The sequence below is a fragment of the Pleurodeles waltl genome, chromosome 9 (assembly GCF_031143425.1).
Source record: "Pleurodeles waltl isolate 20211129_DDA chromosome 9, aPleWal1.hap1.20221129, whole genome shotgun sequence".
NCBI classification, from domain to species: Eukaryota; Metazoa; Chordata; class Amphibia; order Caudata; family Salamandridae; genus Pleurodeles; species Pleurodeles waltl.
The window spans coordinates 846,459,132-846,603,310 of record NC_090448.1 but is presented as its reverse complement, the minus strand read 5'-3'; positions in this window follow the sequence as shown (position 1 = coordinate 846,603,310).

Sequence of the window (144,179 nt, the reverse complement as noted above, 5' to 3'; positions counted from 1 at the left end):
TGCACACCAAACTCGCAGTCACCACCATCTCCATCTCAACATCATGCAGCACACCCACCTCACTTGCAGACACCACCGCAACATCCATCCACACGTCCTGTTTGTCCTCCCCACCCTGTTTGCCCCCTCCAAAGATTCACAAACACTCACACTCAGACCCTCAACAGCCATTCACCTCACACAGGCATACTGTCCATGCACCTGCACCCAAGACTGGCTCATCTCCTCTTCCTAAACCACTCCCTCTACCCTCTACCTCCACTCCCATCCCTCCTCCCCATCCCACCCCATTGGCCCTAAGAACCATTTCCTTGCCCGCCTTGACCTCTTCCCTCTCTCTCCCCTCTGTCCTGCCCGTAAGAGGAAGGTCCCACCCCCCAATACCTCAAGCACACAGTCTGACATTGTACCACCCCTAAAGTCTCCAGCAGCCACTAAGGGGCACATGAGTGAGCCGCCTCCCCCCCACACCAAGGACACTCCTCCCCCCACAAAACAGAGAGCTAAAGTGCTGCCCCCTCCCAAAAAGACAACCAAGAGACTGGAGCCACCTCCAAAACCTAGGACCAAGGAGACCGCTCCCAAGACCAAGGGCAAGGAGGCCCCAACTAAGACAAAGCCCAAGGAGGCCCCAACAAAGACAAAGCCATAGGAGGCCCCAACTAAGACAAAGCCCAAGGAGGAACCAACAAAGACAAAGCCCAAGGAGGCACCAACAAGGACAAAGTCAAGGACATCCCTCCAGAACCAGTGACCAAGGACATCCCTCCAGAACCAGTAGCCAAGGACATCCGCCCAGAACTAGTGGCCAAGGACAGCCTTCCAGAACAATTGGCCAAGGACATCCCTCTAGAACCAGTGGCCAAAGACAGCCCTCCAAAACCAGTGGCCAAGGACAGCCCTCATGAACCAGTTACCAAGGACACCCCTCAAGAACTGGTGGCCAAGGACATCACTCCAGAACCAGTGGCCAAGGACAGCCATCATGAACCAGTTGCCAAGGACACCCCTCAAGCACCAGTGGCCAAGAACATCCCTTCAGAACCAGTGGCCAAGGACAGCCCTCAGGAACTAGTATCTAAGGAAACCCCTCAAGCAGCAGTGCCCAAGGTCAGCCCTCCAGAACCAGTGGCCAGGACATCCCTCCAGAAACAGCGGCCAAAGACAGCCCTCATGAACCAGTGGCCAAGGACACCACTCATGCACCAGTGGCCAAGGACAGCCCTCTAGAACCAGTGGCCAAAGACAGCCCTCAGTAACCAGGGGGTAAGGGATCCCTCCAGATCCATTGGGCTAGGAGCCCCTCAGTATCCAGTGGGCAAGGAGCCCCCTCAGTAACCAGTGGGCAAGGAGCCCCCTCAGTATCCACTGGGCAAGGGTCCCCTCCAGAACCAGTGGGCTAGGAGCCCCCCCTCAGTGTCCAGTGGGCTAGGAGCCCCCTCGGTATCCAGTGGGCAAGGAGCCTCTCGAGAACCAGTGGGCTAGGAGCCCCCTCACAATAAGTTACACCCCTGCCCCCTGAGGTGCCTGCCCATTTCCAACATGATGCCCCTGAACAGTGGAGTCCCAATGTTATCAGGAGTCAAGTTGGGGGTTGGACTTTGCCCTGTGGGCATTCTTGACTTTGAACTGGCCTTCCGGCCTGCATGTACATTTGCAGTTGTATGTTCTTTGAACTTGATTTGTCATCCAACATGATTACAGTGGTTGGAACAGAGGTATGTGTCCTAGCCTTCTTTGACCGTGGATCCTGCTACTGTCGATTTACTCTGCAGCTGGTTCTGGGTGTGTGGTGTGTGTGTGTATGGTGTGTGTTGTGCGTGTTACTCTCTCCCCCCTCCCTTGTGTGCTAGGTGGCTGTACTCACCATTGTCATCTTCGTCAGCGTTGGTGCTCCAGCACGGCCATGATGTGGTACAGCATCGGGAAGACTTGCATTGCTGGTTCCATGCTGGCCACGGACTCCTCTGAGTCCATGGAGGTGTGTGTCTCCTTTTATATGATGTGTTTCCGCCATTCTGGCAGTGTGCTATTTCATAATATGGTGGGCGGATCCATGTCTTCCGCCTGCCTGTAGGTGGCTACTGTCGTGTTCAGCGGTCATACTGCTCTGGTTATTGGTGTGGTACATTGGCTGTCATATTGGAGGGATCACCGCCATAGTCATTATTTGGCGGTCATTACCACCGGCCTGGCGACGGTAGTACCGCCATCGCCGGCGTGGGGGTAACCTGACCGCCAATGTCATAATGAGGGCCTTAGTGTCCCAAGGTAATGCACTGGTGGATCAAGCAGCTAAGGATGCAGCCAGAGGTACACCCCCAAGGGTACCATCAGGCCCACAATCGAACCCCATCCTGGTGGCTTGAACTGCCCGCCAGTGGAGGCCAAAGCAAAGACTACCATAGACAAGTTCACACCCCACTACACTGAGTCAGCAAGGTTACACCTGATGTAATTACAGAAAGATGCGTTTTCACACAAAACGCAGTTATAAAAATAGAGGGTGCACCCATTCCAGAAGCAACCTAGTGTATAGACAGCTATCAACAGGAAAGCCAGTTATACATCAAGCTCTGCTTGCAATCACCCTGGATCAGACTAATTTACCAGCTCACACTTCCAGAGACCATTTGGCAACCCAAATACAGCAGGACTGTCCTCAATTTGCATGACACAATAACCATGTATCTACTTAGTTGCACGATTTGTCAGCAGTATTCCCCTAATCCCAATCTAAAAGTGCTAAGCTTCTCAATTCCAGGATCATAAGGTCCCTTTGAGGCCCTTAATTTTGACTTTGTGGATATGGTTGACTGGTGCAACAACTACAGGTACCTCATAGTGGTGGTCTGCCCATTCTCCAGATGGATTGAGGCAGGGCCATGTGTTCATTGTGATGCCAAATCACCAGCCACATTCCTAGTTAAGGAAGTGATTCCCCAAGGGGGGTTTCAGAAGCCTTAAAATCCGTCAATGGCACTCTTTTTTCTAACAACATTTTTGAAAACCTACCAGCACTATTAAGGGTCAAGCAAAAATTGTCTTGCGCATACCACCCACTAAGTAATAGAATTGTAGAGCGCCTGAATGGCCTTTCGAAGAGTAAGATCAGCAAGTTGTGTGCCAACCTGAATAAAAAGTGGCTACACTGCATGCTAATAGCACTATTTTCCCAGAGGAATACCCCAAGCTCAGACCATCACTTGACTCCTCACCAAATAGTGGCAAGGAGCTCCATCAATATGCAACCCACTGCCACTAGAAATAAAATTCAGGGAGAAAGTGTGTCCCCTGAGTGATGAAATGCATGTGTATTTGTGAGAATGAACAAAATGTGCAAGATTCATTTCCAATCAGTTAACCAAAGGAAAAGAGAAGTGCACCAATGCTGAGGTTAACCTCCCAGAATTAAAAGTAGGAGATCAAATGTTCATAAGGAACTTTTTTTGCAGAAGCCAAGAGAAACACATTGAGAGCCCCTACACTATCACCATGGCTACACCAACAGCTCTCAAAGTAGATGTCAGGAAACCTTGGATAGATCACAGCCATATGCTTCTTGACCCAGCTGCTCACCAAAAATAATGGACATTTCAAGTGAAAAAAGAGAAGGGACGTAGATTGTCACCCTAAAAAGGGCCCCTCTCCAACTATATTTTTGAACTATCTTTTGAATGGACATTACCAAAAATATACATTTTTCGATTTTGTGTTTTGCTTTTATCTCCTAAATCTATCCTTTTTCTTCTGTTTGCTAGCAAAGTACCCCCAAATTCTAATATCTTTCTTATCCGAAGAGAGCCCTCTAGTAACAATGTGATCCCTAACGCTCATGCTAAATGGTCAGATGACATGTGCTATCAGCACATGTCAGAAATAGTTGCAGAAGCCACAAATGAGTCATGCTTTGTGTGCTCCTTAATTCCCCATGCTACTGGCTCAGAGGGACTATACTCCACAAAGGAATTACCACCAGACATAACTCGCTGTCTGTTACACTTGTACCTGTGTAGAAAAATGGCCCAGATGCAATTTGCACATGTCAAAGTGGTATGCTTCCTAGTTAATGCCACAAGATACAACACACTACCGGAATATTCTACATCCTCAGAGACAAACAAGAGAAATTAGGGAAATCACACACATAAGGAACACAGGATGCCCTACCACTGTAGATTAGACCCAGAAGGTCCTAGATCTAGGTTTCCTAGGGGTAACACACCCACCAACTGAATATAACAGCTATTTTGCAAGCCTCTTGCCTCCAGATTGTGTCCACAGGCCAGGGCTCAGATCAGAGGGTTAGTCTTTGCTCACAATCAGTGACATTCCTACATCGAATTTTCATGTAGAGCCATGTCTTTATGGAATGGCACTGACATTAGCCAGGATTCCTTAAGGAAAAGTATACTCCACTCTGTACCTCGATAGACAGCATTAAAAGTCCTTAGACTGTCATGACACTAACCTCTGTTTACTTATTTTTCAGGGGAAATGGAACCATCAACGTAGGTCAGAATATTGGTTGCAAGCTCACAGTCTTCCATGACGACATACATTGGGGCACCTCCAACCATACGGATTTCTTCTGGCAGTGTGGAGAACTATTGTATGCCTAGTTACCACCTAACTGGGGAGGAATTTGTGGTAACTTTGCATGCTCCAGTTTTAGTGATACCCAGAATAAACATATCTGCTTTGCTACAACACCGTTATGTACTGGACCTTATGACAGCCATGCAAGGGGGCCATCCTGGATGTTGGGACTGTTGGGGACTCCGTAACCAATGACTGTGATCTTGCTACTAATATACTCTGTAATATAGGCTATACTAGCATGTGCTAGGAGAATAGGCAGTAAGGCAGGGCAATTAGGACACAAGCATAAGTAGTAGATTCCCACTGCAATATTTCTTACCTGGTATCAAAGGCAGATCAAGATTTAGATAAAGTATTTAGTGGGGAATGCTGTAGGAAAAGTAAAAAATAAGCACACTACTGTGAACATGAAATGTGAAAACATCACACAACATCAAGCACCAATAGAGGACACACCTCTGTTCACAATCAAAAGCCAGTTTAGGCCAAACCCCCACACTGACATGAGCAAGGTAAAAAGGTTTATGTAAGGGTGTAGTGGAATAAGAAACACAAAAGGGTCATCTGTTAAAGGCCAACTCATGTCTGACCAACCTACAGGTATTTACGACATTAGCACACGAGTCACCAGCATACTCTGTGTCTACAAATAGATCGGTGACTGATTAGACACTGGGTGCATAATTGAACTAGCCCAAAGCACACAGGTGCACAACTTACAATGGATGCAGGGAAAAAAACTAATTCTGAGCACTCAGGAGTCTCAGATACACAATGCTATAAGAGAGATTAGCCTTGCAATAGTGAAAAGCAAATTCAGCAGTATTCCACTATGAGGACATGTAAAACACACCAGTACATGTCCTACCTTTTAAATACACTGCACCCTGTCCATGGGGCCACCTTGGGCCTACTTTAGGGGTGACTTACATGTAGTACAAGAGAAAGTTTGGGGCTGACAAGTGGGTGCACTTGCCAGGTCCACATGGCAGTGTAGCACTGTTTATTGCAATTGCAGGCCTGAGACATGTTTGTAGGGCTACTCATGTGGGTGACAAAGTCATTGCTACAGGCCCACTAGTTGCATTTGATTTACAGGCCCTGGCACACCAGGTGCACTATACTAGGGCCTTACTAGTAAATCAAATGTGTCAGTCATGGATAGACCAATCACCAATACATTTTGACATGCACTTTAGCACTGGTAAGCAATGGTAAAGTGCCCACAGTACTACAGCCAACTAACACAAGTCAGACAAAATAGGATGAAGAAGGCAAAAAGTTCAGGGTAACCCTTCAAAATGGGCCAGGTCCAACACAACCCCCTTCCAGCCTAAAGTCAGGGTAGACCAATTATTACCTTGATGGGCTTCACTGCTCAGCTCAATAGAACATGGACCCTGGCCCGCAGCAGCAGGGGTGCATTCCAGTTCTACACCTTTCTGAACCCAGTTAGATTCCTCGGTTCATAATCACAGGGCCCACTAAGCAAACTCATGGGAAATCCTTCACCCCACCTGTAGCCCCCTATCGTGTGTCTATTTTAGCTTGCCTGGGCATAAGTGTTTAGCTTAGCTTGCAGGCCTGTCACCGTTTACATAGATAACATGCTCTGTTTTATTATTCATTTTTATTCATTTTAGCATTGCCTGCATTTTAGAAGAAATGTTTTTATTTCATAAACGGTTGCCATTCTGTGAAAGCATCATTATCAGTAAATGTACGTATTGGATTTTCATCATGTCCTTTGCTTCACATTAGACAAGAACGTAATGTGAGCATGTCATGCATTTTGTTATGATATTGCTGATAAATGTTTGTGCACGCAAATCTAACATTTAGGAACATATCAGGATGTGTGCATGAACAATAAGATGTGCCTTATAAAAATAGCTTGTAAGACCATGGCCATTGGAGGGGGTTCCACCCAGGATATTCCATCTATACTGCACATCAGCCTTTGTGTCTCTAAGGAGCCTGATTTTATAGACTCGTGCCCAACCTTGTTCTAAGGTAACAGGGGTTGGGGTGCTTCTCAGGGACATGGTTTAGGCAGATTATGTTTATCATGCCTTGCTCTCTTTAGGGTAGAAAACACACTTCAGGGAGGAATTTGCATATTCATGTTTATTGCAATAATTTGGGGTTGTTCATATTCACATTGCTTATTTTCATAATACTGATTTTGATACTTGTCATTATCCTAATCTTTGCAGCTCGTGCATTTTATCTTAGACTGCAGCCTTTTCAATAAATATATTGAAAACTATTCTGCATCTTTCTTATTACCTATGTGTGTGTAAGAGTCTCATTGCTAACTAGAGAAAAGGGTAAGATTTGTTCCACCCGGATTTCCCTAAGACGTTTTCAGAGTCCATAAGCTAGTCTACCAGAAATCACCTTTACTATGTGAGTTTTGGTGAGGTGCTGCTAGGGGGCCAGAAGGAGATAAGTGAGTCCTTATGACAAGGCACCACCAACGTTGGTGTAGGAACTCATTTATGAGTCTCCTGAGTATCTCTGTCTCACATACACAAAGGTACCCCAAAGTACCATTATATGGAGACATCTGTGGTCTTTGGGACAGTCCCCCCCAGCTGAATAAGGAGTACATATTTAGACTTTAAGGGGCATATTTATACTCTGTTTGCGCTGGAATTGCGTCGTTTTTTTTTACGCAATTCCGACGCAAAACTAACTCCATATTTATACTTTGGCGTTAGACGCGTCTAGCGCCAAAGTCCATGGAGTTTGCGTCATTTTTTAGCGTGGACACCTACTTTGCGTTAATGATATGCAAGGTAGGCGTTGCCGTCTAAAAAATTGACTCTGAGGCATGTGCGCCGTATTTACACTCCCGGGCAAAATTCACGCCCGGGAGTGGGCGGGTCAAAAAAAATGACGTCCGGCCGCTTTTGCGACGTTTTTTAGCGCCTGGTCAGGGCAGGCGTTAAGGGACCTGTGGGCTCGGAAGGAGCCCAGAGGTGCCCTCCCATGCCCCCAGGGACACCACCTGCCACCCTTGCCCACCCCAGGAGGACACCCAAGGCTGGAGGGACCCATCCCAGGGACATTAAGGTAAGTTCAGGTAAGTTTTTATTTTTTATTTTTTTGTGGCATAGGGGGGCCTGATTTGTGCCCCCCTACATGCCACTATGCCCAATGACCATGCCCAGGGGACAGAAGTCCCCTGGGCATGCCCATTGGGCAAGGGGGCATGACTCCTGTCTTTGCTAAGACAGGAGTCATTTCAATGGGGGTTGGGAGTCGAAAAAAATGGCGCAAATCGGGTTAAGGCGAAAAATTTGCCTCAGCCTGACTTGCCCCATTTTTTGGCGCCCAAGCTCCATATCCCCCTACGCCGGCGCTGCCTGGTGTACGTCGTTTTTTTTCACGCACACCAGGAAGCTCCGGCGGCTAACGCCGGCTAACGTCATTGAATAAATACGGCGCCCGCATGGCGCTTCAGAATGGCGTTAGCCGGCGCAAATTTTTTTGACGCAAAACTGCGTTAGCGCAGTTTTGCGTCAAAAAGTATAAATATGGCCCTAAGTTGTTAAAGCTTGAACCTTAAAAAGGATTTTTTTCCCCTTTGGTGTTCCCAATTCTGATACTTCTTCCTTAACATGGCAAACACAATAAACATCCTGGAGAACTGCAGACAAGCACTTACTCAGTTTCTTTTAGCCAAGGGGAAGTCACATTTGTAGTGGAAGCTCATAAAGCATACCAAACAGAAACATTGTATTCTTGGGTCACTTTTCCTGAAGTAAATGACAATTAAAATCCATTTCATACCTACAGACTAGCGAATGTAGCAAAGCGGTACCGAGCTTATCAACACTTAGAAATTCCACTATCTTATCAAGACCACCAAAACTGCTTAAGTGCCACCCTTCCACATGTAATATAACCTGTGAGATTAGGGCCCATATTTATACTTTTTTAGTGCCTCATTTGGGTCGTTGTTTGACGCAAAATCGGCGCAAACTTACAAAAGAAAATTGTATTTTGTAAGTTCGAGCAAAAAAATGTCGCAAATGCGGCGCTAAAAAAAGTATAAATATGGGCCTAGGTCCTTTAAGTAGTGATGGATCAACGTGGACCAACGTGGACCATGTTTGCTACGTACACACCACATCCTGAAGTGCACGTAATGCAAGTAACTGACATACTCACATTTTACAATGAGCTAGTAGCAATAGATAGGCAAATAATACGGTTCGTAATGCAGACTTTGAACACCGCCCCAGTGAGGGCTGCTACAGCTATTCATCAATTGGCCATTACAAGAATTCATCCTCAAACAGAATGCTCAATAATGAGCAAAGCACCCACAGAATGGGAAAAGATTCCATTCTGGATAGCACAAAAAACTAATCAGCTAGAAGCAGTGTTCCCCCATACGGACCCCAAGATAAGCATAGAATTTTCAGAATGTGCTTGCCATTCTTAATGGTTCCCTCAATAGAGGACTGTGCCACTTAGAGTACAGTCTTCACCACAATTTACAAAACCACAGATGGCACCCCAACACTTGCCAATTTGCAGAACAAATTCAAAACAAATTAAAAATTAACATGGGGCAGCTCTGGCCCTAGGAATTAACCTGATGCGTCACTTTGACACAGTCTCCTCAATTACCTTTAGCAATATTAATTGGGAAGCAGTAGCATTGGCCATCCGTCATTGGCTCAGGGAGATTCCTCAACAGAACCAGGAGCACAAGCTGCCAAAGATTATCTCCAAAACCTATACTTGTATAGGTTGGGATAGACTGGGGGCCAGACCAACAAAACCTCAAATTCAGAGTACCACCCCTAAGGAAGGTACTAAACAAGCACAAAAAAAATGTTGGGGTAAAAAAAGAAATCTGGAGACTTCTGAAAGAAGATATAGGGGGTTATTACAACATTGGAGGAGGTGTTAATCTGTCCCAAAAGTGATGGTAAAGTGATGGATATACCACCAGCCGTAACACGAGTCCATTATATCCTATGGAACTCGTAATACTGCTGGTGGTATATCTGTCACATTTGGGACGGATTAACACCTCCTCCAAAGTTGTAATAACCCCAATAACCTCCAAAATAGAGAAACTTAAAAAACATTTGATAGATATCAATCTACCAATACACATCCCTCTCTTTCCTTTCCAGACACGCCGGATAAACAGAGTGAGATAGTGGGCCGGTCAGAGCACTGCACTTACTACATGAAGCCGAAGAAGGACTCACAACGTTCCTCAGAAACTTACGCTAAAAAAGGAGGATAATTCTCCCCAACAAAAGCCCCAATTTAAAAAGAAAAGGGAGGCAGCAATTTCCATTAAACATGCCAACAATGTTGAGAATATAGCTCAATAACAGGACGTGGGCAGCGACTCTGCTGGATAGCATAGCAGAAGTAACAATTTGTTGCCAGAGTCTTACAGATCATCTCAATGTGACAGCAACTAATGACTTTCCCGTCAAAGAGACAGTGGACAGGCATATTTCCCTACCCGACAGGGTTTATGAATTAAGGGCCATATGTACGAACAAATTTTCCCGTAGACACAGAATGGGCAAAACTGCTTGCTACATCAGGCCCTAAATATCCAAATTGAGGGGGACACAGGGCACATTATAGAAGTTGTCTTCTGGGAATCATGTAATTATGATATTCTTTCGGTAGAAAAAGATTGGCCACCTAAATTTGTCCACAAATTCCCACATGGGAAAGCTGTCATTTTGCCTTCTGTCTCAGTCTTAGTTCCAGGAGTCGTAAAAGAAGCCTATGCTGCTGATTCGGCTTTAGCTCAGGCTCCCACATTGTATCACAACCACGTAGGGTGTGATAAATATTTCCCCAGCCATGAAATTCCCATCAGGTCCACACCCCAGCCTCAACATCCCATTAACCATGAGGCTAAAACCCCAGTGAGAGAGATTCTCACACAACTTGAGTACCATGGAGTAATTGAACCCTGTGTCTCTGCAATGAATAACCCGTTATTCCCCGTGGCAAAACCAGACCATTCATATAGAATAGTCTTAGATTACAGACATTTAAACGGTCACACACGCACATATGCAATACAAAACACACACAGCACTAATTAACAACATAGGGCCTAATTATAACATTGGCAGTCCCATAACAGGACTGCCAATGCTGCGGGGAGGACGCCACCATGATGGTGGTGCCCCTGAAGCGTATTAATATGTTCTTTCTGGGCTGACAGGCAGAAACATTGCAAAATGCATTCCTGCCGGGCTGACCGGTGGGAACAGTACTGGAATATTAACCTCTGCATCTTTAAGGGAGCCAAGGCCAATACCGTAGCACACAACACCCTCCGAATGCCCACCACCTGCAAGCAAAGACAACATTGTGTATTCCGACATTGCTGGGCAGAGGGGCCTCTGCACTGTCCATACCTTGGAAGTGGAGGGTGCTCCCCTTTGGTCCCCGACACTGACTTTTCCAATGTTTTTTTTCTGCCAAAATCTAGCACCTGAAAGCACTTTAAGCTCATTGGGCTCACCGTGGTGCTTTTGTTGTTTGCCTCAGGGGTTGTTTTCAGCCCGTGTAACATAAATATTACATGATATTGACCTGAGAAGATATCTCAGTGTCTAGTCTTTTTTGGCTATGATTATCCTTGTCTAGTACTGTTTGGGCTATCTTACCAGCCCAATCTGAAATATATGTGAAATATAACCAATCAGCCTGTCAGTCTAGAAAAAAGATGGTTTGTGTGTGGATAATTAGACACAGTTACATCTTTTGGGCTAGAGAGTATGCCAAGAAGCAAAGAATTTAGCATAATTTTGGTAAGTCAAATGGAAGGTCATATGGGCGGCTGAAAGAAGTTTAGGGTGGAATAATATCCTACCTATCATTTTATCTCTTACTAATTGTGAGCATCCCCATTTTCTAATGATTCATTGTGGAGACAATATTGATCACCTCACTGGTGTACAAATTGAATAGAGATTAAAGATATTTTCATTTCTTTAATTTATTTCCTCACACCCATTTTGCATATTTTAGTATTTTCCAAAAGATAAAGTGGACCTACTCAGTAGAAACTGCAGAAAAGTATGAAAAAACACACAGACATATAAACAAAATGGTGTCTGCCTCCCTAAGAGATATCACCATGTCTTCTAAATATCATCTCAATATTATGTTTTCCAACCCTTATCTATAGTGTGCAGACGATGTACATTTTACCATAACTGGCAATATTATCTCCATAAATAACATCCCCCAACTCCCACTAAGCCATATCAAAATCCAAAGTGCAAACAGGAGCATGAGTAAATATGAAGATATATGGATTACTTTAAAAAACAAATTTTTACAGTACCTCAGTACTCTCTAGAGACCATCATAAAAAGTACTGTGGGACTCTGTAATCTAAAAAAAAACATTTCTTCATATCCCAACATTATTGCCTAAGGCACACTACAATGCTGACCTCATTAGAATTACAATTACAAGGCTCAACACATTGTTATAGTGTACTGCAAAACGCACTGAAAATGCAGTATAAAACAACATGGCTGCCTTCAAGTTTTGGAGAACTACACATTAGCCAATCAGATATTCCTTTGCCATCCAATTAATACATATACACTGAGGTTGTTCTGTAGCACTAATGGGGACATAGATATAATTTAAAAAATACCTTACAACTTAACACTTACTTACTCTACCTAGCACTACCCCACAGAATCATCTACACCCCAACTATGTAAAACTGCCAAATACCCCCAAAATCCAGCTGATGGTATTCAAGCTACGTGAATTAAAAAAGTCTATGGAAAATACATTTCAAGCCCATTGAGGAAGCCTCCTTTTTTCTTTGCACCACCTTGATGAAATGCTGCAAAACGTTTGGGACTCCAACAATGAATCAGGGGAAGAAGGCCAGCAAAGTTTCAAGAGCATTCATCAAACAGGTGCAAAGTTTCTAAGGGACAACAATTCTACAAATCCCTCTCTCTGCTAACCCTAACTATAACTACTGCCACTCTGTAATATATAAATGTGTATGTGTAAATTTATGAACATGAATTAACTGTAAAACATACAATAATAATCTTATCAATAATTTAAAAATTCAAATTACCAAACATATATTTATTTAAGAAGATGTTTAGTTACAAACATTTACATATTAGAAATAAAATAATGTATATCTAAGCATACTTTACTGTAATTATTGGTAATAGAACTGTTGCTTTTTACTATTTCAAAATGTTACCAGAAAAAATATCAAAATGAAAATGTACTCTAAATATGTTAGGGATCAAGCGACAACGCCTACAAAAGTACAAATTGGACATTCAAAAAAGAAAGAATTGTAAGAGTGTTACTGTATGTTCGCAAAGTGAGAAAGAGTTTGCACTGATAATATGCTTCTGCGCGATAACAAATTCCAAGAAATACTAATATGTAGAGATAACACCCCTAAAAAAAGAAATAGACAAAATGAAACCATTAGAAATATTGTATGAACAGTTTAAAAACAGAGCACTTGTTAATATACAAAAATTTTAGCCCTCTTGCAAAAACCATACAGCAAAACTGAAACATCAATTATGTGTTCATTTGATTGTGGAAAAAGCTTTTACTGAATCACATGAAAATACTGACACATTTAATTTTAACTTATGAATTCTAGTTAGGGAAAAAACATTGAGCTGCTAACATTTCTCTAGTATATTTGGAGGCTGATGGAGACACGTATCCAGTACTGAACCAAACATCCACTAGTTGGGTGCTATCTGTAAACAGAGAAGGGCGTGGCTTTGAAGGTATGCATGTATTAGGGTTAGAAAAAAGTGAACAATGTAACAGAATACTCAGCACAGGAAAAATAACTACAAACCCAATATTAAAATGTCATACTTCCAGTGGTGACAATGTCAGTGCTGTTCTGCATTGGCAACTCATACACTTTCACTACAGAGGAAATGTACATGTCTTTCTGAGTGCAATACTGAATGACTTAAATTTAAAGGAAACACCAGTCAAAAGGTAAAGGTTTTATGGCAAGAAGTAGAGTTTGGTGGACCGATGTTCTGTCACAAACATGATGAATATCCTGTCTCCCTTATTATGAGGCCCTGAGTACAGGTTCATGGCTAAATTGTTATCGCTGTGCAGACAGTGTTTGCACAGATGTCTGATATTTGTTGTATTTGATACTGATTCACCATGTAACATCTCATTGGCATGTTAAAAAAAAAGTCAGGTTAGGAGATATTTGCCACAATTAGCAAACACCTCATCATCATCATCATCATTAGCCTTATTTCGGTAAGTATAAATACCATAAAAGCACATCACATTTGACAATTTCATAATGAAAAAAGAACAACAAACTACATAATAGACAGTTTTAGTCATAAAAGATTAAAAAAGAGAAAAGAAGTGTTTGGATATAAGCATTTCCCTACTGTAAAATCGCACCTTATTATAGATTTACGTAAAAATACATAGTAGGTATTAAAAATCAAATACAGACCTGGCCAAACATATCAAATAAAAAAACATTTCTATTTAAAAGTGTAAAAATATCTAAACAAAACAGGTAAAAAGGGCTAAGGGGAGATGCATCTAGGCCAATTAGAATAGTAAGTGCATACAAAGATAGATTCATTCATCAATGACTGGTCCCCACATCCGTTGTTAACTTTCCCTCTATTTTTTTGAGCATGTTCAATCTAATATGCCAGATTGAAAATAAATATTTTGCCAAGCAGCAAACCACTTAAACAGATTAGTCAGATTAAAAAATTCTCAGAGCCAGCGAACAATTTTTAAAACCCATTTTCCTGCATAAAGGAATAATCCAGCGGACTCTTTGTTTGTGGTATGCGGGGCATTGGAAGAGGATGTGGGTTATGGATTCTTCTCTGGCGCAGCCCATCGGACACATCTTGGAAGTGCAGCTAGAGTTAGACCATTTATATGTAAGGGTACGCAGAGGAAGAGAGCCTACCCTAAATCTCATATATAATGCACGAACGAACGGAGAAGAAACTATGGGCCAGATGTACGAAAAAAGCAATTTGCGACTTGCAAATTGCGAGTCCCTGCGACTCGCAATTTGCAACTCGCAAATTGCTATGCAGTACGGTGTCTCAGACACCGACTGCAACTCGCAATGGGGTCGCAATGACCCACCTCATGAATATTCATGAGGTGGGTCGCAAATTGCGGCCCCATTGCGAGTATAGGCACTCGCTAACATGGAGGCCTGCTGACGTCAGCAGGCCTCCATGTTAGCGACCTGCTTGTCAATAAAGCAGGTTTTTTTTTTTTTTAAAGTGTAGCCCGTTTTCCCTAAGGGAAAACGAGCTGCACTTTAAAAAAAACCGAAACCTTTAGTTTCGGTTTTTCAGGGCAGGGAGTGGTCCCTTGGACCACTCCCTGCCCTGAAAAATTAATATCTGGTCCAGTCACAAAGGGGAAGGGGTCCCATAGGGACCCCTTCCCGTTTGCGACTGGGTTACCATCCACTTCAAGTGGATGGTAACTGCGAGTCCATTTGCGGCCGCTTTCGCGGCCGCAAATGGAATTGCATACCAGTGCGAGTCGCTAATAGGAAGGGAACACCCCTTCCTATTAGCGAGTCTGAAATGCATTTTGCGAGTCGGATCCGACTCGCAAAATGCATTTCTGCATAGCAAACCCACGTTTGCGAGTCGCAAACGGCGATTTTCGCCGTTTGCGAGTCGCAAACGGGTTGCTACATCTGGCCCTATGTCCATATATTGTACAAATTCGTAGTGACATTTGAATTGTAGGAAATTGTCCATCATGGAAGATGGCGAGACAGCAGACAATTGTGAAAGTTGGACATGGAGCCAAAATGCATCCTTTAATATCTGTAATGCATTTTTTGGGATAGATAGCGGGTCCTTCCAATAAGAACCCAAACCAAGTAGTGAGAAGGTCCGTTCTACGTATACACACCACTTAATTTTTGGGCTGGTGTTGGTGGCCATCAGATTAGCTAGCCCACATCTATAGGGGGCGAGAGAATCTAATGACCATAAACGAATCCAGTATAACAGGGGCCTAAGTGCGACGATCTGGCTGATGGGGGGCAGGTTTAGGTCCATTCGTATTGGGAGCAATGGGGTGCTGGAAGGAACTCTTAGCAATGACCTTAAGAAGGAGTTTTCCACCTTTGTCAGATCATCCAAGCTACAGTGGCCCCACAATTCGGCTCCATAAATTGCACCCCCTCTTGCTTGTAATTTGTAGATTTCGACAGCGGGCGTCATGGCAAAGCCAGGAGATCTAGCTGCGAATCTTATAATGCCACTCACCCGCTGTTTCAATCGTAGGGTGGCCTTCTGGATATGACAGTGCCACTTATGCGAGTCTTCTAATTTCAAGCCTAGGTAATCAAAGTCGCTGACTCTTTCCAGCGCAGCACCCTCTAGGTAGATAGGTCGTCGCATCCTGCCTTTTTTGTCCCCAAACACCATACACTTAGTTTTTGATCGATTAATTTCGAGGCCATGGTCATTGCAAAAATCCATGAACCTCGAAAGCAGAGTTGAGAGACCTGTGGCTGTTTGGGATATCAGCAGGGTGTCGTCGGCAAATAGGAGGCAGGGAATCTTCTGCCCTCCTAGTTTAGGGGATCGTTGGAACACTCCATGAGATAAGGAATACATGCGTTTATAAAGAGGAGGAATAAAGTAGGGGCAAGCACGCAGCCTTGTCTTACACCACGAGCAGTAAGACATTTTTCAGTTAATTTGCCTTGGGAGCCCCATCTGATTCTTCCATAATTACCAGTATAGAGATCTCTGATAATGTTTAAAATAGAGCAAGGGACTCCTATTTTGGACAAGACTTCCCACAGTTTGTGGCGGGGTACTAGATCAAAGGCCGATTTTAGGTCAACGAATGCTACATATAGATGACCTAAGTCTACATCGACAACTTTCCATTTGATAGAAATAAAACGGAATATCTGATCTATTGTGCTAGTTTGTTCTCTGAAACCCGCTTGAAGGTGATTTAGGATTTGGTTTTCTACTGTCCATTTGTTCATCCTACTCAACAACTGATAGCAGAATATTTTTTGAAGGTTGTCGAGGAGGCTGATAGGTCTATAATTTCCCGGGATGTTCCTCTCTCCTTTCTTGTGTATGGGCACAATAATTGCCTCTTTCCATGAATCAGGATATATTCTGTTAGTCAAAATGGAATTAGAAAGCCTATTGATATATGGACCCCAGGTGTTCTGGTCCACTTTAAACATGTCAGAGGGAATCCCATCCGACACAGGGGCTTTCGCTGCTTTCTGAGCAGTGATGGCCAGCACAGTTTTGTTCAATGAAAAGGGAGGCAAGAAGGGTGTGGGCTCACCCAGAGTAATTGGCTCCCCCAAGGTTGTGTCAGGAATGTGACTGGCCAGAGAAGGGCCATACAGTTCCTTGAAATAAGAGAGCCAAATGTCAGGAGAAATGTGAGACTCCAGATAAGGTGTTCGGTTCTGGTCGCAGCAAGAGACCAGAAGCCAGAACCGTTTGGAGTCGTGGACTGTAGCTGCCTCAAGTAGATTACTCCAGAGCCCCTCTTCATACTCGAGTTTGCTTTTGTTGCATGAAGAGACATAGGGCCTGATTCTAACTTTGGAGGACGGTATTAAACCGTCCCAAAAGTGGCGGATATACCACCTACCGTATTACGAGTCCATTATATCCTATGGAACTCGTAATACGGTAGGTGGTATATCCGCCACTTTTGGGACGGTTTAACACCTTCCTCCAAAGTTAGAATCAGGCCCATAGTGACGTCTAGCATTAATAATACCTGATCTATCCTTTGTCCTTAACACATTGACCAAAGTATTTTTAGCCTCCCTACACCTCTTATTGAACCATTTAGAGTGAGGTTGGGTACAGGAGTTAGTCAAAGGCCTGGGGCATTTAGTAAACAACTCTTTCAAGGTAGCAAAGAGGTTCAAGTGGAGAGGCAGTACTTCGGTTGGAGCGAGAGTAAGGTTATCGTCAAATAACTGATGGGAAGAAGTTAAGACACACAGGGGGTCATTCCAATGTTGGCGGGCGGCGGAGGCCGCCCGCCAGAATTCCCCCCTCCGAAATACCGCGCCGCGGTCAAAAGACCGCGGCGAGTATTACAAGTTTTCCCCTGGGCTGGCGGGCGGTTGCTGAAAAACCGCCCGCCAGCCCAGGGGAAAACGACCTTCCCACGAGGATGCCGGCTCGTAATCGAGCCGGCGGAGTGGGAAGGTGCGACGGGTGCAGTGGCACCCGTCGCGTATTTCAGTGTCTGCAAGGCAGACACTGAAATACTTTGCGGGGCCCTCTTACGGGGGCCCCTGCCGTGCCCATGCCATTGGCATGGGCACGGCAGGGGCCCCCAGGGGCCCCGCGACCCCCCCTACCGCCATCCTGTTCATGGCGGCTTTCCCGCCATGAACAGGATGGCGGTAGGGGGGGTCGGAATCCTCATGGCTGCGGAGCGCGCTCCGCAGCCATGGAGGATTCACACGAGCAGCGGAAAGTCGGCGGGAGGCCGCTGACTTTCCGCTTCTGACCGCGGCTGAACCGCCGCGGTCAGAATGCTCGTTGGAGCACCGCCAGCCTGTTGGCGGTGCTCCCGTGGTCGGTGGCCCTGGCGTCAGAATGACCCTCACAGTTTTTCTTGAAGCTTTTTTGATTGCACAAAGGAGTCCCATCTGACCGTACGCCTATTACTAGACAGCTCCATAGCAATAGAAGAGACAGGAGGGAGTACAACTCCTGTAAGAGAGGTCTCTTATACGTAATCTGGAGAGGTGCATGATCGCTAGTATGTGGGTTGCCCACTTCCACATCTAGTATATAGTGCCAAGCTCTTAAATCGAAAAACATATAATCCAGTTTATTGCTTTATGAGCCCCTAAAGAAAGTTGGTCTGGCAGGAGTGTCAGCTGGGAAGCGGCCATTACCAAAACGGAGGCCGTGGGATATCATAAGGTCTATTAACGGTGTAGCCCTGGCACATGGTTTATGTGGATTTCGCTGGATGGAATGAGGAATCAGAAAGGAAGGGATGTTCCATACACTATCTTCAAGCTGCATGACCTCTATGTGGTCTACATTAAGTTCAAGTTGAACATTAAAGTCTCCTGCTATTATGATGTGGTATTTAAGACGGAGGTCTGGGATTAAGGTATTCAATAGCTCGATAGTGGAAGAGCGGTGGTTGGAAGGTCCCGGCCTACTGTAGATGTTTATACAAAGGACAGGAGAGCCTGAGACTGGGTGAATGGCAACAGCCAAAATGTCATAAGAATCCACGTGTATCTCGTTTATACCTCTCACCTCTTTAGATTTTACCCAAGTGATTAAACCCCCTGCCGCCCTACCTGCTGGAGATGGCTTGGCAGGTTTAAAAAAGGAGCTAAACCCTTGTTTGTACATACAAAGTGTTGCCCATGTTTCCTGGAACATACAGACATTAAAATTTTTGATAAATGCCCCCCACTCAGTATCAACGAGTTTGCTATTGCTGCCAGCCACATTCCAGGACAGAAGTTTTGCTGTGTCCTGGGCGGTAGAATCGCTTGAGTTCGTAATAGTATCGACTGGAAAATAGCTGTCAGCAGGATTCGCCTTAGATGAATTTGTGACTTTGTTAATAGATTCATGGGGGGTGGCAGGGGGTGGGGGAGACCCCTTTCAGTACGAGGGAAGGAATTCCCTGGCACTGATAGTGCCTACTGCCATGGATCTCATGGCGGTTCCCAACCTCCTGAGATCCATGGTGGTATGCAGGGTCCTGATACCGTCGGCGGTCTAGTGACGACCACAGGGCTGGAGACCGCAATCTCCAGCCCAGCGGTTCTCACCGCCATGGCGTTCTGAATGGTGAAGTGGCGGATGACCGTCATAATTCAATTTTTTTGCCTCCGACCTGTTTGCGGTCTTACCGCCGCTTTACCACGACCGCCAGGGTTGTAATGAGGGCCTATGTGTCTCTGTAGTTGTTGTACCATCAGCTGTGGGATGCTGCTATTCCTCAGGACAAAGGCATAATGCACCAGCCCAGGATACTCAGTAGTGACGTGGGAGATGTACTGGTCAGCAAGGCCCACCATCTGGACATTGAGATTAGTGGGAACCCTTCCGATTCCTGTACAGCTGTTCATTGGCCCAAGGGGGACTAAGGCAATATGGGTCCTGTCAATGGCCCCAGTTATATGTGGTATATGTCCCATCGCATAGAATCCAGCCTTCACAGTGGGTGAATCATCTACCTGGGGGAATGCGATGTTGCTGCACATGTGTTTGAGCATGGCAGACAAAACCCTTACAAGCACAATAGAGAACATTGGCTGTGACATTCCGGCAGCCAAGCCCACTGTCACCTTGAAAGAGCTAGTTGCCAGGAATTGGAGCACTGAAAGTACCTGCACAAGAGAGGGTATTACTGGGGTGCAATGGATACAGGTTGCAAATCAGGCTTCAATTGTGCACAGAGCTCTGTGATTGTGGCCCTGTCCAGACGATGGATTAGGATGATGTGCCTGTCCTCCAGTGTAGCCAAGTCCATAAGGGGTCTGTACACACTTGCCTGCCTCCTTATCCTATTTCTCTGCAGTGGTTCATACCTAAGGGACCCAAAAAAAAAAAAGGGAGTGACAACAGGAACCATGAACTCACTACAGCAGTATACACAGAGCATGCTTGTATGTTGGACACTGGAATGTATAGGTGGGTACATTCAACTACAATGACACACTTTTAAATCTGTACATGTGTACTAGCATTAGAAAATGGCAACAACCTGTCCTGTGTGCAGCGACAGGTGGAAGTGACCTAACTCCGACAGTGTTCGCGTCATGGTGGGAGGCGGTCTGCACCGCTGTGCAATTTCTTATTGGCTAACATGGTCCTCTATGAAGTATGGGAACCAATGATGATCAACGCCGGCGGTGACAGTGTTCACCGCCGTGGACGTGACTGCCATTTTCTTTCTACCACTTCACTTGATTCCTGACTTTCCACATGACGACATCTCAACTGCGTGTGCTGCTGTGACCTGTGTTTGGAACCTGCCATGGCACGTGCAACAGGGAAAGGGCTCCAGCCCTCACATCGCAAGAGTTGGAGAGGCTCTTGGTTGAGGTCCTTCCCCTCTATGGGCAGTTGTATGGACCTCCAGACCAACAGGTGAGTACATCATGGGTACGTTGAATGCGACATGGATACATGGAGATGTATGAGTGTGTCAGCAGTGTCCCATTTTCGAGGAGTATGGCTGGTAACTGTATTAATGCAGGGGTACGAGTCATGTGTGTGCCTGATGAGGGGCTAATGCAGTTTGTAAGCCATATGTGTAACAGACTGGATTGTCTTGTTCATGGTGTCCCACTGTTTGTATTACTTCTGCAGGTCAGCGCCCATTAGAAGAAGGAGTTGTGGCATGCCATCGCCAAGGAAGTGCAGAACCTGGGGATCTACAGCAGGCAGAGCACCCACTGCAGGAAACGGTGGGAGGATCTGAGACGCTGGTCCCGGAAGACCACGGAGGCCCAAGTGGGGATGGCCTTCCAACGAGGGAGGGGTGACCATCGGAACCTGACCCCCCTGATGGCCCGCATACTGGTGGTGGCCAATCCTGAGTTGGATGGGCACTTGAGGGCATTACAGCAGCCATAAGGGGGTGAATACAGTATGTTTGACAACCATCTCTGTTGCCTGGCATGGGATTTGGGTGCAGGGTACTAGTCAGTGGATGCCCCAATATCCCAGTTTAGACATTGCTGCGTGGTCAAGCTTCAGTAAATAGGGTAATATGCATGTTATTGATAGCTAGGTAGCTGGCTTGTCAGACGGGGCTTAGTTGGTCCCAGTGAGTGTGTAACTGGCAGTGTTTGGCTCTTACCTGCTGTGGTACTTAGCCAATGGAATGCCAGAGTGGTCCTTTCTGCCCATTCTCAGTCTCAGTATGTGACAGTGATGTGGATGCCATCTGTGCTGTTGTTGCTTTGATTGACCCTGTGCTCCCTTTCTTTCTCCCCCTTCTCTCCTGTTGACATCCTGTCCATGTGTGCATCTTCTGTTGAAGGAGCAGGGGCATCGGCGATTGGGGGAGATGCAGCCTACGGGACCCAGGAGGCAGAGTCCACCGACACCGAAGGGACCAGTGGGACAGAGGGTGAGGAGAGCACCATGGCGGGGAGAAGAGGTGATACCACTGACTCTGATTCCTCCTCCAATAAGAGCTCCCTTTTAGTGGCAGACCCCTCTGGAACCACCCCAGCTACAGGTTCTACCGCCACCCCGCCCTCCCAGTACCCCCCAACAGAGTTGCCCGTCCCCGCTCACCCAGGAAGGTAGGCATCTCCTCCCCACCAGGCACCTCAGACCCTGCCCTAGTCATCCCTGTTGCCCTCAGTGAGGAGGCTATTGACCTCCTGAGATCCATCTGTGTAGGGCAGTCAACCATAGTGAATGCCATCCAGTGGCTGGCATCCCAGATGCAGCAATGCAATGCCTTCCTGGAAGGCATTCACAGTGCTTGGCGGCCCTACAGAGATCGTTTCAGGCTCTGACCTCTTCAATGACGGCAGCCAGTGTCCCTTTCTTCCATCCCCCCTCCAACTACCACTTCCCAGTCCCAGTCTCCTCACCCTCAACCTATCCCACGCACACATTCAGACAAGCATGCACACAAAACATCATACAAGACTCGCACAGACAAACACAGACAGTACTCTTCAGTCCACAAGTACTCACACTGCCAACAGACAGAGGCACACACAACATCATCCACTGCCTCCACTGTCTCCCCCTCCTCCTCCTCCCTCACAGTCACATCTGCACTCACACCAGCATTCACTGCATCAACAGTCCCTGAACCTGAGACCTAGATAGCCTTGCCCACAGTCACCACCACAGCAGACCCGCAGACTTGCACCCTGCACACCAAACTCGCAGTCACCACCATCTCCATCTCAACATCATGCAGCACACCCACCTCACTTGCAGACACCACCGCAACATCCATCCACACGTCCTGTTTGTCCTCCCCACCCTGTTTGCCCCCTCCAAAGATTCACAAACACTCACACTCAGACCCTCAACAGCCATTCACCTCACACAGGCACACTGTCCATGCACCTGCACCCAAGACTGTCTCATCTCCTCTTCCTAAACCACTCCCTCTACCCTCTACCTCCACTCCCATCCCTCCTCCCCATCCCACCCCATTGGCCCTAAGAACCATTTCCTTGCCTGCCTTGACCTCTTCCCTTTCTCTCCCCTCTGTCCTGCCCGTAAGAGGAAGGTCCCACCCCCCAATACCTCAAGCACACAGTCTGACATTGTACCACCCCTAAAGTCTCCAGCAGCCACTAAGGGGCACATGAGTGAGCCGCCTCCCCCCCACACGAAGGACACTCCTCCCCCCACAAAACAGAGAGCTAAAGTGCTGCCCCCTCCCAAAAAGACAACCAAGAGCCTGGAGCCACCTCCAAAACTTAGGACCAAGGAGACCGCTCCCAAGACCAAGGGCAAGGAGGCCCCAACACAAGCAAAGCCCAAGGAGGCCCCAACAAAGACAAAGCCTAAGGAAGCACCAATGAAGACAAAGCGCAGGGAGGCCCCAACTAAGACAGAGCCCAAGGAGGAACCAACAAAGACAAAGCCCAAGGAGGCACCAACAAGGACAAAGTCAAGGACATCCCTCCAGAACCAGTGACCAAGGACATCCCTCCAGAACCAGTAGCCAAGGATATCCGCCCAGAACTAGTGGCCAAGGACAGCCTTCCAGAACAATTGGCCAAGGACATCCCTCTAGAACCAGTGGCCAAAGACAGCCCTCCAAAACCAGTGGCCAAGGATAGCCCTCATGAACCAGTGACCAAGGACACCCCTCAAGCACTGGTGGCCAAGGACATCACTCCAGAACCAGTGGCCAAGGACAGCCATCATGAACCAGTTGCCAAGGACACCCCTCAAGCACCAGTGGCCAAGGACATCCCTTCAGAACCAGTGGCCAAGGACAGCCCTCAGGAACTAGTATCTAAGGAAACCCCTCAAGCAGCAGTGGCCAAGGTCAGCCCTCCAGAACCAGTGGCCAGGACATCCCTCCAGAAACAGCGGCCAAAGACAGCCCTCATGAACCAGTGGCCAAGGACACCCCTCATGCACCAGTGGCCAAGGACAGCCCTCTAGAACCAGTGGCCAAAGACAGCCCTCAGTAACCAGGGGGTAAGGGATCCCTCCAGATCCATTGGGCTAGGAGCCCCCTCAGTATCCAGTGGGCAAGGAGCCCCCTCAGTTACCAGTGGGCGAGGATCCCCCTCAGTATCCACTGGGCAAGGGTCCCCTCCAGAACCAGTGGGCTAGGAGCCCCCCCTCAGTGTCCAGTGGGCTACGAGCCCCCTAGGTACCCAGTGGGCAAGGAGCCTCTCGAGAACCAGTGGGCTAGGAGCCCCCTCACAATAAGTTACACCCCTGCCCCCTGAGGTGCCTGCCCATTTCCAACATGATGCCCCTGAACAGTGGAGTCCCAATGTTATCAGGAGTCAAGTTGGGGGTTGGACTTTGCCCTGTGGGCATTCGTGACTTTGAACTGGCCTTCCGGCCAGCATGTACATTTGCAGTTGTATGTTCTTTGAACTTGATTTGTCATCCAACATGATTACAGTGGTTGGAACAGAGGTATGTGTCCTAGCCTTCTTTGACCGTGGATCCTGCTGCTGTCGATTTACTCTGCAGCTGGTTCTGGGTGTGTGGTGTGTGTGTGTATGGTGTGTGTTGTGCGTGTTACTCTCTCCCCCCTCCCTTGTGTGCTAGGTGGCTGTACTCACCATTGTCATCTTCGTCAGCGTTGGTGCTCCAGCACGGCCATGATGTGGTACAGCATCGGGAAGACTTGCATTGCTGGTTCCATGCTGGCCACGGACTCCTCTGTGTCCCTGGAGGTGTGTGTCCCCGTTAATATATTGTGTTTCCGCCATCCTGGCAGTGTGCTATTCCATAATATGGTGTGCGGATCCATGTCTTCCGCCTGCCTGTAGGTGGCTACTGTCGTGTTCAGCGGTCATACTGCTCTGGTTATTGGTATGGTACATTGGCTGTCATATTGGAGTGATCACCGCCATAGTCATTATTTGGCGGTCATTACCACCGGCCTGGCGACGGTAGTACCGCCATCGCCGGCGTGGGGGTAACCTGACCGCCAATGTCATAATGAGGGCTTTAGTGTCCCAAGGTAATGCACTGGTGGATCAAGCAGCTAAGGATGCAGCCAGACGTACACCCCCAAGGGTACCATCAGGCCCACAATCGAACCCCATCCAGGTGGCTTGAACTGCCCGCCAGTGGAGGCCAAAGCAAAGACTACCATAGACAAGTTCACACCCCACTACACTGAGTCAGCAAGGTTACACCTGATGTAATTACAGAAAGATGCGTTGTCACACAAAACGCAGTTATAAAAATAGAGGGTGCACCCATTCCAGAAGCAACCTAGTGTATAGACAGCTATCAACAGGAAAGCCAGTTATACATCAAGCTCTGCTTGCAATCACCCTGGATAAATTTACTAATTTACCAGCTCACACTTCCAGAGACCATTTGGCAACCCAAATACGGCAGGACTGTCCTCAATTTGCATGACACAATAACCATGTATCTACGTAGTTGCACGATTTGTCAGCAGTATTCCCCTAATCCCACTCTAAAAGTGCTAAACTCCACCATTCCAGGATCATAAGGTCCCTTTGAGGCCCTTAATTTTGACTTTGTGGATATGGCTGACTGGTGCAACAACTACGGGTACCTCATAGTGGTGGTCTGCCCATTCTCCAGATGGATTGAGGCAGGACCATGTGTTCATTGTGATAACAAATCACCAGCCACATTCCTAGTTAAGGAAGTGATTCCCCAAGGGGGGTTTCAGAAGCCTTAAAATCCGTCAATGGCACTCTTTTTTCTAACAACATTTTTGAAAACCTACCAGCACTATTAAGGGTCAAGCAAAAATTGTCCTCCGCATACCACCCACTAAGTAATAGAATTGTAGAGCGCCTGAATGGCCTTTCGAAGAGTAAGATCAGCAAGTTGTGTGCCAACCTGAATAAAAAGTGGCTACACTGCATGCTAATAGCACTATTTTCCCAGAGGAATACCCCAAGCTCAGACCATCACTTGACTCCTCACCAAATAGTGGCAAGGAGCTCCATCAATATGCAACCCACTGCCACTAGAAATAAAATTCAGGGAGAAAGTGTGTCCCCTGAGTGATGAAATGCATGTGTATTTGTGAGAATGAACAAAATGTGCAAGATTCATTTCCAATCAGTTAACCAAAGGAAAAGAGAAGTGCACCAATGCTGAGGTTAACCTCCCAGAATTAAAAGTAGGAGATCAAATGTTCATAAGGAACTTTTTTTGCAGATGCCAAGAGAAACACTTTGAGAGCCCCTACACTATCACCATGGCTACACCAACAGCTCTCAAAGTAGATGTCAGGAAACCTTGGATAGATCACAGCCATATGCTTCTTGACCCAGCTGCTCACCAAAAATAATGGACATTTCAAGTGAAAAAAGAGAAGGGACGTAGATTGTCACCCTAAAAAGTGCCCCTCTCCAACTATATTTTTGAACTATCTTTTGAATGGACATTACCAAAAATTAAAATTTTTCGATTTTGTGTTTTGCTTTTATCTCCTAAATCTATCCTTTTTCTTCTCTTTGATAGCAAAGTACCCCCAAATTCTAATATCTTTCTTATCCGAAGAGAGCCCTCTAGTAACAATGTGATCCCTAACGCTCATGCTAAATGGTCAGATGACATGTGCAATCAGCACATGTCAGAAATAGTTGCAGAAGCCACAAATGAGTCATGCTTTGTGTGCTCCTTAATTCCCCATGCTACTGGCTCAGAGGGACTATACTCCACAAAGGAATTACCACCAGACATAACTCGCTGTCGGTTACACCTGTACCTGTGTAGAAAAATGGCCCAGATGCAATTTCCACATGTCAAAGTGGTACGCTTCCTAGTCAATGCCACAGGATACAACACACTACCGGAATATTCTACATCCTCAGAGACAAACAAGAGAAATTAGGGAAATAGCACACATAAGGAACACAAGATGCCCTACCACTGTAGATTAGACCCAGAAGGTCCTAGATCTAGGTTTCCTGGGGGTAACACACCCACCAACTGAATATAACAGCTATTTTGCAAGCCTCTTGCCTCCAGATTGTGTCCACAGGCCAGGGCTCAGATCAGAGGGTTAGTCTTTGCTCACAATCAGTGACATTCCTACATCGAATTTTCATGTAGAGCCATGTTTTTATGGAATGGCACTGACATTAGCCAGGATTCCATAAGGAAAAGTATACTCCACTCTGTACCTCGATAGACAGCATTAAAAGTCCTTAGACTGTCATGACACTAACCTCTGTTTACTTATTTTTCAGGGGAAATGGAACCATCAACGTAGGTCAGAATATTGGTTGCAAGCTCACAGTCTTCCATGACGACATACATTGGGGCACCTCCAACCATACGGATTTCTTCTGGCAGTGTGGAGAACTTCTGTATGCCTAGTTACCACCTAACTGGGGAGGAATTTGTGGTAACTTTGCATGCTCCAGTTTTAGTGATACCCAGAATAAACATATCTGCTTTGCTACAACACCGTTATGTACTGGACCTTATGACAGCCATGCAAGGGGGCCATCCTGGACGTTGGGACTGTTGGGGACTCTGTAACCAATGACTGTGATCTTGCTACTAATATACTCTGTAATATAGGCTATACTACCATGTGCTAGGAGAATAGGTAGTAAGGCAGGGCAATTAGGACACAAGCATAAGTAGTAGATTCCCACTGCAATATTTCTTACCTGGTATCAAAGGCAGATCAAGATTTAGATAAAGTATTTAGTGGGGAATGCTGTAGGAAAAGTAAAAAAATAAGCACACTACTGTGAACATGAAATGTGAAAACATCACACAACATCAAGCACCAATAGAGGACACACCGCTGTTCACAATCAAAAGCCAGTTTAGGCCAAACCCCCACACTGACATGAGCAAGGTAAAAAGGTTTATGTAAGGGTGTAGTGGAATAAGAAACACAAAAGGGTCATCTGTTAAAGGCCAACTCATGTCTGACCAACCTACAGGTATTTACGACATTAGCACACGAGTCACCAGCATACTCTGTGCCTACAAATAGATCGGCGACTGATTAGACACTGGGTGCATAATTGAACTAGCCCAAAGCACACAGGTGCACAACTTACAATGGATGCAGGGAAAAACACAAATTCTGAGCACTCAGGAGTCTCAGATACACAATGCTATAAGAGAGATTAGCCTTGCAATAGTGAAAAGCAAATTCAGCAGTATTCCACTATGAGGACATGTAAAACACACCAGTACATGTCCTACCTTTTAAATACACTGCACCCTGTCCATGGGGCCGCCTTGGGCCTACTTTAGGGGTGACTTACATGTAGTACAAGAGAAAGTTTGGGGCTGACAAGTGGGTGCACTTGCCAGGTCCACATGGCAGTGTAGCACTGTTTATTGCAATTGCAGGCCTGAGACATGTTTGTAGGGCTACTCATGTGGGTGACAAAGTCATTGCTACAGGCCCACTAGTTGCATTTGATTTACAGGCCCTGGCACACCTGGTGCACTATACTAGGGCCTTACTAGTAAATCAAATGTGTCAGTCATGGATAGAGCAATCACCAATACATTTTGACATGCACTTTAGCACTGGTTAGCAATGGTAAAGTGCCCACAGTACTACAGCCAACTAACACAAGTCAGACAAAATAGGATGAAGAAGGCAAAAAGTTCAGGGTAACCCTTCAAAATGGGCCAGGTCCAACACAACCCCCTTCCAGCCTAAAGTCAGGGTAGACCAATTATTACCTTGATGGGCTTCAATGCTTAGCTCAATAGAACATGGACCCTGGCCCGCAGCAGCAGGGGTGCATTCCAGTTCTACACCTTTCTGAACCCAGTTAGATTCCTCGGTTCATAATCACAGGGCCCACTAAGCAAACTCATGGGAAATCCTTCACCCCACCTGTAGCCCCCTATCGTGTGTCTATTTTAGCTTGCCTGGGCATAAGTGTTTAGCTTAGCTTGCAGGCCTGTCACCGTTTACATAGATAACATGCTCTGTTTTATTATTCATTTTTATTCATTTTAGCATTGCCTGCATTTTAGAAGAAATGTTTTTATTTCATAAACGGTTGCCATACTGTGAAAGCATCATTATCAGTAAATGTACGTATTGGATTTTCATCATGTCCTTTGCTTCACATTAGACAAGAACGTAATGTGAGCATGTCATGCATTTTGTTATGATATTGCTGATAAATGTTTGTGCACGCAAATCTAACATTTAGGAACATATCAGGATGTGTGCATGAACAATAAGATGTGCCTTATAAAAATAGCTTGTAAGACCATGGCCATTGGAGGGGGTTCCACCCAGGATATTCCATCTATACTGCACATCAGCCTTTGTGTGTCTAAGAAGCCTGATTTTATAGACTCGTGCCCAACCTTGTTCTAAGGTAACAGTGGTTGGGGTGCTTCTCAGGGACATGGCTTAGGCAGATTATGTTTATCATGCCTTGCTCTCTTTAGGGTAGAAAACACACTTTAGGGAGGAATTTGCATATTCATGTTTATTGCAATAATTTGGGGTTGTTCATATTCACATTGCTTATTTTCATAATACTGATTTTGATACTTGTCATTATCCTAATCTTTGCAGCTCGTGCATTTTATCTTAGACTGCAGCCTTTTCAATAAATATATTGAAAACTATTCTGCATCTTTTTTATTACCTATGTGTGTGTGTAAGAGTCTCATTGCTAACTAGAGAAAAGGGTAAGATTTGTTCCACCCGGATTTCCCTAAAACGTTTTCAGAGTCCATAAGCTAGTCTACCAGAAATCACCTTTACTATGTGAGTTTTGGTGAGGTGCTGCTAGGGGGCCAGAAGGAGATAAGTGAGTCCTTATGACAAGGCACCACCAACGTTGGTGTAGGAACTCATTTATGAGTCTCCTGAGTATCTCTGTCTCACATACACAAAGGTACCCCAAAGTACCATTATATGGAGACATCTGTGGTCTTTGGGACAGTCCCCCCCAGCTGAATAAGGAGTACATATTTAGACTTTAAGGGGCATATTTATACTCTGTTTGCGCCGGAATTGCGTTGTTTTTTTTTTACGCAATTCCGACTCAAAACTTACTCCATATTTATACTTTGGCGTTAGACGCGTCTAGCGCCAAATTCCATGGAGTTTGCGTCATTTTTTAGCGTGGACATCTACTTTGCGTTAATGATATGCAAGGTAGGCGTTCCCGTCTAAAAAATTGACTCTGAGGCATGTGCGCCGTATTTACACTCCCGGGCAAAATTCACGCCCGGGAGTGGGCGGGTCAAAAAAAATGACGTCCGGCAGCTTTTGCGCCGTTTTTTAGCGCCTGGTCAGGGCAGGCGTTAAGGGACCTGTGGGCTCGGAAGGAGCCCAGAGGTGCCCTCCCATGCCCCCAGGGACACCCCCTGCCACCCTTGCCCACCCCAGGAGGACACCCAAGGCTGGAGGGACCCATCCCAGGGACATTAAAGTAAGTTCAGGTAAGTTTTTATTTTTTATTTTTTTGTGGCATAGGGGGGCCTGATTTGTGCCCCCCTACATGCCACTATGCCCAATGACCATGCCCAGGGGACAGAAGTCCCCTGGGCATGGCCATTGGGCAAGGGGGCATGACTCCTGTCTTTGCTAAGACAGGAGTCATTTCAATGGGGTTTGGGAGTCGAAAAAAATGGCGCAAATCGGGTTGAGGCGAAAAATTTGCCTCAGCCTGACTTGCCCCATTTTTTGGCGCCCAAGCTCCATATCCCCCTACGCCGGCGCTGCCTGGTGTACGTCGTTTTTTTTCACGCACACCAGGCAGCGCCGGCGGCTAACGCCGGCTAACGTCATTGAATAAATACTGCGCCCGCATGGCGCTTCAGAATGGCGTTATCCGGCGCTAATTTTTTTGACGCAAAACTGCGTTAGCGCAGTTTTGCGTCAAAAAGTATAAATATGGCCCTAAGTTGTTAAAGCTTGAACCTTAAAAAGGATTTTTTTCCCCTTTGGTGTTCCCAATTCTGATACTTCCTCCTTAACATGGCAAACACAATAAACATCCTGGAGAACTGCAGACAAGCACTTACTCAGTTTCTTCTAGCCAAGGGGAAGTTACATTTGTAGTGGAAGTTCATAAAGCATGCCAAACAGAAACATTGTATTCTTGGGTCACTTTTCCTGAAGTAAATGACAATTAAAATCCATTTCATACCTACAGACTAGCGAATGTAGCAAAGCGGTACCGAGCTTATCAACACTTAGAAATACCACTATCTTATCAAGACCACCAAAACTGGTTAAGTGGCACCCTTCCACATGTAATATAACCTGTGAGATTAGGGCCCATATTTAAACTTTTTTAGTGCCTCATTTGGGTCGTTGTTTGACGCAAAATCTGCGCAAACTTACAAAAGACAATTGTATTTTGTAAGTTCGAGCAAAAAAATTTCGCAAATGCGGCGCTAAAAAAAGTATAAATATTGGCCTAGGTCCTTTAAGTAGTGATGGATCAACGTGGACCAACGTGGACCATGTTTGCTACGTACACACCACATCCTGAAGTGCAGGCAATGCAAGTAACTGACATACTCACATTTTACAATGAGCTAGTAGCAATAGATAGGCGAATAATTCGGTTCGTAATGCAGACTTTGAACACCGCCCCAGTGAGGGCTGCTACAGCTATTCATCAATTGGCCATTACAGGAATTATTCCTCAAACAGAATGCTCAATAATGGGCAAAGCACCCACAGAATGGGAAAAGATTCCATTCTGGATAGCACAAAAAACTCATCAGCTAGAAGCAGTGTTCCCCCATACGGACCCCAAGATAAGCATAGAATTTTCAGAATGTGCTTGCCATTCTTAATGGTTCCCTCAATAGAGGACTGTGCCACTTAGAGTACAGTCTTCACCACAATTTACAAAACCACAGGTGGCTCTCCAACACTTGCCAATTTGCAGAACAAATTCAAAACAAATTAAAAATTAACATGGGGCAGCTCTGGCCCTGGGAATTAACCTGATGCGTCACTTTGACACAGTCTCCTCAATTACCTTTAGCAATATTAATTGGGAAGCAGCAGCATTGGCCATCCGTCATTGGCTCAGGGAGATTCCTCAACAGAACCAGGAGCACAAGCTGCCAAAGATTATCTCCAAAACCTATACTTGTATAGGTTGGGATAGTCTGGGGGCCAGACCAACAAAACCTCAAATTCAGAGTACCACCCCTAAGGAAGGTACTAAACAAGCACAAAAAAAATGTTGGGGTAAAAAAAAAAATCTGGAGATTTCTGAAAGAAGATATAGGGGGTTATTACAACATTGGAGGAGGTGTTAATCTGTCCCAAAAGTGATGGTAAAGTGACGGATATACCACCAGCCGTATTACGAGTCCATTATATCCTATGGAACTCGTAATACTGCTGGTGGTATATCTGTCACATTTGGGACGGATTAACACCTCCTCCAAAATTGTAATAACCCCAATAATCTCCAAAATAGAGAAACTTTAAAAACATTTGATAGATATCAATCTACTGATACACATCTTTCTCTTTCCTTTCCAGACACGCCGGACAAACAGAGTGAGAGAGTGGGCCGGTCAGAGCACTGCACTTACTACATGAAGCCGAAGAAGGACTCACAACGTTCCTCAGAAACTTACGCTAAAAAAGGAGGATAAATCTCCCCAACAAAAGCCCCAATTTAAAAAGAAAAAGGAGGCAGCAATTTCCATTAAACATGCCAACAATGTTGAGAATATAGCTCAATAACAGGACGTGGGCAGCGACTCTGCTGGATAGCATAGCAGAAGTCACAATTTGTTGCCAGAGTCTTACAGATCATCTCAATGTGACAGCAACTAATGACTTTCCCGTCAAAGAGACAGTGGACAGGCATATTTCCCTACCCGACAGGGTTTATGAATTAAGGGCCATATGTACGAACACATTTTCCTGTAGACACAGAATGGGCAAGACTGCTTGCTACATCAGGCCCTAAATATCCAAATTGAGGGGGACACAGGGCACATTATTGAAGTTGTCTTCTGGGAATCATGTAATTATGATATTCTTTCGGTAGAAAAAGATTGGCCACCTGAATTTGTCCACAAGTTCCCACATGGGAAAGCTGTCATTTTGCCTTCTGTCTCAGTCTTAGTTCCAGAAGTCGTAAAAGAAGCCTATGCTGCTGATTCGGCTTTAGCTCAGGGTCCCACATTGTATCACAACCACGTAGGATGTGATAAATATTTCCCCAGCCATGAAATTTCCATCAGGTCCACACCCCAGCCTCAACATCCCATTAACCATGAGGCTAAAACCCCAGTGAGAGAGATTCTCACACAACTTGAGTACAATGGAGTAATTGAACCCTGTGTCTCTGCAATGAATAACCCGTTATTCCCCGTGGCAAAACCAGACCATTCATATAGAATAGTCTTAGATTACAGACATTTAAACGGTCACACACGCACATATGCAATACAAAACACACACAGCACTAATTAACAACAAAGGGCCTAATTATAACATTGGCAGTCCCACCACAGGACTGCCAATGCTGCGGGGAGAACGCCACCATGATGGTGGTGCCCCCGAAGTGTATTAATATGTTCTTTCTGGGCTGACAGGCAGAAACATTGCAAAATGCATTCCTGCCGGGCTGACCGGTGGGAACAGTACTGGAATATTAACCTCTGCATCTTTAAGGGAGCCAAGGCCAATACCGTAGCACACAACACCCTCCGAATGCCCACCGCCTGCAAGCAAAGACAACGTTGTGTATTCCGACATTGCTGGGCAGAGGGGCCTCTGCACTGTCCATGCCTTGGAAGGGGAGGGTGCTCCCCGACACTGACTTTTCCAATGTTTTTTTTCTGCCAAAATCTAGCACCTGAAAGCACTTTAAGCTCATTGGGCTCACCGTGGTGCTTTTGTTGTTTGCCTCAGGGGTTGTTTTCAGCCCGTGTAACATAAATATTACATGATATTGACCTGAGAAGATATCTCAGTGTCTAGTCTTTTTTGGCTATGATTATCCTTGTCTAGTACTGTTTGGGCTATCTTACCAGCCCAATCTGAAATATATGTGAAATATAACCAATCAGCCTGTCAGTCTAGAAAAAAGATGGTTTGTGTGTGGATAATTAGACACAGTTACATCTTTTGGGCTAGAGAGTATGCCAAGAAGCAAAGAATTGAGCATAATTTTGGTAAGTCAAATGGAAGGTCATATGGGCGGCTGAAAGAAGTTTAAGGTGGAATAATATCCTACCTCTCATTTTATCTCTTACTAATTGTGAGCATCCCCATTTTCTAATGATTCATTGTGGAGACAATATTGATCACCTCACTGGTGTACAAATTGAATAGAGATTAAAGATATTTTCATTTCTTTAATTTATTTCTTCACACCCATTTTGCATATTTTAGTATTTTCCAAAAGATAAAGTGGACCTACTCAGTAGAAACTGCAGAAAAGTATGAAAAAACACACAGACATATAAACAAAATGGTGTCTGCCTCCCTAAGCGATATCACCATGTCTTCTAAATATCATCTCAATATTATGTTTTCCAACCCTTATCTATAGTGTGCAGACGATGTACATTTTACCATAACTGGCAATATTATCTCCATAAATAACATCCCCCAACTCCCACTAAGCCATATCTAAATCCAAAGTGCAAACAGGAGCATGAGTAAATATGAAGATATATGGATTACTTTAAAAAACAAATTTTTACAGTACCTCAGTACTCTCTAGAGACCATCATAAAAAGTACTGTGGGACTCTGTAATCTAAAAAAAAACATTTCTTCATATCCCAACATTATTGCCTAAGGCACACTACAATGCTGACCTCATTAGAATTACAATTACAAGGCTCAACACATTGTTATAGTGTACTGCAAAACGCACTGAAAATGCAGTATAAAACAACATGGCTGCCTTCAAGTTTTGGAGAACTACACATTACCCAATCAGATATTCCTTTGCCATCCAATTAATACATATACACTGAGGTTGTTCTGTAGCACTAATGGGGACATAGATATAATTGAAAAAATACCTTCCAACTTAACACTTACTTACTCTACCTAGCACTACCCCACAGAATCATCTACACCCCAACTATGTAAAACTGCCAAATACCCCAAAAATCCAGCTGATGATATTCAAGCTACTTGAATTAAAAAAAGTCTATGGAAAATACATTTCAAGCCCATTGAGGAAGCCTCCTTTTTTCTTTGCACCCCCTTGATGAAATGCTGCAAAACGTTTGGGACTCCAACAATGAATCAGGGGAAGAAGGCCAGCAAAGTTTCAAGAGCATTCATCAAACAAATTTAAAGGAAACACCAGTCAAAAGGTAAAGGTTTTATGGCAAGAAGTAGAGTTTGGTGGACCGATGTTCTGTCACAAACATGATGAATATCCTGTCTCCCTTATTATGAGGCCCTGAGTACAGGTTCATGGCTAAATTGTTATCGCTGTGCAGACAGTGTTTGCACAGATGTCTGATATTTGTTGCATTTGATACTGATTCACCATGTAACATCTCATTGGCATGTTAAAAAAAAAGTCAGGTTAGGAGATATTTGCCACAATTAGTAAACACCTCATCATCATCATCATCATCATTAGCTTTATTTCGGTAAGTATAAATACCATAAAAGCACATCACATTTGACAATTTCATAATTAAAAAAGAACAACAAACTACATAATAGACAGTTTTAGTCATAAAAGATTAAAAAAGAGAAAAGAAGTGTTTGGATATAAGCATTTCCCTACTGTAAAATCGCACCTTATTATAGATTTACGTAAAAATACATAGTAGGTATTAAAAATCAAATACAGACCTGGCCAAACATATCAAATAAAAAAACATTTCTATTTAAAAGTGTAAAAGTATCTAAACAAAACAGGTAAAAAGGGCAAAGGGGAGATGCGTCTAGGCCAATTAGAATAGTAAGTGCATACAAAGACAGATTCATTCATCAATGACTGGTCCCCACATCCGTTGTTAACTTTCCCTCTATTTTTTTGAGCATGTTCAATCTAATATGCCAGATTGAATATAAATATTTTGCCAAGCAGCAAACCACTAAAACAGATGAGTCAGATTAAAAAATTCTCAGAGCCAGCGAACAATTTTTAAAACCCATTTTCCTGCATAAAGGAATAATCCAGCGGACTCTTTGTTTGTGGTATGCGGGGCATTGGAAGAGGATGTGGGTTATGGATTCTTCTCTGGCGCAGCCCATCGGACACATCTTGGAAGTGCAGCTAGAGTTAGACCATTTATATGTAAGGGTACGCAGAGGAAGAGAGCCTACCCTAAATCTAATATATAATGCACGAACGAACGGAGAAGAAACTATGTCCATATATTGTACAAATTCGTAGTGACATTTGAACTGTAGGAAATTGTCCGTCATGGAAGATGGCGAGACAGCAGACAATTGTGAAAGTTGGACATGGAGCCAAAATGCATCCTTTAATATCTGTAATGCATTTTTTGGGATAGATAGCGGGTCCTTCCAATAAGAACCCAAACCAAGTAGTGAGAAGGTCCGTTCTACGTATACACACCACTTAATTTTTGGCTGATGTTGGTGGCCATCAGATTAGCTAGCCCACATCTATAGGGGGCTAGAGAATCTAATGACCATAAACGAATCCAGTATAACAGGGGCCTAAGTGCGACGATCTGGCTGATGGGGGGCAGGTTTAGGTCCATTCGTATTGGGAGCAATGGGGTGCTGGAAGGAACTCTTAGCAACGACCCTAAGAAGGAGTTTTCCACCTTTGTCAGATCATCTAAGCTACAGTGGCCCCACAATTCGGCTCCATAAATTGCACCCCCTCTTGCTTGTAATTTGTAGATTTCGACAGCGGGCGTCATGGCAAAGCTAGGAGATCTAGCTGCGAATCTTATAATGCCACTCGCTCGCTGTTTCAATCGTAGGGTGGCCTTCTGGATATGACCGTGCCACTTATGCGAGTCTTCTAATTTCAAGCCTAGGTAATCAAAGTCGCTGACTCTTTCCAGCGCAGCACCCTCTAGGTAGATAGGTCGTCACATCCTGCCTTTTTTGTCCCCAAACACCATACACTTAGTTTTTGATCGATTAATTTCGAGGCCATAGTCATTGCAAAAATCCATGAACCTCGAAAGCAGAGTTGAGAGACCTGTGGCTGTTTGGGATATCAGCAGGGTGTCGTCGGCAAATAGGAGGCAGGGAATCTTCTGCCCTCCTAGTTTAGGGGCATCGTTGGAACACTCCATGAGATAAGGAATACATGCGTTTATAAAGAGGAGGAATAAAGTAGGGGCAAGCACGCAGCCTTGTCCTACACCACGAGCAGTAAGACATTTTTCAGTTAATTCGCCTTGGGAGCCCCATCTGATTCTTCCATAATTACCAGTATAGAGATCTCTGATAATGTTTAAAATAGAGCAAGGGACTCTTATTTTGGACAAGACTTCCCACAGTTTGTGGCGGGGTACTAGATCAAAGGCCGATTTTAGGTCAACGAATGCTACATATAGATGACCTAAGTCTACATCGACAACTTTCCATTTGATAGAAATAAAACGGAATATCTGATCTATTGTGCTATTTTTTTCTCTGAAACCCGCTTGGAGGTGATTTAGGATTTGGTTTTCTACTGTCCATTTGTTCAGCCTACTCAACAACTGATAGCAGAATATTTTTTGAAGGTTGTCGAGGAGGCTGATAGGTCTATAATTTCCCGGGATGTTCCTCTCTCCTTTCTTGTGTATGGGCACAATAATTGCCTCTTTCCATGAATCAGGATAAATTCTGGTAGTCAAAATGGCATTAGAAAGCCTATTGATATATGGACCCCAGGTGTTCTGGTCCACTTTAAACATGTCAGAGGGAATCCCATCCGACCCTGGGGCTTTCGCTGCTTTCTGAGCAGTGATGGCCAGCACAGTTTTGTTCAATGAAAAGGGAGGCAAGAAGGGCGTGGGCTCACCCAGAGTTATTGGCTCCCCCAAGGTTGTGTCAGGAATGTGACTGGCCAGAGAAGGGCCATACAGTTCCTTGAAATAAGAGAGCCAAATGTCAGGAGAAATGTGAGACTCCAGATAAGGTGCTCGGTTCTGGTCGCAGCAAGAGACCAGAAGCCAAAACCGTTTGGAGTCGTGGACTGTAGCTGCCTCAAGTAGATTACTCCAGAGCCCCTCTTCATACTCGAGTTTGCTTTTGTTGCATGTAGAGACATAGGGCGTCATTCTGAGTCTGGCGGGCGGCAGAGGCCGCCCGCCAGACTTCCCCCCTCCAAAATACCGCTCCGCGGTCGAAAGACCGCTGAGGGTATTTTGGGTTTTGCACTGGGCTGGCGGGCGACCGCCAAAAGGCTGCCCGCCAGCCCAGTGCAAAAAACCCTTCCACGAGGACGGCGGCTCAGAATTGAGCCGGCGGAGTGGGAAGGTGCGACGGGTGCAGTTGCACCCGTCGCGAATTTCAGTGTCTGGAAAGCAGACACTGAAATTCTTTTTGGGGCCCTCTTACGGGGGCCCCTCGACACCCCATACCGCCATCCTGTTCCTGGCGGGAGAACCGCCAGGAACAGGATGGCAGTATGGGGTGTCAGAATCCCCATGGCTGCGCAGCAAGCTGCGCCGCCATGGAGGATTCAATAGGGCAGCGGAAAACCGTCGGGAGACCGCCGGTTTTCCCTTTCTGACCGCGGCCAAACCGCCGCAGTCAGAATGCCCTGCGGGGCACCGCCAGCCTGTTGACGGTGCTCCCGCCGTCAGAATCACCCCCATAGTGACGTCTAGCATTAATAATACCTGATCTATCCTTTGTCCTTAACACATTGACCAAAGTATTTTTAGCCTCCCTACACCTCTTATTGAACCATTTAGAGTGAGGTTGGGTACAGGAGTTAGTCAAAGGCCTGGGGCATTTAGTAAACAACTCTTTCAAGGTAGCAAATAGGTTCAAGTGGAGAGGCAGTACTTCGGTTGGAGCAAGAGTAAGGTTATCGTCAAATAACTGATGGGAAGAAGTTAAGACACACAGTTTTTCTTGAAGCTTTTTTGATTGCACAAAGGAGTCCCATCTGACCGTACGCCTATTACTAGACAGCTCCATAGCAATAGAAGAGACAGGAGGGAGTACAACTCCTGCTAAGAGAGGTCTCTTATACGTAATCTGGAGAGGTGCATGATCGCTAGTATGTGGGTTGCCCACTTCCACATCTAGTATATAGTGCCAAGCTCTTAAATCGAAAAAAATATAATCCAGTTTATTGCTGTATGAGCCCCTAAAGAAAGTTGGTCTGGCAGGAGTGTCAGCTGGGAAGCGGCCATTACCAAAACGGAGGCCGTGGGATATCATAAGGTCTATTAACTGTGTAGCCCTGGCACATGGTTTATGTGGATTTCGCTGGATGGAATGAGGAATCAGAAAGGAAGGGATGTTCCATACACTATCTTCAAGCTGCATGACCTCTATGTGGTCTACATTAAGTTCAAGTTGAACATTAAAGTCTCCTGCTATTATGATGTGGTATTTAAGACGGAGGTCTGGGATTAAGGTATTCAATAGCTCGATAGTGGAAGAGCGGTGGTTGGAAGGTCCCGGCCTACTGTAGATGTTTATACAAAGGACAGGAGAGCCTGAGACTGGGTGAATGGCAACAGCCAAAATGTCATAAGAATCCACGTGTATCTCCTTTATACCTCTCACCTCTTTAGATTTTACCCAAGTGATTAAACCCCCTGCCGCCCTACCTGCTGGAGATGGCTTGGCAGGTTTAAAAAAGGAGCGAAACCCTTGTTTGTACATACAATGTGTTGCCCATGTTTCCTGTAACATACAGACATTACAATTTTCGATAAATGCCCCCCACTCAGTATCAACGAGTTTGCTATTGATGCCAGCCACATTCCTGGACAGACGTTTTGCTGTGTCCTGGGCGGTAGAATCGCTTGAGTTCGTAATAGTATCGACTGGAAAATAGCTGTCAGCAGGATTCGCCTTAGATGAATTTGTGACTTTGTTAATAGATTCAGGTTGTAGATCCGATGGAAGAGAAACGCCCAGATAGGATGGATTAGATGGAAAGTCAGTAGCCGCTGAGTCTGGACTAAAAATGGAAGTGCAAGGGTTGGTAAGACTTAGTCAATCAATGTCCGAGGTAGCACCCTGAAGATCGGGATCGTGTACTGTTTGGGCCCTTGGGGCAAGACCAGAGCTGTTCATAGGAACCAGATCGGATAGTGGGTCTCTCTGGGCCTGGTGGCTTAGAGGTCTTGGATCTTGGATATTTTTAGAGTGGTTCGGGACCAAATTAGCTGTTCTAGTGGAAGAATTCAGCCGCATATGACTGACAGCAGGGCAGCTAGCTGAAAGAAAAATAGCTGAGGGCTTCCTACTTGTAGACCGAGCTTCCATTTCTAAAAGGCCTGCTACCAGATGGGAATTTTTGAGATTAAGTCTTATGGAGTCACTGCGACCAGGAAGACCAGAGGAGCCATTGGATCGTTCGACAGATAAAATGTCGTCATGGATGATTGAACCACAGCCCCTGACATGTCTCAACCAATGCAAGACCTTGTTGGCTAGTGAAGCTTTGTCTTCTCTCATGTTTGGGGGCAAAGGTGGAACGTTGCACATATATATGTAGTTGTTATTAGTTAGATTAGAGTTGCGGCGGAAAGCTTTGGTGGTGTCCCATTTAAAGGGAATATTAGAGAGAAGAGGAATATTTCTTCCAAGAAAGGGCATGGGCTGTTTATCAGGACACTGGACTTCTATAGGACCTGCTGCACATGCTGGCGACGGGGGGGGGCTCAGTTGATAAGACGCCTTTTGCAGGTGAATGTTTGGTTGACAGAAGGGTTAGCTTGGGCTCGCTAATAGGGAGAGAATGTTTATTTTTGAGAACACCTCACTCTGGGGTAATTGTATTTAACATTTGTGGTAAATACCTCACTTTCTCTGCTTAATTTGCAATGAGGGCCTGAGTGCATTATATCCTAATACACTTGTAATAAGGAAAACATGATATCCCTCTCATTTGGAACATCCATCCTCCAAACTCTATTTCAGTTTCAGTGTTAGTTTCCAGCTTACAAACATTTTACAGCTTCCAAACAAGGCCAATGAGAAATGGAATGAGTGATTATTAACATATTGGGGTTGATCCACAAAGGAAGTTTGTAGTATATAGGGTAGTATTCTTGTAGTAAAGTTTTAATGTACTCTTACATGCCTTTGTGAATTGTCCCTAAAACTTCTAGAATGGCAATTAATGGGAGAATTCATGGAATGTTCATATACAATTACTTCATATAGAAAGGGGGGTGCTCTCTTAGCAATTTCACTTACAAATATGTCAAAAAAATACTCTTGTGTTTGCACTTCCATTACTCATGAATGCTTTTGATAAGTGAACCATGGCTGGATAAAGTGTAATAATTAATGGGTAAAACACTATTTAGGAGAAGCAGAAGTTGGAAACAGGTTACTTAACACAATTTAGCCCAAAGGTCGAGGGGTACATTAATGACTGTAGGTAAAAAATATTCATACTCCACAGACCTTGAGCGAGATACAATGGGGATCAGAGACAAGTGGATCTGTTCACTGTCAACTTATTTTTTACCATTTATTTTCATTTTATATATCGGAGTGTGAACTTGGTGGACAAGAGGTGTGATGAGTCCACCTGGAAACTGAGTGGCTTACTTATAAGCCCCTTGAGCTGCTGCTGTGTCACTTTTTATATGGGAAAAAGTGATGCAAGCAGCACAAGGGGCTTGTCAACAAGCCCCTGAGTCTACACTGGGAGGGACTGGAACACTGTTTTACATTAGGAAATAGTAGCTGATCCATGGTTAGGAGGCCAACATCCTGACATTGCAAATACAATCATTCTACAGGAGCATTTTTGGCAAACAATGTTTTATAAAATCACTATTCAGTGAGAAAAAGATATTGAGCAGTTCAGAAGCCATCCTTATTGATTTGCCAGTTATAAATTACAATACCTGTAGAGAGGAGCAAAATGTTTACAAAATAAACTAAAAACTGGAGTACTTAAGTTTCCACCAACAACAGATGAAATTGAGGGACTGATTTAAGAAAAGTGGCGATGCACCCAGTGCAGCACCATTTTCCTTGGTGCCTTAGTGCAACTCTACGGCCACCATGTGTGCACTGTATTTAAAATACAGCACACCATGGTGTAGGGTAGGGGGCAATAGCATCAGAGTTCTTGAAACTATTGATGTACTCAGTAGGAGTAGCACTAATATTTTGGTGCTACTTTTGTAGAGTACATAGAGGCCCATTGCAGTCAATGCCATGCCCCCTTTGAACGTCTGCTCTGAACAGGCGTTAAAAGTGCTGAAAATCTCTTAGATTTCCTTGCACCATTTTTACAGCCCTCATAATAGGGGAACACTCCCCTTGCATACCTTGCATAATGTGGTGCAAGGATTTGCAACCACTTTGTAAATATGGTGCGTTGAAAAGGCCACTTTAGCGCCACTTTAGATTAAAAAGATGACACTATGGTGGCACTAAGGTGGTGCTAGGGCCTCTTAAATCGGGCCCTAAATTTCTAAAACACAGAAAGTAGATAAATGTCAAGACACCAAGGTGCATTGCAGTTACTATCATCTTAAAAATGCATGATTTTTAAAATGATTTCATATAAGTGCATCAATGGTCATTTAAAAATTACTTTAATGTATTTTACGCTTAAAAGATAATGTTAAAGTACCATTGCCATTTTCTGAAATGTAGACCACAAGCATCATACACAGTTTTCAGATCATTAATATTCCTGCAAATATTGCAATGATATTATCAATGATGTCATAGAAGATGCAGTTACTCATGTAATATGTGGGGTATTTAGCAGTTGTAGTTACCACAGGGCATGAGTTATAGTCACTTAAAATAACTCTAACAGCAGAATTTCTATGGTATTGTGCATGTTCATTCTGATACGTCCCTGTAACCTTTATTTTTTTTAGAGAATTTCTAACTTTTTAAATGCTAGTTCCTAACTTTAACATCCCTTTAACATTTGTTTTTTTTAATGTGAATTTCCATGTTTTTAACACAGTAGCCATCCCCCGTGTGTATCCAACCCCACTCCATGTGACGAAAACAAGGAGAAGACACATAAAAAATGCATGAAAAGGCAAGGAGAAAGCAGTAAAAACTAGGGAAAAGAAAGGAGAAAGTACACAAAAAAGTGAATAAGCATGGAGAAAGCAGTGACCACAAGGGAAAAGCAAGGAGAAGGCACACAAAAAAGAGGGAGAAAGCAGGGAGAAAGCAGTGAAAATGAGGGAAAAGCAAGGAGAAAGCACACTAAAAACAGGGGAAAAGCAAAGAGAAACAGTAAAAACAAGTGAAAAGCAAGGAGAGGGCACACTAATATGGGTGAAAAGCAAGGAGAAAACTGTGAAAATGAGGAAAAGCAAGGAGCAGGCACACAAAAAAACAGGGAAATAGCAAGGCCAAAGCAGTGAAAATGAGAGAACAACAAGGAGAGAGAACACAGAAATGGGTGAAAAGCAAGGAAAGCAGTGAAGACAAGGGAGAAGCAAGGGGAAGGCACTCATAAAACAGCTAAAAAGCAAGGAGAAAGCAGTAGCAATGAGGGAAAAGCAAGGAGAGGGAATACAAAAAATGAGGGAAAAAATCAGGGAGAAGGCAATGAGAATGAAGGAAACGCAAGGAGAAAGCACACAAGAAACAGGGGAACAAGCAAGGAGAAAGTAATGAAAATGAGGGAAAAGGAAGTAGAAGGCACTCAAGAAATGTGGGAAAAAGCATGGAGAAAGCAGTGAGAATGAGGGAAAATCAAGGACTGGGTGCAGAAATAATGATGAAATGTAGGGATAAAGGAATGAAAATGAGGGAAAAACTATGAGAAAGCAGTGAAATTAAGAGAAAAGCAAGGAGAAGGCACAGAAAAAATGAGAGAAATAGCAAGAAGAAAGCAGAGAAAATGAGGGAAAAGCTAGGAAGCAGTGAAATCAAGAGAAAATCACAGAGGGGACACACAGAACATAGAAGAAAAAGCAAAGTGAAAGCAGTGAAAACAAGGGAAATGTGAGGAGAACAAGCACAAAAAACAGGTAACAAAGGAAGGTGAAATCACTAAGAACGAGGGAATAGCAAGGAGAATGTACTCAAAAAATGGGTGAAAAAGAAAGGAGAAAGCAGTGCGAATGAGGAAAAAGCAAGGAGAATGCACACCAAAAACGAGGGAAAAAGCAAGGAGAAAATGGGAAATTAGGAAAAAGCAAATAGAGGGCACACAAAAAAAGGTGAAAAAGTAAGGTGAAGGAACTCAACAAAGGGTGAAAAAGTTAGGAGAAAGTGAGAACAAGGGAAAAACAAGGAGACAACACACCAAAAAGGGAAAAAATAAGGAAGAAACATTGAAAATGAGGGAAGAGCAAAGAGAAGGCACACAAAATACACTGGAAAAGCAAGGAGATAGCAGTGAGAACAAGGGAAATGCAAGGAATGGGCACAGGGAAAATTAAGAAAAGCAAGGAGAAAGCAGTGAAAATGAGGGAAAAGCAAGGAGAAGGCACAGAGAAAATGAGGAAAAAAGAAAGGAGAAAACAGTGAAAATCATGGTAAAGAAAGGAGAAGGCACATAAAATACAGGCGGAAAAGCAAGGAGAAAGCAGTAAAAACAGAAGAAAAACAAGGAACAGGCACAAAAAAATGTGGAAAAAGCAAGGGAAAAACAGGAAAACAAAGGAAAAGCAAGGTGAGGCACACAAAGAATAGGTGAAAAAGCAAGGTGAAAGCAGCAAGAAAGCACTCGAAAAATAGGGAAAAAAGCATGGAGAAGACAGGAGGAAGAGGGCAGCACAGGGAGAGCTGAGCCTTTTAAAAATGTTTGCCATGGATTAGCAGAAGCAAAAGGAAAAAGGAAAAAAAATAATTTTGGGCTCATGGCGGAGTCCCTATGGAACCCCACCAGCAGGCCTAGGGGGCCAGAGTATTTTAACCCTGCACTCTTCAGTTAAAAAAAAAAAAAAAAAATCTTTGGACGTGGCTGTGCCAAGCAGATCCTGGCATGAGATCTGTTGGAACTTCAGAGGATCCACATCCCTAGTTATCTTCTCCTTTAATTACATTAAAACTACTAAACAGGGTTACACCAAATTACAAAAGGGCTCTTTCTGGACCAAAAGCTAGCTTTCTGCCACATTTGGTGTAATTCTGTCCAGTGGTTCTAGCTGTAGTAGTGTCTAAAATCTCTATGGAAAATTGCATGATGGAAACAGGTTGTGGGACCACCCCAACTTTTCCCAACCCCTACTTGATAAACCACCCCAAACTTTGAAAATTTTATGAAGGTTTGTCAAATTGTCCCTAAGTTATTAGCAAAATAAAATACTTTTCTTATGGAAACAATGACCTAACTACCATACATATATATATGGAGACGGAGAGAGAGAGAGAGAGAGAGAGAGAGAGAGAGAGAGATACACTACCTAGTGACGGTCACCACTAGGTAGTTATAGGTAGGATCACGTTTCTATACAAAAAGCATCACAGACCTTCACATTGAGCTATGGAGGTTAGAGTCAACCTGGACTCATTTGTTTCTTTTTTAATTAAAGAACTGTACTTTTTATTAAATATATTTTATTGTTAAATCTAACAAAAAAATCTCATTCTTTGTATAAAGATATTAAAACCTTAAAATACTTGTTCTCTCTTTCAATCAATTTTTCCCACTCACACACCCACTTAGACACTTACACACCTACTCACAGACTCACTCAGACACTCTCATGCAGCCACTCACAGACCTGAGCACAGACTGACGCACCCACTAAAACACTGATGTACATACTTTCACACTTAAATAGACAATCTGACAGCCGCTCTCACCCCCAGATACACCCTCTCACACCTATTCTCACACCCAGAGAAGCTGCAGCTAACTGCTGCTGCACACGGTGAAAGGGCTAAGCACAGAGTAGGTTTGGGTGGTTGGGGTGTGTTGGCCACAGGGTCTGGCTGCAGGTCAGGTCTTGCGGGAAACCTTCCCTGCACATGGGTGAAGGATTTGCACGGTTGGGTGCTTATAGGGGGTTGTCCTCAGGGCCTGGCTGGAGGCCAAAGGCCGTGCATTGCAGTGGTTGGATGAACAAATAGCAATTAAAATTACTATAGGTTAAAACAAGATAGAAATTCATTTAAAACAACAAAGGTTACATGGAGAACATATGAAATGTCATCAGTGATGGCACTGACCATGTCATGAGTGTTGTTATATGTGAAGTTATAGGCAGTGCATTACGGGACGGCCAGTTATAGTTCGCTGAGGTAGCTATAACTGCTAAATTTCTATGGTTTTGTAGGAGTTAATTCACAACCTAACTATAACGTCCATGTAAAAGTTGTTTTGTTCAGTAAATATACAGTCAATCACTGTATGTCAAGTACAAATACAAGTCCAATCCCAACCGCTGATCACCAATGTTAGAAATGGGGTCTTTGGTTGGCATTCAGGTTACCCCCATCCAAGCAAGGATCCTCACTCTAGTCAGAGTAAAGGAAAATCACCCTTGGTTAACTCCAGCTCACTCCCTTGGTAGCTTGGCACGAGCAGGTAGGCTTAACTGCAATGAATCAATCAATCATAGTATTTGTAGAGCGAACTACTCACCCGTGAGGGTGTCAAGGAGCTTTTGAAAGGGGGGGAGCTGCTACTGCTCGAACAGTCAGGTCTTCAGGAGTCTCCTGAAGGTCAGTAGGTCCTTGGTCTGCCATAGGTGGATGAGGAGGGTGTTCCAGGTCTTGGCCGCGAGGTGGGAGAAGGATCTGCTGGTGGATATTGTCCTGTGGATGTGTGGGACGGTGGCGAGGGCGCAATCGGCGGAGTGGAGCTGACAGTTTGGGGTGTACAAGGTGAGATGATTGTTGAGGTATGCAGGTCCGGCATTGTGGAGTGCTTTGTGGGCGTGGGTTAATAGTTTGAATGTAATGTTATTGTTGATGGGAAGCCAGTGTAGGTTTCTCAGGTGGGCTGCGATGTGGCTGTGACGGGGGATGTTGAGGATGAGGCGTACAAAGGCGTTCTATATCCGTTGCAGTCTTTTCTGAAGAGCTGCCTTAGTTTCTGCGTACAGGGTGTTGCCATAGTCCAGTCTGCTGCTGACGAGGGCCTGGGTAACTGTCCTTCTGGTTTCGGTGGGGATCCATCTATAGATTTTGTGGAGCATGCAAAGGGTGTTGAAGCAGGAGGACGAGACGGCGTTGACTTGCTCGGTCATGGAGAGTGATGAGTCAAGCATGAAACCCAGGTTGCAGGCATGGTTGGTGGGCATTGGTGCGGCTTCCAGTGAGGGTGGCAACCAGGAGGAATCCCAAGCGGAGGGGGTGGGGCCAAAGATGAGGACCTCCATCTTATCCTAGATAAGATTTAGTCGACTGTTCTTCATCCAGTTGGCTACGGCCTTCTTTCCCTCGTGGAAGTTGGTTTTACCCGTGACGGGGTCCTTGGTGAGGGAGAGGATCAGCTGGGTGTCGTTGGCGTAAGAGATGATGTTGAGGTTTGTGAGATCGGACAATTTTGGCAAGCAGTGCCATGTAGATGTTGAAAAGTGTTGGGCTGAGGGATGAGCCCTGTGGTACGCCGCAGATGGTCTTGGTGGCTTCAGATAGGAATGGTGGTAGGCGTACTCTCTGTGTTCTGTCCGTGAGGAAGGAGATGATCCTGTCCAGCGCATTGTTGCAGATCCCTGTGCCGTGGAGGCGTGTGCATATGGTATGGTAACAGACATTATCAAAGGCAGCAGAGAGGTCCAGGAGGATGAGGGCTGCTGTTTCGCCTTTGTCCAGGAGGGTCTGGATGTTGTCAGTTGCAGCGATGAGGGCGGTCTCGGTGCTGTGAGTGCTGCGAAAGCCAGATTGAGATGGGTCCAGAGCGCTGTTTTCCTCCAGGTGGTGGGAGAGTTGCATGTTGACGATCTTCTCAAGTACCTTTGCCGGGAGCAGGGAGATGGGCCAGTAGTTTTTGAGGTCCTTGGGGTCCGCCTGGGGTTTCTTGAGTAAGGCGTTGATCTCTGCGTGCTTCCAGTCTTCCGGGAAGGTGGCGGTCTCGAAGGGGCAATTGATGATCAAACGGAGTTCGGGGGCGATGATGGGGCTTGCTCTGTTGTAGATGTAGTGTGGGCAGGGGTCAGATTGAGAGCCGGAATGAATGTTGTTCCTTACTTTGATGGTGTCGGCATCATTGACGTGTGTCCAGGAGAGCAGGAGGTTGGTGTGGTTGGGGGGCGATGAGTCTGAGGTGTTGGTGGCTGCTGGTGAGGTCATGTTGTTGAACCTGTCGTGGAAGTCAGTGATCTTGCGGTATAAGAAGGTGGCGAGGAAGTCGCAGAGGTCTTGCGAAGGTGGGATGTCGTTGGTGCTGGAGCTGGGGTTGGCAAGCTCCTTTTCAATGTTGAAGAGCTCTTTGCTGTTGTGTGCGTTGTTATCATTCCCTGAAGGAGGATCTCTTGGTGGCTCTGATGAGCTGGTGGTGCTTGCGGATGGCGTTCTTGAGGGCTGTGTGGGTGGCTGGAGTCTTTTCCTAGCGCCACTTCCTCTCGAGTTTGCGGCAGACCTGTTAGGAGGTCCTGAGGTCATCAGTGAACCAGGTGGCCTTACTGATGGTGTGGTTGTGAGTAGGTTTTTTGAACGGGGCAAAAGTGTTGGCACAGTCTTCGATCCATTGCCTGAGGTTGCTGGCGGCTGAGTTGGCATCAGTGGAGACAGCTGGTGGGGCCTCGGGAGAGTGCGGAGATGAGCTGGTCGTTGGTGATCTTGTTCCAGCTTCATCGGGGTATCGGTTGCGGGAAGTAGTGGGCGGTGGGTTTATTGAAGGTGAAGTGGACGCCGCGGTGGTCGGTCCAGTGGAGTTCGGTTGTGTGGCTGAAGGTGATATGTCTGCTGGCGGAGAAGATGGGGTTGAGCGTGTGTCTGGCAGAATGGGTGGAAGATGTGACAAGTTGATTGAGTCCAAGGTTGGCAAGGTTGGCGAGCAGGGAGATCGAGTTGCTGTCTTTGGTGTTTTTGAGGTGGAAGTTCAGGTCCCAGAGGAGAATGTAAACTGAAGAAGCTAGGGCTTGAGCGCTGGTGGTGTCGGCGATGGACTCACTGAACTGAGGTCGGGATCCGGGGGGTCTGTAGATGAGGGTGCCCCTGGGGGTGGTCTTGGGGTGCTGAGGGTGTCTTCAGTGTTGGTTGAGAAGCAATGCGTAAAGTATTTGTGCCAACACACACAGTAATTCAGTGGAAACACTACAAAATGACACAACACAGGTTTAGGAAAATAGGGAATATTTATCTAAAATAAAAAAATTAAAAAATTACGAAAATCCAACATACACAATTCAAGTTATGAATTTTCAAAGAATAAGAGTCTTAGGACTGTATTTATAGGCCCCTAGCGACACAGGAGTGTCACTTTTAGTGACACTCCTGTGGCGCTAAGCACAGCGCTGTATTTACAAGGTGACATTAAGCCAATTTTTGTGACAACCGTGTAAATACGACCTCTTCACACGCAGCACTTTGTGTGGAAGGGGCATTTAATGGGTGTTGCTGTGGGCGTGCTACATCAACATCCTTTTCATTTTGACGCTGCCCCAGATTTATGAGTTTTCATAAACCTGAGGCAGTGCCAAAATTTAAGGCCATCCCGGGGGGGCGTTAGCATGGCACAACAAGGAGAAATGCTTCAATTTCTCCTCGTTTTTTGCTCTTTCTCTGTGTGCTGAATTCTGCAGCACTCATAGAAAGAGTAAAAGACCATTGAAGATTGTTTTTGTGCAGGAAGGTGTCCCTTCCTGCACCAAAACAACCTCCCTTGCAGTGCAGCCATCCTTACACCATGGCGCAAAGGTGGCTGCATTAACCATTGGCAGCAAATTTAGGGCCTTATTTATACTTTTTGGTGCAAAACTGCACTAATGCAGTTTTGCACCAAAATGTTTTGCACCGGCTTGCACCATTTTTTAGCACCAGCTGGGCACCATATTTATGGAATGGTGCAAGCCAGTGCAAAGGGTAGGCGAGCGTAAAAAAAAAATGATGTTAGGCAGGTTAGAGTCAAAATAAATTACTCTAACCAGATTAGCATCATTTTTTGATGATAAGGAGCATATTTATACTCTGTTTGCACTGAATTAGCATAATTTTTTTTACTCTTATTCGGTGCAAAACTAACTCCATATTTATACTTTGGTGCTAGACCCGCCTGGCGCCAAATTTATGGAGTTAAAGTCATTTTTTGGAAGTGGAAACCTACCTTGCCTTAATGAGATGCAAGGTAGGCGTTCCTGTGCAAAAAATTATTCTAAGTTTATACCTTTCCTATTGCTTTCCATGGTCCCTTGTGCTGCGCTGGCACCCCACCTGTCTTCTTTGGTGTATTGTGCTGCTGCAACCCTTGACACCTGCCTGTAAGGTCAGTTTGGTGCCCCTTCCCACCTCCCTCCTGCCCTCTATTGTCCAAATCCATGTCCCTACCCCATTCCTCCTGCCCTCCTTAATAAAATATACTATACTTGCCAACATTTTGCACTTGGTAAGAGGGAGATTTTGAAAAAGAAACATGAGGAATTCATTTTCCCCACTGACTTACTTTGACAAATATGAGATTTTAGGCAGGAGGCAGATAAAATAAAGTCCTTTTGGGCTTAAAAACGTTTGGAGTCTCCTGCCTGAATTGAGTCTGCTGGCATGTATGGTTGTACTGTCACTGCCACTTCCTTCTGCCCTCAGTGGTCTGTTATATTGCTACAGCTCTTTTGCCAGTCCTGCATTGCTGGTTTGTTGCCCCTCCCCCTTTTCCACTGCCCTCCATGGTCGGTTGTACTGCCACTGCCCCCCCTGACTGCCCAGAGTGGGCAACTTGTTCTCTCTGCACCCTCCTCCCTGCCCTCAAATACCCGAGTCTGCGCCCCTGACCTCTGCCTCCACCAGTTTTCTATTCAACAAATAGACTTCTAACATTCTATATTTATTACAAAAGTATGACACACCTGGCATCATCTTGAAGTAACCAAAACTGTAATACCTATAGTATTTCATTTAAAAAATATAAAAATGAAAGGGTCAGATTCCCATAGAAATTTTGGTTAGTGCTGTTAAAAACTACAATGAGGACACATTTTCTGAGTTCTGAAATAGCAACAAAGCACTTTTAAATTATTTGCTATCCTTCTTTTTTTTATCGAGTTGATCATTTGATTATTTGTTAGACTTAGGTAAGAGGATGTGGTGTTACAGCCAGAGCTGTAGACTTTGCAACTGGGGAGCAAGGTTCGAGTTTCGGCGTCAGCTCGACATCCTGTGATTTTGGGTGTTTCTCTTAGGGGCTGATTACGTGTCTGGCGGTCACAAGACAGTCAGACTCTATGTGGTGGTCAGACTGACCGACTGATGACAGTCCTCGTTGCTGTTTACAACCTTGTTCTCTGCCAGCCTTTTCATGGAGGTTTCACCACCATGAAAAGGTTGGCAGAGAACAAGTGCAGGGGGCCACAGGGGGCCCCTGCACTGCCCATGCGCATGGCATGGGAAGTGCAGGTGTCCAAACCTACTGAACGGATTTACACCCAATAACAAAAAGCACAATCTGCATGCCAAGATCTAGCTTTCTGCCAAATTTGGTGTAATTCCGTTCAGCACTTCGGGCAATACTTGTGTCTTAAGACCCCACAGGAAAATGCATGGGGAAATTTTTTTTGGGACCCTCCCTTTTTCCTGGCCCCCCTCTTGACGAATCACCCTGAAACCTTCAACACTCCAGCTGAATTGCCTGTCATACTAGTTTTGAAAGTATTGGGATTTGTCAAATGGCAGCAAAGTTATTGGCAAACAAAAAATGCTTTTCCTATGGAAACTGAGGGCCTCATTTACAAGGTTTGGGAACAGAGCAGCGCACCAGGATTCTTGCTATGATGTCCTGCATTAAAAAAAGTGCAGAAATGTGCATAATCAATGAGATACAGCACATTTCTGTCCTTTCATTGGCTGCCATGCTCCAATGCAGGCACCCTTGCACCACAATGCAAGGGTGTTTGCATTGTAGCAATTATTGTTTTTGTGAAGGAAGGGACATCTACCTGCACAATAAACAATCACTGGAGGTGATTTCCTCTTACTATATATGCTGCAGAATGTAGCACACATAGAAAGAGGAAAAAACTAGAAGAAAAATGGATATTCCTCCTTGTTGCACCTCCCTCACGCTTCCCCTGTGGAGGCATAGGCTTTTGATGCATTTCCTTGTTTGCAGTATTGTAAATCTGGTAAGGCATCAAAATCAATGGATGTTGCAAAGGAACACCCACAGCAACACCCAGGGAATCCCTCTTTGATGCAAAGAAAGGCAACATAGCGACTTGAGCTGCATTGCCTTACTCCATATCTAGAAGGCCATAAAAAGACATGCAACGTGGGTTTGCGTGGTCTGGTAGATATGGGCCTGAAGCCTGCGCCAATGGGGCATCACAAAAAGTGATGCACCAGCGGCGCAGGCCACTAGTACATAAGCCCCTAGGTCCTAACTATTACTAGCAATACAAAAAGATGATGAACGGAGTGCTGAACAATGCAAAAACTCCCCCCCAAGTCACAGATCTGGGATTAATCCATCGTTCTTTTGCTCACCATGCCGCCCAAGTTTGGACCCCGCCATATGCAAATCAGTCTTGACCCTGTTCCCTAATGGGAACAGTCCAGCCCAAACTGCCAAGCCATGTCCTCCCTGGACTGGGAAACAAGCATCCTGGGACCGGTTTCAGGGTATCATCCTTCATCAGCCAGGCTAGCTTGAATCCAGTGGCACAGTGAGCAAGGGACCCACGTCTGGGCATACCCCTGCCACTTAGGGCGCACAAAGCAACATCACAAAACAAAATAAAATGATGGATGGAGTGTTGAAACTTTTCAAACACTCACCCCCAGTCACAGATCTGGGTTTAATCCATCGTTATTTTGCTCGCCTCGTCACCCCAGTTTGGCCCCAGCCATATGCAAATCAGTCTTGACCCTGTTCCCCATGGGAGGACCTGGCTTTTCTGTTCGGGCTAGACTTTTCCCATGGGGAATAGGGTCAAGACTGATTGTGTGTGTGTGTGTGTGTGTGTGTATGCACTTTATATGAATGTACTGTAAGATGTGCATTTGCACTTTTGAATAAGAATGGATTTAGAAAAATATCTGATGACATATACGCATCATGCACTATAGATATATCGGGCATTTTATAACTTGAGTTCCCAAATAAGATACAGGTCTAAATAGTAGCAAAGGAGAGTGCTGATATACGTGAAATCATTAAATGATGTACATAAAGTGATGTATTAATTTGAAGTTTATATATAACACATGAGCTATGTTTAGCTTATGAGATCATCAAACTGAGAAAATGGAATATGAATCTAGTCGAAACAGTGGCAGGAGGTTGCAGGTCTAGGATTGGTAGGCAAATGAGGTTAAGAAAGAACTAAACAACAGTGTAATATATGCCGTGCTTGGACGATGGGTTTACCTGTTTAAGAAAATGGATGGCGAATTTACCTGAAACTATAGCAAGAGGTTGCAGGTCTAGTACTCGAGGGCCAATGAAGTCCAGAAAGGACAAAATTATAAATGATAAATGATGTCCATTGTAATTGGTTGTTGGCCCAGTTAAAGGTGTGTAGCTGAAATGTGTCGGCTGTTTCAGTTTTTAATTGCTGTTTTGCACTTTTGGTGAATTTATGCATTCATTCAATAAATCATAATCACCCTGCATTTCCATTTTGTCTGTGGACAACTCTCTGCTGTGATGTGTGTATATATATATATATTTATTTATTTATATATATATATATATATATATATATATTAAAAAAGGGTGGCAGAAAGACAGTGCTGGGATCCACAGGGGAGCCCCTGAACTTTCCCTCAAGGGAGCCGAGGCCAATACTGTGGCACTATTTACCCCGATCAGCCTGGTGGAAACGTCGTATAATCATTCGGGGGTTGCTGCTGGTATGACGGCAGCCTCCTTCCTGTGGCTTTGGTGGTGACATCACCATTCTGACTGCCACAGTCATAATGACTCCCCCAAATTAATAATGCTGTAGCATTTTTTTGTATTTCGTACTAAGAACAAAAATATAAAATATGAAATGAATTTGCATTCATATCTAATGTAAAACAATAATAATGTTTTAAATATGTTTAATAAACTTTTTAAGTTATGCCTAAACTTAGCAATGGGGTAATCTCCACCACTGGGCAGGAGATCTTGCTCTGATAAATTAAAACAATCTATATCACTATTACCTTAACATTGAATTAAATAAGTAATTAATTTATATATATTACACTAAATAAAAAAAAAATGATTAAAGACTTATTTAAAGAAGCTACCTAAGGTAAAACATTAATAGTTACGTGTGTTATTATTAAAGTTACAAATATGTATGTATAAAATTAATTGAATTTCATGTAATTGTTTTTACGTTACATTTATTTTTAATTTGAAAAAGATCATTCAAATATTTTAGCATTATTTATTATTAATTTTCAAAGTATATACACTTTTTAACATTTACTTTTACTTGTATATACTGTTAAAAATTCAAAAATAGATTATTTTATTTAATCATTGTTTCCTTTGAGTTTCCATTTTAAGTCCCTGCCTACATAATATTTAATGGTTGAATGTTACACTATCAGTGGTTAATCATGTGTGCTACTAGACTTACCTCTGCTCCTTTTTGCCTGGAGAAACTATGCACTTATAAATCTGGCTCCACTCCAATCTAAGTCTACACTGGTAAATGGTGCCAAAAGTTGTAAAGTAGCTCCAAACGGTAGGAGGCCTTTGCTGTTGGTGTGGTGCTGATGGTCCATCTCTACTGGAATCAAAATTAGAACATACACTGTTGTGTCCAAATGAATGATTTACAGTTTATATAAATGTGGATGCCCTGAAAAAGTTTACTGTGGTGAACGAAACACATTGGCTCTGTGTTTTGTTGTAACATTGTGGAATCATGAAGTTTTAACAACTGTCTTAAAATGGAATAAAGATTAGATGGAACACTCTATAGTTTCATTAGTCTTTGTTACATCTATGCTCTTTGTTGGAGTACCATTATGAGGCCACCAGTCCTGGATGCATTTTGCCTGCCATATTAGGAGTATTCCGCTGGCCAGTGGAACACTCACCACAACATTGACATCAGCTCATAATTGAGCCGGCGGCAATGTTGTAGTGAGTCGGGTGCGACAGCCCCGTCGCGGATTTCTGGGGCTGTGCATGGGGGCCCCAGCACTGCCCATGCCAAGTGCATGGGCAGTGCAGGGGGCCCCTGATGTCCCCATTCCCCCAGCCTTTCCATAGCGGTATTTACCGCCATGGAAAGGCTGGCTGATGGGGACTCGTAATCCCCAGGCAGCGCTGCTTGCAGTGCTGCCCTGGTGGATTACAACTGCCAGGACCACCAGACTGCAGGCTGGCTGCAGCCTGGCGGTGTGGGCGGTTTGACTGTCGCAGCTCCACCACGATCATAGTGAGGCGATCGGACCGCCCTGTCTACAGCAGTCTGACTGCCATCGTGAGTGTGGCGGTCCTGAGACCACCACACTTATAATGAGGGCCATAGTGTCAAACATGAGATGGGAAAAGCCACGCATAAGAGCAATAAAAACAGAAATATCACACAAAATCAGACTGGAAACTTGCAAGCCCTGTTATGTTACCTTTATATGTTGCACAGGGACAAGAAGTTTCACTTGATGATAGTCAACACCTGCTGAGGAAGCCTGAGGTCACATATAAAAACAGCAGGGCATATTTACAAGCGACTTACACTGCTGGTGCGTTACTTTTTGTGATGCACCAGCGGCACAGGCTGCAGACCCATATCAACAAGACCACACAGAGCCACTTTGCATGGCTTTTCATGGCCTTGTAGATATGGAGTAAGGCAACACAGCACAATTCGAAAGAGGCATTCCATGGATATTGCGGTGGGTGTTCCCATGCAACAACCATGGGTTTTGATGCATTGCCAGATTTAAAAGGATTTGTAAGACTGGTAATGCGTCAAAAGCCTATGCCTCTCAATTGGAGGCGTAATAAGAAGATTTTTCCTCTTTGTAGAAGGAGAAAAACACCTCTATTCATTATTTTGTGCAGGAAGGTGTTCCTTTCAGCACAAAACCAAACCTTGCTATAAAGTAGACACCCTTGCACCATGGTGCAAGGGTTCCCTGCATTGGGGCAAGGCAGCCAATTGTGCATAACTGCAGTGGAAGAGGACGGGAATATGCTGTATCTCATAGAGACAGTGCATTCCTACCCTTTACTTTTGATGCAGGGCAGTGCTGAAAGACGTTGTGAACCACTGCTCTGCATCAAAATTTTGTAAACATGCTCCAGCATTTGCAGAAAAGCAAACTATTAGAGAGTCCCTGGAAATTAGCAAAGTTAGAGACTAACAATGGTAAGGAATGCATTTGTTTCAAATACTGAGTGTCTGATCAAAGAAGAATAACTCATCTTTTTCTTCTCTGTGGGAATCTGTCAACATTATTGATCTTTAACAGTTAAAGAGAGTGGAAAATAGTGTGTTGGTGCTGGTAGTGTGACTATAAATGAAACATGCTTTTGAACAGATTTATAGGGTCGGAGTGTAAGTACTAAAGAGAATCTACAGAGAAGCTGTTGAGCCTGATTAAGCAAATTTTGATTAGACTTGAGTAAAAGAAGGGATTTTTTGTATTGCTTTTCCAAACCAATCAAGGTCATAAAGTTCAGAAAAAACAAGATTTTGCTTATGATTTTCAAATCATAAGCACATACGTTGAGGAAATCACAGTAATCGACGTCTCAAGAAGGTGATTGTACTCAAAGAAAAAATCTGATTTCTGTCTAGGCGAGAAGACCCACATAAAGTGGCCAGAAGGTTGAGCTCCACAGGTCTGCATCTCACATTAGTCAAAACCAGGGGCTGCTCCTCCATAAGGGCAGAGGAGTGTTGCCCCACCACCAGCAGTGGCAGCTGCAAAACCTTACAAAGAAAAGGATAATAAACTATATTTAATGTCCTTTACTTTGAAAGGGGTGGGGCCACAGGGGTGATGTGCACTGAGAAGGAGTGCTTTGCACTCCCCTCACTGTACATGTATGTTTTACCGGCCGTCTCGGGCCGGCCAAACATACATGCACACAGGGCTCTCTCCAGCCCAGCAACATAGTTGCTGAGCTGGAGAGAGCCTGCACAGGCTCCCAGTTTGCCTGGGAGCACCCAACCAGTGCGCTCCCAGCCAATCCTGATGCTGCTTTGAACAGCGTCAGGATTGGCCGCAGTGCAGACTGGGAGCCTGTGCCTGCGTGCAGCGATGACACAGGAGAGAGGAGCGGCAGAGGAGGTAAGCTTTTTCAATTTTATTGTAATAAATTTAAATGTATTAATCTCCCACACCTCTGTGCCACCCTGCCCCACCCCCAGGATTCCCCGCGAGCCATGATTGGTAAAAAAACTGTATTTTCATAGGTAAATGTGTGACATTTAACATTTATTCTGTTCAGAATTGTAAACATGCAAGTTTAAAAAACAATGCAAGTCAAACCCTGGTTCTGGGTCAGGTTATTGTACATGCATAAGTCACAACCCACTGACTGCATGAGACCGACAAGAGGTTTCATATAAATGAGGGACGAGGATTCACAGAGATATTGCTCAAACTGGGTGTGACAATCTGGGTAAGTTGATACATGGTTCTGATAAGTATGGCAGCATGCATACCATCAGAGTTTATTCAGTCAAACATGGTTGAAATCACATGAAAGGGCTCAATAAAGTTAACAGGTATGATACTTTTTACAAAGGTGGGCAGTATATTCTACCTTCAAAATGTAAGACTTAGAGAAAGCAACATGAATATTTGAAATTAGCAGTGCCACTTAAGTGGAGCGAGGGTTCTTCATTTAAAGGGTAGGACAAGGTAGAAACCAATCTGGTGGATAAAAGTGTATCAACCACCAGCAATAAGATTGCTGCAAACAATAAACGTGTAAAGTGTCATTAGGGAAGCCATATTTCAAGAAAAAAAAGGCAAAAGCAAGCAGAAGAAATCAGTACCGAGATGAGTAAAGTAATAGAAGATAACACATAATCCTGACGGCTTCTAAAGGGTTAAGCATAGGACTAGTACTGATACTAAGGGGCAGATTTATGGAAAGTGGCGCTGCACCAAGTGCAGCGCCACTTTCCCTGCGGCCCCATAGCACCCCCCTACCGCCACCATGTGTGTGCCGTATTTAAAATACGTTTATGAACTACTACAACTGCACCACATGCGTTTATTATCAAATTTGAAGTTCCCAAACACCCTGGCCTCATTTGTCATACTCTTCAAACCTGCTGCAAGTACATATGATAAAGTCAAAGGGTGAGGCATGAAATTTGTCTTCAAAATACACATGATGTCAACACAGTACTGTCATGGGCATAGATGTGAGTGGACAAACATCGCCTATGTATCATACCTACATAAGTATACAATGGACAAAATAAGTGTCAAGTTTCTGCTATCAGGACATCAGCATGGCAATGACATTCTTACATCTGATACCAACATATGTGTCTCAGTGAAAGTGTAGCATATGCACACTGTTGGACCAAACCCTTTTGGCAGGTTCATTCCCTGACTTTTTGCCTCCTTCCTCCTATTTTTTCTTATCTCTCGCTGTTGGCTGTAGGACTCTGAGCACTTTATCACTGCTGATCAGTGCTAAAGTGCAGGTGATCTCCCTTCTAAAGTTGGTATGATTGTCTTATACCTAATTGGCATACTTAATTTACCTGTAAGTCCCCAGTACAGTTGTATCTCTATTGTCAGAGCTTGTAAATTAAATGCTACTAGTGGTCCTGCAACACTGCTTGCGCCACCTACTGAAGTAGCCTTTAAAACCTGTTCAGGCCTGCTAGCACAGGGCCTCCGTGTGCAGTTTACTGCCACAGGGACCTGACATTTAAATTTACTTGCCAGGCCCAGAGCTCCTCTTCTACTACTTGTAAGTCACCCCTAAAGTAGGCCCTGGCTAGCCCTATGGGCAGGGTGCTATGTATGTAGATGGCAGGACCTGTGCCTGGTAGTAAGGCCTGTCATGGTAGTGACAAACAGCCTATTTGGTTTCTCACTGCTGTGAGCGCTGCTTTCTCACAGGATTGCATTGGAAATGCCCTGCCTTATGTGTAGGGAGCATTGTCTGATTTATGAGGGGTAGCATAGGCATGTTTGGTGTAGTGGTAATGGTAGTAAGAAATACTGTTTGCTGGAGTAGGTGGATTTTTGAATTATCATTACAGAAATCCCACTTCTAGAAAGTGAACATTTCTCAGTGCTTATGACTCTGGTGTTTTGCAGCTTGACTCCAATCCACGTCTGGGCAGAGTGACAGTTGGGCTTTGTGCATTCTTTTCAGACAGCCTGTACACAGGGAGGGTGGAGGTGTCACAGAGATGCATATGCATTTTGAATAGCCTTCCTGGGCTGAGAGAAGGGGGGGGCGGGGCAAACATGCATCTGTAAAGGCTGTACCCTGGCCTCACACAGAAGGGTTGTTTACCCCCAGCTGATGTTTGAAGCCTGTGCTGGAGGAGAGAGGGGCGCTCCCAGAACCAGTTGTAACTGGTTGGAAACTCCTCTCCCCTTCTTTGTGAAACCATTACAAAACTGAGTATAAGTACAGGGGATTTTCCTCAACATTTGGAGACAATCTGGACTGGAACTTACTTGTAACTGGACACAGAATGCTGCTGGAGGGACTCCCTAGGAACTGCCTTGGACTGCTGCTGCTGTGTTGACCCGTGACCTGCTGGGTCACTAGGAGGAACTGCCAACTGACTGCAATCCTTTGTGTTGGCCTTCTGCTGGGCCTTACCACCCTGTGTTCCTTCTGTTGTGTCCCCCAGGGGTTGGGTGCCGTGGCCCTGGACCCCTGCAACAATCTGCCTAGTACCTAGTAAGCACTCTTCCTGGGCTGCGGCACATGAGGAGTGTGCCATCCTAAACCCATAGCCCCTGGAGAGTGCTTTGCTGCAATTATCAGGAGTGCCTTGAGAGCGCTTTCTATTTGGATGATTTGTGCTTGAAAGTGGTGGGCCGATCCTAAAAATCACTGCCACATCCCCGGCGGACTGTTTCCATCAAGCGCGGGTGAACCGTGCTGTCCTGTGCCCCCGGAGCACAAAGACTGGATATCTGGAGTGAGTGTGCTCCTAGTAGTGCCCCCGGAGTGAAGCGTGCCCCGAGGAGCACCCCCGGGGCACCAGAAGGCACTCTCTTATGGCAAATCACTACTGCGGTCTGGGCGAGACAGCTGTGGAGATGGGCAGGGAAGGAAGCCTCATCGGAGGCTCCCCGTCCCATCGGAGCCCCTTGTTTGCTCTGTAGCTGGGCGGGGAAGGAAGCCTCACTGGAGGCTCCCCGCTCCACTGGATCCCCTGATTTGTGTTCTGGAGACCGTGGGTGGGGTGAAATCCTGGCCAGAGGCCCCCGCACCACAAGGTCCCCTTGTGGCCCCAAATTGTTTGTTTGGCATTGCCCCCCTTGTGTTGAGGGCCAGTTGTGGTCCAAGGGGGGGCCCAGAGATCATAGGCCCCAGGAGGGGCCTCAATATAATAACCAGAGAGGGTGCTTGCAACCCCTCCCCCCGCCAACATCACCACGAGGCCCCCATTCTGTGCAAGGAGTGCCTGGTGCTCCCTTGTTGTATCTCGTGGCACTAGAAGTGTTGTTTCCTTATAAAAACAGGTACTCTTTATGAACCATATATGCTTTTAACGTTCCTGGTATGGATATTATAGACTAGCCTGTTAAACAGTTTTTCTTGTATGATGGGACATATATGTGCTGATGTTCCTTTTATGGCCATGGCATGTTGATATGTTTTTTATGACTTGCCATATGCTTTCTAATGTTCGTGGTATGGGCATATAAGATATTTCTATGACAAGTGCATTTCTTCAGTAATGTGATTCCTAACTACTGCTTATGTTGCAGAATAATAAGTAACCAGTGTGTTATATGTGACTACTGCTAGTTTTTGCAGAGTAACTGTTGTGTAAAGTTCTGACAACGGCTTGGGTAGCAGGGTTTTACTGGCATGTTGTGTTTAGGCTAATTATGTTGTGTACAATACAGCGGTACAAACAAACAGCGCGGCGGTCACCGCCAACAGACAGGCGGGAGACAATGTATCGCCCACACTATTATGACAGGCCAACCCGCCACCTTTTCCAGGGCGGATTCACCGCGGATAAAAACACAGCAGAAACAGGAATTTCGAAGGGAAAACGCTCACCTCTACACACCCCACGAGGAACGAGGACACCATGGACCCGGAACTCCAAGTTCTACCTCCGATAGTCTTCCTGCTCCTCTACCAGGAGCACGAACGTCGGCGGCAAAGGCCACGGTGAGTACTGTACCTACGACACAGGGGAGGGGGGAGGGAAAAAACAGGGACATACACACGCAACACCCCCACCCCCACCCTCACCCACTACAACACACACACTAATGCATATTATTACATAACAGTTACACCCCCCAAACCCCCCCCCCCCGGAAGAATGCAAAGACAATAGAAAATTAGTGTAACCATTGTAATATATTAAAATCAAGTAGGCAAAAATATATATATATACACCATTTACAAAATATATACCAAGCATAGTAGCCCAGGTAGTGCTCCAATTAAGTCCGTGGAACACTGGGCCCAAACGGAATAGGCGAGGCCCACACAAGATCCCCGACCATGACGGAGAGAACAATGCAGGGGCATCAGACAGCAACTAAACAGGCACCTCAGGGGGAGGGAAAGGGGGGGCACCTCAGCCGCTTGAGTGCACAACGCCAAATCCACGAGGGGGCCACATGCCCACTGTTACATCCTGGGGAGTGCAAAGCCACAGTCTCTCAAGTCTATACAGTGGGTGGCTTGCCCACTGCTATATCCTGGGTAGTGCAAAGCCACAGTCTCTCAAGTCTCTACAGTGGGTGGGTTGCCCACTGTTCAATCCTGGGGAGTTCAAAGCCACAGTCTCTCAAGTGGATAACAGTCTCCACTGGTCCTGGAGGGGGCATGGTGCCCAGAGTGCTTCATCCTGCTAAGGACAGAGGTAGTGGATGGATCTCTCCACTGGTTCTGGAGGGGGCATGGTGCCCAGAGTGCTTCATTCTGCCCGTGACAGACTCAGTAGCGTCAGGGCCCTTGGCGCTCATGGGCCAGCGGTGCTTGAGGCGGCGGTGCCCTGTTCAGCGGTGCTTGAGACTGCGGTGCCCTGTTCAGCGGTGCTTGAGACGGCGGTGTCCTGTTCAGCGGTGCTTGAGATGGCAGTGCCCTGTTCAGCGGTGCTTGAGACGGCGGTCTCCATTGCTGGGACTCAGCTGCTGGCGGTCCTTCATGGCCCAGCGGGGCTTTTGCTGGCGGTCCTTCATGGCCCAGCAGGGCTTTTGCTGGCGGTCCTTCATGACCCAGCGTGGCTTGTGCTGGCGGTCCTTCATGGCCCAGCGGGGCTTTTGCTTGCGTTGGCCTCCTGGGCAGCTGGGCTTGTGCTGGCGGTGGCGTCCTGGGCAGCTGGGCTTGTGCTGGCAGTGGCCTCCTGGGCAGCTGGGCTGGTGCTGGCAGTGGCCTCCTGGGCAGCTGGGCTGGCGGTGGCCTCCTGGGCAGCGGGGATGATGGCGGTGTTCTCCGCCATGCTGCTCTTCCCAGACTTGCCGGGTTTCTTGTGGCCCTTCCCCACCTTGGAAGGTGTCACATCTAACTCCACACTCCCACCGGGACCCCTGGGAGCGGCTTTGGTGGCTGGAGTCTTCCCCCTCTCCCGCCGGGCACTGGCCAAATTCTGATGCTTCACAGGTGGGGGACTGTCTGTGCTGTGGCTCCGTGCCACACTGGCTGCCCTGGTGGTCGGTGCACTCCAGATTCCGGTGACTACAGGCACCACTGGTCCCGGAGATGTTGTGGCTGAGGTGCTAGTTCGGGACCTATGAGACGGACGGGGTGGGGAAGGTGTGGGAAAGAGGTCAAGGTTGGACAGGAAAAGTTTTTTTGACACACTGGGACGGTTAGCTTGAGGGGGTTTGGGAGTGGAGGAAGAGGTTGTGGTTGTAGGAGGTGTTCATTTGCTGACTTTGGGTGAAGGTGCATGCTCTGGAGGCTGTTGTGAGGTGGATGGCTGTTGGGTGGGTGTGTGCCTGCGTTTGTGAATCTTCGGAGGGGGCGTCACAGACACACTGGGAGAGGACACAGGAGACTTGTGAATGGTAGCGGGGGTGGTGACTGCACGTGAGCGGGGTGTGGTGGTGGGTGTGCAGGAGAGGGACGTAGTGGCTGTAGAGGTAGTGTATGCAGGTGTGAGTGTAGACGAGACAGGAAGGGAGGAGTGAGACGAGGAGGAGGGGGACACAGTGGAGGCAGTGGATATTGGTGTGTCTGCATGTGTGTGATGCTTGTGTGAGTGCCTGTGGGATGTGTGGTGCTTATGTTTGCCTGCGCTTCCCTTGTTTGTTGACGTGTGTGCATGCTGGTCTAGAGGTGTGCTTGGGATAGGCTGAGGTACAGGGGATTGGGTCTGGTGGAGGAAGTTGGAGGGGGGAGGCTAGACACAGGGACAATGGCTGCCATCAGTGCTGAGGCCAGAGTCTGAAAAGCTAGCTGAAGGGCCACCTGACCAGAATGAATGCCCTCCAGGAATGCATTTGTTTGTTGCAACTGCCTTTCCACACCCTGGATGGCATTTAAAATGGTAGACTGCCCAACAGTGAGTGACCTGAGGAGGTCAATTGACTCCTCACTGAGGGCAGCAGGGGTGACTGGGGCAGGGCCTGAGGTGCCTGGGGCGAAGGTGATGCCCACCCTCCCGGGTTAGTGGGCACGGGGCGAAGGCTGAGGGGCTTCTGGGTGGGCGGTGCTGGAAGGGGGGGTGGCGGCTGTACCTCTAGATGGGGGGGCACAGATGTTGCCACCACCAGAAGAGAGCTCCCATCAGAGGACGAGTCCGTGTCACTGGTCTCAGCTCCTGTCCCTGCCGTGGAGCTCCCCTCGTCCTCCGTCCCACTGGTGAACTCCGAGTCTGTAGCGTGGCCCCCCATGGCCATATGGGATGCAGCTCCCTCCTGCTCTGGTGCCACTGCTCCTCGCCCTGGTGATGCTAATGCACACAAGAACAGGGAGACCACAAAAAGGGGGGGGACCACATAAGAAAGACATGTTGAGTGCATGCATTACCGCTACCGTTGGCGGACACGACAGACACAGAAGCCCCCTGCACTACGCCGCGCTCTTGGGCTCCACTGCTAAATTCCTGGGAAATGGCCTACAAGGCTATGGACGACATCTGCACACATAGATGACACAGGGGCATGACTAGGTGTAGTTGTCACTCTACAGAGGTGGGGTGGGGTGCCACATGGCCTGCCTTACGGAAGGACCTTGCCTACGGAACTCGCCCTGGCCTAGGGAAACCCACAGCCCACCTCCCCCACCCAGATCCCTCCACTGCGCGCAACGTCAGCAGAATGCGAGTGTACTCACCCCCTTGTGGCTGCTGTGGTGCCCTCAAGCTCCCATCCAACTCCAAGTACGCCACCGCCAGGATCCTGAACATCAGGGGGGTCATGGTGCGACGGGCACCCCTCCCACGTTGGGAGGCCATCCCCAGCTGAGCCTCCACCATCTTCTTGCTCCAGCGGCGAATGTCCTCCCATCTTTTCCGGCAGTGGGTGCTCTGTCTGTGGTAGACCCCCAGGGTCCGGACATCCTTGGCAATGGCATGCCAAATATGTTTTTTCTGGTGGGCGCTGACCTATATGATTTGTACAGGGGGAAGAGAAAGTTATTACCAATTGCACCGTCAAAGTGATTGGCCGCCATCCCTACCCTTGCCATGTGGCACATGCACTCACCTCCGTTTCATGCACGACGCACTCTCCCCCCTTCCTTCTTACATCCACCCATCTCCACACAGGCATAGCCTATACATCATGCTCCCAGTGTACTTACCTGTTTGTCTGGAGGACCGTAGAGTAGCTTGTACTGGGGGAGGACCCCATCCACAAGTTTCTCCAACTCCTCCGATGTGAAGGCAGGGGCCCTTTCCCCAGACACTCGAGCCATTGTCTCTTCCAGACCGAGGTCACAGCAGCACTTGCAGTGTAGGTCCTCTCCTGTCGAAGATCAGGTATCGAGTGATTGAATAGATAGAAAATGGCAGTCACGTCCGCAGCGGTGCTTACCGTCACCGCCGGCGTACATCGTCATTGGCTCCTGCGACCCATATGGTCCAATGTTACCCAATGCAGCACTGCGCCGCGGTCTTCGACCGCCTACCGCGACGGTGTACATCGCCAGCGCAGTTACCTCACATCCCATTGTCCCACTTTAGAGGTCAGGCAGCCGCCATTTCAGGAGCCCACATGGCTTCCTTTTTGAACTGCGTCACACATACCTAGGCCTATACTCAACACACATACAGGCCACTTTTTGAGTATGAATGGTGTTCTGTGTAAGCTGTGGGTACGTACCTCTGAGTTGTTTGACTCTGTGCTCGCTGTTGTCCTTCATAGGCACCGTCCGCTGGGACATGTGAGGGGATGGCGGCATCCTCCGGTGTACTGACTGTTGGTGGACCTGTCGACAATGGAGGAAAGACACATGATAATCACCTACAGGCTTGGCCGTGCCACAATCCAGGAACTGTGTGCCCAGTTGGAGCCAGACCTGATGTCAGCTATCCGCCATCCCACAGGAATCCCCCCTCAAGTGCAGGTGATGTCAGTGCTCCATTTCCTTGCAAGTAGGTCATTTCAAGCAACAGTGTCCATAGCATCAGGGATGTCCAAGCCTATGTTTTCCAACGTGTTGTCCAGAGTGTTGTCTGCCCTGCTGAAACACATGCAGAGCTACATTGTTTTCCCTCAGGTGGAGGATTTGCCTACAGTGAAAGGTGATTTCTATGCCCTGGGACATATCCCCAACATCATCAGTGCCATTGATGGGACACATGTGGCTTTGGTCCCCCCCCAACAGGAGTGAACAGGTGTACAGAAACCAGAAGAGTTATCTTTCGATGAATGTACAGATGGTAATGTTTGGCAGACCAGTACATCTCCCATGTGAATGCCATGTTCCCTGGCTCAGTGCATGACGCTTACATCCTGTGGAATAGCAGCATCCTTTATGTGATGGGTCAACTCCAGAGGCATCGTGTGGGGCTATTAGGTGAGCACCTGGAAGCTAGTCAGTGGGAATGGTTGTCTGGGTCTGGGGATATCCCTCCAGGTTAGTGTGTGTCTAACAGTTGTCCCTCGCCATTTGCAGGTGACTCTGATTACCCCAACCTGTCATGGCTACTGACCCCAGTGAGGAATCCCAGGACGAGGGCAGAGGAATGCTACAATGAGGCACATGGGCGAACTAGGGCCCATATTTATACTTTTTGACGCTAAACTGCGCTAACGCAGTTTAGCGTCAAAAAATTTTGCGCCGTCTAACGCCGTTCTGAAGCGCCATGCGGGCGCCGTATTTATGGAATGGCGTTAGCCGGCGCAAGCAGACCGGCGCTGCCTGGTGTGCGTGGAAAAAAACCACGTAGACCAGGCAGCGCCGGCGTTGGGCAAAAATGACGTTAGGGCGTCTTAAAATGGGGCAAGTCAGGTTGAGGCAAAAAAATCGTCTTAACCCGACTTGCGCCATTTTTTAACGACGCCCATCCCCCATCAACATGACTCCTATCATTGTAAAGATAGGAGTCATGCCCCCTTGCCCAATGGCCATGCCCAGGGGACTTCTGTCCCCTGGGCATGGTCATTGGGCATAGTGGCATGTAGGGGGGCACAAATCAGGCCCCCCTATGCCAAAAAAAATTATTTAAAAAAAAAAAAAAAATACTTACCTGAACTTACCTGAATGTACCTGGGGTGGGTCCCTCCAGCCTTGGGTGTCCTCCTGGGGTGGGCAAGGGTGGCAGGGGGGGTCCCTGGGGGCAGGGGAGGGCACTCTGGGCTCATTTTGAGCCCACTTGTCCCTTAACGCCATGCCTGACCCAGGCGTTAAAAAGCGGCGCAAATGCGCCGTTTTTAGCCACGCCCACTCCCGGGCGTCTCTTTTGCCCGGGAGTATAAATACCACGTAAAGGCCTGGGAGTCATTTTTTAAGACGGGAACGCCTCCCTTGCATATCATTAACGCAAATTCGGCGCAACCAGAGTATAAATACGGCCCTAGGAGGGTGATCAAACGCACCTTCGGCCTCCTGAAGGCGAGGTTCAGGTGTCTCCATATGACAGGTGGATCCCTATTCTACTCACCAAAGAAGGTGTACCAGATCATCGTGGCTTGCTGTATGCTTCACAACTTGGCTTTGCGACAACAGGTGCCCTTTCTGCAGGAGGATGGTCCAGATGGCGGTGTTGTTGCAGCTGTGGAGCCTGTGGACATTGAAGACGAGGAAGCAGAGAAAGAAGTCATGGACAACAGGGACTCAGTGATCCAGCAATATTTCCAGTGAAACACAGGTAAGAATAAAACCTGCCTACTACATGTACTTATACACTACTACCTCTCTACTGTCTGTTGTTTTCACCCACTGTATGGTCACTGAGTTGTCACTTTCCCTTACGATTTCACAGATCTGGATCCCACAGTGTGACATCTGCTTTGATTCCTCATGGACTGGAGCTGTGTGACATAGGTATGTTGACATTAGAAATGAAAGAGCTTTTTACCACAGTTATTGCTAATACAGTATTCCAAAATCACAGACAGACTCCAGATTGTTTTGTGCTTTAAGGTGTTTATTTTAATGCTTAAAATTGGAGTGGGTAGCAGAATGGTGAGGGGTGATGGCGGAGGAATGTCCATGGCAGAGTCCAGTCTATTAGTCTCACAGGTGCATTGCCCAAATGGGCATAGGAAGTGGAGCTGGGGCAGTTTAAGGACAGACAGGGTGACAAAGTGGGACAGTAGGATGACAATCAGGGTGGTCTCATTTCTTGGCAGGGGTCTTGGCATCATTCTGTGTCTTGTTTCTGGATCTCAGGGACCGTTTGCGAGATGGTTCTCCCTCTGCAGGGGGTGGGGTGCTGGTGTGGTGGTCCTGTGGCGGTGCCTCCTGTCCACTAGTGCCGGCAAAGGTGGTGGGCAGTTCATCGTCCAGGCTAGTGTCAGGGGCCCCTTGTAGTGCCACTGTTTCCCTCCTGGTGTTGAGTACTTCCTTCAGCACCCCTATGATGGTGCCCAGGGTGGAATTGATGGTTCTGAGCTCCTCCCTGAAGCCCATATACTGTTCCTCCTGCAGGCACTGGGTCTCCTGAAACTTGGCCAGTACTGTTGCCATTGTCTCCTGGGAGTGGTGGTTGGCTCCCATGATGGAGGAGAGGGTCTCGTGGAGAGTGCGTTCCCTGGGCCTGTCCACCCCCTGTCGCACAGCAGCCCTCCTAGTTCCCCTGTGTTCCTGGGCCTCCGTCCCCTGGACTGTGTGCCCACTACCACTGCCCCCAGGTCCCTGTTGTTGTTGGGGTGGTGGGTTAGCCTGTCGTGGTGGACACACTGCTGGTTGATGTGTCCTGGGGATGGAGGTATGGGCCCGCTGGGTGGGTGCTGTGCTGGTAATTCCAGAGGGGGGAAGCTCTATAGTGGCCTGTGACTGGGTGAGAGGAACCGACTGTCCTGAGGTCCCCGATGGGCCGGGCTGGTCATCTAGATCCAGTTGGACAGAGGTGCTGTCATCACTGTGGGCCGCTTCTGTTGGTGGTGTGGACATGTGTGGACCCTCCTGTCCAGTGACGTTGGGTAGGGGTCCTGCAGGGATATAAAGGCATGATTATTGCATCTGTGTGTGTCAAGGTGTGCAATGGGTGGGTGACCCTGTACCCCAGTGCTAGCATTCCTGTGTGGGACCTTGTGTGATGATGGTTTAGAGGGGTGTATGGGTATGTGCAGTGGGCATGCTTTAGTGATGGGTGCCCATGCTTTGGTGTTGCATGCAGGGCTTGGGTTTGGGATGTGTGGTTTGTGATAGTGGGACATTTGTGAGGAGTAGGAGTGATGGGGTGAGGGCGAGGGTGGGGGTAGGTGATAGCATGCAGGTGGGTGGGGGATGAAGTAGTTAAAGGTTTGACTTACCAGAGTCCATTCCTCCACCTACTCCTGCGAGGCCCTCAGGATGCAGAATCGCCAAAACCTGCTCCTCCCATGTTGTTAGTTGTGGGGGAGGAGGTGGGGGTCGCCAGTCCGCTGAGCCTCCAGGTGGTGTTTAGAAACCACAGAGTGCACCTTCCCCAGTAGGTCGTTCCACCTCTTCCTGATGACCTCCCGATTTCTTGGGTGCTATCCCGCTGCGTTGACCCTGTCCACTATTCTTCGCCATAGCTCCATCTTCCTTGCAATGGAGGTGTGCTGCACCTGTGATCCGAATAGCTGTGGTCCTATCCGGACGATTTCCTCCACCATGACCCTGAGCTCCTCCTCCGAGAACCTGGGGTGTCTTTGCCGTGCCATGGGGTGGTGTAGGTGATGTGTGGGGTGGTGTCTGGGGTGATAGTTGTGCTGATATGTAGTGGGGTGTTGTGTAAGGTGCGTGGAAGTTATGTGGGTGATCGTGTTGTGTGCCTGTGGATGCTAGTGTTGTTGAAGGTGGTGTCTCTCTCTGGCTTTCGGTCGTGATTTGTTGTCGTAAGGGTTTTTGGGTGATGTGGGTGTGTGTTTTATATTGTATTTCGTGTGGGGGAGTGGTGTGTGTATGTGTATCAGGTGTGTGTATTTTGAATTGTCCAATGTTGTTGTGTTTTGTAGATGTGTGAGTATTTTGAGCACGGCGGTGTGTACCACCAATGGAATACCGCGGTTGAAAGACCGCCACGTGGATTCGTGTGTCGTGATAGTGTGGGCGTATTTCTGTTGGCGTGACGGTGGAGGTTTTGTTTTCGCCAGTTTATCACTGACCGTTGGTGCGGCGGACTTGTTTGGGTGGCTGAATTTTGGCGGATTCTGAACTGTGGGTCATAATAGCTGTGGCGGAATTCCACGGCTGCGGCGGTGTGGTGGCGGTCTTCTGCACAGCGGTAAGCAGATTTTACGCCAGTGTCATAATGAGGGCCTTTAGTGTTGTGTTTCCTTTGTGGTGAGGATAGTGCATTGTGAGAGAACAGGGCTGATTGCAAAGGCCCCCTAACGTTTTGCCCCCATGTTCCACTTTTTGCTGGTGTTTTCTTGGCTCTGGTGGTGCCCTGGGTACTGCTAACCAGTCCCAGGGCCTGTCCTCTGTGTAAACTCAGTATGCAAATTAGGCTAATTATAATTGGCTAAGTCAACCTACCTATAAGTCCCTATTATATGGTAGGGCATGGAGGTTGAGGGACCCCAGCATAGGTAGTGCCCCCATAGGTGCACTGCTGAGGTGCCAGTGTCATTTTAAAGGCAGGCCTGCCTTGCTGGCTGCTTTTAAATTAAAGTTGCATGCAAATTCGACTTTGGAATTAAAAGTAGTTCCACAGTCTTAAACTACCTTATTTTTACATATAGGTCACCCCTAAGGTGTGCCCTATGTGCCCCTAGGGCTGGGTGTCATGTAACTATAAGCAGGGACCTTATAAAAAATAAGCCTGGTGAGGTAAAACAGTCAAATTTGTTTTTTCCTCTTTGTAGTGAATGGCCTCCATAGGCTAGAAGGGGGAGACTTTATTTTAATTTTAAAAGTCCCCTTAAGTAACAGATACCAGACGTTTGGTATCACATTAATTTTTATAATGAATCCCACAACTTCCAGTTGTGGGATTTAATATAACTTGTTCAGGTAAAGAGTTTTAAACTTTACCTGAAAAGTTGCCAACTTCAACCCTGCAGTGTTTTTGCTGCTGTGCTCTGATTGGCCAGCCTCTGGCAGCCTGGCCAGGATGCAGTGATGAGGTGTGAAGTGGCCTATCTCCACACAAAGAGATGTGCCTGGGGGAGGAGATCTCCCCTCAGCAGATGGTGAAACAGGAAGGGAAGGGCTGCCAAACTGGTCTTCAAAGGCAGAGAAGGACATTTGGAGCAACCCAGCAACACCCTCACATCCTTCAAACCAGACAATTAGGTGCCCCCTTGAATTGATTAGGAGAGGGCAGGAGAGGGGTGTGTTTAGGATTTTTAGCCACACCAGTGGATGGGCTCAGCCAGATGTAACCTCCAAAAATCACTTTCAGCCATGATGGATTTTTGAGGAATGTTGCTCCCTGGGATTGATTTTTGCCACACTTATCAGGATGTGGTCATCCCAGGGAAAAGGACCCTGCACCTGATTGGAGAACCAGGACTCCCTTGTTTTTCAAACAGGAGCAGGGATAAAACTGGCAGACCTGCACCCACACATCAGATCCCTATCAGATTCCAACAAGGAAGAACTACGGAAGAAGAAGGACTGCCCTGCTAGAACCCTGACCTGCACCTGGACACTGCACTCTGGAGGACTGCACCAGCTGCACACTTGAGCTTCACCACTAATAGGACTTTACCTGTCTTCTACTGCTTCAAGAAGGGACTCCCTGTTTGCTACAGATACAAAGGAGCTGGCCAGAGTCCCCTACATCAAGTCCTGCAAGCAGAGCCCAGCTGACCAGCATCTAGTGGCCATTTGAGGATTCTCATCAGGTACATTCTGGGAATTGTCGTCCTAACTCCCAAGGAGCAACTCAGAGCTTCTGGAACCATGGATCAAGTTGTGGACACTTCAAGGACACAAAAAGGACCTCTGGAAGAAGATCCAGAAGTTTGGAGATGTTTGGAGCAACTTCATAAATTGAAGAGGTGCATTGTGGGAGTTGCAGTCCCAGACCCCAAGAGGCATATCAGGGCATCTGAGCCCCCGGCTGGTGCTGTGGACCACTTTCCTGAATCAAACACTTCTGAAAGTAAGTGTGACAGTATTACCTTGTAGGTGGCCTGAACTCTGGACTTTGTTCCTTTCCAGTGGGACCTTTTTTAACCATTTGAGCGCTAGTTGCTTCTATGCGTTAGAAAGCATTAATTCTTTAAAAATTCATAGCTCCGGTTCCCCTTATCCAATTTTATTCATTGTGGTGTCATTTTAAAGATAAAAATATAATCTATTTTTATAAATTGATTTCAGACTTTTAAACTGTTTTCTGTTTTTTACTTAATTACTGTTTTGTGATATTTGAATGTTTTACACTCTGTCTCCTGAGATAAGCCTTGTCGCTCGTTGCCAAGCTACCAAGGGTTGAGCTGGGTTTAATTAATGAGACCTAACTGGACCTCAGTGGAGGTTGGTGGCCTATTGCTATGTTTAGGTACTTACCTGCCCTTCCCAATAACCCATTTTCCAACATTTGTTGGTGCGCAGTGGTGGGATCCTGTACTTCTGTTCAGTGTCACATTACAGTTTTAAGTAAAATAAATGAAAAATCCTTTACATTGTCCTAGTGCAAAAATTGTTTTAAATTTTTAATTTGGATTAATTTCAATTATTGAATGTTTGTGTTTTTTCTAAATTCTTGTTTCCAATTTTTGCAAAAACTTTTTGTTGACACAAAACTAGGCAACCATGGAGCTTCATCTGGGTAGCCTACCCACACTGACAGCAGTCCAGCTTAGGGGGTTGTGTACTGCAAGGGGGTGGCCTGCAACCACTGACCACAGGAAGCATGTCCTGATTAAATCCCTGACAGCATGGGCTGAGGCCCAAGAAATAGGCTCAGAGGAAGCTCCAGAGGAGGAAGAAGCAGGGGAGGATGCTAGCTCCAACCACTCAGGGGAGGGAGGGCATCTGAGCCTAAGTGAGGATGAGGAAGACCGGTCCTCACTGCACAGAGTCACTAGGGTCATACCCACACATAGACATACCCACTCATACACAGCAGGTGACAGAGAGTGAGAACCAACTCACCTTTCTATGTGACATTAGGGAGGAGTGGTCTGTTGGTAGGAACTAACACCTACCAGGGTAGTAAAAGCAGATCACTGGAACACAAAAAACACTGTCATATGTCCAATCTGTGCTATAGGACCGAGGGGCCCCCATAGTTGAGTGCCATGTCTCAAAACAATGTGAATGTGCACACCTGTTGCCAATACATGACTTGTGAACATCAATGTGATCACAGGAGATCTGTGACAAATTGCACTTACCACATTGTTAGAGCTAACATCCTGTCCCTCACTCAATCACCTTCTAAAGCTGCAAACATGTGTTTGGTATGTACTTACCCCCTTTTGGCTGCTGTGCTGCCCTCAAACATCCATCCAAATCAGGATAGGCCTCCCCCAAAATGTGGGCCATTAGAGGGGGCATGGTCTCATTGGGAGGACAGCCCTAGCTGGGCCTCTGCGATCTTCAGGGCCCAGCATTTCCGGTCAGTGGGTGCTCCGCCGGCTGTGAACCCCCAGGGTCCCCACCTTCTCGGTGATGGTACTCCAAAGTCCCTTCTTCTGATGGGCATTGACTTGCATGGAAGGAAAAGACAAGAATGAATATCATGTCCACAAGTTCCACACAAGAGCAGACTGAGTTAACTACAAGTCTGTCCAACATGACAAACTGTCTTGACCATCCTATCCATCTATTGCACAAAGCAGACATTGGATAGGGGAACATTGATTCTAACTCTCTTCACAAGGATACTTATCACAACCACCAGCTCGGCCCATGCACTGACCAGGTATGAGAGCAGTGTGTTTTGTGTAACATGAGCAATCCTCATGTCATTGACCAGGAACACAATATTACATATAATACAAACTGGCAGGTGACAGCTATACCAAATAGCAAACATTGCACACATACATCCATAAACCCTGATGATCACAAGATGCATATGGTCCCCACAGGTCACAGCCAGGTGACAGACAGGCCCATATTGCCAGGACAACATACAAGGAATTTACATATTGGCCAAACAAACATGTAAGCCTCTGCATGTGTGCACCTATGCACATACACATGTACCCACATGCTACTCCTTGAAGTGGAGGCATTTGTGTCATTCCAAAGAAGTTGCACTATACTTCCAAAACATTTGTGCACACAAAAACTCTGGGGGTCATTCTGACCCTGGCGGCCGGTGACCGCCAGGGTCACCGACCACGGGAGCACCGCCAACAGGCTGGCGGTGCTCCCAAGGGCATTCTGACCGCGGCGGTTCAGCCGCGGCCAGAAAGGGTAAACCGGCGGTCTTCCGCCGGTTTACCACTGCCCTACAGAATCCTCCATGGCTGCGGAGCGCGCTCCGCAGCCATGGGGATTCTGACACCCCCTACCGCCATCCTGTTCCTGGCGGGTCTCCCGCCAGGAACAGGATGGCGGTAGGGGGTGCTGCGGGGCCCCTGGGGGCCCCTGCAGTGCCCATGCCCATGGCATGGGCACTGCAGGGGCCCCCGTAAGAGGGCCCGCAAAGTATTTCAGTGTCTGCAAAGCAGTAGTGGGGCATGATTGGTAACCATCACTGGCTGTATATGGATACAGGGTATGGCTACTGGCTCACACTTGCCGTGCAAAAGCTATACAATAGCAATCCAGATGGAAACCTTTATAGAAAGTGACCATTGAAAGGCAACTTTTTCTGCAGGCAGACCACACAAAACAACACAAACTACTATGTTCCAAAAGGTTAGAGGCATCATAATACTTCATGTACCCCACAGCCAATTAGCAAGGGCTGTCATTGTGCAACGCTTAGGGCCATGGAGTGTCATTTGCTGTCTTCAGTACAACACAACAACAATGCCAGATGCGGCCACAGATGTATGTGCAGAAACAGTGAGGGTACAAGTATGGTGAGAAACCGGCAACCAACATGCACTGACACCTCCTGCTGTCATGTTAGCACATATGTCCACACATCAAGCACATCTGATGATGGGATTTACCTGGTGATGGCTGGCATTATACCTCAGCTAACCATGTGCAACAGTCACAAGGTGGGTCAGGGAACACTCAATGAATACTCTCCACAATGTCTCAGGACTCTAAACATAGGTATATGCCCAGGAACTCAATCATTTAAGCACACTAATAGTACCTACAGGGTTGTAAGGACACATTCTGACATATTGCCCATAAGCCTAGGCTAACCAAATCAAAGCTTAGTTGAGTTACAGAAACATATGTGAACATGGTACACTTACCTGATTCTCTGGTGCACCATAAAGCTGTTCATAAAGGGGTAGAACCTCATCCACCAGCTTCTCCAGCTCTTCTGGTGAGCAGGCGGGGGCCCTATCACCTGTGGGACGTGGCATGATTGCTCCCAGAGGCAGTAAACAGCAGCTCAGGTTGTGGAGGTCTTGCTGCCAGCAGTGTCAGAAGTCAAGTGAGAGATTCATTAGGAGATGGTGGTCACGTCCGCTATGTAGAGGACCGTCGACACCGGTAGACAATGCTATTGGCCAAAGATCACCACAGGCAGCAATGTGTTCTACTGGCAATGTCCACCATGGTAGCATCCGCCTACCACAATCACAACTTCGGCTGGCAGTAGCAGTAGTTTCCTATTCTCCAGTGTAGTTTGTCATGCAGTCACCATTTTATAGCCTTTTGATTGTCAGAAATGTAAAATGTCTGATGCGTCACAAGGTGGAAAACATTTCTACTGCATAATCTTAAGTGCTGGCAATGGCCAAAGATGTATATTTGACCAGATTAATGGAACATGTTGTCATGACATCCTGCTAAGTTTCAGAAATCCTTGGTGGCACAGTCACCACCTTCTCGGCCATGGGCAAAGATGTACTTTGGACTTTTAATCACAGACATTGTTTGATATCAGTATGACATAGGGGGTCATTACAACCCTGGCGGATGGTGTTAATGCGGCAGTAAGACCGCCAACAGGCCAGTGGTAAAAAAATGGGAATTATGACTGTGGCGGAAACCGCCAACAAAGACAGCCACTTTAACACTCCGACCGCCACGGTGGTACAGACAAACAGCACGGCGGTCACCGCCAACAGACAGGCGGGAGACAAAGTACCGCCCACAGTATCACAACCTATCAATCCTCCACCTTTTCCGGGGCGGATTCACCGCGGATAAAAACACTGCAGAAACAGCCATTTCAAAGGGAAAACGCTCACCTCTACACACTCCACGAGGAAGGAAGGCACCATGGAGCCGGAACGCCATATTCTTCCTGCACTAGTCTTCCTGCTCCTATACGACGATCATCAACGGCGGCGAAGACAACGGTGAGTACTGCACCTACGACATAGGGGAGGGGAGGCAAAAGACAGGGACACACACACGCAACACCCCCACCCCGACCCTCACCCACTACAACACACACACCAATGCATATCCAAACATCACAGTAACAACCCCCAACTCCCCCGGAAGAATGCAAAGACCAAAGGAAATGAGTGGAACCATTGTAATATATCAAAATACAGTAACCAAATATCTACATATATATATATATATATATATATATATATATATATACATATAAAACAAAATATACACCACGATTAGTAGTGCAGGTAATGCACAAGTAATTGTCCGTGGACCACTGGGCCCAAAATGCATGGGCGAGGCCCACACACGATACCTGATCAAAACGGAGAGAACACTGCTGGGGCATCAGATAGAAATACAACAGGCACCTCAGCGGAAAGGGAAGGGGGGGCACCACAGCCGGATGAGTGCACCACGCCAGATCCACGAGGGGGCTCCATGCCCATTGATATATCCTGGGGAGAGCAAAGCCACAGTCTCTCATGTCTCTACAGTGGGTGGGTTGCCCACTGTACCATCCTGGGGAGTGCAAAGCCACAGTCTCTCAATGTCTCTACAGTGGGTGGGTTGCCCACTGTACCATCCTGGGGAGTGCAAAGCCACAGTCTCTCAAGTCTCTACAGTGGGTGGTGTGCCCACTGCTGTATCATGGGGAGTGCAAAGCCACAGACTCTCAAGTGGATAAGAGTCTCCACTGGTTCTGGAGGGGGCTTGGTGCCCAGAGTGCTTCATCCTGCCAAGGACTGAGGTAATGGATGTATCTCTCCACTGGTTCTGGAGGGGGACTGGTGCCCAGAGTGCTTCATCCTGTGCAGGACAGACGGAGTGGATGCATGTCTCCACTGGTTCTGGAGGGGGACTGGTGCCCAGAGTGCTTCATCCTGTGCAGGACAGACGGAGTGGATGCATGTCTCCACTGGTTCTGGAGTGGGACTGGTGGCCAGAGTGCTTCATCCCGTGCAGGACAGATGGAGTGGATGCATGTCTCCACTGGTTCTAGAGGGGGACTGGTGCCCAGAGTGCATCACTCACCCCGTGACGGTCCCAGTTGCGTCACTGCCCCTGCGCTCATGGGCTAGCAGTGCTTGAGTTGGCGGTCCTTGCCCTGTTCGGCGGTGCTTGCCCTGTTCAGCGGTGCTTGCCCTGTTCAGCGGTGCTTGACTTGGCGGTGCTTGCCCTGTTCAGCGGTGCTTGCCCTGTTCAGCGGAGCTTGCTAGGGCGGTCTTTGCCCTGTTCAGCGGTGCTTGAGTTTGCAGTTTCTGACCTGTTCAGCGGTGCTTTCCCTGTTCAGCGGTGCTTGACTTGGCGGTGCTTGCCCTGTTCAGCGGAGCTTGCCATGGCAGTCTTTGCCCTGTTCAGCGGTGCTTGAGTTTGCAGTTTCTGACCTGTTCAGCGATGCTTTCCCTGTTCAGCGGTGCTTGACTTGGCAGTGCTTGCCCTGTTCAGCGGTGCTTGCCCTGTTCAGCGGAACTTGCCATGGCGGTCTTTGCCTTGTTCAGCGGTGCTTGAGTTTGCAGTTTCTGACCTGTTCAGTGGTGCTTGCCATGGCAGTGCTTGCCCTGTTCAGCGGTGCTTGCCCTGTTCAGAGGAGCTTGCCCTGTTCAGTGGTGCTTGCCCTGTTCAGCGGAGCTTGCCATGGCGGTCTTTGCCCTGTTCAGCGGTGCTTGAGTTTGCAGTTTCTGACCTGTTCAGCGGTGCTTTCCCTGTTCAGCGGTGCTTGACTTGGCGGTGCTTGCCCTGTGCAGCGGAGCTTGCCATGGCGGTCTTTGCCCTGTTGAGCAGTGCTTGAGTTTGCAGTTTCTGACCTGTTCAGCGGTGCTTTCCCTGTTCAGCGGTGCTTGCCATGGCGGTCCTTCATTGCCCAGCTGGGCTGGGGCTGGCGGTCCTTCATTGGGCAGCTGTGCTGTGGCTGCTGGGGCCCTCCTGGGCAGCTGGGCTGTGGCTGGCGGTGGCCTCCTGGGCACTGACTCTGGCGGTGGCCTACTGGCCAGTGATGATCGGGCTGCCCTCCTGGGCACTGACTCTGGCGGTGGCCTCCTAGGCAGCGGGGATGATGGCGGTCTTCTCCGCCATGCTGCTCCTCCCAGACTTAGGCGATTTCTTCTGCCCCTTCCCCACCTTGGGAGGAGTCACAGCTGAGTCGACACTCCCCCCGGGACCCTTGTGAGCGGCTTTGCTGGCTGGAGTCTTCCCCCTCTTCCGCCGGGCACTGTCCAACTTCTGGTGCTTCACAGGGGGGGGACTGGCTGTGCTGTGGCTACGTGTCACACTGGCTGCCCTGGTGCCCTGGTGCACTCCACATACCTGTAACAACAGGCACCACTGATCCCAGAGATTTTTTGGCTGAGGTGCTAGTACGGAACCTATGAATTGGAGGGGGGGTGGGAAAGAGGTCAAGCTTGGTCAGGAAAAGTTTCTTAGGAACACTGGGACGGGTAGCTGGAGGGGGTTTGGGAGTGGAGGAAGAGGAGGTGGTTGTAGGAGGTGAATCTTTTGTGGCTTTGGGTGCAGGTGCATGCGCTGGAGGCTGTCGTGAGGTGGATGTATGTTGGGTGGGTGTGTGCCTGAGTTTGTGTACTTTGGGAGGGGGCGTCACAGACACACTGGGAGAGGACACAGGGGACGTGTAAATGGTAGTGGGGGTGGTGACTGCACGTGAGCGGGGTGTGGTGGTGGGTATATTAACAATACATTATTATTTAATAGTACACACTTTCAAAATGAAAATACTTTAAATGGGTGTGCTGGTGCGGGACCTAGTGGCTGTAGTGGTACTGCATGCAGGTGAGAGTGTAGACGAGACTGGGAGGGAGGAGGAAGATGACGAGGAGGGGGACACGGTGGAGGCAGTGGATGTTGGTGTGTCTGTGTGTGTGTGTGATGCTTGCATGAGTGCCTGTGGGATGTGTGGTGCGTATGTTTGCCTGAACTTCCCTTGTGTGGTGAGGTGTGTGCATGCTGGTCTAATGGTGTGCTTGGGATAGGCTGGGGTACAGGGGATTGGGTTTGGGAGAAGGAAGTTGGAGGGGGAGGCTAGTCACAGGGACAATGGCTGCTATCAGTGCTGAGGCCAGAGTTTGCGGGGTTCGATGAAGGGCAGCCTGACCAGAATGAATGCCCTCCAGGAATGCATTTGTGTGTTGCAATTCCCTTTCCACACCCTGGATGGCATTCAAAATAGTAGGCTGACAAACAGTGAGGGACCTGAGGAGGTCAATGGCCTCCTCACTGAGGGCAGCAAAGGTGACAGGGGCAGGGGCTGAGGTGCCTGGGGCGAAGGTGATGCCCACCCTCCTGGGTGAGCGGGCACGGGCGAAGGCTGAGGGGCAGCTGGGAGGGCGGTGCTGGTAGGGGGGGTGGCGGCTGTACCTGTAGAAGTGGGGGGCACAGATTTTGCCGCCACCACAAGGGAGCTCCCATCGGAGGACGAGTCCGTGTCGCTGGTTGCAGATCCTGTGACCGCCGTGAAGCTCCCCTCGCCCTCTGTCCCACTGGTGTATTCCGAGTCTGTGGTGTGGCCCTCCATGGCCATGTGGGATGCAGCTCCCTCGTGCTCCGGTGCCACTGTACCTCTGCCTGATGATGCTGATGCACACAAGAACAGGGAGACCACAAAAAAGGGGGGGACGACAGAAGAAAGACATGTTGAGTGCATGGCTTACCGCTACCATTGGCAGACAATACAGACACAGCAGCCCCCTGCACTACGCCGCGCTGTTGGGCTCTACAGATGCAGTTCCTGGGATATAGCCTACATGGCTATGGTCGACATCTGCACACCTAGATGACACAGGGGCATGTATACCTGTACTTGGCACTCTAACGAGATGGGGTGGAGTTCCACATGGCCTGCATTAGGCAGGGGCCTAGCCTACGGAACTCGCCCTGGCCTAGGGAAACCCAAAGCCCTCCTCCCCCAACCAGACACCTTCATTGCGCGCAAAGTCTGCAGAATGATGTTGTACTCACCCCCTTGTGTCTGCTGTGATGCCCTCAAGCGCCCATCCAACTCAGGGTAGGCCACTGCCAGGATCTGGAACATCAGGGGGGTCATGGTGCGACGGGCACCCCTCCCACGTTGGGAGGCTATCCCCAGCTGAGCCTCCGCCGTCTTCTTGCTCCAGCGGCAAATGTCCTCCCATCTTTTACGCAGTGGGTGCTCCGTCTGTGGTGGACCCCCAGGGTCCGGACGTCCTTGGCGATGGCACGCCAAATATCCTTCTTCTGGTGGGCGCTGACCTAAATGAAATGTACAGGGGAAGAAGAGAAGTCATTACCAACTGCACCGTCGAAGTGAGTGGCCCACATCCCTACCCTTTCCATGTGGCACATGTATTCACAGTCCTTCATGCACGCAGAACTGTGCCCCCTTCATTCTTACAACCAGCCCTCTCCACTCAGGCATAGCCCATACAACGTGCTCCCTGTGTACTTACCTGTTGGTTCTCTAAGGACCGTAGAGTAGCGTGTACTGGGGGAGGACCCCGTCCACGAGCTTCTCCAACTCCTCTTCAGTGAAGGCAGGGGCCCTTTCCCCAGACGCACGAGCCATTGTCTCTTCCAGACCGAGGTCACAGCAGCACTTGCAGTGTAGGTCCTCTCCTGTCGAAGATCAGCTATAGAGTGATTGAACAGATAGAAAATGGCGGTCACGTCCGCGGCGGTGACGTCTTCGGCGGTGCGTACCATCACCGCCGGCGAACTTCGTCATTGGCTCCTGGGACCCATAGGGTCCAATGTTAACCAATTAAGCATTGCGCCGCGGTCTTCGACCGCCTACCGCGTCGATGTACAACACCAGCGCAGTTACCTCACATTCCATTGTCCCAGTTTAGATGTCAGGAAGCCACCATTTCAGGGGCCCACATGGCTTCATTTTTAAGTGCGTCACACATACCTAGGCCTAGACTCAACACACATACAGGCAACTTTTTGGATTATGATTCGTGTTCTGTGTAGACTGTGGGTACATACCTCTGAGTTGTTTGACTCTGTGGTCGCTGTTGTCCTTCCTAGGTACCGTCCGCTGGGACATGTGAGGAGATGGCGGAATCCTCTGGTGTACCGACCGCTGGTGCACCTGTTGACAATGGAGGAGCGACATTTGATCATAACCTACAGGTTTGACTGTGCCACAATCCAGGAACTGTGTACCCAGTTGGAGCCTGACCTGATGTCAGCAATCCGCCATCCCACAGGAATCCCCCCTCAAGTGCAGGTGCTATCAGTGCTCCATTTCCTTGCAAGTGGGTCATTTCAAACAACTGTGGCCATGGCATCTGGGATGTCCCAGCCTATGTTTTCAAACGTGTTGTCCAGAGTGTTGTCTACCCTGCTGAAACACATGCGGAGCTACATCGTTTTCCCTCAGGTGGAGCATTTGCCTACAGTGAAAGGTGACTTCTATGCCCTTGGACATATCCCCAACATCATGGGTGCCATTGATGGGACCCTTCTACCTCTGGCCCTCCCCCACAGGAGTCAACAGGTGTACAGGAACCGGAAGAGTTATAATTTGATGAATGTACAGATGGTATGTTTGGCAGACCAGTACATCACCCAAGTAAATGCTATGTTCCCTGGCTCAGTGCATGACGCCTACATCCTGCGGAATAGCAGCATCCCTTATGTGATGGGTCAACTCCAGAGGCACCGGGTGTGGCTATTAGGGTCTCTGGTTACCCCAACCTGTTATGGCTACTGACCCCAGTGAGGAATCCCAGGATTAGGGCAGAGGAACGCTACAAAGAGGCCCATGGGTGGACTAGGAGGGGGATCGAACGCACCTTCGGCCTCCTGAAGGCCAGGTTCAGGTGCCTCCATATGACAGGTGGTTCCCTATTCTACTCACCAAGGAAGGTGTGCCAGATCATCGTGGCCTGCTGTATGCTTCACAATTTGGCTTTGCGACGACAGGTGCCTTTTCTGCAGGAGGATGGTCCAGATGACGGTGTTGTGGCAGCTGTGGAGCCTGTGGACAGTGATGAGGAGGAAGCAGAGGAAGAAGACATTGACAACACGGACTCAGTTATACAGCAATATTTCCAGTGACACACAGATGAGAATACATTCCTGCCTACTACAAGTACTTTCACACTTCTACCTCTATCCTGTCTGTCGATTTCACCCAGTATATGGTAACTGAGTTGTCCATTTCCATTACGGTTTCACAGGTGTGGTTTCCAACGTGTGTCATCTACTGAGATTCCTCATGGACTTGAGATGTGTCACATAGGTATGTTGACATTACATTTGAGAACGCATTTTGTCACTGCTAATACACATTTTCAAAATCACAGACAGACTCCAGATTGTTTTGTGCTTCAAGGGTGTTTCTTGCAGTGCTAAATATTGGAGGGGGGTTGTAAAATGGTGAGGGGTGATGGTGGAGGAATGTCCATGGCAGAGTCCAGTCTATTAGTCTCACAGGTGCATTGCCCATATGGGCATAGGAAGTGGAGCTGGGGCAGTTCCAATATGGACAGGGTTACAAAGTGGGACTGTAGGATGACAATCAGGGTAGTCTTATTTCTTGGGGGGGGTCTTGGCATCGTGCTCTGTCTTGTTCCTGGTTCTCAGGGACCGCTTGTGGGGTGGTTCTCCGTCTGCAGGGGGGGGTGCTGGTTTGGTGGTCCTGTGGCGGTGCCTCCTGTCCACTAGCGCCGGCGGAGGTGGTGGGCAGTTCATCGTCCATGCTAGTGTCAGGGGCCCCTTGGAGTGCCACAGTGTCCCTCCTGGTGTTCAGTATCTCCTTCAGCACCCCTACGATGGTGCCCAGGGCGGAGCTGATGGTTTTGAGTTCCTCCCTGAAGCCCAAATACTGTTCATCCTGCAGGCACTGGGTCTCCTGAAACTTGGCCAGTACCGTTGCCATCGTCTCCTGGGAGTGGTGGTATGCTCCCATGATGGAGGAGAATCCGCCTCGTGGAGAGTGGGTTCCCTAGGCCTGTCCGCCCCCTGTCGCACAGCAGCCCTCCCAGTTCCCCTGTTACTGTGCCTCCGTCCCCTGGACCGTGTGCCCACTACCACTGCCCCCAGGTCCCTGTTGTTGTTGGGGTGGTGGGTTATCCTGGGTTCCCTGTAGTGGTGGACACACAGCTGATTGACGTGTCCTGGGGACGGAGGTATGGGCCCGCTGGGTGGGTGCTGTGCTGGTGTTACCAGAGGGGGGAAGGTCTGTGGTGGGCTGTGCCTGTGTGAGGGGAACCGACTGTCCCGAGGCCCACGATGGTCCGGGCTGGTCATCTAGATCCAGGTGGACAGAGCTGCTGTCATCACTGTGGGCCTCTTCTGTGGGTGGGGTGGAGATGTCTGGACCCTCCTGTCTGGTGACGTTGGGTAGTGGTCCTGCAGGGGTGGAAAGGCATGATTATTGCATCTGTGTGTTTCATGGTGTGCAATGGGTGGGTGACCGTGTACCCCAGTGCTAGCATTCCTGTGTGTGGGCTTGTGGGATGATGGTTGAGGGGGGTGTTATGGGTATGTGCAGTGTGCATGCTTTAATGATGGGTGTCCATGCTTTGTTTTTGCATGCAGGGCTTGGTGTAGGGATGGGTGGTTTGTGATATTTGTACATTTGTGAGGAGTTGGAGTGATAGGGGTGGGGGCGAGGGTGTGGGTATGTGATAGCATGCAGGTAGGGTGGGGGATTTGATAGTTAAGATTTGACTTACCAGAGTCCATTCCTCCGCCGACTCCTGCGAGGCCCTCAGGATGCAGAATAGTCAAGACCTGCTCCTCCCATGTTATTAGTTGTGGGGGTCCACCGCCAGTCCGCTGTACCGCGATGTTGTGTCTGGAGACCACAGAACGCACCTTCCCCCGTAGGTCGTTCCACCTCTTCCTGATGTCGGACCGATTTCTTGGGTGCTGTCCCACTGCGTTGACCCTGTTGACTATTCTTCGCCATAGCTCCATCTTCCTAGCTATGGAGGTGTGCTGCACCTGTGAGCCAAATAGCTGTGGCTCTACCCGTACGATTTCCTCCACCATGACCCTGAGCTCCTCCTCCGAGAACCTGGGGTGTCTTTGGCGTGCCATGGGGTGGTGTAGGTGATGTGTGGGGTGGTGTATGTGCTGATAAGTGTGGTGATATGTAGTGGTGTGTGGTGTTTTGTGCGTGGAAGTTGTGTGGGTGATGGTGTTGAGTGTCTATGGCTGCTAGTTTGTGGATGGTGGTGTCTCTCTCTGTGCTTCGTTCTCAATTGTTGTCGTAGGGGCATTTGTGGGTGATGTGGGTGTGTGTTATATATAGTGTTGAGTGTGTGGGAGTGGTGTGTGTATGTGTCTCAGGTGTGTGTCTTTCGAATTGTCCAATGTGGTGGTGTCTTGGAGATGTGTGTGTATTTTGAGCGTGGATTTGTGGGTCGTGATAGCATGGGCGTATTTCTGTTGGCGTGACGGTGGAGGTTTTGTTTTTGCCAGTTTATCACTGACCTTTGGTGTGGCAGACTTGTGTGGGTGACTGAATTTTGTCAGATTTCGAGATGTGGGTCATAATACCTGTGGCGGAATTCCGCGGCTGTGGCGGTGTGTTGGCGGTCTTCTGCATGGCGGTAAGCGGCTTTTACCGCCGATGTTGTAATGACCCCCAAAGTCTTGCTGATGCATCCTTTTATATTTACATATCTTCATTGAGACAAGGGGATGACATGTCAATAATATGCCATTTTTTCCATTGGTATGTGTTGTGTATCATGTTTTCACTCTATCAAATGGCACATTTTTTTATGTAACATGTGTAGTGTCACTTACAAGGGACACAATGAGTGAGAAACATAACTTTTCTCGCACATAGTTACCCTGGAATAAGAAGGGTCAGACAACCTCCTGTGCACTGTCCACTAGCAGACTTGCAGACCATGGAGGATAGATAAGTCATTCATATATACCACCTGGATAGGAAGACAATCAAGGATCTCTGTTGTCAGTTGGAGCCATTCGTTATACAACCAGCATACCACCCATTGTGCAAGTCAAGTCAGTTTAGCACTTCCTGGCCACAGGCTCCTTCCAAAATACAGTGGCACTAACTGCAGGGATTTCCCAGCCTATGTCTAGTCTGGTCTTGAAGGCTGTACTGTCTGCATTGTTTGAACACATGGACATCTACAACCTATATCAACAACGTGATGATTTTGGCCAAGTGAAGGCAGAGTTCTATGGTTTGGCAAACATCTCATATGCAGTGAGACCCATTGATGGTACCCATGTAGCCTTGGTTGCCCCACATGGCAATGAACAGGTCTATTGGAACAGGAAAAACTTCCACTCCATAAATGTATAAGTAGTCTGTTTGGTGGACCTCTACATTTCCCGAGTATGTGCACGGTACCCAGGTTCAGTCCATGATGACTTCATCATGCAGAATAGCACCATCACACAGCTGGTGACAGGATGGTACCCAGAGAGGGCCTGGCTGGCTGGCATGTTATGTGTGTTCATATGCTATGTCTGCTGCCAAATGTGATGATGGCCTGGACTCATGTTTGCACATGTCACAATTCCCTACAGGGGACTCTGCCTACCCAAATTGCCCCTGGTTATTGGCACCTGTGAGGAACCCAAACAGGTCAGGGGAAGTCTGCTTCAATGAGGCCTATGGAAGGACACGGAGTGTTGTGGAGCGGGCTTTTGGGCTCCTGAAAGCAAGATTCTGCAGCACTGATAAGTCTGGTGGAGCCCTCCTCTATTCACCTGCTAAAGTTTGACAGATTCTTGTGGCCTGCTGTATGCTCCACAACCATGTCTTGTGATGAAAGATCCCATACATGAGAGATGATGGGGAGCTAGCAGTTCCACCGGGTGAGGATGGAGAAATGTAAAGTGAGGATGACAGTGATGAGTATGAAGGTGGAGACGTGGGCAGATCTCATTGATCAGTACTTCACTTGAGTGTAAGTATGTGATGGTCTGTAATTTCACTGACTCTGTGGAGTAGTCAAGGGGGCAGGATTGCTTGAGAAGGGTCTCTGTGTATTCATTAAACAGGACATTTGATACTTTGCAGTATAGAGCTCAGGTTTTCAGGCAAGTATAGACTTGGAGTTGTCACTCTTGTGAGGATCTCCTTTGTTTGTGGAAGTCAAAATGCACAGTCTGAGAGACTAGAATATATGCTACAGTTTTTTTAGGTTATATAAACCTTTACCTGCCTAAACTCATTGTTTACCACTTTTTCCTTCCAGGTCTCTTCACAATGCCATCCTCATGTGGACATTTCTGAGTCGTGTAAATGGCAGATGGCTTTAGCTGGTCTGACCTGTGAAGTGGATATGGATTACACATGTACTGTGTTACATATTTGTGGGCTGTGTGAGCCCCATGCCCAGGCTGTCACGACAGTGGGATGAAAGAGGTCTGTTCTACACAATAGTCCTGTTTGCCATGGTATGTGGGTGGCATGGTGTCATGTGTGTGATCATGTGTTTTTGACACATCTTCCTGTGCACTCCATTCACTCAACCTTCACAATGTATTGACAATAATCCTGTTTGATATGTATGTAGCTGTTATTGTGTTTCCTCATTGCTGGCAACTGTGCATGTGTGGCAACACTGACATAGGTGAGTAGCATTCCTACAGATGCCTGACCATTGTAAGTAGAAGATTCTCTGACTTGGAACTGTTGTACTGTCCTCTGTCTGTATTATGGGGTATGTTAATTTGGTAGGCATGGTACAGGTGTGTGATAAGGGTTTAGCTGATGACAATTTCCACCAATCTGTTAGCCTATTTGGAGGGACACGGTTTGACATGCCAATTAATTCAGTGGTCTGTGGGATGTTACTTAATGACACCTAGGCAGAAGCAATAAATGTTTAGACATACTTGACAATGACATTCCTGACACTTGGTCAGCATATGTGTGCACAGTATAATAAATAGAGATTGGTGATTGTCCACGTGTGTCATTGTGTTGGTATTGATCCCCAGCATGTCCCTCCTCATATTCCTTCTTATCAGTCAATTATGAGCATGAAATATATTTCAGATTAAACTACGCACATAGATAAAGAATCATTATCATTCTTAGGGGGTCATTCTGACCCCGGCGGTCTTAGACCGCCGGGGCCAGGGTCGGCGGGAGCACCGCCGACAGGCCGGCGGTGCCCCGCAGGGCATTCTGACTGCGGCGGTAAAGCCGCAGTCAGACCGGCAACACTGGCGGTCTCCCGCCAGTGTACCGCCGCCCTTTTGAATCCTCCAAGGCGGCGCAGCTAGCTGCGCCGCCGAGGGGATTCCGACCCCCCCTACCGCCATCCAGTTCCCGGCGGTCCGCCCGCCGGGAACTGGATGGCAGTAGGGGGGGTCGCGGGGCCCCCGTAAGAGGGCCCCTACGAGTATTTCACTGTCTGCTTGGCAGACAGTGAAATACGCGACGGGTGCAAGAGCACCCGTCGCACCTTCCCACTCCGCCGGCTCGATTACGAGCCGGCTTCATCGTGGGAAGGACGGTTTCCCCTGGGCTGGCGGGCGGCCTTTTGGAGGCCGCCCGCCAGCCCAGGGGAAACCTCAAAATACCCACTGCGGTCTTCCGACCGCGGTACAGTATTTTGGCGGCTCCCGCCGGGCGCGCGGTGACCGCGCCCGGCGGGAGTCAGAATGACCCCCATAGTGTATTAGTTGTTTTTATTTACATGTGCACATGAGATTATGATGAATGTTAGCAAAGAAATAATGTTCAAACAGTGAAGGGATCATTCATGGTGGATGTTAACATTAGAGTAGTTGCCATAACATTTTATGTCACAAGTCCAGTGTCCTACTATTCTGGTAAATTGGAAAGCGGGTGTAGAAAAGTCTACAGAGTGCATCTGAGGCACAAGAAAGGTGATCTATCAGTTGGGAATTACTTCTTGGCAGTGGTTGTTGTCTTGCCATCTGCACCTCCTGGTTGTTTGGGTAGACGTCCATGACTGTGGGGATTTTTCAGCTACAGAGGCAGGGGTGTTGTTGGCATGTCCTTCCCCTTGCAGAGCCTCCATTGCACTGGCTGCCACAGATGTTGAAGGGGCTGGTGTAACTTGGCCAATGGAAGGGATCTGGTGTTGTGGGCGTTCCCTGCTCCGGGTGCTGTTGATGCCTTTTAGCTCCCCTGTTGTGGCAGCCAGCTGGGCATTTTGGGCTTCCCATTGTTGCATGAATTTCTGGTCATTGTCCCTCTGCAGCTGCTTGATCTCCCTCATCATGGCAAGTACCTGGCCGTCACCCCTTGGGATTGCTGATAGGCTCCCAAGACTTGGGAGGTGGTGTCCTGGCCAGAAGTATCCCTAGCAGCCTCATGCCACTGGCCTTACCATCCCTCCCACGCACCCTACCTCCACATGCCTGCGCTCTGGCACAGTTTGCCCACTGCCATGGGTGCCTGGTCCATCATTGTTGTGGATTTTGATTTGTGACTCCAGTACCTGGACTAGGGGGCACATGATGGTTGTTACTGTCTTTGGGACACAGGTTTAGGAACAACAGGTTGCCTGGGATGTAGATGCAACAGGGCTGGGAGGAATTGATGTGGGCAGGGTAAGGATGACAGTTGTCATCTGACCAGCTTGCCCAGATGGGCCAGAGCCGCCCGCAATGTCCAGACATCCAGGAGTGCACTCCCCACAGAAGGTTTCATCCAGGGGGGGAAATAGCTGACTCTAGAGAGCTTTCCTTGGTTCAAGTGGCAAGAAGACTGGAATGAGGTTGTTTTGTGACACGTCACACCAAATTTGACAGGTAGATATGATTTTGGCCATGTGCAGATTGGCTTTGCTTGATCCCCTTATATGACAGTGACACATGCTTTCAATTATGTAGACCGGACATATGGGGTACAGACAAATCCTTTTTAAGTCACCATGCTACAGGATGTCAGAGTATGTTGACACTTGGATGTTTCTTCATTGACTCATATCTTGGCTGCAGTGTAGCAGTAGAAGTAGAAAAATACTTTATTAGTTAATAAAAACCATAAAAAACTAAAAGATACAATACCGGGTTTTTAAGGCCTCCCACATGACGTGCTCTGCTATTGTACTGAATAGACACAAGTGTAAATTAATCTTGAACGTATGCGAACAATAAAATGTAAACAGAAATTAAAAGAAACCCTCGTAATTGGGAGACAGAAAACCCAAATTCAGTTCTGAGGCACAAACACAACCTGTTATTTGAAAATACATTCAAGATAATGAAACCCATCAAAATTGAGGACACCTAGGGCCTCAGCACCTTTTTAGGCAAAGCAACCTGTTATTTGAAATTGCATTCAGAATAAACAAAACCCTCACATTAGAGACACCTAATGGTGTTATATAATTGGACAGTCCCTTTCTTTACCTAGAGTGAGCTGGGTGAACTGGGTGAATGGGACCACCAGGGCGGCAAAGATTCTCTGGAACTGGGTTAATCTGATATTTCACTTTTCGTTCCCCTCTCAGTAGTTCCCTTCTCTGACTGGGCATATGCAAACCACATGGGTTAGTGCCTCCCTAGTCTGATGGCATCATCTGCAAACCTGTGGTTGCAACCCGGCCTCTCTTTTCCATTTTGGTAGGAAATCAAGAGTTGGTAAATCTCCCAACCTCATCCTTAAGAGGCTCTGTTTAGTTTTTCGGGTTAGTGGGGTGGACAGGATGCGTGATTCCTTATCAAATGCATATGAATTTAGGACTAGCCATCCATGTGATCATTTCAATAGGATTCCCATATCTTCTAGCCGGCTCAGAATCTTAGCTGACTTGTTAAATGCTTTTCTGAAAGGTGGCGCCAGCAATAAGCATCCCCACAGGTCGCCCAGCTCCAGCCAGGGTATGCTTTTTTCCCCAGCGGTCTTTAAAAATATTATTGCCCCTCTCAAGATTAATTTCCTGCCAGACTAAGTTTGCTAGAATCCCTTTAGGGGCAAGATGTAGTTTGTATCAGCCCTTGACAAATGCTTCCGGTCTAGCCAGTGATTGCTTTATTAGGGAAAACTCTAGTCTGACTTGGGCCAGGGATGCCGATCTGGGTAGCTGAAAAACTTTTTTATACGATTTCACTAATAACTTATCCAGTATGGCCAACTCCGCTCCCCTCATTATTTCTGTCCCATATGCAAGAGTCGGAAGTAATTTCACTCTCATCGCCATGGTCATCGGCTTTAAGGGCCGCGCAAGGATGGTCTTTGCCAAGTTTCTGAAGGCCCAATTTAAAGCTTGTGCCTTCTCTCCAATTACTTCTTTATGGCCTGCAAACATCTGACCCCTAGGTAAGTGTATGTTACTACTACCTCTATATGCTGCCCATCCAAATACCACTTAAGGAGTAGAGTAGGTTTATGGTTGAGGCGGATTATTTTAGATTTCCCATAATTTATTTCTAGGTCATTAGCCAGTACATATCCTCCTAGACTGTCCAAGAGTTTCTCTAAGCCTACTCTGGAGTTACGAAGCAGCAACAGGTCATCTGCATAAAGTAAGTTAGATATCTAACGACCCCCAGGCTTGGTGGGGGAACTGGCTGTTTCTCCAGGGCTGGAGATAGATCTGCTATATACAGATTAGAAAGAAGCAGAGCTAGTACGCTGCCCTGCTTCAGGCCGATAGTGGTTTTAATGGGCTTGGATAAGTACCATCTATCTGGCAGTTTGATTTTTACCCAAGTGTTAGAATAGAGCATAATAATGACATTCAGTAGATTCCCTGCAACCCCCCACTGCTGTAGTTTTGTCCATAGTTTGTCTCGAGGGACACAGTGAAATGCAGCTTTAATGTCCAGGAAGCACAAGTAGAGGGGTGTCCCCGTGGCCTTTGCTCTATTGATTGCCAGACCTTGGCCCTCATTTCAACTTTGGCGGGCGGCAAGCACCGCCCGCCAAGTTGAATCCGCCAAATGGAGCCAGAGTTGTTGCGGCGGTGCGACGGGTGCAGTTGCACTTGTCGTGCTTTTCATTGTCTGCTATGCAGTGAAAAGCTCTGTGGGGCTGCGGCAGGGGCCCACTGCCTATGCCAGAGGCATGGGCAGTGCACAGACCCCCTGGGGCCGCGCAATTCCCTTTTCCACCAGCCTTTTCATGGTGGTTCATACCGCCATGAAAAGGCTGGCGGGAGGGGGACTCGTAATCCCCTGGTGCTACCGTGGTGCGTAATCCCATGGGAAGCACCGCCAGCCTGTTGGCGGTGCTTCCGTCAAAACAGTCTTTGACCGCCAGGGTTGTAATGAGGGCCTTAATGCCATCAGGTTTGTTAACGTGTCCTGTTTTTTTGTGAAACCTGTTTGGTTAATGGGGAGCCTTCCTTTGTCCATGGCCCACATTCTCAGTGCTGCAGGATTCCTATGGAGAAGTATTTTAAGTCTGCATCCAGAAGGGCGATTAGACGATAACTGGAAGGGGTAGGAAGCCTTCCCTCCTTTATAAATGGGATAAATTATCGAGTCCTTCCAACTGTCTGGGATGGAGCCTGTTGCCAGGATGTAATTGAACATTATGGTGAAAGAAGCTGCCCATCTTGAGGTAAGCTGTTTAAATAGGGCCTATGGTAGGCCATTGAAGCTGCAACCAAATGAGAGCTCCATCTTAATCGCTTTAGGTTTTCAGAACAAAGCTCCCAGTTGAGGAGGTTTGTTTCTTCCTGGATAGGCACTTGGGTCTGGATTGTGATTATTTGTAGGTTATGGTCACTTTCTGAATGATCTTGGATTCAAAAGTCCCTCACAAATTTAAATAGGTCGGCATTTACCAGGTTTTTTATCTAGGTATGAAACCACCTTTTCAGTGGCTCTTGTCCAGGCCGGTGGTGTATCTGACTGCAGCTGCCCGTTTAATGCAAAGATGCCTACTAGCTCAAAGCTCTTAATTAGCTTAGCGCTAATTTAGTCTTTCTTTCTTCAGTGTGGTAGGTTTTGAATTGCGAGTGGAACCGCTAATTGTACATGATCCTCACTTGATATGTGAAACAGATTAAGAATAAAATCTCCTGAAACCAGCAAATAGGCAAAATAGTATCCATTTTTCATATGGAACAGGTGTTTTAGCAGTTTATTGGCTTCCAACATTTTCTTTTTAGGATTAATGTACACATTGATCAGGACCAAAGGATCATAAATGTGTTTTGCCCAGCCGTCCAAGCGAACCCACAGGAACGGCTGATCACTCATCTGTCCTCCAGATGGTTTCACAGTAAGTTTAGAGTTGATATAGATTGACAAACCTCCTTTTGCCCTTTCAAAGGTGTTGTGTTTCACTGCAGGCTTATTAAATTCCTTGTATCAAATTAGAGGAAAGTTTGTAGGTGCCTATGTTTCCTGCAGCATTACGATATCGAAGGAGCCCAGGAATTTATTAACCTCTGCAACTTCCAACTTTGACTGAAGGCCCCCTATATTTCATGAGCATATACTTAGTGATCCTAGCATCGGGAGTGACTGCTGGACTGTCATTAAGGCTTTTGAAGGTATTCTGGGAGCTAGCACTGTTGGAAGCCAAAACCATTTGTCTGCGAGGTGGCCTTCAAACAAGGGTTCAAATAACTTCCCTGAGGTAACGGTGAGGGTATCTTTCCCCTAGGTTGAAGCATACTTCAATTCCCCAATCTTTCAAAGATGCTTCTCTGTCCCATAATTTGGTTTGGTAGTTCTGGAGATGCAAATATCACAACAGTTGGATCCATTTGCTGACTACCCTGCTTTTGGATGTATTTTTTAGCAGTAATGTCATCAGAGGTCACTGGTATCAGGTGTTGGAGTGTGTTTATTCATTTGAGAATAGTAGAGCAGTTAAACACATCTTGTGGGCCTGTGGATTTATACTTTTGAGTCCATAACAACTGCAGGCCTCTATCCAACATGGCCTGGTCTAAACTATCTGCCGAACCTGACTGTGCTATTGAGATGTCTGCTTTATCTGACGTCAAATAGCGATTCCACTTTGATGTAGCTGATTACCCCCTCTTGCATTGCCTTTTTCTAACAGAGAGTAAACTGGAGAGTAACACCACATATACATACTTTCATAGCATCCCAAAACACATGAGGAGGGTCCATCCCAGTATTTAGGCACTTGTTTTGACCAATACATCTATGAGCCTGATGATTAGTAGACTCTATCTCATAGTCCATTACACAAGTAAAATCACCCATCAGAACAAGAACCCCACCCAATCTAATAATTCAGAACAGAACGCTTCATACATCCCGGGATCATCAGAATTCAGACCATATACTGTGCATATCACGTACTTTCACCCATAAAGCAACAGCTGAGCGACCGCCCATCTCCCACTGGCATCCACTGCTACTTTAAGTACCTTGACCTCTGCGTGTCTGGCTACCATTATTGCTACCCTTGAAATAGAAGCCAATTGTAAAGTACAGATGATGGTATTATGGCCCATTTGCTCCAGCTGAGTGTGGTTCTTATAGGTTAAGTGTGTCTCAGTTAGACATAGTAATTGAGGTTTGTATATCATGACTTCTTCCCTCACTAGCTGACGTTTAATAGCCTGGTTCAGATAGCAACATTTTAACACACTGCTAGGGCCCCTTATGAATAGGGCCAGTGTTAATGCTGGCACCATGGTGAAACCAGGTGAGTTTAATGTAGCTGGGAAGGGAGTGCGCCCCCTGCAGGCAGTATGTAACCTGGGGTGATGAGCATCGATGCTGATGGTTATCGCTCTGCTCTTATTGGTCCTTAAGCTCAACATCCCTTGAACCCGAGCCAACGCAGGATGGTACCCAGGACAGTAATACCTGAGAGGCAGCTCAATGAGGCTAGTGGTGGTTCAGGCAGTGAAGAAGCACATCCCTGTTGCCAGAAGCTTTGGGACCTGCAAGACCAAGTGTCCCCGGCACCCTCAACATTGGCTGCCGTAAGATGCTGGTTCAGAAGAAATACAGTAATTTAAGGCAGAACTCCACCGCAAGTACTAAAAACTAAAACTGCCTCCACGTCCCTACACAGCAGGACTGTCTCCAAGATTACTCCATGATTATCCACTAATAGTAGAACAAGTCTGTTGGCGCAGTCAGTCAGAACTCAAGTTCCTTCTTCTTCTGATGCCGCACCAACTTCCATCGTCTGTAACAATGGCCCCCTCCCTTATCCACGGTAAGAGTCCAAGTCAAGAACAAGTTCAAGACCCTCCTAGCATGGAAGCTACACCCCATGGTCCTACACAGTCATTGCAACCAGATGCAGATTCTGAGGTGGATACTGAGCTGGAGCCCTCACTATCCACAATACTACACTTTCTGCAGGTCCAGCATTCAGAGGCACTTCAGCACTATGCACAGGTTCAAGTAGATAACCAGGCTTTGCAACAATCATAGGATGTGGTGGCTGGGACGTTAACCACACTTGCATCTGAAGTTACCAAACTTCAGCAGCAGGTGGTCGGGACCAATGAAGTGGGGTCTGCTACAGTCATATCTATAGGAAACCACTACAATTGATTGGATCTGATCCAAGCCAAGGTTGAAGATTTGGAGAATTGCCAGCGCCGTAACAATCTGAGGGTGTTTGGTGTACATGAGCGAAGATGGAAATGGCCCTCTGCTGTTCATTGTACACCTGTTGGAAAAGGCTTTTCCAGATTTAGCTGACTGTGATATGGACTCCCAAATTCAGTAGGCTTATCATCGTCCAATGACTTTGAATCATGCTAATGCAATCTCTAAATTCCCCTGCCCATTTCTGATATATGTGGACAATTTTCTGTTAAGACACGCAATCTTTCTTAGAGCTTGCCCCAGGGCACAGCTCAACGTGGACTCGATAAACCTGTTTGTGGAGTCTGACTTCCGAAAATGTACTATGGAGAATCATTGGAAATTACGTCAGTTGCTTGGCCCTTTAAAGGCTGCCAGGGAACAAGTGTTCCTTCAGGAGCCAGCTAGGGTAGGTCATCTACTGGGTTCTGGTCCAGGTTTTCCAAAGGCTTATCTCCACTTAGTTTGGTCTAAAAGAAAACAATTCTTAGCATCTGCATGGGTGAGGCCGGGGTGAGGTGGGGTGTGGGTGGGAGATTGGTAGCCTGGAGTTGCAGCCTCTTGGCACTGCCTTGCCGCCGGCAGGGTGTGATAATTTATTTCAGAAGATAAAGGAGAGGGGGGATCATGGGAGAGGGAGGGTACAGGGAGGGCCAACTAAGTTATAAGTTGCCCTACAGAGGAACTCTATTGCTGGGGATAAAGAGGGGTACAGGGGCAAAAAGATTCAGAATGATAATATTTAGGTTTTATTCCTTATAAGTATGTAGGTTTGAGTATGATAGTGGCTGTTTTGGGGAGTTTGACATAGGGCTATGGATGGGTTAAAAATTATGAGCCTCATTACCAGTCTGGCAGTTCCAGGTCTGCCATGTTGGCAGTGGCAATCGTACCACCACCAGCCTGGCAGAGAAGAATGCCAAATGATGACCATGGCAGGTTTCCCACCAGAATACAGCCAAAGCAACAAGTCATCCCGCTGCTCCTGCTCACACAAAGACAACGGAATCTTCACCCAGGAGGACGACAGCAACAGTAACTACACACACTTACCTGCAACTGTTGTACATTGTCAATGTATGTACACACATACAATAAACCATCGGGAAGGGGGTGTGAGGGTGACATCTGCACGCTACTACACACTGACACGTACAGTCACATACAGCCACACACAACCGCACTTGCACAGTACACACACTATGCAAGCACACATGTCAAAAACACACACGCATGGAAACACAGCTCAGGCCCAGTCACACACACAATAACACACAACACCACACCATGTCACAACAACACCACTACCATACCATAGTCAGTGTACTAGCAAGCACTCTCTATAGACACTATCCACAGACACATCACACATACAACACAACCTACAACTGACTGGCAATGAATACACACAACCATACAATCGACAAAATGACAAACACATCACACACAGCACATTATAACTATCATACCATACACTAAACAAGCACACACACACACACACTGTCAAAACACACCAAGTGACACAACACGGCAACAAACATATATAAACACAAACAACACTCAGCAAGACAACAAAATGTGTTAAACAGACACATGGCAATCACACAACACTACTATCACAGGGGGACCAAAGCACAGCACACAACCTCACATCCTGCCCAAACAATACGGGTAGCACAAGCACCATGCACACACAAATACTGACACACAACCAATGTGAGCCAGGAACAACTTCATACTAGGAAAAGAAAAGCATGACAAAGATGTAACCATTATAGCAACAACAGGTTGGCTGGTAAATATATTATAACATAAAAAATGGAAAACAAAGGCCATAGGCCAGTCCTGAATCAACAGTTTTAAATGCACACAATGCACATTTGTGTGCCCTGAACTTGACTCCTGACTGCCATGTAACCTCCACAGGTAGGGGCATCAAGGGGGCAGGCAGGCACCTTAGGGATTATCCTACGGTGGTAGAGGGGAGTTGGGTTTAGTATTGGGATGGGGCCTTTGGAATGTGTCTTGGGGGGATTAGGATTAGGTTTAGGGGAGGGTTGGCTTTTTTGGGAGGGGTAGACCTCTTGTCTGGGGGAGGCAGAGGAGGCCTTGGAGGTGGAAGGGACAGACTTGGGGAGGCAAGCAAAATGTTTCGGGGTCTCACTGGGGGAGAGGAGGAGGAAAAAGGGAAAACTCCAAAATGAAGGCTTTTTTAGTCACACAGGGACAGTCATAGCAAAAGGGTTGGGGTGTGGAGGGAGGGTATTGGTGTAGATGTCCGGGTGCATGTTTGTGAGAAGTATGCTTGTGGGTGCTGGGTGTCTGTTGGGTGGGTACGTGAGGGTGTTTATGTGTCTTAGAATGAGGGGGTGGAGGTGCTGGGGGATGATGTGGTGAGTGGATGACGATCTGTGATGGTGTCGACTGCAGGTACGGTGGATGTGCTGCAAGTAGGAGTATCAGTGGTTGTGGTGTCTACAGGTGTGATGACCGGGGTACATGTCTGAGGGTCTGCTGTGGTGCTGTCTGCGTGTAGGATAGGAGTAGTGGCTGGATCAGTGAATGTTGTTTTGGTGTCTGCAGGTGTGCTATCTGTGATGCTGGCAGTTATGGGGGTGTCAGGCATGTTGTGACTATTGCTGTGTGTGCATCTGAATGTTTCTTGTGTGCATGCTGGTGGGGTGTCTTATTGTGCTTATGGCTGTCTGAGCTACTTTTGGATGTTGAGGTGGATGCATGCCTGTCTGTTTGTGTGCTTTGGCTGTGTCTGGGTTTTGGAATGGGAAGAGGAAGAGGAAGGTGGACGGGGGACAGTAGATAAAGGGATAATGGCTGCTGTTAGTGTGGAGGCCAGAGCCTGAAAAAATCTCTGTAGGCCTGTCAGTGCACTGAGAATGCCCTCCAGGAAACCATTACTCCGCTGGATTTGAGTTGCCAGTCACTGGATGGCATTCATGATGGTCGACTGGCACACAGAGATGGACCTCAGGAGGTCAATAGCCTCTTCACTGAGGGCAGCAGGGCTAACAGGGGCAAAGGAGACATCCACCCTCTTGGGTGAGTGAGCATAGCCAACTGGGTAGGGAGCTACAGGGAAGGAGGTGGTAAAATGGAGGGTGGCCGACAGAGACCGTGCTGGGGTGGTCCCAGATGGGTTTGCCACATTATCTGCCAAACACATGACAGCATGGTGTATGCAAGCCTAAACCAGTTCATGTCACAGAGTCCACAACCTTCACAATTGATAATTGCAAACATGCAACAACTGTACCTACCTTTTTAATGATTAGAGTATCATCAAGTCTAAATAAATGTTAGCAACACATGCCCCAGTAATCATGAAGAAAAGGATGATATCTACTTTGTGGAGTCACTCATCTAAGTCATTCACTACCTCTAAACAAAGTCATTTACACTTATAAGGGTGGACATAGCCCAAATAATTTACCCACAGACATACCGGGGTACCATGCCAAAACATTAAATACAATGGACACCTGTTGTGCATGAAGGCCACATGCAGTGCAACTAATCATGATGAGTGGCAACAACAATAGCCCATTATCCCAGTGGCAACATCACTATCCACACTTGAGATATGAGCAATCTTCATCTGTATATGAACAGTAGAATGCCACAACACACTTATGAGCTTAACCTGATAGAGACATACACCTTGGTGCAAGCCAAATGAATGACTACACATACCATTCAAACAACACCTGCGACACAATTCAGTCAGTAAAAACTATGACTCCATTCCAGAAGCCTTCCTAACATATCCACAATAGCAAAATGAAGTATTTAGATATTGCATTACAATGTTGATGTATGTCTGAACCTAACAATGTACACATTATGTTGGCAAAAAACAGTTTAGATTGCACCAGTTACCAAGATGTGGCCTATTTAACATGCCCACAACACATTGGAATGGAATATTGCTGTGTAGCCACTTACCATCCAAAGAACATGTACATGATACTAATATTCTGAGCTCCCAAATCAATGATATGGGTTGCACCAGGAGTCTAGTCATACCACTTTGGTTTAGTACATGCAGGGATGTCCATTCTGAAGAAAAATCACATGTGCTGATGTTTAGTCCACATTTACCAATGGGGATACTTCCTAACAGATCTGAGTAAGTGTAGCTAGTGTGGCATGTGAAATCACAGCCTCACAATGAGTTCATACTCATTGTAAACCTCTGAAATAGTAGGCATGTGCTCATCTTGTCAGACTCAATGTTGCTCATAGAGATGGACCAAGGGGCATTTGAATGGCTAGAGAGCAAAGATCAGGACAACTTACCATCAGGATATTGGGAATATGGATCTGTAGGTGGCAAGGAATAACCAGCAGGGTACTAAGAGCAGTATAGTGGTACACATATGATCCAGTCATCTGTGCATCATCATATGCTACTGAACAGAAGGGATGATACAGGTGAGTAATATGTCTCTATATACAATATAATGTACACACCTATGTACCAATGTTGTGGACTCTACATTTTACCTTTTGCACTTACCAAATTGTCACAGCTTAGAGTCTTTCACATCATACACTGACCTTGCTGACGAATGTAGATGAGTTTATTCAGTACTCACCCCCCAGTGGCTGCTGTGCTGCCCTCAAATGCCCATCCATCTCTGGGTAGACAACTACCAATGTGCAGGCCATTAGGGGGGTCACAGTCCGATGGACACACCTTCGTCCTTGGGAGAACATCCCCAGATCGGCATCAGCTGTCTTACAAGTCCGGCGTCTCAGGTTCTCCCACTACTTTCAACAGTGGGTGCTCCACTGGCTGTGGGCCCCAGGGTCCGCATTTTCTGGGCAATGGCATGCCAGATCCCCTTTTTCTGAGGGGTGTTGACCTGAATGACTGACACAAACAAGAGGAGAAATTCATGATCACATGCTCCATGCCAAAGCAAGTATGGTGAACAATCAAGTTAGTGCAAGTAGCCAAACATACCCTTCCTCACACCTCAAACTATTTTGCAAGTCACCCTCTGCAGAACGGCCATGTGTGAGGTGGAGTCAGGCATAAGACATGCATACCCAGTATCAGGTTTTGACAAGAAACATGGGACCATAACACAAGCTTTCCTTAAAATGGTACATCTCTACAACTATTTGTCACACCAATATAAATGTAAATGCTGTAATGGACATATGTTGATCAAGGTACATATATCACACACTACCTACTATGTATCAGGGGCTAGAGTCTTTCTAATGACATGTGCACATAACCATTTACCCCCACATGATTTCTCAATCCTTAATTCATGCACATTTCACATACCTCATCATACACTCTACCTTTCACCCACTAGTATTATATTGGACTCACCTGCTCCTCTGGTGAACCACATAGCTGTTCATATAGGGGTAGGACCTCCATAAGCTTGGCCAGCTCTTTTGGAGAGAAGGCAGGGGACCTATCACCTGCAGGACGTGGCATGATTGCTCCCAGAGGCAATACACAGCAGCTTAGGTCGTGGAGGTCTTACTGGCAGCAGTGTCAGGAGTCAATTGAGGGATTGTGCAGAAAATGGCAGTCACGTCCCCCACGTACAGGACTGTCACTGCTGACAGACATCGTCATTGGGCCAAGTCCACCAAAAAACAGCAATGTGTTCCAATGGCAATGTCCCCCGCAGTTGTAACCGCCTACTGCCATGATGACATCCTCCGGTGGAGTCAGATCACTACCAGATGTCCAGTACAATAGGTCAGGCAGCTGCTATTTTAGGGCTCAAATATATATGATGTAGTAATAAAAATTACATCATTTACTGAAATCTCATACCTATGACAATGTGTGAAGTGCAGGCTTACTGTTTACAAGTATTAATGTGCATCTAATTAATCGAGGAAGTGAAATTAGGTATTTTGTGTTATGTACATGAAACAGTGTTGTCACATACAAATGACAATCTGAAGACAGCGTTTGTGCACAAAATATGTGTTTCATGTCTTCAGGGTTGATGTAAATTTCACGGTCAACAACATGTAACTCCATGTAGAATACATACGAGGGTTTAGGATTAGAATATGGTACACTTTCATAATTTGGCTTGCTATGTGCTGAATACCACATATTCACTGTTTAATTTGACATGATTTAGATATATGTGATGTTGTTGTGATGATACGTATGATATATGGATTGGGTGATTCACATTCATTATGGTGTTCTCCCACATAGTTAACCTGGCCAGAGGAGATCAAGACAACCTCCAGTGTACCATCCACTAGCAAACCTATAGACCATGGAGGCGCAACATGTAATACAAATATATCGCCTGGATACGCATACAATTATGAATCTCTGTTGTCAGCTGGAGCCAGATCTGATGTCTGCAATTCACAATACCAATAGCATACCTCCCATCATTCAAGTCATATCAGTGCTGCACTTCCTGGCCATTTGGTCCTTTCAGAATGCAGTAGCCCTAACTGCAGGGATGTTACAGCCCATGTTCACTCTGGTGTTGAAAGATGTATTGTGTGCATTGTTAAAACACCTGGACAGCTATATCAGATTTCCCCAGCGTGAGGATTTGACCCTTGTGAAGGCAGATTTCTATGCTTTGGGAGACATTCCACATTTGGATGGAGCCATAGATGGCACCCATGTAGCCTTGGGTCCCCCAGGTACAAATGAATAGGTATATAGGAACAGGAAAAACATCCACTCCATAAAAGTCCAAGTGGTCTGTTTAGCTGACATCTACATTTCACAAGTTTGTACAAGGTATTATGGATCATTCCATGATTCCTTCATCATGTGGAACCGCAATAGCTACTGTTTATGACAGGACTATACACAGGGAGGGCCTGGCTGGTTGATAAGTCATATAGGTCATGTGTGTCTGTACCTTTTTGCCTGCCACCATTTATGTGTATGTCCAAGATTTAAGTTTGGATTGGTGTAACTATACCTTACAGGGGACTCTGGCTACCCAAATCATCTGTGGTTATTGACACCAGTGAGGGATCCAACCATGCCAGGGGAAGTCCACTTCAATGAGGCCCACAGAAGGACAAGGTGTGTCATGGAGCAGACTTTTCGGTTCCTGGAGGCAAGATTTCACTGCATGCACAAATCTGGAGGAGCCCTGCCCTATTCATCCTACAATGTATGTCAAATAACTGTAGTCTGCTACATGCTCCACAACCTTGCCCTGAGACATCAGATACTATTCACACCAGATAAGGGAGAGCCAGCAGACCCTGTGGGTGGAAATGCAGATATGCTAAGTGAGGATGAGCATGATGATGAGGATGAAGCTGGAGACATCAGGGCAGATGTCATCAATCAGTACTTCAACTTACTCAAGGTATGTGATGTGATGTTACAAATGAGATTATATGGGGTATTATTGAGGTAAGACATGCCATGTAAAGTTCTTTTTACCACCATCAGTGTAGTCTTAAGTGTCTCCAAAGCTCATGACTTAGATATGTGTGCTGAATGTTCCTTCAAGTTGTGTACAGAACTGTTATGTATATAGTCTATTGTTTAGAAGATGCGTATGACTGAATTGCAAATGACTGAATTGCAACTGAAATAAAATAAAGTTAATAGTAAAGAGTTCAATCATGGTGGATGAAATCCTCAGGTTAGCAGCTACACCATTTGGAAAAAGAAGTCCAGTGTCCTTGCACCATGTGAAAATAGAGTTGAGTATCAGAACAGTCAACAGGGTGTATCAGTCACACACAAGGAGAACCAACCAGGAGAGGTTCACTTTCTGGCAGTGGCTTTTTGCATCTGCTTCTTCTGGATATCTGGGTGGATGTCCATGTTTGTGGGGGGTTCTCCTGCTACAGAAGGTAGGGTGCCTGAGGCATTCCCTTCCCCTGTCAGGGCATTAATCCCACTAGCAGCTGCAGATGTTGAGGGGCCTGGTGTCTCATGGCTAGTGGAAGAGACCTGATGGCGGGTACAGAGCTATTCAGGGTAGTGTTGATGTCCCTCAGCACCCCAACTATGGTAGCCAGGATGGCACTTTGGGCCTGCCACTGCATCATGGCTTCCTGGTGGTTGTCACTCTGCAGCTGTCTGATCTCCCCCATCATGGTTAGTACCTAGCCCATCAAGCCTGGGAATTTTAATAGGCTCCCAAAACTTGGGAGATGGTCTTCTTGTCAGTAGTGTCCCTTGGAGCCCCTATCCTCTGGAACACCCCAGCTTTCCCATGCACACTTCCTCCACATACCTGTGCCCCTGGAACAGTGTGCCCACTCCCACTTGTGGTAAGACCATCATTGTCAGGAGTGGCATTAGGAGACTCCGGTACCTGTACTGGGGGGCACATGATGGAAGAGACTGTCCTTGGAACACAGGTTGGGGGGCAATGGTTGCTTGTAATGTAGTTGCAACAGGGTTGGGAGGAGTCGTTGTGGGCAGGGTGAGGCTGACATTTGGTGACTGACCAGGTGTTCCTGGTGGGCCAGCTTTGTACTCAGTGTCCAGACATCCAAAGCTGTTTTCCTCACCAGCGCCTTCATCCAGAGGGGTAGTTTCTGTCTCTGGTATCCTCTAAATGTTGGGGATGGCAAGGATACCTGTAGGAGAAGTGAAACACACAGGTGGTGTAAGTGATGCAACTAGTGATATATAAATTAGACAACTAAACATGGTATGTGAGATGCACACACTGCCTTTACATGATCCCCTGACATGAAGATGACAGCTGCTACTTAATCTGGGGTAGTGCAATGTGGAACATAGGGATTTGGAACTGCATACAGCATGCTCCATTCTGGGTGAGTATGCTGGTGTTTAAAGGGGTGTAAATACCTTCATATCTTGTCTGAGTGAATACATGACTATGTATATTTCTCTCCTAGTAAAGTGTGTGGCATCGAGCCAACTAGAAGCTGAAAAATGCATAATGGTGTCAGAGCTGGCACACAAAATTGGTGCTACACTTTCCCTGGCCATCTGTCTGGATGTACTGCACATGCATCCAGTTTGCCATTAGGTGTCCCCTTAGTTGAGCACATTACATTATTAGGGATGTTTTCTCTGAGTCCAGTTTGGTTTGGGACACAGCTGTAGCGCTGATTAGATTGTAATGGTACTGGTAGTGGGCCATTGCATAGCTGTCATTGCCATGGACTGTTACGCTGTGGACAATTCAGCTTTGTTTACTTTGATTGTTTGTTTCCCATGTAAGACATTTTCAAATTTAGTGCACAGTTCTGGTTTTGTTAAAGTTGAAACAGTACTTTCTGGGAGTTGTAGTGCTGTCAGTTCCCATGACACCACATGCCCTTCCCAAACACTGTGGCTCAAGGTGAGTTTGCTTGACATGTGGCATGGCAGTGAGGGGTCTTTGGAGATTTGGAAAGGGGGTGGTGGGTGGTTTGGTCATTGTGGTGGGAAAAGGTGATGAATGAGCATGCAAGACATAACTGTTTGGTGACACGAATGTTGTTGTGACTTACCCAGCTCCACTCCCCCTGGCACTTCTGTCAGGCCCTCAAGGATGCACGATGTCCAAGACCTTCTTCTCCCATGATGTGAGCTATTGGGGGAGGAGGTGGGGTCCCACTGCCAGTATTGAGGACCACCAGCTGGTGTCTGGAAGCCATGGAACGTACCTTTCCACTGAGGTCATTCCATCTCTTCCTGTTGTCCTCTCTTGTGCCTTGGTAATTGCCTACTGCATTCACCCTGTCGACAATCCTTTGCAACAACTCCATTTTCCTGGCTATTGATGTTTGATTGACCTGTGCTTCAAATAGATTGGTTCCACCGTGACCCTCAACTCATCGTCAGTGAAACGTGGGTGTTTTTGTGGGGACATAATAGTGGTTGTAAAGACGGTGAGGCAGTGATTAAAAGGTTGAATAATGTTTGTGATGAGGTGTGGGTGCTGTGATGTGAGTGGGTGATGATTGTTGTGTATTGTGTGGTTTTGTGAATTATGTGTTGTGTATGTTGTGCAAATGTTGGATGTGTGCTGAGTGCTATGTGTAAGGGTGCCTATTGTTTGTTTTTGCTAGTGTCTGGCTGTGAGTGGCATTCTGGTTGCAAAGGATTGTGGGTTGCTTAGGGGTGTGTTTTATAGTGCGATGTGTAGGTGTGTTGGGTGTGTGAATGTTTGTCAGATGTGGGGTATTTGGATTATCCAATGTGGTGTAGAGTTGTGACTGATGTGAGTTCAGATCAACGTAGTTCACACTGCCAATGGTTTTCTGCAATGGAAGAATCGCTGTCATGATTTGTGGTTCTTAATTAGATCAGTTGATTTTTGTCGGGCTGGCGAAGCTGGTGGTCCAACCACCTTTTTTCTGTCCTCCAGTGCCCTGGTGGTTTCAGGATTTTGGCTGTATTGTATTAGACTGAGCTGTGTAACTCTTAATATGGTGGTCAGATTTGGTCTTTTGACGGCTGCAACTGCGGCACTCACCGTCAGACCACCAAAATCGCAATAAAGCCCTATGGCGGTGTAGGAAAGTACCATCTTGCCTGGCACGTTACCCCCATTTTTCACTGTATATATGTTGTTTTAGTTGTATGTGTCACTGGGACCCTGCCAGCCAGGGCCCCAGTGCTCATAAGTGTGCCCTGAATGTGTTACCTGTGTTATGACTAACTGTCTCACTGAGGCTCTGCTATCCAGAACCTCAGTGGTTATGCCTCTCATTTCTTTCCAAATTGTCACTAACAGGCTAGTGACCAATTTCACCAATTTACATTGGCATACTGGAACACCCTTATAATTCCCTAGTATATGGTACTGAGGTACCCAGGGTATTGGGGTTCCAGGAGATCCCTATGGGCTGCAGCATTTCTTTTGCCACCCATAGGGAGCTCTGACAATTATTACACAGGCCTGCCACTGCAGCCTGAGTGAAATAACGTCCACGTTATTTCACAGCCATTTACCACTGCACTTAAGTAACTTATAAGTCACCTATATGTCTAACCTTTTAGGTGCAAAGTTACTTAGTGTGTGGGCACCCTGGCACTAGCCAAGGTGCCCCCACATTGTTCAGGACAAATTCCCCAGACTTTGTGAGTGCGGGGACACCATTACACTTGTGCACTACACATAGGTCAATACCTATGTGTAGCTTCACAATGGTAACTCCGAATATGGCCATGTAACATGCCTATGATCATGGAATTTCCCCCTCTATGCCATCCTGGCATTGTTGGCACAATCCCATGATCCCACGGGTCTGTAGCACAGACCCGGGTACTGCCAAACTGCCTTTCCCGGGGTTTCACTGCAGCTGCTGCTGCTGCCAACCCCTCAGACAGGTTTCTGCCCTCCTAGGGTCCAGCCAGGCTTGGCCCAGGATGGCAGAACAAAGGACTTCCTCAGAGAGAGGGTGTTACACCCTCTACCTTTGGAAAAAGGTGTCAGGGCTGGGGAGGAGTAGCCTCCCCCAGCCTCTGGAAATGCTTTCATGGGCACAGATGGTGCCCATTTCTGCATAAGCCAGTCTACACCGGTTCAGGGACAACTCAGCCCTGCTCTGGCGCGAAACTGGACAAAGGAAAGGGGAGTGACCACTCCCCTGACCTGCACCTCCCCTGGGAGGTGCCCAGAGCTCCTCCAGTGTGCTTCAGACCTCTGCCATCTTGGAAACAGAGGTGCTGCTGGCACACTGGACTGCTCTGAGTGGCCAGGGCCAGCAGGTGACGTCAGAGACTTCTTCTGATAGGCTCCTCCAGGTGTTGCTAGCCTATCTTCTCTCCTAAGTAGCCAAACCCTCTTTTCTGGCTATTTAGGGTCTCTGCTTTGGGGATTTCCTTAGATAACGAATGCAAAAGATCATCCGAGTTCCTCTGCATCTCTCTCTTCACCTTCTGCCAAGGAATCGACTGCTGACCGCGTTGGAAGCCTGCAAAACTGCAACAAAGTAGCGAAGACGACTACTGCAACTATGTAACGCTGATCCTGCCGCCTTCTCGACTGTTTTCCTGGTGGTGCATGCTGTGGGGGTAGTCTGCCTCCTCTCTGCACTAGAAGCTCCGAAGAAATCTCCCGTGGGTCGACGGAATCTTCCCCCTGCAACCGCAGGCACCAAAGAACTGCATCACTGGTCCTCTGGGTCTCCTCTCAGCACGATGAGCGAGGTCCCTTGAATCCAGCAACTCTGTCCAAGTGACTCCCACAGTCCAGTGACTCTTCAGTCCAAGTTTGGTGGAGGTAAGTCCTTGCCTCCCCACGCCAGACTGCATTGCTGGGAACCGCGTCTTTTGCAGCTACTCCGGCTCCTGTGCACTTTCCGAGGGAATCCTTTGTGCACAGCCAAGCATGGGTCCACGGCACTCTAACCTGCATTGCACGACCTCCTGAGTTGTCCTCCGGCGGCGTGGGACTCCTTTGTGCAACTTCGGGTGAGCAATGTTTCACTCCACTTCGTAGTGCCTGTTCTGGCACTTCTGCGGGTGCTGCCTGCTTTTGAGAGGGCTCCTTGTCTTGCTGGGCGCCCCCTCTGTCCCCTGACGCAATTGGCGACATCCTGGTCCCTCCTGGGCCACAGCAGCATCCAAAAACCCTAACCGCACGACTTGCAGCTAGCAAGGCTTGTTTGCAGTATTTCTTCCTTCAGGAAAACACTTCTGCACGACTCTTCACGACGTGGGACATCCATCCTCCAAAGGGAAAGTTTCTAGCCCTTGTCGTTCCTGCAGAATCCTCAGCTTCTACTGTCTAGTAGCAGCTTCTTTGCACCCACAGCTGGCATTTCCTGGGCATCTGCCCACTCTCGACTTGATCGTGACTTTTGGACTTGGTCCCCTTGTTCCACGGGTACTCTCGTCTGGAAATCCATCGTTGCTGCATTGCTGGTTTTGGTCTTTCCTGCAGAATTCCCCTATCACGAATTCTGTGCTCTTTGGGGAACTTCAGTGCACTTTGCACTCACTTTTCAGGGTCTTGGGGTGGGCTATTTTTCTAACCCTCACTGTTTTCTTACAGTCCCAGCGACCCTCTACAAGGTCACATAGGTTTGGGGTCCATTCGTGGTTCGCATTCCACTTTTGGAGTATATGGTTTGTGTTGCCCCTATCCCTATGTGTCCCCATTGCATCCTATTGTAACTATACATTGTTTGCACTGTTTTCTAATACTATACTGCATATTTGTGGTATTGTGTACATATATCTTGTGTATATTTGCTATCCTCATACTGAGGGTACTCACTGAGATACTTTGGCATATTGTCATAAAAATAAAGTACCTTTATTTTTAGTATATCTGTGTATTGTGTTTTCTTATGATATTGTGCATATGACACTAGTGGTACTGTAGCAGCTTCAATCGTCTCCTAGTTCAGCCTAAGCTGCTCTGCTAAGCTACCATTATCTATCAGCCTAAGCTGCTAGACACCCTATACACTAATAAGGGATACCTGGGCCTGGTGCAAGGTGTAAGTACCCCTTGGTACTCACTACAAGCCAGTCCAGCCTCCTACAGGCGGTCATTACAACATTGGCAGTAAAAGACGCATACCGCCGTGCAGAAGACTGCCAACACACCGCCGCGGCCGCGGAAAACTGACACATCTATTATGACCCACAGCACGGAATCCGCCAAAATTCAGACACCCACACAAGTCCGCTACACCTAAGGTCAGTGATAAACTGGCGAAAACAAATCCTCCACCGTCACGCCAACAGAAATACACCCACACTATGACGACACACAAATCCACGCGGAGGTCTTTCAACCGTGGTATTCCATTGGCGGTACACACCGCCGCACTCATAATACAGACACATATCCAAAATACAGCCACATAGGACAATTTGAAATACGCAAACCAGATACACATAAACACACCACTCCCACACACCCAATACAATATAAAACACACACCCACAACACCCACAAACCCTGCGACCAAAAATCACGAACGAAGGCCAGAGAGAGACACCACCATCAACAATACTAGCATCCACAGGCACACAACACCATCACCCACAGAACTTCCATGCACCTCACACTACATATCAGCACACTTATCACACCACACACCATCCCACACATCACCTACACCACCCCATGGCACGGCAAAGACACCCCAGGTTCTCGGAGGAGGAGCTCAGGGTCATGGTGGAGGAAATTGTCCGGGTAGAGCCACAGATATTCGGAGCACAGGTGCAGCACACCTCAATTGCAAGGAAGATGGAGCTATGGCGAAGAATAGTGGACAGTGTCAATGCAGTGGGACAGCACCCAAGAAATCGGGAGGACATCAGGAAGAGGTGGAATGACCTACGGGGGAAGGTGCGTTCCGCGGTCTCAAGACACCACCTGGTGGTTCAGCGGACTGGCGGCAGATCCCCACCTCCTCCCCCACAACTAACAACATGGGAGGAACAGATCTTGGCGATTCTGCATCCTGAGGGCCTCGCAGAAGTCGGTGGACTCTGGTAATTCAAATCTTAACTATTACATCCCCCACCCTACCTGCATTGCCAGCACAAACCCCCACCCTCACCCTCACCCCCATCACTCTAACTCCTCACAAATGTCCCAACATCACAAACCACACATCCTAACCCCAAGCCCAGAAAGCAACAACTAAGCATGGACACCCATCACTAAAGCATGGCCACTGCACATACCCATACACCCCCCTAAACCATCATCACACAAGGTCCCACACAGGAATGCAAGCACTGGGGTACACGGTCACCCACCCATTGCACAACATGGCACACACAGATGTAATAAACATCCTTTTATACCCCTGCAGGACCCCTACCCAACGTCACTGGACAGGAGGGTCCACACATGTCCACACCACCAACAGAAGAGGCCCACAGTGATGACAGCACCTCTGTCCAACTGGATCTAGATGACCAGCCCGGCCCATCGGGGACCTCGGGACAGTCGGTTCCCCTCACCCAGTCACAGGCCACCACAGAGCTTCCCCCCTCTGGAAACAACAGCACAGCACAGCACCCACCCAGCAGGCCCATACTTCCGTCCCCAGGACACATCAATCAGCAGTGTGTCCACCACTACAGGGAACCCAGGCTAACACACCACCCCAACAACAACAGGGACCTGGGGGCAGTGGTAGTGGGCACACGGTCCAGGGGACGGAGGCCCAGGAACACAGGGGAACTGGGAGGTCTGATGTGCTACAGGGAGGGGACAGGCCCAGGGAACCCACTCTCCACAAGGCCCTCTCCAACATCATGGGAGCATACCACCACTCCCAGGAGACAATGGCAACGGTACTGGCCAAGTTACAGGAGACCCAGCGCCTGCAGGAGGAACAGTATTTGGGCTTCAGGGAGGAACTCAGAACCATCAATTCCACCCTGGGCACCATCGTAGGGGTGCTGAAGGAAGTACTCAACACCAGGAGGGACACTGTGGCACTACAAGGGGCTCCTGGCAATAGCCTGGACGATGAACTGCCCACCACCTCCGCTGGCACTAGTGGACAGGAGGCACCGCCACAGGACCACCACACCAGCACCCTACCCCCTGCAGATGGAGAACCCCCTCGCAAACGCTCCCTGAGATCCAAGAAAAAACAGAGAACGATGCCAAGACCCCCGCCAAGAAATGAGACCACCCTGATTGTCATCCTACTGTCCCACTTTGTCACCCTGTCCATCCTTAAACTGCCCCAGCTCCACTTCCTTTGCCCATTTGGGCAATGCACCTGTGAGACTAATAGACTGGACTCTGCCATGGACATTCCTCCACCATCACCCCTCACCATTTTTCTACCCCCTCCAATTTTGAGCACTAAAATAAACACCCTTAAAGCACAAAACAATCTGGAGTCAGTCTGTGATTTCGAAATAGTGTATTAGCAATTACATTGTCAAAATTCTCTTTCAAATGTAATGTCAACATACCTATGTCACACAGCTCTAGTCCATGAGATGTCACACTGTAGGACCCACATCTGTGAAATCGTAAGGGAAAGTGACAACTCAGTGACCATACACTGGGTGAAAATGGCAGACAGTAGAGAGGTAGTAGTGTTAAAGTACATGTAGTAGGCAGGTTTGAATTCTTACTTGTGTTTCACTGGAAATATTGCTGGATCACTGAGTCCCTGTTGTCCATGTCTTCTTCTTCTGCTTCCTTGTCTTCACTGTCCACAGGCTCCACAGCTGCAACAACACCGCCATCTGGACCATCCTCCTGCAGAAAAGGCACCTGACGTCGCAAAGCCAAGTTGTGAAGCATACAGCAGGCCACAATGATCTGGCACACCTTCTTTGGTGAGTAGAATAGGGATCCACCTGTCATATGGAGGCACCTGAACCTGGCCTTCAGGAGGCCGAAGGTCCGTTCGATCACCCTCCTAGTTCGCCCAGGGGCCTCATTGTAGCGTTCCTCTGCCCTTGTCCTGGGATTCCTCACTGGGGTCAGTAGCCATGACAGGTTGGGGTAACCAGAGTCACCTGCAAATGGCGAGGGCCAACTGTTAGACACACACTAACCTGTAGGGATAACCCCTGACCCAGACAACCATTCCCACTGTCTTGCTTCCAGGTGCTCACCTAATAGCCACACACAGTGCCTCTGGAGTTGACCCATCACATACGGGATGCTGCTATTCCGCAGAATGTAGGCGTCATGCACTGAGCCAGGGAACTTGGCATTCACATGGGAGATGTTCTGGTCGGCCAAACATACCATCTGTACATTCATCGAATGATAACTCTTCCGGTTTCTGTACACCTGTTCACTCCTGTGGGGGGGTACCAAAGCCACATGTGTCCCATCAATGGCACCTATGATGTTGGGGATATGTCGAGGGCATAGAAATCACCTTTCACTGTAGGCAAATCCTCCACCTGAGGGAAAACGATGTAGCTCCGCATGTGTTTCAGCAGGGCAGACAACACTCTGGACAACACGTTGGAAAACATAGGCTGGGACATCCCTGATGCTATGGCCACTGTTGTTTGAAATGACCCACTTGCAAGGAAATGGAGCACTGACAGCACCTGCACTTGAGGTGGGATTCCTGTGGGATGGCGAATAGCTGACATCAGGTCTGGCTCCTACTGGGTACACAGTTCCTGGATTGTGGCACGGTCAAGCCTGTATTAGATGATCACATGTCTTTCCTCCATTGTCGACAGGTCCACCAACGGTCGGTAAACCAGAGGATGCCGCCATCTCCTCACATGTCCCAGCGGACGGTGCCTATGAAGGACAACAACGATCACAGAGTTAGACAACTCAAAGGTACGTACCCACAGCTTACACAGAACACCAATCATAATCTAAAAAGTGGCTTGTATGTGTGTAGAGCCTAGGGCTAGACATGTGTGACGCAGTTGAAAATGAAGCCATGTGGGCCCCTGAAAATGGCAGCTGCCTGTCCTCTAAAGTGGGACAATGGGATGTAGACCGTCGCGGTAGGCGGTCGAAGATCGCAGCGCAATGCTGCATTGGTTCAAATTGGACCCTAAGGGTCCCAGGAGCCAATGACGGTGTACGCCGGTGGTGACGGTACGCAACGCCGCGGACGTGACCGCCATTTTCTATCACTTCAATCACTCGATACCTGATCTTCGACAGGAGAGGACCTACATTGAAAGTGCTGCTGTGACCTCGGTCTGGAAGAGACAATGGCTTGAGTGTCTGGGGAAACGGCCCCTGCCTTCACATCAGAGAAGTTGGAGAAACTCGTGGATGGGGTCCTCCCCCAGTACACGCTACTCTACGGTCCTCCAGACAAACAGGTAAGTACACTGGGAGCATGCTGTATGGGCTATGCCTGTGTGGAGAGGGGTGGATGTAAGAAGGAAGGGGGGAGAGTGCGGCATGCATGAAACGACGGTGAGTGCATGTGCCACATGGCAAGGGTAGGGATGGGGGCCAATGACTGTGATGGTGCAGTTGGTAATAAGTTTCTCTTCACCCTGTACAAATCATGTAGGTCAGCACCCACCAGAAAAAATATATTTGGCGTGCCATCGCCAAGGACGTCTTGACCCTGGGGGTCTACCACAGATGGAGCACCCACTGCCGGAAAAGATGGGAGGACATTCGCCGCTGGAGCAAGAAGACGGCGGAGGCTCAGCCTTGGATGGCCTTCCAACGTGGGAGGGATGCCCGTCACACCATGACCCCCCTGATGTTCAGGATCCTGGTGTACCCGGAGTTGGATGGGCGCTTGAGGGCATCACAGCAGCCACAAGGGGGTGAGTACACTCTCATTCTGCTGGTTTTGCATGCAGTGGAGGGGTTTGGGTGGGGGAGGTGGGCTTTGGGTTTCCCTAGGCCAGGGCGAGTTCCGTAGGCAAGGTCCCTCCGTAAGGCAGGCCATTTGGCACCCCACCGCACCTCTGTAGAGTGCCAAGTACACCTAGTCATGCCCCTATATCATCCACCATGTGTGCCGATGTCATCCATAGCCTAGTAGGCCATTTCCCAGGAATTGAACAGTGGAGCCCAAGAGCGCGGCGTAGTGCAGGGGACTTCTGTGTCTGTCGTGTCCGCCAACGGTAGCGGTAATGCATGCACTCAACATGTCTTTCTTCTGTTGCCCCCCCCTTTTTGTGGTCTCCCTGTTCTTGTGTGCATTAGCATCATCAGGTGGAGGAACAGTGGCACCGGAGCACGAGGGGGCTGCATCCCACATGGCCATGTAGGGCCACACTATGGATTCAGACTTCACCAGTGGGACGGAGTGCGAGTGGAGCTCCACGGCGGTGACAGGAGCTGAGACCAGTGACACAGACTCGTCCTCTGATGGGAGCTCCCTTGTGTTGGCGGCAACATCTGTGCCCCCCCATCTACAGGTACAGCCACCACCCCCCCTTCCAGCACCGCCCTCACAGCAGCCCCTTAGACTTTGCCCCGTGCCAGCTCACCAAAGGAGGGTGGGCATCACCTTTGCCCCAGGCACCTCAGGCCCTGCCCCAGTCACCCCTGCTGCCCTCAGTGAGGAGGCCACTTACCTCCTCAGGTCCCTCACTGTTGGGCAGTATGCCATTTTGAATGCCATCCAGGGTGTAGAAAGGCAGTTCCAACAAACAAATGCATTCCTGGAGGGCATTCATTCTGGTCAGGCGGCCCTTCAGCTAGCTTTTCAAACTCTGGCCTCAGCACTGATGGCAGCCATTGTCCCTGTGTCTAGCCTCCCCCCTCCAACTTCCTCCACCCAGACCCAATCCCCTGTAACACAGCCTATCCCAAGCACACCTCTAGACCAGCATGCAGACACGTCAACAAACAAGGGAAGCTCAGTCAAACATAAGCACCACACATCCCACAGGCACTCACGCAAGCATCAGGCACATGCAGACACACCAACATCCACTGACTCCACTGTGTCCCCCTCCTCCTCATCTCCCTCCTTCCTTCCAGTCTCGTCTACACTCACACCTGCATGCACTACCTCTACAGCCACTACTACCATCACCAGCACACCCACCACCACACCCCGCTCACGTGCAGTCACCACCCCCACTACCATTCAGACGTCCCCTGTGTCCTCTCCCAGTGTGCCTGTGACGCCACCTCCCAAGGTACACAAACGCAGGCACACACCCACCCAGCAGCCATCCACCTCACACCTCACCCAGTCTCCAGCACATGCACCTTCACCCAAAGTCAGCAAACGAACACCTCCTACAACCACAACCTCTTCCTCCACTCCCAAACCCCCTCCAGCTACCCGTCCCAGTGTCTCCAAAAAACTTTTCCTGTCCAACCTTGACCTCTTTCCCACACCTCACCCACCCCGTCCATCTCCTAGGTCCCGAACTAGCACCTCAGCCACAACATCTCCGGGACCAGTGGTGCCTGTAGTCACCGGAATATGGAGTGCACTGGCCACCAGGGTCACAGCACAGACAGTCCCTCACCTGTGAAGCATCAGAAGTTGGCCAGTGCCCGGCGGGAGAGGGGGAAGACTCCAGCCACCAAAACCGCTCCCGGGGGTACAGGTGGGAGTATGGAGTCAGCAGCGACACCTTCTAAGTTGGGGAAGGGGCACAAGAAACTCAGCAAGTCTGGGAAGAGCAGCGCGGCGGAGAAGACCGCCATCATCCCCGCTGCCCAGGAGGCCACCGCCAGCCCTGCTGCCCAGGAGGCCCCCTCCACCAGCCCTGCTGCCCAGGAGGCCACCGCCAGCACCAGCCCTGCTGCCCAGGAGGCCCCCACCACCAGCCCTGCTTCCCAGGAGGCCACCGCCAGCACCAGCCCAGCTGCCCAGGAGGCCACTGATAACAGCCCTGCTGCCCTGGAGGCCACCGTCAGCACCAGCCCTGCTGCCCAGGAGGCCACTAGCCCTGCTGCCCAGGAGGCCACCGCCAGCACCAGCCCTGCTGCCCAGGAGGCCCCCACCACCAGCCCTGCTGCCCAGGAGGCCAGCACCAGCCCTGCTGCCCAGGAGGCCCCCACCACCAGCCCTGCTGCCCAGGAGGCCAGCACCAGCCCAGCTGCCCAGGAGGCTACCGCCACCAGCCCTGCTGCCCAGGAGGCCGCCGTCAGCACCAGCCCTGCTGCCCAGGATGCCACCGCCAGCACCAGCCCAGCTGCCCAGGAGGCCACAGCCATCATCCCCACTGGGACAGAGAGGACCACCAGCACAAGCCCAGCTGGGCCATGAAGGACCACCAGCAAAAGCCCCGCTGGGCTAGAGAGGACCGCCAGCACAAGCCCCGCTGGGCTAGAGAGGACCGCCAGCACAAGCCCCGCTGGGCCATGAACGACCACCAGCACAAGTCCCGCTGGGCCATGAAAGACCACCAGCAGTTGAGTCACTGCAAAGGAGCCTGCCGCTCCAAGCACCGCTGAACAGGGCACCGCTGTCTCAAGCACCGCTGAACAGGGCACCGCCGTCTGAAGCACCACTGAACAGGGCACCGCCCTCTCAAGCACCGCTGAACAGGGCACCGCCGTCTCAAGCACCGCTGAACAGGGCACCGCTGTCTCAAGCAACACTGGCCCATGAGCGCCAAGGGCACTGAAGCTACTGAGTTCGTCACAGGCAGAATGAAGCACTCTGGGCACCATACCCCCTCCAGAACCAGTGGAGAGATCCATCCACTACCTCTGTCCTTAGCAGGATGAAGCACTCTGGGCACAAAGCCCCCTCCAGAACCAGTGGAGAGATCCATCCACTACCTTTGTCCTTAGCAGGATGAAGCACTCTGGGCACAATGCCCCCTCCAGAACCAGTGGAGACTGTTATCCACTTGAGAGACTGTGGCTTTGCACTCCCCAGGATGGAACAGTGGGCAGACCACCCACTTGTGAGACTTGAGAGACTGTGGCTTTGCACTCCCCAGGATGGAACAGTGGGCAGACCACCCACTTGTGAGACTTGAGAGACTGTGGCTTTGCACTCCCCAGGATTGAACAGTGGGCAACCCACCCACTGTATAGACTTGAGAGACTGTGGCTTTGCACTCCCCAGGATTGAACAGTGGGCAACCCACCCACTGTATAGACTTGAGAGACTGTGGCTTTGCACTCCCCAGGATGGAACAGTGGGCAACCCACCCACTGTAGAGACTTGAGAGACTGTGGCTTTGCACTCCCCAGGATGGAACAGTGGGCAACCCACCCACTGTATAGACTTGAGAGACTGTGGCTTTGCACTCCCCAAGATGGAACAGTGGGCATCCCACCCACTGTAGAGACTTGAGAGACTGTGGCTCAGCACTCCCCAGGATTAAACAGTGGGCATGTGGCCCTCTCGTGGATTTGGCGTCGTGCACTTAACCGGCTGAGGTGCCCCCCCTTTCCATCACCCTGAGGTGCCTGTTTTCTTGCTCTCTGATGCCCCGGCAGTGTTCTCTCCGTCATGGTCGGGGATCTTGTGTCGGCCTCGCCCATACCGTGTGGGCATAGTGTTCCACGGACTTAATTGGAGCACTACCTGGACTACTATGCTTGGTGTATATTTTGTTAATGGTGTATATATATATTTTTGCCTACTTGCTTTTAATATATTACAATGGTTACACTCATTTTCTTTTGTCTTTGCATTCTTCCGGGGGGGTTGGAGGGTGTAACTGTGATGTATCAATATGTATTAGTGTGTGTGTTGTAGTGGGTGAGGGTGGGGGTGGGGGTGTTGCGTGTTGCATGTGTGTGTCCCTGTTTTTTCCCTCCCCCTTCCCTGTGTCATAGGTGCAGTACTCACCGTGGTCTTCATCGCCAGTGTTCGTGCTCCTGGTAGAGGAGCAGAAAGACTATCACAGGGAGAATTTGGAGTTCTGGATCCATGGTGTCCTAGTTCCTTGTTGGGTGTGTAGAGGTGAGCGTTTTCCCTTCGGAATCCTGTTTCCGCCATGTTTTATCTGCGGTGAATCCGCTCCGGAAAAGGTGGCGGATTGGTAGGTTGTGATACTGTGGGTGGCACTTTGTCTTCCACCTGTCTGTTGGCGGTGACCGCCGCACTGTTTGTTTGTACCGCCGTGGCGGTCGGAGTGTTAAAGTGGCTGTCTTTGTTGGCGGTTTCTGCCACGGTCGTAATTGCAAAAATTTTACCGCCGGCCTGTTGGCGGTCTTACTGCCACTTTAACACCGACCGCCAGGGTTGCAATGACCACCTATGTGTCTGAGCTCACATTTTTTTTATTTGTCAGAATAACTGTAAAATTGCAACCGAAAGTGAATTAAGTGAGGTGTAAAAGATGGCATAGCCCAAACACAGGTGTGGTTTGAGAAGCATTATCATGAGCTGTGGCCTACCTAATTAGTACCTGTGAAATATGCTATGTCTGCTATGCAGACAGTGTGCATTCCGAGGGTGTCTGTGTGCGATGGCATTGGCCTCGTATCCCTAAGGAGCCAAGGCCAATGCGGCTGCACTGTTTCCACAGAGTTGACTGGAAGAAACATTGTAATACAATATTTCCGCAGGTCAGCCCAGTGGAAACATTGCAATACAAGGGGGTGAGGTTGCCACTGTGATGACAGCCTCACCCCGATGTATTGGCGATCTTGGAGACAATGCCACTCTGAGATTGTAATCGAGCCTATAGATCACCATTTTACTGTGTTGTATTCATACAATGGGCCCCATTCACAAAATGCATTTTGTAGTTCTTTTAGGAGTATTAAATAGTGTCACTTATATATTATAAAGTACTATTCACTATATTAACCAAATATGCAATATTATCTTATATGAATATTTTGCATAACATTATTGTTACTGTTTTTTTTTAAGTTGAATAAACGATTTGACTTTTCCCTTTACATTGACGTAGTGAGTTCTCTGCCCTAATTTTGAAAATCTCCATCTATTTGTGATAAAATGCTTATAGTAAATTGCCCTCATAATTTGACTTCACCTACTGAATGCAGGGTGAAGATACATTTAAGTTTTTAAAATACATTTATTTATACTTATAAATGTGAATAGTCAAAATTAGTCCATTTACTGCAAATTGTAGGAGTAAATTTATACCTGTAAATTTAGGAGCTCATTACGAATTTGGCAGTCGTAAGAGCCGACCACCAAACCTGCGGGGATGAGGCAGCCATCATCCCAGATGCCTCACCCCGTTGTATTACAATGTTCCCACTTGGCTGAACGGCAGCAACATGGCATTAGGATGTGCCCACCAGTCAGCCCGGCAGGAAGAGTGCTACGGTATTGGTTTCGGCTACCTTGAGGGGGCCATGGCTGATACCTAGTACGCCAACACCCTCAGAATGCACACTGTCTGCAAAGCGCATTTCAAGGGTGCAGGGCAGAGGGGCCCCTAGAATTGGGTTTCCACCTACCTTTTTATGGCATGGTCACCACGACGAAAAGGCTGGCCAAAACTGGTCTTATGATCAGCGTGGCTGCCCTGAACTCAGCGCCACCGCTGTCAGCCCATCGGGAACCATGTCCCTGGTGGGGACAGAGGTTCTCTGGCTGTCCAACCGCCAGGGTTGTAATGTGGCGGTCAGATTGCCTGGCGTGCCAACCGCCTCCACAGCATTGGTGGTCCTAGGACCGCCAATGTCAAAATGAGTCCCTTACTTATGAGCAAATTTACCTTTGTGAATTGGACCCTATGCTTTTAATCTTATATCCATACTTTAAACACTTGCCTTCCACTGTAATGCAACAGTGACTGGATAGGAACAGAACAGGTGATCATAATAAAGTGATAGGAGAGACACTCAACAGCAAATAATATTTATGTTTTACCTTTGAGAATAGCTTACGGTATGCCAGATTGTATGAGAAATGTATGAATTATATCATCATCAACAAAGCATCGCTTTATTCAGTTAATTTTAATACATCAAAGCATAAATCACACAATACAAGAATAAAATTTAAAATCATAAATATCTTACATTCAAAAATGCACGGAAGGTATAAAAACATAAATACTAAAATCAAGGAGGTATTTCTCTTCACACAGTGCATAACTACCTAAACCTTGTTCCTCAAGATAGCCAAAATATCATCCAGAGAACTAACACCCTAATCATAGGGCCTCATAATAATCAAAAATAATTTTTTAACTGGCAAATTCGTATATGCCATGCAGCCGCAAGGAACTTGCCAACTGCACAGAACAGGGGACAGGATGTGTCCCTCATCATAATCCTTAAAACATCTATACAACATCTGATCCCCATGTTCTCACAAACTGGATGTAGCCACCTCTGACGAGCAATCCTATATGCTGGGCATATAAACATAAAATGCACAATGGTTTCCGGAGAAGTGCTACAACTCGGGCATAAATCAGTTCTCTGAGCAGAATCCAGCCTATTGCCAAAATATTTAAGAGGTAGGCATCCATATCTGAACTGAATATACAAACTCTTGCTTAATGAATCAGTAATAAGATCCATAAACAGTTCAAAACACGGATGCCACTTGGTGTCAAGAAATTGAGAAGTCAATCTGCCATGAGACAAATGGAGCAAGTGGTTTCCCCTGACATATGTAAGAATTATATCAAATAGGAAAGATCAAATGAGAGTAATTTAGATTTTGAAAATCGAAAATGCCAATGCAACAGTCACAATTCAACTAAGGGCTATGTCTATAATGCCAGGGACCTAAAGGGTGTGAATGAGAGTTTATTTCTTGATAGATCCCCCTCATTGTTAGCAATTAATCACTTCTCTTGATCAAGGGTATTTATCTGAGGATTTGTGAACAGGTGTACATGATGAAGGCTTAAAGTTGAAGTCTTAGGGCCTCATTAAGTGTCTGCCAGTCCAAGGACCGCCAAACTCAGGGTGACAGTCGGACAGCTGCACTCCAGGTCATCTGACCACCAAGTTACGATCTTGGTGGTCAGACCGCCAAGGGCCACCATCACCACCAGGAACATCGTTCCTGATGGGCTGGAGGCAGTCTGAGTTGTACTCAGCCACAGTGACGCTGAACTTAGCACTGCTGTACTGATTACAACTCATCTTTCTGTCTGGCTCTCCATGGAGTTCACCTCACCAAGGAAAGGCTGTCAGAAAGCCAGTGCTGGGGGCTTCCCTGCCCAGGACCAGACAGTGCGCATTGCTCAGTTGCTGGTGTGCTATGGTGATGGCTTTGCCTTCCTTAATACCGTAGCACTGTTCCTGTTGATCAGCCCGGCGGGAAAGTTGTAATACAATGGTCCTGCCGGTCTGCACAGTGGCAACATTGTAATACGCTTGGGGAGATGCCACTGCCATGCCGTTTTCCCCACAAGTTTGGTGGTCAGCTAGTCCATCCACCAAACTTGTGATGAATATTGAAAACTTTGTAGCAAACCCAGATCTTGTCTATTACTTAACTTCATCTTTCGATCACTAGCAAGGGAATCACAAATTAGTTCTGACTGTAAGTTTGTGAGTAAAAGTGGAACAGAAATGAACAAGAGTTGGAGAACCGCTTCTGCTTCCTGCTTCCTAGGACTGACCTTAATACAACACCACAGTGCTCAAGACATATGTGGACAGTGTATTGGAGTCCATCTATATCCAGGCTCCATAGGAGTCCACTTACAGATATTTGCCCATTTAAATATTAAGACTATTCATACCAGTTCTGGAGGGTGATAATGCCAAATCCTCCTTCCAATTTTCTGTTCTGTAGAGAAACAGTTTTTTTTTTTTTTTTATCATTTTAAGGCAAAATAAGCCCATATAGATAACTTTATAGGTTTGTTCAGGTCTGCTTCTTCATGATTATAGCTAGGTGAAATTTGGATTTTTATTTGAAAAGAAAGTTTTGTGAAACTACATGAAATTTCACAAAATGTGCCAGTGAATATGTCAGATGTTTGAGGTGCCAATGTGCAGAAATGAGTGACTGGTTCCCTAACTTGGTGGTTGAGATTGTTTGTCATTGGTGTCCTACGGTCTGTCATAATGGCTCTGCAAACTGGACCAAGTACAAACCTTTCCACACTGGTTCACTGACAAAATATCAAAGATCTAAATATTGTGATACAAAAATATAGGCCATCATTACAACCCTGGCGGTCGGTGTTAAAGCAGCGGTAATATCGCAAACAGGCCGGCGGGAAAAAAAATGGGATTACGACCATGGCGGAAACCGGCCACATAGACAGCCACTTTAACACTCCGACCGCCACGGCGGTAGAAACAAACAGCGTGGCGGACACCGCCAACAGACAGGCGGAAGACAAAGTACCACCCAATGTATTACAAGAGGCCTATTCGCCACCTTGTCCCGGGGCGGAACCAACGCTATCAAAAGCACAGCGGAAACAGTACACAGAAGGGAAAACACTCACCTCTCTATCAGGAGCAGGACCGACGCCGTCGACGACCACAGTGAGTACTGCACCTACAACACAGGGGAGGGGGAAGGAAAGAGAGTGCTACACACACGCAACATGCAACACCCCCTCCCTCACCCTCACCCACAACAACATACACACAAATGCATGCAGCAACATTACATATACACCCCCACCCCCTAGAAGAAAGCAAGGAAAAAAGGAAATGATTGTAACGATTGTAATCATGAAAAATCCATTAGTCAAAACTCCAAATTCAGTATATACAAATATGTACACCAACTACACAAGTCTGGATAGTGTGCTAATCATTGTCCGTGGACCACTGGGTCCAAAATGCATGGGCGAAGCCCACACATGATACCTGACTCGAAATGGAGAGAACACTGCTGGGGCATCAGATCGAAAATACACAGGCACCTCAGGGGGAGGGGGAGGGCGGGCACCTCAGCCTGATGAACGCACAACGCCACTGCTGCACGAGGGGGCTCCATGCCCATTGCTGTATCCTGGGGAGTGCAAAGCCACAGTCTCTCAAGTCTCTCCAGTGGGTGGTTTGCCCACTACTTTATCCTGGGGAGTGCAAAGCCAATCTCTCAAGTCTCTCCAGTGGGTGGTTTGCCCACTGCTTTATCCTGGGGAGTGCAAAGCCACAGTCTCTTAAGTGGATAACAGTCTCCACTGGTTCTGGAGGGGGCATGGTGCCCAGAGTGCTTCATCCTGCCAAGGACTGAGGTAGTGGATGTGATACTCCACTGGTTCTGGAGGGGCCTGGTGCCCAGAGTGCTTCATCCTGCCAAGGACTGAGGTAGTGGATGTGATACTCCACTGGTTCTGGAGGGGGCCTGGTGCCCAGAGTGCTTCATCCTGCCAAGGACTGAGGTAGTGGATGTGATACTCCACTGCTTCTGGAGGGAGCATGGTGCCCAGAGTGCTTCATCCTGTCAAGGACTGAGGTAGTGGATGTGATAATCCACTGGTTCTGGAGGGGGCATGGTACCCAGAGTGCTCCACATGCAGTGTGGCCGGTACAATTCCCTCACCTGGGTGTGCGTGCCACGAGATTGGCGACGTTCAGGTAGCATGATATGCCATGGAAGCAGCGACATACCCCACACTGCTGCAGCTGCGCCTTCCACCTGCAGGTGTAAACAGTGATGGATGTCATGCCTCATGGAAGCAGCCCAGGGTCCGGGCACTCTCCTCCAGCCTTACACGACTGACCACTGGGGATGGTAGTCATGTCAGCGGTGTGCTGTGTGCAAGGACGCCGCACGGCTGGTGGCAGTGCTTGTGGCGGTGTCTGTGGCGGCAGTGCTTGCGGCGGTGCATGGGTCAGCACCTGCTGAGGGACACAGCAGGACATCTCCTGCAGCCTCGGACGGCTGCCCACTGGGGAAGAGGCGGGGGACTGCCACTGAGGCTGTAGACATGCCGGGGGCGATGCAGGTGGCGGTGCTTGCGGCAGTGCTTGCGGCGGTGTCTGTGACGCCGGTGCTGGCAGCGGTGCATGGGTCAGCACCTGCTGAGGGACACAGCAGGACGTCTCCTGCAGCCTCGGACGGCTGCCCACTGGGGAAGAGGCTGGGGACTGTCGTTGATGCTGTAGACATGCCGGGGGCAGTGCAGGTGGCGGTGCAGGTGGCGGTTGTGGTGGCGGGGCAGCTAGCAGTGTTCGCTGCCATACAGGTTGGCGTGGTCATGGACAGAAAGTGTGACACTGGTCCCTCAGTCGGTGCCACCATGACCCCTCCTGACCTGCTCTTCTGCTTTTGGGCCTTCCCTAGCTTTGATGGTGCCAAAGTTGTCTTGCCACTATCCCCTTTGGTTTTGGCTGAGCCGTTGGTGGCTGGTAGTTTCAGCTTCTCCCTCCGGGATGTGGGCACCTTGTTCACCTTGGCAGGTGGCGCAATGTCCTTGCCCTCGCTACGTGGCACACTGGCAGCCCTGATGGGTGGTTCACTCGATGACCCCGCAGTTGCTGGCACCACTGTGCCTGGGGATGTGGTGGCTGAGGTGCTGGGACCTGGAAACCCTGGCCCTAGGGGAAGTACGGGGGGAGCTGTAGGGAAGAGGTCAATGTTAGCAAGGAAGAGTTTTTTAGACACACTGGGACGGGAAGATGGAGGGGGTTTGGGAGCAGAGGTAGAGGTAGTGGTTGTAGGAGGTGTACGTCTGCTGAATTTGGGTGAAGGTGCATGGGCTGGAGGCTGTTGTGAGGTGGATGGCTGTTGGGTGGGTGTGTGCCTTCGTTTGTGTACTTTGGGAGGAGGGCTCACTGACACACTGGGAGAGGACATTGGGGATGTGTGAATGGTAGTGGGGTGGTGAGTGCACGTGAGCGGTGTGTGGTGATGGGCTTGCTCATGACGGAGGTAGTGGCTGAGGATGTAGTGCATGCAGGTGTGAGTGGAGATGAGACAGGGAGGGAGGAGGAGGACGTGGAGGAGGCGGACACAGTGAAGGCAGTGGATGTTGGTGTGTCTGCATGGGTCTGGTGCTTGTGTAAGTGGCTGTGGGATGTGTGGTGCTTATGTTTGCCATGTCCACTCTTGTGTGTTGATGAGTGTGTATGCTGGTCTGATGGTGAGCTTGGGATAGGCTGAGGTACAGGGGATTGGGTCTGGGTGTTGGAAGTTGGAGGGGGGAAGCTGGACACAGGGACAATGGCTGCCATCAGTGCTGAGGCCAGAACCTGAAATGCTCTCTGTTGGGCTGCCTGCCCAGAATGAGTGCCCTCCAGGTATGCATTTGTTTGTTGCAAATGCCTCTCTACACCCTGGATGGCATTCACAATGGTAGATTGCCCAACAGTAAGAGATCTCAGGAGGTCAATTCCTCCTCACTGAGGGCAGCAGGGCTGACTGGGGCAGAGCCTGAGGTGCCTGGGGCGAAGGAGATGCCCACCCTCCTGGGTGAGCATGCACGGGACACACGCTGAGGGGCTGCTGGGAGGGCAGTGCTGGTAGGGGAGTGGTGGCTGTACCTGTTGATATGGTGGGCACAGAGGTGCCCGCCACTGCAAAGGAGCTTCCATCAGAGGAGGAGTCGCTGTCACTGCTGTCTGCACCTGTCCCCACCGTGGAGCTCCCCTCGCCCTCTGTCCCACTGGTGGATTCAGACTCCGTCGTCGGTTGCAGCTCCCTCCTGCTCCGGTGCCAATGCTCCTCTGCCTGATGATGCTAGTGCACACAAGAACAGGGAGACCACAAAAAGGGGGGGAAAAGACAGAGCAAAGACATGTTCAGTGCATGAAACACCACTACAGTTGGCGGACACAACACACAGGGAGCAGCCCTCTGCACTACGCCATGCACTGACAGTTCCTAGAAATTTCAGCTGACCATGGGGGACGAGGCCTAAGAACAATTTCTGCACACGTAGAAGGCACAGGAGCCTGACTAGGTGTAGATGGCTCTACTGGTGGGTTTAGGGTGCCACATGGCCTGCCTCATAAGGGACCTTGCCTACCAAGTTTACCCTGGCCTAGGGGAACCCACTGCCCACCTCCCCCACCCAGACACCTCATGATACGTGCTGAGTCTGCTGAATGAGAGTGTACACACCCCCTTGTGGTTGCTGTGATGCCCTCAAGGGCCCATCCAACTCCGGATAGGCCACTGCCAGGATCCGGAACATCAGTGGGTTCATGGTGGATGGGCACCCCTCCTGCGTTGGGAGGCCATCCCCAACTGGGCCTCCGCCTTCTTCTTGCTCCAGCGGCGCAGGTCCTCCCACCTTTTACAACAGTGGGTGCTCCGTCTGTGGTAGACCCCCAGGGTCCGAACGTCCTTGGCAATGGCACGCCAAATACCCTTCTTCTGGTATGCACTGACCTAGAAGAATGATACCGGCGGAAAGGAAATGACTTACCTGTCCGGACCATCATACTCATTGGCCCCCAGTTCCCACCCATGCCCTGACGCACATATACTCCCCATCGGCACATGCAGGCCTCAGCCCCCCCATGTATCTTCCATCCACACTACTCAAAACAGGCATTGCCCAAGCAGCATGCTCACAGTGTACTCACCTGTTTGTCTGGAGGACCGTACAGCTGCGTGTACTGGGGGAGGACACCATCCAATAGTTTCTCCAACTCCTCCGAAGTGAAGGCAGGGGCCCTTTCCCCAGACACGAGCCATTGTCACTTCCAGACACAGGTCACAGCAGCACTTGCAGTGTAGGTCCTCTCCTGTTGAAGGTCAGGTATCAAGTGAGTGAACAGACAGAAAATGGCAGTCACATCCACGGCGGTGCGTACCGTCACCATCGGCGTACATCGTCATTGGCTCCTGGGACTCATAGGGCCCAATGTTAACCAATGCAGAATTGCGCCACGGTCTTCGACCACCCACCACGATGGTATACAAAGCCAGCGCAGTTACCTCATATCCCCTTGTCCCACCTTACAGGTCAGGTAGCCGCCATTTCATGAGGCCACATGGGATGAATGTTAACTGCGCCACACCTATCTAGGCTGGGAATATAGACAGATACCGGAACATTGTTGATTAATAAAGTTTCTGCAAATAACACATTGTGATACCTCAGTGTTGGCTGACTCTCTTCTCCCTGTTCTCCTCCATAAGGCACGTCCACTGGGGCAGGTGATGAGATGGCGGTATCCTCCGGTGTACAGACCCCTGGTGGACCTGTCGACAATGGAAGAGAGACGCATCCTAGTCACATAGAGGCTTGATCGTGCAACAATCCAGGAACTGTGTGCCCAGTTGGAGCCAGACCTGATTTCATCTATCCGCCATCCCACAGGAATACCCTCTCTAGTGCAGGCCCTGTCTGTACTCCATTTCCTGGCCAGGGATGTCCCAGGAAATGTTTTCTAACGTGTTGTCCAGAGTGTTGTCTGCCCTGCTGAAACACATGCGCATCTACATCATGTTCCCTCAGGTGGAGGATTTGCCCACAGTGAAAGGTGACTTCTATGCCCTGGGACATATCCCCAACATCATTAGTGCCATTGATGATACACATGTGGCATTTGTACCCCCCCCCGCAGGTGTGCAGATGGTGTGTTTGGCAGACCAGTTGTTAGGGTTTGTGCACAGCAAAGAGCATGTCCCCTCTCACTGCACTAGTGGGTTCTGTAATAGCTCCCTTTTAAACTTACTATTCAAACCCTTTCTTGTTATCTCACCTTCCCCCCCCCCCCCTTAGGCTTCTGTGTATGTTGTTTAATGTGCTGTTTTGTTTACACATTGGGCCTTGCTTTTACCAAGGCTTCTTTAAAACACTCCTCCCTAGGCCATGTGTTAATTCAACTCATTTGCATAATAACTGAAACTCTGCACACCTTTCAAGAACATGTGCAGCATGTGAGGACCACACCCAGCCCTTCAAACCACACCCAGCTCTGCTCACCTTTCAAGAACATGTGCAGCATGTGAGGACCACACCCAGCCCTTCAAACCACACCCAGCTCTTCGAACCACACCCAGCCCTGTCTATGAAAGGCAGCCCCCGAGCCTCACCCAGTGCTTGTGCTCGTCTACCGCCCGCTTACCTGAGAACAGATCCCTCGGCGCTGGCACTCCTGCTCTCTACAGACTTTCATTGGCTTCAATGGGCGCAGCTGCTGGCTCTTCCTTCTTCTGGTTTCCGGTTCCTCCTTGCCTCAGCCTCTCTCCTACAAACAACCTGCAAAAGAGAAAGAAGACAAGGTTAGACTGATCAGTATCTCTTGCCAGCAACAAGTAAGTGCAAAACTTTTTATTACCTGAAGGAACTTTGACAACAATTTCTGGATTCGTGTGTGGACGGTTTGAAGCAAGATACCTTCCACGAACATTGTGATTCAGGCTCTTTGTTGCAAGAATACCTTGCGGAGCTTTGTGAAACAAACATTGTTTTTTTTTATGGAACTTTTAAGAATCGAACAGTGGAAACCATTAACAGCAAGGCAAACAGTAAATCAAGGACTTGCACAAATTACATGCTGTATTTTGATGTAAAAGTACAGTATTTGTTTTCCAAAAGATTCTGGAGATATGGGAAACGTGAGTCTGCTATTGGGAATTTAGGCTTTAGTTATATTAAGATGAATGTTTGATATTGGTAATTCTGATAACGGTATTTGTTTAATGTTTTAGAAGCTTTACAGTAATAGAAAGCACATCCCAGAGCAGTAACACATTCCAAACCTGGAAACTCGAGACCAGGATCCAAGAGGTACTTTTAGAAGAGAATTTCTAATAAATAAAGGGATAGTCAGGAACCCATTTAGGAATAGGTTGCACTTATCTGTTCTTTGTTTATGTTTCATTAGGCACCAGTTTCTACAGAAGTCAGAAAGGGCCGCAGATTTGTGCAGCACTTCAACAGTGGAAGCGCAAGAACGGTGTTGTCTCTCTTTTTTATTTTATCCACTTCCCCCCTACCCTTGAGCTTCTGTTCTTAGTGCACTGTGTTAAAAACTAGTGTGCTGGAACAAGCAGTTTCAGGGTGGGGTCGGATTGTCTTCAACCTCCATCAGAACTGAACAAGAACTCAGGTGAGCTGGGCTTTGACAGAAGCACAAGCCTTAAAAAATTTCAGTTCTGGTGGACGATGAATACCGGGGAAGAAATAGAGGGCATTGACGTCACGGATATGGCGCAGGCCCTAAATGAGGACTTGGCTCATAATGAATCAGTGTCTGGCATCTTACAACATATGCAAGAGGAAATAGAGAGATTAAAGATGGAGAATACCTCTTTAAAACAGGATTTAAGCAGGTATAAATTTAGGGGATCTCAGTGGAACACAGCTTTTACGCCTTTGTTTAAAACCACCTCAGAGACAGGGGCGCCATCAAAACATACAACTTTGCCTCCCCCAGTTGAGGTTACTGTTAATGTTCCTAATGCTGTGCCCTTAGCAGCACCTGAACGTTTTCATGGAGATAGTAACAAATTCCATGTTTTTATCCATCAATGTCAATTACACTTCGTTTGTAAGCCACAACAGTTCCCTACTGATGCTACGAAAGTGGCATTCGTCTTGTCTTATTTGGGTGGCACAGCAGCCAATTGGTCAATTCCTTTCGTGGATAGAGATGATCCCATCCTCCATAATTGGAATCAATTTAAACTTACCATGACCAGCCTTTTTGCAAAACACACTTTCATGCAGGCAAGTGATAATGAGCTTTTAAATCTTAAACAAGGTAACAAGGATTTATTGACCTATCTCACTAGTTTTAATCGTTTACTCACCAAGACACAGTGGCCAGAAGGAAAGCGTGTCTCCCTTTTTTATAAAGGTTTGAGAGACGAGTTAAAAGACGCGCTGGCTCATATCGTTGATTGGCCAGATGACTATTCGGACTTTGTAGATTTAGTTGTGAAATTAGAACATAGACTAGGAGAAAGAAAGGGAGATAAATACAAACTGGAATCACGGTTAACTTTTATTAAACACGAGAAGAAAGACACAGATAATAAACTCCCTGAACCTGAGCCTATGCAAATAGGGACACTCAGAGGTCCACTCACATCAGAGGAAAAAGAAAGAAGGAGAAAACTTCAATTATGTTTATATTGTGGCAGGGCAGGTCACTTTGCCAGAGAATGTCCAGTAAAGCCTAAAACTCCACAGAAGGGTGCTGTTTCCTCCACCTCCTCAACTGAATCGGGAAACGATTAAGCTCGACAAGGGGAGAGGTTACTTGTTCGAGAAAACATTTTAATCAGACCTCTAATGCTGCAGCCTTCATGGTACCGCACATACCTAGACATTTCATAATTCAGGTCGTTTTAATTGTTACTACCCAAGTGAGGCATTCTCTCCCTGTCCTACTGGACTCAGGCGCGACAGGAAATTTTGTGGATAATAAGTTAGCTGAAAACTTAGGACTTCCTATGTGCCTAAAGCCTTGTCCAGAAGCAGTATGTGCAGTGGATGGGTCAGAATTGACCTCTGGATTAATCACAAAACAAACAAGTCCACTTGTTATGGTCTGTCAGAACGGGCACACAGAGGTGATTAGCTTTGATCTGATAGATACTCCTAATTTTGGTTTGATTCTCGGGGTACCCTGGTTAACAACTCATAACCCAAAAATTGACTGGGTGAATAGAACTGTTACTTTGGATTCCTCTTTCTGTAGAACCAATTGCTATCAAGAAGCAGGTACAGAACAGAGCACAGTATTACACTGTGCTAGTGTTACACAAGATGAACCAAGTCTCCCTCCTGAATATTCTGACTTTAAAGACGTCTTTGATCCAGTAAAGGCTAGTGTGCTGCCCCCACATCGGTCTTATGACTGCCGTATAGATCTTATCCCAGGGGCCCCTTTACCTAATAACAGAGTATATGCTTTGACTGACGAAGAAACCAAATACTTAAGAACCTACCTAGATGACCTACTACAGTCTGGGTTCATCCGTCATTCCACATCTCCGGTATCATCTCCACTCTTTTTTATCCCGAAGCCGGATAAATCCCTGCGCGCGTGTATCGATTATAGAGGACTAAATAAGGCTACAATAAAGAATAAATATCCTCTTCCTCTAATACCTGTGTTGTTGGATCAATTAAGACATTCTACTGTATACACTAAACTAGATCTGCGGGGAGCTTACCACCTGGTCCGAGTAAAAGAGGGGGATGAGTGGAAGACAGCTTTCAAGACAAAGTTTGGTTTATTTGAGTACACAGTAATGCCCTTTGGGTTATGTAATGCCCCTGCGGCCTTTCAGTTCTTTATAAATGAGGTCCTACACGAATTCCTGGACGTTTGTGTCATAGTATACATAGACGACATCCTCATTTACTCTAAGAACTCAGAAGAACATACCCAACATGTTTGTGCAGTATTATCAAAGTTAAAAGAAAATCATCTTCTTGCTAAGTTAGAAAAGTGTACTTTTAATGTCAGCAAGGTGGACTTTTTAGGATACTGCCTGTCACCTCAAGGAATAACTATGGATGTAAAGAAAATCAGTGCTATTGCTGATTGGCCAGAACCATCCTCTGTAAAAGATATTCAGACATTTCTGGGTTTCGCCAATTTTTATAGGAGGTTTATTGCACATTTTGCAGACATTGCGGCCCCAATAACTACCTTGTTGCGGAAAGGGCAACGATTTCTTTGGACTGATGAGGCGGCACACGCCTTTCAACTCCTAAAACAAAAGTTCACTTCAGCCCCAATTCTGAAACATCCTGATCCTGACTTGCCCTTTTTTGTTGAAGCGGATGCTTCACAAGTAGCTTTAGGAGGAGTTCTCTCTCAACGAGATATAGTAGATGGCCAGTTACATCCTATAGCCTTCTATTCCAAAAAGTTATTACCAGCTGAACAAAATTACACTGTGGCTGAAAGGGAACTACTAGCTATCAAAGTAGCCTTTTCAGAATGGAGGCATCATTTAATGGGAGCCAAGTACCCAGTTACAATCTTTTCTGACCATAAGAACCTACAGTTTTTTGGATCACTTAAAGCACTAACACCACGTCAGATGCGCTGGTTAAATTTTTTTAGCACATTTGACTTTGTTATAACCTATAGACCAGGTGCACAACAAATTCAATCTGATGTGTTATCTAGATACGGACATACCTCAGACATGAAACAAGATAAAATAGGAGAACCCATTATTCCTCCCCAAAAGTTTTTGGCACCAGTACAACAGAAGGATTTCATCACAGATCTATATAATGCACACATGCAAATAGCACCTCAGGATTGGTTAAAGGATTCCCATAACACAATACAACGAGGTTTATTGTATCACGACAACATGCTGTTAGTGCCCACCTCTGAATTACAAACACAGGTGATAATTTGGCATCACGCCTCACCGTTGGCAGGTCATCCTGGTTGGGTAAAAACCCTGGAAAATGTGCAAAAACACTTTTGGTGGGACACTATAAGAAAGGACATTAAGCAATTTGTCACTACCTGTCCAATTTGTGCAAGACATAAATCTTCTCATAAGGCCCCTGACGGCTTGTTAATACCAATGCCAACACCCAAGCAACCTTGGCACACTGTGAGCGTAGACTTTATTGTAGGCTTACCACCTGTAAAATCCTTCACAACAGTGTTGGTTATAGTGGATTTTTTATCTAAAATGGCACATTTTGTACCAATACGGAAATTACCCACGGCGGCAGAATTTGCCGATATTTTTATAAGGGAAATTGTGCGTTTACATGGTTTGCCAAGCAAAGTGGTGTCAGATCGAGGGAGCCAGTTCAACTCTAGATTTTGGAAAAAATTATGTGAAAAAATGAAAATAGATGTGGCATTATCCACTGCTTTCCACCCAGAGACAGATGGACAGACTGAACGACTGAACCAAACCTTACTTCAAACGCTACGTTGTTTATTGGCTGATTATTCTAGTGAATGGTTGGAAGCTCTCCCTGTAGCGGAGTTTGTTTATAATAATACTGAGCATTCAGCTCTACTTTGCTCACCATTCTATTTCTTGCAGGGGTATCATCCAAGAGCTATACCCATTTTGTTAGAAGAGTCCCTGTTGCCTACAGTAACGGATAGACTAACGAGGTTAGGTGACATACAAGACAAAGCCAGGAAACATTTATTAAAGTACAAGGAAAGCATGAAAAGACAAGCAGACAAACACAGATCTGAGGCCCCAATGTATAAAATTGGTGACAAGGTATGGCTCTCCACAAAGAACCTAAACATAGAGGGATCCCGAAAGCTGCAACCACGTTTCATTGGACCCTTTAGTATAACTGCCATAGTAAACCCGGTAACAGTAAAATTAGATTTACCAAAAGAATATCCAGTACATACTACATTCCATGTGTCCTTGCTTAAGCCGTACAACCCAAAAACCCGACCTGAACCACCACCTCCACCCATACCAATTAAGGGAAATCTAGAATATGAAGTGAAAAGCATAAAAGACTCAAAAAGAATTAGTGGACGTCTGTTTTATTTAGTAGAATGGAAAGGATATGATGAATCTGAGAATTCATGGGAACCAGCATCATATGTACATGCCCCACAGCTGATTAGACGGTTTTATTTAAAAAACCCAGGAAAACCCCGTCCTGTAGGAGGGCCTTTGAGGGGGGCAACTGTTAGGGTTTGTGCACAGCAAAGAGCATGTCCCCTCTCACTGCACTAGTGGGTTCTGTAATAGCTCCCTTTTAAACTTACTATTCAAACCCTTTCTTGTTATCTCACCTTCCCCCCCCCCTAGGCTTCTGTGTATGTTGTTTAATGTGCTGTTTTGTTTACACATTGGGCCTTGCTTTTACCAAGGCTTCTTTAAAACACTCCTCCCTAGGCCATGTGTTAATTCAACTCATTTGCATAATAACTGAAACTCTGCACACCTTTCAAGAACATGTGCAGCATGTGAGGACCACACCCAGCCCTTCAAACCACACCCAGCTCTGCTCACCTTTCAAGAACATGTGCAGCATGTGAGGACCACACCCAGCCCTTCAAACCACACCCAGCTCTTCGAACCACACCCAGCCCTGTCTATAAAAGGCAGCCCCCGAGCCTCACCCAGTGCTTGTGCTCGTCTACCGCCCGCTTACCTGAGAACAGATCCCTCGGCGCTGGCACTCCTGCTCTCTACAGACTTTCATTGGCTTCAATGGGCGCAGCTGCTGGCTCTTCCTTCTTCTGGTTTCCGGTTCCTCCTTGCCTCAGCCTCTCTCCTACAAACAACCTGCAAAAGAGAAAGAAGACAAGGTTAGACTGATCAGTATCTCTTGCCAGCAACAAGTAAGTGCAAAACTTTTTATTACCTGAAGGAACTTTGACAACAATTTCTGGATTCGTGTGTGGACGGTTTGAAGCAAGATACCTTCCACGAACATTGTGATTCAGGCTCTTTGTTGCAAGAATACCTTGCGGAGCTTTGTGAAACAAACATTGTTTTTTTTTATGGAACTTTTAAGAATCGAACAGTGGAAACCATTAACAGCAAGGCAAACAGTAAATCAAGGACTTGCACAAATTACATGCTGTATTTTGATGTAAAAGTACAGTATTTGTTTTCCAAAAGATTCTGGAGATATGGGAAAAGTGAGTCTGCTATTGGGAATTTAGGCTTTAGTTATATTAAGATGAATGTTTGATATTGGTAATTCTGATAACGGTATTTGTTTAATGTTTTAGAAGCTTTACAGTAATAGAAAGCACATCCCAGAGCAGTAACACATTCCAAACCTGGAAACTCGAGACCAGGATCCAAGAGGTACTTTTAGAAGAGAATTTCTAATAAATAAAGGGATAGTCAGGAACCCATTTAGGAATAGGTTGCACTTATCTGTTCTTTGTTTATGTTTCATTAGGCACCAGTTTCTACAGAAGTCAGAAAGGGCCGCAGATTTGTGCAGCACTTCAACAGTGGAAGCGCAAGAACGGTGTTGTCTCTCTTTTTTATTTTATCCACTTCCCCCCTACCCTTGAGCTTCTGTTCTTAGTGCACTGTGTTAAAAACTAGTGTGCTGGAACAAGCAGTTTCAGGGTGGGGTCGGATTGTCTTCAACCTCCATCAGAACTGAACAAGAACTCAGGTGAGCTGGGCTTTGACACCAGTACATCTCCCATGTGAATGCCAAGTATCCTGGCTCTGTGCATGATGCTTACATTTTGAGGAATAGCAGCATCCCTTATGTGATGGGGCAACTCCAGAGGCACTGTGTGTGGCTAATAGGTGAGGCCATGGTCCCAATACAGTTGACATAGGAGTCTGGGTATGGGGCTGTCCCTAAGGTTTAGTGTGTGTCTAACAGTTGTCACTCGACATTTGCAGGTGACTCTGGTTAACCCAACCTGTCATAGCTACTGACCCCAGTGAGGAATCCCAGGACAAGGGCAGAGGAACGCTACAATGAGGCACATGGCCGAACTAGGAGGGTAATCGAACGCACCTTCGGCCTCCTGAAGGCCAGATTCCGGTGCCTCCATCTGACAGGTGGCTCCCTCTACTACTCACCGAAGAAGGTGTGCCAGATAATCGTGGCCTGCTGTATGCTGCACAACCTGGCTTTGCGACGGCAGGTGCCTTTCCTGCAGGAGGTTGGGCCAGATGGTGGTCTTGTGGCAGCTGTGGAACCTGTGGACAGTGAAGAAGAGGAGGCAGAAGAATTGGATAATGACAACCGAAACAACATCATCATGCAATACTTCCAGTGAGACACAGGTAAGAAGAAGGAACTGCTTCCTACATCTCATACTATTGTTTGAGCTAGCATAAGTCTGTCATTTTCATTTAGTGTATGGACCCTGACTTGTCACTTTGATTTTCCAGTTCACAGATCTGGGTCCCACTTTGTGCCCTTTGCTATGTTTACTGCTGGCCTACAGCTGTGTTACGTTGGTATGCTAACAAGTACATTGACATTGCTATATTCCATAGTTATTGCAATTACACATTTGTGAAAGCACAGACTGACTCCAGATTGTTTTGTGATTGAAGTGTGTTTATTCCTGTGCTAATAAGTGGAGGGGGTTGTATAATGGGCTGTGGTGATGGTGGAGGAATGTCCATGGCAGAGTCCAGTCTATTTGTTTCACAGTTGCATTGTCCAAAGGGGCATAGGAACTGAAGCAATGGCAGTTTAAGGATGAACAGGGTGACATAGTGGGACAGAAGGGTGACATTCAGGGGGGTCTAATTTCCTGGTGGGGGTCTTGGCAATGTTCTCTGTCTTGTTCCTGGATCTCAGGGACCATTTGCAGGGTGGTTCTCCATCTGCAGGGGATGGGGTGCTGGTGTCCTGTTGTTCCTGTAGCAGTGCCTCCTGTCCACTAGCACCGGCGGAGGTGGAGGGCTGTTCATCATCCTGGCTAGTGTCAGGGGCCCCTTGTTGTGCCACTGTGTCCCTCCTGGTGTTGAGAAGGTCTGCCAGCACCCCTGCAATTGTGTCCAGGGTGGTGTTAATGGACTTCAAGTCCTCCCTGATCCCAAGGTAGTGTTCCTCCTGCAGCCGCTGGGTCTCCTGAAACTTGGCCAGTACCGTTGCCATCGGCTCCTGGGAATGATGGTAAGCTCCCAAGATGTTGGAGAGTGCCTCGTGGAGAGTGGGTTCCCTGGGCCTGTCCTCCCCTGTCACACAGCAGTCCTCCCAGCTTTCCTGTTATACTGTGCCTCTGTCCCCTGAACCGTGTGCCCACTGCCACTGCCTCCAGGTCCCTGATCATCCTGTGTTAGTGGCGTTGCCTGGGTTCCCTGTAGTGGTGGACACACTGCTGATTGACGTGTCCTGGGGACAGAAGGATAGGCCCGCTGGGTGGGTGCTGTGGTGGTGTTTCCTGAGGGGGGAGGCTCTGTGGTGGCTTGTGCCAGTGGCAGGGGAACTGAATGTCCTGAGGTCCCTTATGGGCCGGGCTGGTCATCTTGATCCATGCGTGCAGAGCTGCTGTCATCACTGTGGGCCTCTTCTGTGGGGGGACTGGATATGTCTGGCACCTCCTGTCCGGTGACGTTGGGTAGGGGTCCTGTTGGGGTGTAAATGCATAATAATTGTATCTGCGTGTGCCATCGTGTCCAATGTGTGAGTGACCCTCTACTCCAGTGCTTGCATTATTGGCTTGGTCCTTGTGTGATTGGTGATTTTGGGGCATGAGTGAGTCTCTGTACTGGACATGCTTTTGTGATGGGTGTCCATGCATTGGTGTTACATGCAGGGCTTGGTTTTGAGATGTGTGGGTTGTGTTAGTGGGGTATCTGTGGGTTGTTGGGGTGATGGGTGTGAGGGTAAGGGTGGGAGTAGGAGATGGCATGCAGGTGGGGTGGAGGGGATATGGTAGTAAAGATTTGCCTTACCAGAGTCCAGTCCTCCTGCTACTCCTGCGAGGCCCTCAGGATGCATAATTGCCAAGACTTTCTCCTCCCATGTTGTTAGTTGTGGGGGAGGATGTGGGGGTCCACCGCCAGTCCTCTGTACAGCAATCTGGTGTCTGGAGACCCGGAACGCACCTTCCCCCATAGGTTGTTCCACCTCTTCTTGATGTCATCCCTATTTCTTGGGTGCTGTCCCACTGCGTTGACCCTGTCGACGATTCTGCACCATAGCTCCATCTTCCTTACAATGGATATCTGCTGCACCTGTGATCCGAATAGCTGTGGCTCTACGCAGACGATTTCCTCCAACATGACCCTGAGCTCCTCCTCAGAGAACCTAGGGTGTCGTTGAGGTGCCATGATGTGGTGTAGGTGATGTGTGAGGTGGTGTCTGTTGTGATGTGTGAGGGGATGTGTTGGTGTGTGCTGTTTGAGGTGCATGGATGTTGTGTGAGTGATGGCGTTGTGTGTCTGTGGATGCTGGTGTTGTTTTCGGTGATGTCTCTCTCTGGCCTGCTTTCACATTTCTGGTTATATGGGTTTGTGGGTAATATGGGTGTGTGTTTTATATTGGATTGGGTGTGTGGGTGTGGTGTGTGTATGTGTATCAGGTGTGTGTATTTCGAATTGTCCAATTTGGTTGTGTTTTGTATATGTGTGTGTATTTTGAGCGCAGCAGTGTGTACCGCCAATGGTTTACCGCAGTTGAAAGACCGCCGTGTTGATTCGTTGGTCGTGATAGTGTGGGCATATTCTTGTTGGAGTGATGGTGTCGGTTTTGTTATCGCTGGTTTATCACTGACCTTTGGTGTGGCGGCCTTGTGTGGGTGTCTATACTGTGGCGGATTCCGGGCTGTGGGTCGTAATACCTGTAGCAGAATTCCGTGCCCACATCGGTATGTTGGCGGTCTTCTGCACAGCGGTAAACGGGATTTACCACCAGGGTTGTAATGAGGGCCATTGTGTCAAACACATCCATCACAAAAATATTGTTTTCACATACATATAATGGTTAGTAAAAACTTATTGAAAAATAAAATATTCTTTTACAGCAATATCAAAAATGTTCACAAAAATATTGTTTTTTTAAGATACATATAGTTAAAAATAGTACATAATATATATATTAACATTGTGCATTGATATAATTTAAATTAAATATATTTCAATAATAAATATAAATATATACTTATTTAATCACACACATATATATATGTGTGTGTATGTTTATGTACACATATATAATGTAAAACTATTATTAAATGAATCATTTTAATTTATTATAAATTTAGAATTTTTTAAAGTGTAATAATTTAACAAATTGATACACAGTACTATTTCCACTCCAATCTGTGTAACAGTAGGGAAAGCATTGAACTCAGAAGGGGTGACATTTACTAGTCACACTCCTGTCTGTGCAACAGTAGGGAATGCTTTGGACTCAGGAGGGGTACCAATTACTAAACCTACTAAAGCCAGTGCAACAATAGGGAAAGCGTTTGATTCAGGAGGGGTTAAAAATTTTGCATTCCTACTCTAGTCAGTGCAAAAGTAGGGAAAGCATTGGACTCAGGAGGGGCATGCTTTATTATTCCCACTCCATTCTGTGCAACAGAATGGAAAGCATTGGAGTTGGACTCAGGAAGGGTAAAATTTACTGTCCCCACTCCATTCAATGCAACAGTAGGGAAAGCTTTGGACACAGGAGGAATATAATTTACTATTCCCACTCCAGTCAGTGCAACAGTAGAGAAAGTACTTCACTACAAACACATACCATATTTTAATACTGGCATTAATTTAATAACATTATAAACCTATTGAAATACAAAATTAACATATACATTAAAAACAATTAAAAAATGTAAATAATTATACATGTTTTGAATAATTAATATTAAAAATGTTATTTAATAATTATTTCATTAAATTCTGACACCATAATCCCACATACCCAGCAGCCCACATTTAACATGTATCCAAAACAAAGAATTGTAACACATTTAAGGAATTAAGAAATACAAAAAACTAATTACTAATAAATGAAAAATAAATTCTTAATTAATTATTACTTAAATAACTTCCCACCCTTCTAAAATTCCAACATCCGACTTCTAACTGCACAAATTAAATAATTAATTATCAAAAAAAAAAAAAAATAATGAATCATAAGTAAGTATTTCTTAACTTCCCACCCTATACCCATTTACCCCTACATACCCAACAAACCACACCTAACATATAACTTTAAAATGTTTTAATAATCTCATATTTTACATAACTTATTAACAATTAACTAATAAGTAATAAATCAATAACTACCCCACCCACTAAAAACTCCAACAACCCACTTCTAAAATATAACTTACAAAATATATTAATTGCACAATTTACATAATTAATATGAATAATTCAGCTGGCCACGGGTGTCAAGATAGTGATCGCACTCTAAGAGTGCCCCGGACCCCTCCATCATCCGCCCTGCTAGGCCCAGCTGTCCTGGTGCTTATTTGGTCCTGGATGACTCCCCGCCCGTGAGTGGGCCGACTAGAGTGGCCGGGGGGCTGGATTTCCCCTCAGACCTGGGCCAGAGCTGCAACGGAGCCCGGTGGCCTGGGGCTGGCGCCTGCGGCCTGCCTGAGAGGCCCGCGGCATGGTGTGCACCCTCGGCGGGGCGTGGCAGCATTATGGGGTCGCGAAGAACCTTTCCTCGCGGCGCCCCTTAGAAGAGAGGGGTGCCGCAGGCCGGTACTGCGGCCTTCTGTCTTCCTTTTCGGCCGCGGGTGGCAGCAGATGGATCGAGGAGAGCTGGCACCTGCGGCCGCCCGGTGAGGAACTTCTCCAGGTGGCGCCCATTGGGAAAGGGGCACGGCAGGCCTGATCTGCTGCTTTCCACCCTCCTTTTTGGCTGCAGGAGGCGGCGGACGGATCGAGGGGTGCCGCCCCCCACCCCGGCCACGTGTCGAGGGCTGCGCCGCGGCCAGGGGTGAAGAGTGACTGTTGGTGGTGGGGTGGGCCAACAGAGACTGGAGCCTGGTGGAGCATTGGGTGGTCCTGCCTGGTGGCTAGAGGAGGACCGACCAGGGGCGCCGGGGCCAGTGGCCTGCCCGGGCTGGTGCCTGGGGCCGGAGCTTGGAGATCTAGATCAGAGTGGGGAGAAGACGCTGCAGCGGCGCAGTCAGTTTGTGGTGCTGACAAACTGAGTGGCAGGAATGGGGGGATCTGGAGGCTCCCCCAGTCGACGCAGGGACCACGAGGAGATTGTGGCGGCCCGAGAATAGCGGTGTGAGGCAGAGGGTGAAGTGGCCAGAGTCGCGAGGAGCGTAGTGTAGCGATCAGCTGTGGATGGGGCGGCCCGCCCCCACTGGAGCCGGTGTTGGTGCTTGGTGTTAAGTGTGCCGCTGCCACTTGGACTGATCTGGATAGGTCCCCCTCCCCCTGAGGTTGCGGCCGCCCTTGGCCTGACTGGTCGCCTACCGAGGGCGCCACCGCCGGACTGGGGACAGTGTTAGGGAAAGACAAAACAAGTAAGCAGCCACCGACATCGCAGCAACGCATTGATCAATTTGCCAAACAGACGTCCCCTCGGGCGGTGGGTGACCAGGCTCCTGAAGATGCAGTGGCAGAAGGGGTGAATACAGTCCTTCAGGCCATTCAATCTTCGCAGTTGGCTGTAGAGACGAAAGTTGGGGAGGTGCGAGAGGATGTTGGCCTATTATGACAGGACCTATGGAATGCAGTGGGTCTTATCAAGGAGGTGGAAGACTGCGTCTCCGAGGCTGAGGATGAGATTGCGGATCTCAAGGCCAAGGTCGCACAGTTGCAGACTTGCACGGGTGAACTGCACCACAGAGCGGAGGATGCTGAAAACCGCGCCAGGCGGAATAACCTGCATTTTGTGGGGTGTTTCCGGAGTAAGTGGAGGAGGGGCGTGCCATTGATTTCCTGTAACGTTGGATCAAGTCCTGGATCCCTGACCAGCAACTCTCCCCCTGGTTCACCATTGAGCGCTCACATAGGTCTCTGGTGCCCCAGCCCCCGCCTGGTGGCCCCGTCGGCCGATAATTGGGCGGTTCCTCAATTTCAAAGATCAGGACATTATCCTTCAAAAGGCGAGGGCACGCCCGGACCTCCGCTGGGACAACCACAAGATCCTCATCTTCCCCGATTATACCCGTGAGGTGCAGGCCAAGCGGCGTTCATATAAGGGGGGTCAAGCAGAAGGTCCGGGTGAAGCATGGACTTACATGCTCCTCTTTCCTGCTCGCCTCAAGGTTTTCCACGACGGAAATTCATTCTTCTTTGATTCACCGGAGGGGGTGTGGGATTGGCTCAGGGAGGAGTACTGGATGGCCCAGAGGGGTTCCCCCCAGTTGGGGGGTGAGAGAAGGGCACCCGCCCCGGCAGCTCCCCGGGGCCCAGGATGGGCGCCGGCAAACCTGGTCTCCCAGGAGGGGGCGGGGTGGCCTGCGCAGCAGATTGTCGGACGATAGTTGGAAGTATGGGGAGGGGGCAGTTGGGGGGAATGGAGGGATTGTTTATTCATTGTTGTCCAAGATTGGACTTGCGTTATGTTTTCTTGTTCCTAATTAGTTGGTCACAATGGGAGGTTTGGACAGACGTGCTCCTCTGGAAGCGACTGCATTCGTATCAATGCCTAAACAAGCCAAGCGGGTCCTCTCCTGGAATGTAAACAGGCTTCTGGACAAAATTAAGCGGTCTGCGGTGTTCTCTACTATCTGTCGTTTTGCCCGTCCGTGGTTTTGCTCCAGGAGACCCACTTGATGGGTACTAGGTGCCCTATGCTCATGAGGGGGTGCTATGACAGGATTTACCACACTAGGTTCTCCAGGGGCTCAAGAGGTGTGTCAGTGCTGCTGCATCGTTCCTTGTCAATGGTGGTAGCTGTCTCCCGGATCCACAGGGGGCATATGTGGCGGTGTCCGGCGTACTTGGGGGATATCCGGTCAATATTCTTTGTGTCTATGCCCCTCCGGGTGCAAGAGAGCGGTTCCTGGTGACCCTCAGGGATGTAATGGCGGGACTTCCCCCGGAGCTGACCGTATTGGGAGGTGACTTTAATTCTGTTGTGAACCCTGAGGTTGACATCGCCGGGCACCTGTCCTCGAGGCACATGGTTGGGGTGGCTGGACTGCATAGATGGATGGAGGGTCTGGGTCTCTCCGATGCGTGGCGAGTTTGGCATCCTCATCTGTGACAGTACACTCACACTTCAGCAGCGCACTACACCCACACAAGAATTTATCTCTTTTTTGTGCCAGCTCTTGATGTGCCCCGAGGCTTGGGAGTGGAGATCCTCCCTCATGGGGTCTCAGATCACGCACCACTCCTTCTTCGTCTGGACGGGGTGGGCACTGACTGATGGCCGATGTGGCAGCTCAACACCTGTTGCCTGCAGAACAAGGAGTATGTTCAGGCCCTCGGAGATCGGCTCTTGGATTTTTTCACTTTTAACTTGCGGTCCGTGGCGTCACCGGGCACAATTTGGGGAGCCTGTAAGGCCACAATCAGGGGACGCACCAGGCAGCTCCTCCAGGTGCGAGATCATGCACGCAATCAAAAAGTATCAGTGCTCGAGGCGAGGGAGGTGCGCCTGGATGGCCAAATTGCAGGGTCGGCAGGTGTGGCGGTCACGCAGCAGTTGGTCTTAGTCCGGGAGGAGATTAAGCACATAACACTTGAGACTACGAAAAATATGTGACAAGCCTCAATGGCCCGCACATACGGGTGGGGGGACAAAAACTGCAAGCTCTTGCATTGGCTTGCTATGAGACCGATGGTGGTAGGGTGGTCTCAGAGATCGTTGACGACTTGGGTCCTGTTTCTCAACACCGGGTGAGATGGCGTAGAGTTTCCCTGCCTATTATCAAAGCAAGAGCGGCCCAGGCCCTCGGTTGAGATTGAGGCCCCTTTATTGGATGAGGTGACCCTCCCCAAAATTTCTGTTGTGAATAGGCGTGACCTTGATGAGCCTCTAAGCCTCAAAGTGGTTGCGGCAGCAATGGTGGAGTTGGCTGCGGGCAAGACGCCCGGCCCGACGGTTTCCCGGCTGAATTTTCTGCGAAGTTTCAAGACACCCTGGCCCCCCCACCTCTTGGCCATGTATGAGGAGGCTGAAAGGATAGGGGGTTTCCCCCCCAGGCTTGGACCAGGCCACCATAGTGGTGATTCCGAAGACTAGCCCCCCTGCTGGATTCTTCGGCCTACCGCCCCATATCACTTCTTAATACTGAACTTATGATCTTTTCTATGATGTTGGCCTAGAGGTTGAGGAAGGTGTTACCCTCGTTGATCCACCATGACCAATGCGGCTTTATGCCTACTAGAAGTACCCGGCACTGCATTAGGCGTCTGCATGTGGCTTTAGCCAACCGGGCCCTCCTAAACTTTCCTCTGGTGCTTCTGTTCTTAGACTTTGAAAAGGCATTCGATACTGTAGACTGGTGGTATCTTTGGCGAGTTCTTGTGAAGGCCGGGTTTGGTCCACGGTTCCGTGCATTGATGGGACTCCTCTACTCTAATCCAACGGCCCGGGTGCAAGTCAACGGGGCGATCTCAGATCAGTTTCCTATCTGCAGGGGAACCCGCCAGGGATGCCCCCTATCCCTGCTCCTGTTCGCCTTGGTGATGGAATTGCTGGCGAAGCTGGTTCAGGAGGATCCCCTGGTCGAGGGTTGCTCGTACCCTATGGGGAGGGAAGACCACATCGCACTGTATGCGGATGATGTGCTCCTGTTCCTGGCCAACCCAGCTAGTGGTGGACCTAGGGTGTTGCAGCTGCTGGGACTGTTTGCGAAAGCGTCAGGTCTAATAGTTAACCCTAGTAAGTCTCTCTTGATTCCGCTCTGCCATTCCAGGGACTGTTATGACTGGCAAAACACCATACCCATTTGACGCAATAGTTTCCGGTACCTGGGAATACATATAGTGTTGTTGCCAGAGTTGGCGTGGTCTCTTAATGTTAAGCCCCTGGCCAGGCGGGTCAGGGACGACCTCCAGAGATGGAAGTCTCTACCGCTTAATATCCTTGGTCGAATAGCGTTATACAAAATGATGGTTCTTCCCCAGTTCCTTTACGTGCTCCAAAATTTACCCTATCACGTCCCCAGGCGCTGGTTCACCGATATGGAAGCCGTAGCGCGGCAGTTCTTGTGGCACGGCTCCCACCCCACCTGGCACTTCGTGTCTGTCAAGGCGACGTGTATGAGGGTTGTCTGGGAATGTCTAATCTTTACCTTTACAACCTGCAGATGATTAACGACTGGCTGGGCGGGGTTGGTCGGACCCCGCCTATCAACTGGAGCTTCTGACAATGGGCTTCCTCGGTTTGCTCGGGATGTTATACAGCAACCCCGCACTGCGTAGGATTCCTGAGGTGATGAGGGTGGTGCTGACGGGGTGGCGAGCTGCGCAGTGAGCGTCGGGGTGGTGGCGCCATCTCACCCAGAAGACTCCTGTGTTGGAAGGTTCATGGCTGAGGGAGGTCTCAGCGCTTCAGGGGTTTCACAAGTGGGACCTCATTGGGATTTTGTTGCTCAGCGACCTCTGGGTGGGTGAGCATATGCAGTCCTTCCAGGAACTCCAGCAGCACTTTTTACTCAATAGGACCCAGTTCCATAAGTATCTACAACTCCGCCATGCACTGAAGGTACACATTCAAACGGGAAAGTCTTTCCCCAAGTTCAGCCCAGTTGAGGCCAAGACACTGAGGGGACACCTGGGTAGAGGGGAGTCTCACACATATACCGCACGTTGACTGCTAATACATCGCAGTCGCTTGATAAGCTTCGAGAACGGTGGGAGCAATGGGTGGGTCGGATGTAGGACGAGAACTGGAGGGAAGCCTTGATGGCCCGAGACTGTTGACCATGACTTTCCATCTCAGGGTGGTGCAGACCTATTTTCTTCATATGTCCTACTTCTCTCCCAAAAGGTTACACAGGGTGGGCCTTTGGCTGCAGGCTGAGTGTCCCCGGTGTGCGGGCCCAAATGCTGATTTTTTCCATATGGTATGGGCATGCCCCTATATTACTACTTATTGGCGAGCGGTGTTGGCAGAGATTTCCAGA